The sequence below is a fragment of the Pseudophryne corroboree genome, chromosome 4, assembly GCF_028390025.1.
Source record: "Pseudophryne corroboree isolate aPseCor3 chromosome 4, aPseCor3.hap2, whole genome shotgun sequence".
NCBI classification, from domain to species: Eukaryota; Metazoa; Chordata; class Amphibia; order Anura; family Myobatrachidae; genus Pseudophryne; species Pseudophryne corroboree.
The window spans coordinates 387,342,348-387,486,526 of NC_086447.1; the positions used below are offsets into that span (position 1 = coordinate 387,342,348).

Consider the following 144,179-nt stretch of genomic DNA (forward strand, 5'->3'; position numbering starts at 1 on the left):
GACAATGTAGGGTCTGCCCCAGGTATAGTAGTTTGGGATTCATTTAAGGCATTTTTGAGAGGTTCATATATTGGACGTATAGCGGCCCATAAAATGTCCTCCAGGGAGAGAGAACAGGCCCTTGAAAGGGACTCTAGGGAACTGGAATCCCAATATTTGTCCGATGGTGCCCCTGCGACAAAGACACGCTGGCTAGTAGCTCAGTCGGCTTGGTAGGCCCACCTGTCTGATAAAAACTCTCGATCCCTCCTTTTTAAGGCTACTAATATTTATATGCAGGCTGATAGGACGGGGGGCCTCCTGGCCCGTCTGATACATTATGATCGTCCTGGGACTACGATCACCCAAATGACCGGTGGAGATGGCTCCCTTGTTGACACCACACCGGACATTGCGCAGTTATTCCGATCTTATTACTCTGAGGTTTATAACTCACAATTGACATGCTCTACTTTAGATCTTTCGGACTATCTGGGGGGTGTCCCGCTGCCCGCACTCTCCTCTGAAGCCTGTGAGCTGCTGGAGGCGCCTTTGACGCTCGAGGAGGTGACTGCGGCCATTGGTATGTCCCCTAATGGCAAGGCTCCGGGTTGTGACGGAATTCCCTCCGAGGTATACAAAAATCATGTTGATTTTTTTGGGCCCAGGCTCCATGCTCTATACTTAGATATATTTGCCAGTAACGAACTCCCCCCCTCTATGTCAGAGGCAGTTATAATAGTGATCCCAAAGCCCGGTAAGGACCCTAGGTCTCCAGACTCCTATAGGCCGATATCCCTGATTCCCACCGATGCTAAGATCCTGGCAAAGATATTGGCAGTACGGCTTAACACAGTGATCACCTCCCTCATTCACCCGGACCAGACTGGCTTCATGCCAGGGAAGTCCACGTCTATCAATCTACGTAGACTGTATACCATTCTACAACTCCAACATGACTCCCCTTCTGACTCGGCTGTGGTCTCGTTAGACGCGGCCAAGGCCTTTGACAGCATTGAATGGGCTTATTTATGAGAGGTGATGGCTTGTATGGGCTTTGGACCCAATTTTATAAGATGGACTAAATTACTGTATCAACATCCGAGTGCCAGGATCTTGGTGAATGGTTATGTATCCCCCTCTTTTCAACTGTCCCGTGGTACTAGACAGGGCTGCCCCCTATCCCCCACGCTGTTTGCCTTGGCCATCGAGCCCTTGGCCTGCTTGATAAGATCACACCCAGATATTGTGGGAATTTGTACAGGTTCACGTGAGGATAGAATAGCTCTTTACGCCGATGACATGTTGTTGTTTTTGCAGGATTACACCAAGTCAATGCCCATTCTGCTGCGTGTGATAGAGAACTTTGGAGATCACTCGGGTCTTAGAATTAACTGGCCTAAATCACACATTATGCCAGTCATAGGCCCCCCTCCTACTGTTTCCAAAATCCCCCTGCCATTATGTTGGACGGTACAATTTAAGTACCTCGGAATCTAAATAACTAACGACCCTTCTGATTTTGTCCCTCTGAATCTGGACCCGACCATGCAGTGGGTCATGGGCAAATCCAAGACTTGGTGTAAGCTTCCACTGACGGTGTCTGGCAGGGTTAACCTCATTAAAATGATTATACTGCCCAAACTCTTATACATTATTCTCCAGTCCCCGGTATATATTTATCCAATATTCTTTAGGAAATTAAATAGCGTTCTGTCCTCACTGATTTGGGCTAATAAACGACCTAGGATACAGCTAAATAACCTTACCAGGCAGAGATCTGACGGTGGCCTGGCTCTGCCTAATTTTCAAATGTATTACTACGCTGCTCAGCTGACTCATATCAGTGTATGGGCGCAAGACTCTGGGGCTGACACTTTACATTGTGAGTTTGTTCGCTGTTACTTTCCCCACCTCTCTCCTGTGCAGGTGCTACTGAGTGGGAGCATGGCTCGGTTTCTTCCCCCTATCATTTTCCAGGCCTTAAAGATGTGGCGGGCCCTGAGAGACCTCTTGAGGTACAATGGCCTGGACCCAGATACCCCCCTATGGTACTCTGACTGGCTCCCTGAATTACATGCACTTGAGGGGCGGGAGGTATGGGCCCCTAGATCGGTGGTTTCTATTTCTCAACTCTACCTAGATAATGTACTCAAATCCTTTCAACAAATGAGAGATGAGTTTGACCTACCCAATTCTTATTTCTTCAGATATCTCCAGCTTCGCCACGCACTCCAGTCTCAATTTGCTGAATCCCCCCCACGAATCCTCCCATTCCCCATCAAGACCTTTGTGGCTACTTTGGGTCGAGCTAAGATGGTCTCCCTTGCATATGGATATCTTCTTGCCAAGCTCCATACGGACCCTTTGACACGTCTCCGTGGAAAGTGGGAGGAGGATATGGGTCTAATAACTGAGGAGGACTGGGTCCTTGCTCTGGAATATCCTGCCAAAGTTACCAAATCTCTCAGATATCAGCAAATTCAGTTCTTCATTTTACACAGAACATATATGACTCCAGCTAGGCTGGCTACTTTTGGGACGGACGGATCTGGCCTTTGTCCTAAGTGCGGGGGGGGGGGCGGTGGGAACATTCTGGCATCTAGTGTGGGATTGCCCGAGGTTGAGGGTGTTCTGGTTGGGGGTCAGGTCAATTCTGGAGAGTACGGGAGTGACTGGCGGACTGCTTACCCCACAATTCTGTATTTTGGGGATGGGATGCTCTACTTTTTTGTCTGCTTCAATGGGTCTTTATGCTCGCAATGTATGTGCCTTGGCTAAGGTTTGCATTGCGAGGCTGTGGATGGCCCCTAGAGGCCCATTAATATCTGCGCTTAAGACCTTAATTAATGATACAATAATTAAGGAAAGATACGTATATATGAAACAAAACGCATCAGCCAAATTTGAAAAGGTTTGGTCTCCATGGCTAGACTCCCCCCACTCTCACCTGGTTCCCCAAATATAGTGGGCACTGAAGTGCTAACATATCAAAAACCTAATGTTTAATGATGTATATTTGAGACGTTTGGCGGTTGAGCCCTGCGTGCTCGCCTACTTATATGCATGACTAATGTGGTCCTGAATCAGAGAGCTCCTTCTCACTTTGCTTCTGTTTCTTTTATGTTATTTTTCTTACTGTTTAGTTTAAGGGTGTAAACATAAAAGTTAATGGAGACTAATATATTTGGCTACGGACTTTGCAGACCCTAATGGTCCGACCAATAGGAAATCCTTGTATATTCCCTCATGGACTTGGCCTGATAGTCCAATGCTGTTAACTTCGCTCAAAAATGTGGCTATGATTCAAGATAATTTGATGTATTGTTTGTGTTATGACGATGCTCTGCAATGTCTGTACCTTCTTCTCCAGACTACTGAATAAAAATTACTTTATTAAAAAAAAAACCACAGTGGAGCTGCTTATACATGTTACACCACAGTAGAGGCCCTTATACACATTATGCCAGGTAGAGCCCCTTATACACATTATGCCAAGTAGAGCCCTTTATACGCACTATACCATGTAGAGCCCCTCCACTTCATTTCTCCTTCACTTCATCTCCCCACCCCAAGAACACTACATCACTCTGTTCCCCCATATGCTACATCACTACACTACATCCCCCCCTATGCGCTGCACTACAGTACTACACCTTCTGAACCAACTCAGATTCACCATCTCTACAGCCTCAGAGAAGCAAGGATCATGGTAGTTCAGATGCTTCAGAAGCACCTCACACGGGAAAAAGTATCAACCTTTGAGAGTGATAAAGTGGTTTAGTGGCACATACCAACCAACCAAGCAGCTTCTGTCATTGTTTAAACTGTGCTAGATAAATTATAGTTAGAAAGTGATTGGCAGCTATGGCAACTTCTCCATTTTATCTCGATGATGTGATAGATCTCCCCTACACAGTGACTCACACACAGACAGCACTCCTCCTGTCAGGGACACTGAAAGGGAGGGTGAACCAGTCGGAGGCAGAGCAAATCCCCAATTTGTAGTGCTTTCATGCCGAATCTGGCCATACTCCTACTACACCCACCCGCTGTCTCGCTTTTTGAGGCATTCCATCTACAGGCTGCAGTGTCCTGCTGTGTGTGTGTGTGGGAAGGGGGGTGGGGGGGGGGGGTGGGAGGACTCCTCTTACCCGTTAATCTGTTTAGCAGAGCAAAGGGTGAATAGATAAGATGCACATGTATGTGGCATCTAAAAACTGGAGAGAAAGATTGAGGGCATACCCAGCAGCGACTGGAGTGCTGGGCAGGTCCCCAGCATGACAAAAATGGGGGTGTGGGTAAAAGTAAATCATAAAGTACAGTACATGGACAATCAGCATAAGTACAACCCTGCCCACCACCACATAACTAAAGTGCAGAAGTCTGAGCGTTTTATCATCATAGTATCAAAGATCGTGTTTACCATATTCTGGCAGTCTTACTGTGCATGTATACAGTAGGTATAATGGGACAATCAGTGGACCCAGGACACCTTATGTTTGGCTGAAAGTAGCAAGGACAGCTTGGTGTATCAGCTATGACATGCTTTTCCTGTGCTTGATGTAAAGTCACTCAGAGTGTGCTTCATCAGGGACGTTTTTCATATGGGCTTAATGGGCAGTTACTCAAGGGCCCCAGGAGTATAGCTGAGGGACCCTTTTTCCAGAGGTACGAGATTTCTGAAAATCGGCCAGGGGGAACAAGAGATATTCGACTTCATAGCGTCCAAGCCTGTTAATTGCTCTTCCCAGACAGATATATTGGATTCTGTCTGACATAGAGTTTTTTCTGAGGGTATACTCCAAAAGCTGGGACTCTCCCCTTTCAGTGGACCCTGGCAGTTTGTCTCCACTGTGGCCAGTACCAGAGATATCAGCCTTCCAGCAGCTGGTCCCTGCTCCAGCTCAACACGCCTGGTATGCAGTTTTATATTTTCTGAAATGGATTGCTCTGGCTCCTGATCTCTGATCCCCAAGTCCCCAGTTCCTCCTGAAAGGTGTGATTCTCTAGTTTTATATCCCATTGAAAGCTAAGAAAGCTATTTCCAGGAACTGCAGATATCTTCAATCAAGCAAGCTGCCCTCTCACCAGAAAATGATTAATATTAAGCCCACTCCACTATGCACCCCTCCACTGTGTATTAAACACCCCCTACCAACATGGAGGTCATGAACCAGGGCCCCTTCATTCAGCCCAATGTCCCCTTCTACAGTTTAGTGTTCTCCCTCCCACCCATCTCCCACATCTGTGCAGTAAAGGAGTAATTAGCAGAAATGACTGCTCCAGGTCCTATATAAAGAGCGGAAGATAGAACACCCCCTAACGCCTGCGGGACATCTAAGCGCCGCTGATAGCACCCCCACCCCTACCGCTGGAGGTTAGGTAGGGGCCCCAGTGCATTGCTTTGTCCAGGGGTCTACACTGCAGTTAAGCCTCGTGTTTCATAATCCAGATTAGTTGAAATAGTCATCCACCATTAGGTAAAACACTCTTTGCATTAATTTATCTAAACTCCTTGACATTTAGAGCAATCTCAGTCCACGAAATAGGAAATCAATTTATTAACTGGCACCCGATTTGTTGCAGTCTTATGTGATAGGTTTGAGGTTCAGGTAGAAGGGCACTAAGAAGATTGGATTTTGTAATGGTTAAATAGTTCTCAATTATGCCACATAAGTGAGGCTTATGCACATACATATAGAAAATTGGACCCTGTCTGTACAGCTGACCAAACCTATACCATAACAATTTAGTAAGTCATCTGTTTCGGAAAACACAACAAGTTATAGGCATAGCATTTTACCCTTAGTACATAGCTCCCTTTGTCTTCTAAACATTCCTGTCCAGTTTATCATAAATCACCCCCCCTTCCGCCCCTTCTTCTTTTATTATTGTTCCATGATTTGTTTATATGACAGTGTGCATTTCATGTATATTTTCCATTGTGGGTTACAAGCCTAATTTTCTGGATATGTTTGGCATGTTTGTAAGGATGTGCCCTGTGGGCACATCCATGTTGTGGTCCCTAGCTGGGGACAGCGCTGGGGCAGCTTGTCTGTCCCCAGCGCTTGGTGCGTGGCGGCGGGTGTCCGGTGCAGGGATTACCCTTTTCCCTGCACCGGACAGGAGGCTGCAGGAGGATTCGAATGTTGGCGCCCTCCGGGAGCCAATCGGCGCTCGCCGCGTCATAGGCCCCGCCCCCGGCGTCTGACGTCAGACGCCGGGCGGGACGGAGAAGAGGAGGCCGCGCCGAAGAGCGGCGAAGACAGAAGACACGTGCGGGAGCAGCGGAGGAGGAATGCCGGGCGCGCGCGGAAGAGCGCGAAGAGGAAAGAAGATCCCGGCGGCGCAAGGAAGAGAAGACGACGACCGCGGGGAGAGGAGGTCCCGAGGCCGCGGAAGAGGCCAGAAGACGTCGGCCTGCAGGAAGGAGATGTCCAGCGGCGGCTGGACGCAGAAGAGTGGAGGCGGCGCCGCTGGCCAGGACGGGTCAGCGGCAGAAGAGGACGTTGGAGACCCCGGGTTAGGTAAGGCCTCAGTGAGGCTATCCTCTTCCTCCCTCGACCACCAGGGACGGGCATTAGGCCCGAGGGCACTAGTCAGGCACTAGGCCTGTGGCGCAGTTAGGAGTTTGGGGGCCCCAATATTTGATGAGGTGGTTTGGGCACTAGGCCCAAGCCACCCCACCCCTGCGGCACCAGTTAGGCGGGCACTAGGCCCGGGGGGGGGACAATCTAGGCACTAGGCCTGTGGGTAATAGAGGGCGTTAGGCCCTAGGGTATTTGTGGCCAAATCAGGGATACGATAAGGTGACCCTGGGCACAAGGCCCAGGTCACCCAACGGGCGGCAAGTTAGGCGGGCGCTAGGCCTGTGGGCGAAGTCAGGCCTCCGGCCTGTGTGCAGTTAGGGGGCGCTAGGCCCAGTGAATTAGTGTTCCCCCGAGGTGAGTACAGGTGGCCCTGGGCGCTAGGCCCCGGCCACCCTGAGGTGTTAAGTAGGCCGGTCAGCTCGGCCTGAGCCCCTAAGGAGAGAGCACGGTAGGTGGGTGGGCTGTGCAGCCCCCACTACGGGGTGTTCTGAGTCGGGTAGATAAAGGGACAGCACCGTTTTATGTTGTAACTCCGATAGTGTGATATATGTTGTTACCGTGCAGGGCAAAGTGTATGTGTTGTGTAAGTTGTGCATAGTTGTGTCGCACCACCCACACGAGCTAGTTTGAGGGCTCTGTTTATGTAGCTAGTGTAGCGGACGCACACTAGGGTAGTTCTTGGCCCTGCACGGCTGTTTCTCTTTGCCTCCTTACAGGGACCTGTAAGTGGAGAAGATCGGAGTGCAAGACTCGTGACGGTGAGTAGCATCCGTGTATGTCTGTCCCTTGTTTGTCCCCGAGCGCCGGAGTTAGGATTGCTCACGGACGTGAGAATCCCTTTTCATCACACTACGTGCGAAAGCGCGAGTGTGTGAAATCTGGGTGGCTGAGGCTTTGTGCCGGTGATGACCATTCGCCCAACCGGTGAAGGTCGCGGCCACCCCTGGGGTATCCCCTGTTCCAGCGGAAGAAGGGTCGATACCCCCTTTGATGTAAACCATTCTCTCCTCAGCTCGGTCGACGGTCAGCTCCAAGAGGGAATCGCCGTGTCCGGATCCGACTGAAGAATTCCAGGTCCGTTGAAGGTTCCGGTACCTGAAGGTGAGAGAGAGCGGCGCCTGGTGAGTACCGCGTCTACACCTGCACGGCAGCAGGCACCACCACACGCACGCACCGCAGGTCCGCACCTCTCACACTTGGCGTAGTCGGCAGGATAAAAGAGACCGGATCACGGACACGATGTGGAACGCCACCAAGAAGACCTCCCTGCGGACGGCTCCGGAGAAGACTCACCCCCGGACGTGTGCGGACCAGAGCGACTGGGTGACGGTGTCTGGGGCAGACATCCTGAAGATGGTGCAGCGGTCGGTCCAGCGGGAAAAAGAAGAGCGCCGGGAGAAGGGGCGCAAGAAGGCCGCTGTGACGCCCTGCAAGAAATGTCGGCAAACAGGTCACTTTGCCGACGAGTGTACTTGGCGAGAGACGTCCCCAAAGAAGGTGGTCCAGGAAGCGGACCGAAGATGTCAGAAGGGCCAAGCGAAGGAGTCCTGGTGTTTGCTCTGCGGAAACTACGGGCATGAGCACAACAGTTGTCCCTGGGACGAAGAGTTGAGTGAAGACGAGGTTGATTCCCGGTGTGAAAGCTGTGGAGATCCCCGACATCGGCTCCTGGAATGTCCATGGACGGAAGACAGGACGGACTACGAGGCCACGGTGAAGCAGCTGACGGAATCTCGTCAGCAGCTTTGGGACCGGGTGGCTGCAGAGCCTGTGTGTGCGCTCTGCGAGGCGAGAGGGCATGCGCTTCCCGATTGTCTGTGGAATGAAGACCGGATGATTGCGGATGGTCGCGCCCAGAGATGGGAGGAGGAAACCAGGGAAATGGAGCGGAAGGCCTTGCTTGAAGTTAATTCGCAGGTGCCCATTTCCTCTGAGCCGGAACCAACGGGTGAAGATTCCCCAGTGAAGGAGGTGGACCAGGAACCCGTCTTGGAGAAGGTGGCAGTGGCCCTCCCTTGTTGGAAGTGTCGGCGACCAGGACATGCGGCCAGTGAGTGCCCTTGGGAAGATGCCGCGGACCTACTCTGTCCCAAGAAAGTGACCCCAGTAAGGCAGAATCCTTTCCCGCATGAGGCGGAGGTGGACGACTGGGAGGTGAAGAGGCCACGCTGCGAAGAAAAGCGTGAAGACCCAGTGACTGAGACGTCCAGAATCTCCCCGCGATGGAACCGTCCACGACCAGGACGTGCGGAACAGGAGTGTCCTGGGTACCAAGAGATGCCAGCGGAAGCAAAGGAGTACGCTGAGGAAGTAACGATGCCAGCGGAAGCGAAGGAGTACGCTGAGGATGTAACGATGCCAGCGGAAGCGCAAGAGTACGCTGAGGAAGCAGAGGTGCCAGCGGAAGCGAAGTACGCTGAGGAGGAAAGTAATACCCCAGTCCAGATATCGGAGGAGGACTCGGACTACGGTGAGCTGTCCGCCGACGAATCCCTCACAGAACAGATGGAGGACGACTCTGGCATCGGAAGCGCCGACGAGAGTGACTGGCAGGATCGGGTGGAGTCATGCTCCCAGTTGAATGCCCTCCGTGAAGAGGAGGAGATAGTCCTGGAGCAAGAGTACCTGCCGGGAGTGCCGAGATGGACCGACGTACGGGGACAGGACTGTGATGCCGTGGGAGGACCCGTTCCAGAGGAAGAGACAGGACCTTTGGAGATGCCCCACGAGGAAATTCGACATGTGGTGGCTGTTGCCCGGGAGGAAACGGATGCCCCGGAGGATTCCGCTGTTGGGTGGTGGTCGATACCACACCCGGAAGACAGGGACGAAGCCACAGACGATATCGGAGGCCAAGAGTGGGTGACTGTTGTCCCCGTGGAGGAAGATTCCCCTTGGTGGCCAACGTCAAGCGACCGTGAGGAGATGCCACTCCCCCAGAGGATCCGCCGATGGAGGTCAGGACGTGAGAGGAACCCGGAGCTGGAGGAGGAGGGATGTGGGGTCACAGCTGTTCCAGGCTGGGCCCCCGAATGCACCTTCGGCGGAAGGACCTTGGAATTCCCTGACCCGCGGACAATGGAAGTCGTGAGGAACTTTGTAGGGACTACAAAGGATAAAGGGGGTGGAAATGTAAGGATGTGCCCTGTGGGCACATCCATGTTGTGGTCCCTAGCTGGGGACAGCGCTGGGGCAGCTTGTCTGTCCCCAGCGCTTGGTGCGTGGCGGCGGGTGTCCGGTGCAGGGATTACCCTTTTCCCTGCACCGGACAGGAGGCTGCAGGAGGATTCGAATGTTGGCGCCCTCCGGGAGCCAATCGCGGCTCTCGGAGCGGCGGCCAATCAGGAAGAGACGCGGCGAGCCAATCGGCGCTCGCCGCGTCATAGGCCCCGCCCCCGGCGTCTGACGTCAGACGCCGGGCGGGACGGAGAAGAGGAGGCCGCGCCGAAGAGCGGCGAAGACAGAAGACACGTGCGGGAGCAGCGGAGGAGGAATGCCGGGCGCGCGCGGAAGAGCGCGAAGAGGAAAGAAGATCCCGGCGGCGCAAGGAAGAGAAGACGACGACCGCGGGGAGAGGAGGTCCCGAGGCCGCGGAAGAGGCCAGAAGACGTCGGCCTGCAGGAAGGAGATGTCCAGCGGCGGCTGGACGCAGAAGAGTGGAGGCGGCGCCGCTGGCCAGGACGGGTCAGCGGCAGAAGAGGACGTTGGAGACCCCGGGTTAGGTAAGGCCTCAGTGAGGCTATCCTCTTCCTCCCTCGACCACCAGGGACGGGCATTAGGCCCGAGGGCACTAGTCAGGCACTAGGCCTGTGGCGCAGTTAGGAGTTTGGGGGCCCCAATATTTGATGAGGTGGTTTGGGCACTAGGCCCAAGCCACCCCACCCCTGCGGCACCAGTTAGGCGGGCACTAGGCCCAGGGGGGGGACAATCTAGGCACTAGGCCTGTGGGTAATAGAGGGCGTTAGGCCCTAGGGTATTTGTGGCCAAATCAGGGATACGATAAGGTGACCCTGGGCACAAGGCCCAGGTCACCCAACGGGCGGCAAGTTAGGCGGGCGCTAGGCCTGTGGGCGAAGTCAGGCCTCCGGCCTGTGTGCAGTTAGGGGGCGCTAGGCCCAGTGAATTAGTGTTCCCCCGAGGTGAGTACAGGTGGCCCTGGGCGCTAGGCCCCGGCCACCCTGAGGCGTTAAGTAGGCCGGTCAGCTCGGCCTGAGCCCCTAAGGAGAGAGCACGGTAGGTGGGTGGGCTGTGCAGCCCCCACTACGGGGTGTTCTGAGTCGGGTAGATAAAGGGACAGCACCGTTTTATGTTGTAACTCCGATAGTGTGATATATGTTGTTACCGTGCAGGGCAAAGTGTATGTGTTGTGTAAGTTGTGCATAGTTGTGTCGCACCACCCACACGAGCTAGTTTGAGGGCTCTGTTTATGTAGCTAGTGTAGCGGACGCACACTAGGGTAGTTCTTGGCCCTGCACGGCTGTTTCTCTTTGCCTCCTTACAGGGACCTGTAAGTGGAGAAGATCGGAGTGCAAGACTCGTGACGGTGAGTAGCATCCGTGTATGTCTGTCCCTTGTTTGTCCCCGAGCGCCGGAGTTAGGATTGCTCACGGACGTGAGAATCCCTTTTCATCACACTACGTGCGAAAGCGCGAGTGTGTGAAATCTGGGTGGCTGAGGCTTTGTGCCGGTGATGACCATTCGCCCAACCGGTGAAGGTCGCGGCCACCCCTGGGGTATCCCCTGTTCCAGCGGAAGAAGGGTCGATACCCCCTTTGATGTAAACCATTCTCTCCTCAGCTCGGTCGACGGTCAGCTCCAAGAGGGAATCGCCGTGTCCGGATCCGACTGAAGAATTCCAGGTCCGTTGAAGGTTCCGGTACCTGAAGGTGAGAGAGCGGCGCCTGGTGAGTACCGCGTCTACACCTGCACGGCAGCAGGCACCACCACACGCACGCACCGCAGGTCCGCACCTCTCACATGTTCATTTGTCTGTTTGTCCTCTTGTGTGAGTTAAGCTTATCCTAATATCAATATAAAGCACAGGATTGTGTATCTCTTCTCTGGATTGTTTCAATAAATAGATTCAAAAACAAACAAACACAGGACAGAGGGTGTCTCCCCAAGGGCGTAGCTACCATAGGTGCAGGGAGTGCAGCGGCTATGGGGCCCAGAGCTGAGATTGGCCCCATAGCCGCTTCCCTGTCACAGTTACATGTGTTGTATACATTTTTTTCACTGGAGAGCTTTATAATGGGGGTCATTCAGACTTGATCGCTCGCTAGCTATTTTTTGCAGCACTGCGATCAGATAGTTGCCGCCTATAGGGGAGTGTATTTTAGCTTTGCAAGTGTGCGATCGCATATGCAGCTGAGCACTACAAAAAAGTTTTGTGCAGTTTCTGAGTAGCTCAGAACTTACTCAGCCGCTGCGATCACTTCAGCCTATTCTGGCCCGGAATTGACGTCAGACACCCGCCCTGCAAACACTTGGACACGACTGCGTTTTTCCTACCACTCCCAGAAAATGGTCATTTGACACCCAGAAACACCTTCTTGCTGTCAATCACCTTGCGATCGGCTGTCCGAATGGCTTCTTCGTACAATCCATCGCCCAGCAACAATCCGCTTTGTAGCCTCAGTGCGGTGCATAAGCATGTTCAGTTCTGACCTTATCGCAGCGCAGCGAAAAATCCTAGCATGTGATCAGGTCTGAATGACCCCCATTGTTACATAATATGAACTAAGGCAGGGTAATGTGACACAATATGAAGTGGAGGCACTATAGTGTGTGTAATATGAACTGGATGCACTGCAATGGGCATAATATGAACTGGACACTATATACATCATAATGAGAATTGGGGGTACTGTGTTGCATAATTTGTACTGGCAGCTCTACAACGAGACACAATATAAACTCGGACACTACTATGGGACATAACATAACATTAACTAAGGAACTACTATAGTTTAAAAAATAAACAAGGGCACTATTATGGGGCATAAAATTAACAGCTGCTGCAGAGAGGTGTCTCTCTAGAACAGAAGTTCCCAAACACGGTCCTCAAGGTACCCTAATGGTCCAAGTTTTAAGGATAACCATGCTTAGGCACAGGTGACTTAATTAGTACCTCAGTCAATTTGATTTAAACATCTGTGCTCAGCCATGGTTATCCTTAATCTTGGACTGTTAGGGTGTCTTGAGGACCTTGGCCCTCATTCCGAGTTGATCGCTCGCTGCCGATTTTCGCAGCGCAGCGATCAAGTGAAAAAACGGCAATTCTGCACATGCGCATGGTATGCAGCGCGCATGCGCTAAGTACTTTCACACAAAACTTTGTAGTTTTACTCAAGCTCGAGCAACGTTTTTCAGTCGCTCGAGGGATCGTAGTATGATTGACAGGAAGTGGGTGTTTCAGGGCGGCAACTGAGCATTTTCAGGGAGTGTGCTAAAAAACGCAGGCGTGCCAGGCAAAAACGCAGGAGTGGCTGGAGAAACGGGGGAGTGGCTGGCCGTACGCAGGGCGTGTTTGTGACGTCAAACCAGGAACTAAACAGACTGCAGTCATCGCAAGATAGGAGTATGTCTGGAGCTACTCAGAAACGGCATGACATTTTTCCTGTGCAGTTCTACTAATCTTTTGTTCGCACTTCTGCTAAGCTAAGATACACTCCCAGAGGGCGGCGGCTTAGCGTTTGCACTGCTGCTAAAAGCAGCTAGCGAGCGATCAACTCGGAATGAGGGCCCTTGTTTGGGAACCTCTGCTCTAGAAGCATTGGGACAGGGGCCTCTTCAAAATGTTGCTATGGGGGCCAACATTTTTTTGGCTACGCCCCTGGGTCTCCCTTCAGGACATGTCCAGTCATGCTTGTGTGGACTGTGCTTTTGGTGCTGATCTGTCAAAGACAGGAGGATATTTTGCACAGTCCCTAGCAGGTGAGTTGAGAAAGGAAGAGCATGGCTCAGTAGTTGGTACTGAGCATCTAAGTCACTGAGACAAAGACATTGGTGAGGTATAAGAGTGTGTAGTTTGCAGTGTGGTGAACTCCCTGGTATTGTCACATGTTTCTGTTATTGTGTGCTATGTGCTTTATGTCTAAAACTTGGCTATCCCACCTGACCATACACATTGCAGTCTTACACCTCGTCACCCTTGTGCTCCTTCCTTGCCACTTCCAGGCCTACTTTCTATTCTTTCCTCCACACTCACTGCCTGCATTCCCTCTTCTTCCTCTATACTTACCCACCCACCAAAAACACTAACTTCCACAGCAGTCACATCCAACTCACAGAAACGTTCTTAAAGTAAACAAAACATCAAACAGTAATAAGAACAGACAACAACAAAAACACAAGACAACTTTCGGAAATCATTAACTAACTAGTGTCTTGAAATTTAATGCCTTTGTACTCATGATTTTACAGTACAAAAGTGTAGTCAAAGTGGTTGTGACATTACATCTTTATGTCAGTAGGGGTATTTTGAAGCATTAAATGACTCTGTGCCAGTGCTTGCTCAAACATTTACATATATAGTGATAACCTGCATAGAGTGAAAGTGGTTCCAGCTTGAGTACCACTGCTCCAGTACTATTGTGAGTGACACAGGGGCAGAGCCTCCTCCTGAGAGCAGGGCCGGATCTAGGGGGGGCGAAGGGGGCGACCGCCCCCCCTAACACAGTCATAGCCACGCCCACTTTTGAGCAGAAGAGAGCTCTCCGGGGAGAGCCTGAGGCAGAACGATGTGCTGCAGTTTATACCACAGCAGCACGGAGGAGCCAGGAGAGCAAGGGTTACAGAGCATTTGCCCCTCACTTGCTGGTGTGTGGGTACTAGGGCTAACAAATACAATTACCCCATAGCACAGTCACATGTACATAGAACAATCACAAAGCTCTATCTCAGTCTCACTCAAAAAGTTCAGTCAGAATTGAGAGAGGAGGAGTTAGGATTGCAGATGGGAGGAGTTGGAACTGTAGAGGGAGGAGTCAAGATTAAACAGTAAACCGCCCCCCCTAAAGAAAAGTCTAGATCCGTCCCTGCCTGAGAGGTTACATAAGGACCCTTTTGAAGGCAGTTCGAAACGGTTTAGTTGTACCAAAATGGACGGTTGAGAAAAACACAGTGTGGATATGGCTATAAAGACAGACTAGATAATATTTGCATACATATTTTAATGTAGCTTTCAGACAATCAAATTGCAGTGCATGCTCCAATTTCCTAACAAGACAAGTTTCTGTTTTTTTCTGTTTCACTTGAGCAGTAGAATTTTCCTCACGGTGTCTAGGTACTTTGCATCTGCCATCGGCTTCCTCTTACTCCCTGGTTGCAGGAATTTCTTTATTGTTGGGATCTCACACATTCTTTTTTTAAACGCCTAAAGATTAAAATAAAAAAAGTTTTACAATATTATTAATGTTACAGAAAAAAAAAACACTAAATGGAAAAAATAATTAAATTCTGAATTTGCACATTCCCAGAGATTAGAGACAACTGAACATATACTGTACAGTAAAGGCTCAGGTGAGTAGTTATTATAGAATAACAGAATGAGCACATTACTGACTAGGAGGCAAACAAACACCATAGGTAATTAGACTGAATTAATGTTCATTAGTAATAAATGTATTACTTTATTCTAGAAATGTAGTAATATACATATCTGTTGCACTGGTACCCTTAGATGCCAGTGAACCCAGAGCCGGCGCAATGCGAGGTCAGCAATGCAGGGAGGCCCTGGACTACAGAGGCACTCTCCCCACTCTGCTGCAACAGTTTCCATTGGTGCTGCACCTGTCAAACTGCGCAGCATCAAGGCGCCTCAGTGCTGCTGCTGCTGCTGTAGATAGGATTTTTTTCTGCTAGTAGCTGAGACATTGTGTGTGTAAGGGGCACTCATACAGTGGGCATTGTGTGTGTAAGTAGCACTACTGTGGGCATTGAGTGTGTAAGTGGCACTCATACAGTGGGCATTATGTGTGTGAGCAGCACTGCTACTGTGGGCATTATGTGTATAAGTGTGTATAAGTGGCATTATTACTGTGGGAAGTATGTGTAAGGGGTATTTCTACTGTGGACATTATCTGTATAAGGAGCACTACTACTGTTGGCATTATGTGTGTAAGTAGCACTACTACTGTGGGCATTATGTATGTAAGTGGCATTATTACTGTGGGCAATATGTGTAGAAGGGGCACTACTACTGTGGGCATTATGTGTAAGAAACATTACTACTCTGGGCATTATCTGTGACTACTGTATGTTATAACATGAATAAGGAACACCACTATGCAGTGTAATGTGAATCAGGGGCACTATGTGTGATGTAAATTGAATAAGATTGTGCTACTGTGTGGTGTAATTTTAATTGGGGGTACTATTGTGTAGCCACGCCCATTCCTTGTGAGACCACATCCCTGTTGTGTGATGCACACTGTCCCTTTACAATGTGTAGGAGGGAGGACCCAAATTTATGCTTTGCAACAGGGCACCAAACACCTTAGCACCAGCTTTGGGTGAACACGAACATTGTTATGTCTTTAACCCTGATAGAAGGTTGTGAGGAAACCTGTACAAATGGAAAAAGTTACACAGCTCCACAGAAACATTCTTATTTCATTGGTAACAATGTAGACAAGATTCTACTAGTAACGGCTAACTCATGGACATATTATAAAGTGCAGTAATGTTTCTCTGCTGCATTTAGAGAGTTGAACCGGTTTACATTGTGTGCCGCACTTTACAACATTCTTTTTGCACATTAGAAAACTTTAACTAAAACAATGTACTATGTAATGGAGTTCAAATGAGGTGGGATGGGTGTGTACCTGTCACCAAAGATCAGCATTCCAGTCACTGGGTTGAGCTACCAATCTTTCCTTTTTAATAAGCAACCATTTGCTACCTACTGTAGCAAGAATAGAACTACGTAGGTGAAGTAGAGCTTGGTCTTTTGTAAACAAGAAAAAACATCACTATATGGGGTCGACCAGCAGGACCTAAGTCAGGTAGATATTATATTTATGTGTCCAGGAACTCTCTAGAAGGGACAAAACACAAGTGGGTGCCCAGTAAAATATACTGTCATCTGTGGTAGCAATCATAAGCATATTGGTGTCATACTGCAAAACCCAAATTAAATCAAACCATAGGTGATCACTGTGGAGCTTACCTGTAAGATAGGAAGATTCTGTAGGATGTCACCATGAAACTCTTCCACTGATAATATGGCATATAGGAGCTGCACATCTGCCAAGCTTAGCTGGTTTCCAACTAAAAAGTCCTGTTTTCCTAAGACCTAAAATAAAATTATAAACAATAAATTAGCCCCATGCCCTACATTTGGTTTTCTGCCCTTTTCCTCATTTGGGGAATGTTGTTTTGAACTATCCAAGCCTGTATCCTCGGGTATTTCACAACAGAATATCATATGGATGGTATTGAGTTAGTTAACAAATATCGGAAACTAGGTTCATTGCGCCCTACAGGCGCTCTTCACACCGTCGTAAGGGGCTACGCCCCCCCCTTAACCCTTGTGGCGTGCAATATTTGTATTATATAGAGCAGTGGTTCTCAAACTCGGTCCTCATTACCCCACACAGCAGGTGCACAGGTGTATTAATTACTCACTGACACATTTTAAAAGGTTCACAGGTGGAGCTAATTATGTCACTTGTGATTCTGTCAGGAGACCTGCAAAACATGCACCGTGTGGGGTCCTGAGGACCGAGTTTGAGAATCTGTGATATAGGTCCTCATTCCGAGTTGTTCACTCGGTAATTTTCTTCGCATCGCAGTGATTTTCCGCTAATTGTGCATGCGCAATGTTCGCACTGCGACTGCGCCAAGTAAATTTGCTAAGAAGTTTAGTATTTTACTCACGGCATTACGAGGATTTTTCTTCGTTCTGGTTATCGGAGTGTGATTGACAGGAAGTGGGTGTTTCTGGGCGGAAACTGGCCGTTTTATGGGAGTGTGTGAAAAAACGCTGCCGTTTCTGGGAAAAACGCAGGAGTGTCTGAAGAAACGGGGGAGTGTCTGGGCGAACGCTGGGTGTGTTTGTGACGTCAAACCAGGAACGACAAGCACTGAACTGATCGCACTGGAAGAGTAAGTCTCCAGCTACTCAGAAACTGCACAGAAAAATCTTTTCGCAATATTGCGAATACTTCGTTCGCAATTCTGCTAAGCTAAGATACACTCCCAGAGGGCGGCGGCTTAGCGTGTGTACTGCTGCGAAAAGCGGCTAGCGAGCGAACAACTCGAAATGAGGGCCATAGAGTATCACCTCCAATCATAATTGTGTGAATGGTTAAATATTGCACGGACAAAGGCCGTGCGATGGTTAAGGGGTCGTAGTCCCTTGCAATGGTGTGAACAGCACACGCAGGGCCTGATGAATCACCTAGTAAGTGCTGTGGTTGGGGGGAGTGGCGGGTGTGGGGGAGACGCGGATGGGGGTTCTGGGGTGCTGCGGGTGGGGGAGGGACAGTTGTCGGGGTGCCACAGTTGGGGGAGTGGCTTGTGCGGTGGTGCCACGGGTGGGGGAGGGGCAGGTGCATGGGTGCCGCGGGTGGGGGTCCGGAGCCACCATGGGTGGGGGAGGAGCAGTGGCGGGGGTGCTGCGGGCGGGGGAGGAGCAGGTGCAGTGGTGCAGAGGGTGGGGGAGGGGCGGGTGCAGGGGATCTGCAAGTGGGGGAGGGGGTCCAGAGCCACCGCGGGTGGTGGAGTGGGGGGGGGGGGGTTGCCGCGGCTGGGGCCCGGAGGTACTGCAAGTGGGGGAGGGGCGGGTAATGCTTATCCTGCTTCTCCTCCTGGAAGCAGCTAAGCTGCTGTCCTCCCTTTGGCAGTGGCTCTCCCGGAGACTCACACAGCAGCCAAACAGCCAGCTACTATTGTAAGCGCCGGTGTACCAACGCGCCGCATTACAGGGAAGAAGATGTACTCAATAACTACAGCTTTCAGCAGGCCTTAGCACCGGAATGCTTCAGCGCTAAGGGCTGCTGGGAGCTGTAGTTTATTTAGTGCATCTACTTCCCTGTAATGCGGTGGGTTGGGACACCAGCGCTTACAATAGTGACTGGCTGGCAGAACTGACTGACTCGCTGAATCAGTGTAAAAGGTGAGAGTGCTGTGCAGTGTCAGTGACACTGCACAGCACTGTCACCTTTCACATTGATTCAGCGTCCAGACATTACCCTCCACGATATCACCCGCTCTATCCGTTACATTAGCCATCTCGGGGCTTCCAGGCTTGCAGCCCAGGTGCTGTGTTGCGGAGTCAGGGCCTCTGGAGATCTGAGCGCTGCTGTGGCAGGGAGGCACTTCTGTGACATCACGTGCAGAGGAGGCTCCGGGGCTCAGAGAGTATGCAGCGCAGGGAGGACTATGAAAGCCTTCCGCTGTGCCACTTTCATACACATCTATGCCGGTGGCCGCAGCAGCTTTTGTTCCACCTGCGCCGTGACTAGGGAGTGGGGATTGTTGATGCCAGAGGGGGCAGGCGGACTGGCAGCAGGACATAGGACGCTACAGTAAAAGGTTTTATTTTCCCTATCTGCAGCGCAGAGATTTGCTGCAGATGCAGTGGCATACCCTGCAACTGTAACTTTTTGCCAGGTACAGTAGCTTTTTTTATGGTCTGTACTGATTTTTGGCTCTCCAAACTTCCATTGAAAATATAGGAAAAGGGGCGTGGCCACTCCACTTTACCCATGGCCACGCTCCACTTTTCGAATTTGTACAGATTTTTATGTATAAATTGTTGGAGGGTATGTTGCTGCAGATGCAGTGGGCCTATTTTGGGTTGTGGATCTGTGGCTCCATTAGCCCCATTGTTAATCCTGCTCTGGGAACACACAGCAGACAAAGGGCAGAGCCTCCCATTGGATGTAACCTGTGTGGGAGGGTGTTTCTCGCCCAATCAGCTGTGGACTGGGTGTGATAGACCTGCTGCTAGCCCAATGAGAGCTCCTAGCCATGGCCAGCGTTACCCACACAGTCACATAGTGACAGAGCTGGGCTATTATATAGGAGATTGTAAAATGACGCTGAATGGTCTTTTTGGTGACTTGTTTTGTAAAATTGTGCCAGATTACCATGCCTAACTCTGGGAAACAGAAGATTGCAGAATAAATGTGTAGTACAGAAAAGAGTGAAAATTTAGCATTTCGGGGGTCATTCTGACCCGTTCTCTCGCTGCTTTTTGTCGTAGCCGAGCGAATGGGTCCCTACTGCGCATGCCAGACGGCCGAAGGCCGTAGCAGGGCTGCGATTGCCTCTGCCTGTTTGACAAGCAGAGGCGATCGCTCGGCGGGAGGGGGCGGAACGGCAGCGTTTGGCCACCGTTTCGTAGGAGCGGTCTGACCAACGCAGGCGTGGCCGGACCAAATGGGGGCGGGCCGCAGCAGCTGCGTGACATCACACGCAGCTAAGCGGGCCTGGGAGCGACGAGTAGCACCTGACCAGCACGCTAAAGCTAGGAACTACTGGGAGCTACTCTTGAAGTGCAAAGGCATCGTCGCTGTGCGATGCCTTTGCACTTCTGCGGGGGGGCCGGCACTGACATGCGAGGCGCACTAGCCCTGTGCTGGGCTTCCCCCCACATGTCAGTGTGGATGATCGTCGCTGAACTCGGAATGACCCCCTTTGTCTCCAGAAAGTGCTTGGAAATACACCATGCTGAAATGTTCCTTCTTCTGTGTGTACATTTGTAAGAGAATCTCATTTGAAAGTGAGGTGTAGGGCTGCCATCAGGAATGGTGGGGCCCGGGCAGTGGCGTAACAAGCGTAGGGCGAGTAGGGCATGTGCCCTGGGCGCCGTGACATGCCCGCCAGAGGGGGCGCCGCCAGCGAGGGTAGTGTACTACCCGGCAGAGTGTCCGCTGCCTAACATCCCGCAGGGTCATTTTTTACATAATACTGTATTATGTTATGTATACATCTCACTGCTCTACTACTCTGTTCCGAAGTTTCGAACCGTTCAGAGTGTGTGGATGCCGCCGAGCCAATAGGAGTAGGGTTTTTCAGAAAGAGGCGGGCTCTCATCACTTTATCACATATGACTGGCTGTCTCCCGGTCCTTTACTGTCACAGAGCAGTGACTAGTTTGTTCCCTCCCCCCCAGCAATCCCCCAGCAGTATTGTGGAGGAGAGTACCCACCTTGCGGATCAGGCACAGATTATCGGAGCTCCTCCAAAGCGATCCAGTCCCAAAGCCGCTGGGGCAGGATGGAGGGGTAGGAGCTGCCGAGCACCGGACGTGGGCGCTTTACTGCCCAGATGATTAGCACGGTGCAGAGCAGGAGGAGCGGGGCGGGCATAGAGCGGCGGCGGCTGGGAGTGAGACAGGCAGCGTGTCCTTGCAATACAGCCCAGACACTTACATGGTGTATTATAATACTGCTGTACAGTTAAGTATATAATAATATACTGCTGCTGTTAGTGATACTCCATGTACTACAGTGTGACCTGTACTGTATACCCAGCTATACACTACTGTCTACAATACACTGACAAGCTGGGTACACACTAGTTTTAAGGTGGGACGGATACACAATGATAGATATATCTGCAAATCAATTGATCTGCAGATATATCTATGGACGGATCTGGCAGTGTGCTGTGCATACACACTGCCCGATCCGTCGGGGACTGATGTCATGAACTGGGCGGGCGTGTACACACGCCCGCCCAGTTCAGCTGTCAATCACCGCCGGCCGCCGCAGCATGTGTACGGGCGCGTCGGCTGATCACCCGTACACACAAATCGACAGATCGGTAGATATATTGGCTGTCGGCTGTGCTGCAGGGCCGACGCGATATGTCTGTGAACGACGGAGTTCACAGACATATCGCCCGTACACACTGGCCGACAGACCTGCAATAAATTGGCCGTTCAATACAACGGCTGATACAGATAGATCCACGGTTATCTTGGCTTCTTTGCTGCGCCTAGGCACACCATGGTTTATTAACATAAGCCCTTCATCTATTGTTCTCAGCTGTAATACAATACAGAGAACAATACATCAGGGGATTAAGTCATTACAGCAGGGGATTAAGTCCGACTGCCCAGTCTCAGTTAATCCTATTAAAGGTCAAGATAAACATGGACCCATCTGTATATCACCAGTATGTACAGGCCATTATAGCTCGGTCGACCAGCCAGTCCGCCGACCTATCTGACAATCAGAAAGTGCATACACTTTTACAGATCATCGGGCCAATGGGTCGTGCCAACTCGGCGGGCATTTACATTTGCTCGCCAGTTGTGCTGTCAGTCACTAGCGGCCAGCACCAACAAGTATATAGGCGGTCTGCAGAAAGCCCGTACACACAGCACAATGCGCCAATATATCTGCTATTGGCTGGGCTGACACAATATGTCTGTGAACAACATAGATCACAGACATATCGTTTATACACACCCACCGATCATTAAATTATATATTGTCCAATCAATTGATCAGACAATGTATTGTTCAGTATGTACCCAGTGTACTCTATTAAGGCGGGAAGGGCCAATAGGAGCAGGATGGGGCAGGAATTTGGGAAGTAGCCAGAGCTAGCATTATTGGGTGGGTGGTGTGTCAGGAGGCTGGCGTCACAGGTTTGGGAATCTGTTTCCCTCGCAGGGCTGGCGTCAGAGTGGGGCTTGATGGCCGGTGGTGTGACAAGCACACCAAACTTGGCGTCTGAAGTCGTCCTCAGTCCGCAGTGAGGACAAACTGGAGTTCATCATCGTCTCTGCCACTCCCTGCCTGAAATTTTATTGTGTAGTGGACGACACACTATTTACAGAAGAACATTGAGTGTCTACTGAGGAGCCTGGCATTGGAGAGCAGCTGTAGGTAAGGTCTGCGGTGCAGACAGAGGTGAGATACAATTGATTTCTGTCTTCAATCTCTAACTCAGTCAGCAATGTGTTATAATGTAGACCACAGGTTCTCAAACTCGGTCCTCAGGACCCCACACAGTGTATGTTTTGCAGGTCTCCTCACAGAATCACAAGTGACATAATTAACTCCACCTGTGGACCTTTTAAAATGTGTCAGTGATTAATTATTACACCTGTGCACCTGCTGGGTTACCTGCAAAACATGCACTGTGTGGGGTCCTGAGGACCGAGTTTGAGAACCACTGATGTAGACTTTAAAGTGGATGGTAGGCCTGCCTGCTTTCTTATAACACGCTTATCTGCAGTGCACACTTTCCATGGGCCAGTCTGGACTAGGTGTTAGAGGTTGGTGATATGCTGGTGGGCGGTATGCCGACCGCGGCATCCTGACTGGAGCAAGGTGAGTATACTTACCCTCTCCCAATGCCCCCCTAACCCTCCCTTCCTGCAGCCTTACACTCCCTAGGGGGGTGCCTAAACCTAACTATCCCTTCTCAGCCTAAACCTAACCTCCCCCCACCGCGGCTTACCTCCCCGTCTGCCAAGCAGCCAGTCACTCATTCATTTGTTAGGCATCTTTAATCTATAAAAAATGCCCCATACCTTGTTTACCTAATAAAAAAGCCCCAGTCCATTTCTGATACCAAGTCTCTGCCCCAGGTGTCTCTCTCTCTGCCCCAGGTGTCTCTCTCTCTCTGCCCCAGGTCTCTCTCTCTCTGCCCCAGGTTTCTTTATCTCTCTCTGCCCCCAGGTTTCTCTATCACTGTCCCAGGTTTCTATCTCTTTCTCTCTGCCAGAGGTCTCTCTCCCTGCCCCAGGTCTCTCTCTCTGTGCTTCAGGTCTCTCTCTACCCCAGGTCCCTCTCTCTCTGCCCCAGTTCTCTCTCTCTCTCTCTCTCTCTCTCTCTCTCTCTCTCTCTCTCTCTCTCTCTCTCTCTCTGCCCTAGGTCTCTCTGTTTCTTCCCCAGGTCTATTTCTCTTTCTATTTCTGCCCCAGATCTTTCTCTGCCCCAGATCTCTCTGCCAAAGATCTTTTTCTCTGCTAAAGGTCTCTCTACCCCAAGCCTCTCTTGCTCTCTCTGCCCCAAGTCTCTCTCTCTCTCTCTCTCTCTCTCTCTCTCTCTGTTCCAGGTCTCTCTTTCTGCCACAGGTCTCTGTCTTTCTGCCCCAGGTCTCACTCTGTCTCTGCTCCAGGTCTCACTCTCTCTCTCTGTCTCAGGTCTCTCTCTCTCTCTGCCCCAGGTCTCTCTCTCTCTCTGCCCCAGGTCTCTCTCTCTCTCTCTGCCCCAGGTCTCTCTCTCTCTCTACCGCAGGTCTGTCTCTTTGCTCCACTTCTCTCTTTATCTCTGCTCAGGTCTCTCTCTCTATCTTCCCAACTTCTCGCTCTACCCCATGTCTCTCTCTGCTCCACTTCTCTCTCTCTCTCTCTCTCTCTCTCTGCTCCAGGTCTCTCTCTTTATCTGCCCCACTTCTTTCTCTCCACCCCAGATTTCTCTCTCTCTGCCCCTGATCTCTCTCTCTGCCCCAGATCTCTCTCTTTCTCTCTGCCCCACGTGTGTTTCTCTCTCTCTCACTCTCTCTCTGTCCCATGCGTCTCTTCGTCCCAACTGGAGGCTCCTTGCTCTATATGTCAGGGCCTTTGACCGGACAGACAATTGCTCTGCGTCTGGTGTGTGCTTCCCGGGGGTGTGTTCTTGTTACTATATGTGGCTCGGCGGGAGAGGGGGGGGGGTGCATTTTTTTATTTGCCCTGGGCGTCATCAACCCTAGTTACGCCTCTGGGCACGGGACTAACTAAATCGGCGGGGAGGGGGAGGTGTGTATTCATGTGTCTCTGTCTGCACTGCATACTGCCCTGCTCACTCTCTGTCTGCCTGGTTCTGCTGCTACACAAGAGGGAGAGCTAGTGATGTCAGTGTGCTCCGGCTGGGGGCCCCTGACAGAGGGGGGCCCGGGGTACAGTATGCCCTGCGCACCTTCCCCCCTCCATTAAACTGGCTCTGCATATATACCCTAACCAGCTCCCTCTCACGCCCATATACCTAGACCTGTCCCATCAACCTCCCTCTCACACATATTTAGACCCTGACCACTTCTCTCTCACAGATGTACACAGCCCTGCCCCACCCACCTCCCTCTCACACACATATACTCGAGCCACTTACCTCTCACAGATTTTGATGAGGACATTTCTATACAGGGGATCAGTATGTAATCCCGGCGTTCTAAATACCAACACCAGGATCCCGCTGGTTAAAACTCCGACAGGGGTGAGTAAGGGGTGTACTCCACTCTCCCCACTACCCAAACCCTACCTACTCCCCGCAGTCTAACCCTAACCTCCCCCTTAGTGCCTAACCCTAACCACCCCCCAGAGGTGCCTAAACCTAAGCCCCCGTCCCCACTGCCTAAACCTATCCCCCCACCGCAGCCTAACCCTCCAAGGGAGGTGCCTAAATCTAACCACCCTCCCCGCAGTCTAACCCTAACCCCCAATAAACGCAGCCTAAACCTAACCTCCCCCTGCAGCTTACCTGTCCAGCATGGCGGTGTCAGGACGTTCGGGATCCCGGTTGTCGGGATTCCGGCGCCGGGATGGTGACCCATTCTGGATGTTGGTGTCAGCATTCAGAATGGTGTCGTGATCCTGGCGTCGGTATTCTGACTGCCGGGATCCCGACAGCCGGGATCTTGACTGCTTCCCCTATACAGTTATACCCTCATCCGCAACTGCAGAGATGGGCACCTTCTCTGTCCGGGCCTGGAACAGCAGTCCTCCTGATGGCGGCCCTGATGGGGTGTCAACTTGTAGTTGTTGTTTTTTTAAATACATTTGTTAATAACATTATACTTGGTGATTTTATAATTTAGAATGTTTAAAAGTAAACAAATTGATCTGTTAATAGGAGTTACAAAGGGGGAAACATAACAAAAAGCCCCCTTACCTTGTTGTATACTGGAAAGTATCTGTTTAATGCTCTGTTTTTAATGAGACATTTTTGTTTCTCCTGATCAGCTTCAGGAAGGAAGAATGATGATAGGATCAGTCCCAGCAGCTCAGTGGTTCCCTCTACATACATGTCAATACTGTAATGAAATGAAGAGAAGTCAGTGTATGTCAAATTATTCACTTGCCTCGGGTAACATGTTTAGTTTTGTACATAAATCTACACATTCTTCTATTTCTATAGCCAGTGGCGTAACTACCACCCCCGCAGCCTCTGCGGAGGCTTGGAGGCGCAGGGCTGAGGGGGCGCCGCCACTGATTGCTGCTGTGTGTGTGTGACTGTGAGTTCGGGAAGGAGCTGGAGGGCACAGCAGTGGGGGGCGGGTGTACCTGGCACTGGGGGGGGGGGCATATTTGGCACTGGGGGCATATGTGTAGCTGGCACTGGGGGCATATGTGTTTCTGGCACTGTGGGGGAATATTTTTATCTGTCACTGTCGGGGGAATATCTGGCACTGGGGGCATATGTGGCACTGGGGGCACAGCCCTAGCAACAACCATTACCCCCTGGTAAAAAGCACGACACCCAGCTCATGAAATCCATGGCAACAAGCATTACCCCCTAGCAACGAGCATGACACCCAGTGCATGAAACCCCTGGCAACGAGCTTGCTACCCAGAACATGATGCCCCAGGGAACAAGCATAACACCTAGCGCATGAAACCCCTGGCAATAAGCATGACACCCTGAGCATAAAAACCCCTAGCACCGTGCATGGAACCAAGAGCATGAAACCCCTGGCAATGAGCAGGTAATTTAAATGTAATTAGAAGCCTTACTGTAGTGCTTAATGTGTAATAGGCATTGTGGTGTGTGGCATAATGTATCACGGACATTGCGGTGTGTCATAATGCATCACGGACATTGCGGTGTGTGTCATAATATGTCACAGGCATTACAGTGTGTGGTATACTATATCATGGGCATTGTGGTATGTGGTATAATATCTCAAGGGCATTGCAGTGTGTGGCATAATGTATAACGGGCATTGCGGTGTGTGGCATAAGGTATAACGGGCATTGCGGTATGTGTCACAGGCATTACGGTGTGTGGTATACTATATTACAGGCATTGTGGTATGTGGTATAATGTCTCAGGGGTATTACACTGTGTGGCATAATGTATAACGGGCATTGCGGTGTGTGGCATAATGTGTCACAGGCATGATGGTGTGTGGTGTACTGTATCACAGGCATTGTATGTGCTATAATGTCTCATGGGCATTGCAGTGTGTAGCATAATGTATAACGGGCATTGCGATGCGCGGTATAATGTGTCAAAGGTATTGCGGTGTGTGGCATAATGTGTCAGGGGCATTACGGTGTGTGGCATATTGTGTAATGGGCATTATTGTGTGTGGCATAATGTCTAAGGGCCATTGCAGTATGCAGCATAATGTATACTGGGCATTACTATAAGGAGGAAAAATGACAAATAATGTAAGGGGCATGAATCAGGATTATTTGTTTTCCTGTGGTGGCCAACATCTGGGCGTGCAGGTTGCAAAACTGGGGTATAAGGTAGTCTTTTCCTGCAATGCCATGCCCCTTTAAGCAAAGCCACACCCATTTCAGCAAGGCCACACACCCCTTTTTGGCGCGCGCAGATTCATCTCTTTATTAGTGGCATTTATGGGTGGGGAGGCGCCAGAGAATGTTTTGGCTTGGGGGAGAAAAATTTCTAGTTACGCCACGGTCTAGCATATATAAAACTACATTGAGGAGACCTGTTGTTTAATTCCCAGAAATATCTAATCATTTGCTAGTATTTGTTCCATTTCCACACATAAATCCGTATTACAACCCAAATAATCTTAAATATAAATGAATACACGTTTAACTTAATTAAAAGGAGATATACCCAAGACTCACAACCTACTTCGGAATTCTGTTCCTTTTAATTATTTATTATTACGTCTCTGCCATATGTAGCTGTGTTTTCGTTTTGGGGTTGTGACCTACTGTATCACCACAAAGACACATTCACAGTAGCCATATATTCTGGGTAGCTAGTTAATATCAGGAACATACAGAATTATACAAGCAAACATCATATATGATGGCAAGAAAATTACAATATTATGTTTGCAATACTTACAATTATGGTTAGAATTGATCCAATGTTTTATGAAACTACTACTGCTACTACTACAGCTACCACCACTACGACTACTACACTACTCAGTACATTCCAAAGTGCATATACAGATACAGTGCAAACATTGCATGAAATAAATAACGTGACAAGTTTTACAATTCAAAATATTACACAACATAGGAGGATACAAAAGACAGAAAAACCCAGATGCAGATCTGGATAATAAAGGATAGCAAGGCAAAACTAAGGAGCCAATTCATCATGACACGCCAATCTGCTGAAATCGCTATGGAGTGAATTCAGCACAATAGTGCATGCGCGTACGCACGTATGCGTATGTGCGAGGTCTTAAACTGTGTTCTCTTCAGATCGCAGTCTAAGACCTGGAGGGGGGTGGGAATGGAGCGTTAACAATGCATTTTTTGGGTGTCGATGCTCCATATCAGGGGCCTGGTCAAGACAATGGGGGCGTGTCCGGACCTAGGCTAGGGCGGGTCACTGCAAAAAGATGGCAGATAGCCATCTACCTTCGCAGCTCAGCTGCGTAGGCAGGGGGCAACCCTAAACATGCGAGAGCATTGCTCTCTTGCGATGCGCTCCCATGTTTGTGGGGGGAGGGGGGGGGAACAGGACCCAGCATGCGGGGAAGACTTGCCCTGTGCTGGGCGTCCCCTTGCATGTTACAGAAATAGGTTGTAGGTGTGCAATTTTTCGCACATCTACAACCCATGCTGAGAGGATAGATCCGCCCTTCTCCCTGCAATACCATGACAAGACTCCAGCTATGGGATCTGTAGCACCGGATCTCCCTGTTGCACTGCTGCTCAGTTTACTTGGACCTTTGGAGCACAGGCACCTTACCTGGTCGGTTGCCATAGCAGCGGGGGGCGCAGCAGGGGCGGGGGTGGAGGCGGCGCTGGGAGATAAGCTCATCTCCTGCGCCGCCTCTCCCTATGCTGTGAATGGGAGCAAAGGAGCTTTCACATCGCACACTGACCCGTTTCGACACGGCAATATGCCAGGTCGATACCGGGTTATTTGTACAATGTGAAAGGGGTCTAAGCAACTCTGACACACTCCATCTAACTGTTGCCCTAGGACCCCCAACAGTCAGTGCTCAGCTCCGGGTACTGCAGCGACTTCCACTGTCACCAGTGTTGGCCATTAACCCCACTGTCACCAATGTACTATACAGACATGCACATCTGAGCATGGCATATAAACTCTCCAGGGAATTCCTGGTGGGGTACCATATTATAGAAAGTGAGAGAGTGTGGATATCAAGGTAGCGCTGACCTCTCCTGGCATAGATGGTCACTTTCAAACACACAGCACAACTGGTGTATAGAATTGATACTTGTTTTATTGAATCTGATACTTTGTGTGCACCAATAGTGAAATGGGTACTATCAATGGAAATTTTCTACTGACTGAGGGGGTAATTCAGAGTTGATTACAGCAGCAAATTTGTTAGCAGTTGGGCAAAACCATGTGCACTGCAGGGGGGGCAGATATAAAATTTACAGAGAGAGTTAGATTTGGGTGGGTTATTTTGTTTCTGTGCAGGGTAAATACTGTCTGCTTGATTTCTACACTGCAATTTAGATTTCAGTTTGAACACACCCCATCCAACTCTAACTCTCTCTGCACATGCTATGTTTCCCCCCCCCCCCCCCCCCCCCAGCAGTGCACATGGTTTTGCCCAACTGATAACGAATTTGCCGCTGCGATCAACTCTGAATTACCCCCTGAATGTTTGGGGCAGTATGACCTAAATAGTTTAGGTCACCTTAGTATTAATGTGGTTTTTCAAAATGTGCATAATACAGGGTTTTTTTTCAAATGAACTAGAAATAAAATAAAAACGACAAACTATAAATACATGTTTATCTCCATCATGGGTCAATATTGGGGAATGCAATTTCCTATATGTTCAATAGGAGGTGCAATATAGTCAAGCCGAGGTTAGCCTATTTACAGCTCATGTAAGATAACTATATGAGTTATTAATAACCGGGTGATTATAGTATAGGTAATGGTAAATACAATTTCCTCTAATATTATTGTAACATACAAATAGAATGGTATATAAACAGTGTTTTATGGCACGGAATCAAAACGAGTCTTGGAACTCATATGTAAACAAAGAGAATGAGCCTGAATCATGTCCGTTTGTGGTCATGTGATCGCATGACCAGCCAGTCATGTGACCAGGTGAGGGGCCAAAAACGAGGCTTGACACACGGCAGTTCAGGTTCTCAATGTTTTGGAAGTAGGACATGAACCGCGCTGCCCGCGATCATGTGACTACATAGTAGGTCACTTTAGAATAGCTTTAAGTACAGTTATAAGAATAAAAACATCAGTTGGTGGAACTGAACAGTCTCCTAGGGTGTTCCGTTTTATTAAGAGCTGGTTATGGTTTTAATTTTAGAGTGTGTTTCATTTATTGATTTTATGTAACCTACAAGGCATCATTAATTAGCACTGCTATATAAGGGCAAAATAGGCACTACTGAACCACCTTGACAAAGCTGCATGTGCAGCGAAATGCGTTGGTGCTAAGTCTGGGTACTTGTGAAAATGGAGACCAGCCTGGAAGTCCAACATTGGGAGTACACTCACTTAATTCCAACCCTGACTGGAGCCTTGTAATTTGGACCTTGCTGCTGTCTACATCCAGTCAAAAAGCTATTACCAGCAGCCCAAGCTACTATGCATCATTAAAAGTTCCCCCTTATTTAAGGACTGCAGTCTAACACTGGAGGACCATTTACAACAGTGAACTGGTAACCTTATTATAAGTACCTATCTCTCTAGTACTGTGGAAAATCTCCTGGGACATTGTGCACAATCCCAGCATATTACTAATACAGCAGTGCTATGTGCCCGTGATTTTAAGTTTTCTGGAACAACAGTGATATTTTATGGAGTGTCATTTTATCAATTAATTTTTTCTTTATAAATAAATGGTTTAATTGTGGTTCACCTTACCCAGCTCAAAGCGCTGTTTTTCTAGTTCTACATAGTTCTTCTGTTTAAAGGGAGCAACTATTCCTTTCAACTGCTGTTGGTTAGGCTACACATTCCAGCGCCAGATCTGCCATCTTGGTAATTTTTCCCCCCACATATTAAACAATGGTATTACTTCCGGGTATCTGGTAGAAAAATCCATTATCACCAAAATATATTGATGGCCCCAGATTTTATTAGAGGTGCAACATAGCTATTCTCTCAAATGGAACCTCAATAATGGGTAATGGGACAAGTAGACTTTTAAAATGTGGTCTTGGAGCATGATAGCGACATTCAGGGCATGATGCACAATATTTAGATACGTCTGTATGGACCATGGGCCAGAAAAAAACTGAGTGTGTTTTTCTACCCCTAGGTGTCCTGAAGTTATGTGACCATAAACCAGGTTTAACACTGTTCTATATGCCTTGGGTCCTTCCAATTTTTCCACAATATCTTACCCTTTCTTGGTCACTGATACAAAAAATCCTGGTGTACTGCCATGTGAGGATAAGACAACCTACTGTAAGTGTCTACTTGTTTTCCGTCAATCACTTTTACATTCTCTTTACCTTTAACCAGAGAAGGGTCATTTAACTGCTCTAAGGCAAACATCTCTTTTCTGACTTCAAGATCAGACAGACAATCTCAACTGGTTCAACAACATTTTCTATTTCAGTAGGAGGTATATCATTCTGTGCTCCACTACTGCTCTAATCATTCTCTGACTTCCCAATCATGCTTGCAAAAGGGAACATTTCACACTCAGACACTACCACTGCCACTGTATCAGTAACATTCTCAAATGGTCTGGGTTATTTACTTTTGTAACAAATTGGCTTTCAAAAGTGAAACCATGTCAAACCATGAATCAAACCCACAGAGACTACAGCAGAACCACACTGCGTTTCTATGGTCACTTCCGCAGTAACATAATACAGAGTATCCCCATGTATTCCCCTCATATCAACAGGTTTCCACTTACGCTCTAAGGGGTTCACTAATTCAGCTTTGATAATAGTAACCAGGCTACCAGAATCTAACAGAGCCTCTACCCTTTTGCCTTCTATAGTGACTATACGCATTTGCTTACCTGTCAGTCTGCAGTACAGGCTATCTGAGCAAAGAAAGACACTCTGCGATTGACATAAATAGTATCACATTGCATAGGTTCAGAGGTAAGCAAACAATTAGCAGCAATATGGCACAAACCACAACATTAAAAACATTGTATCATGCTATTATCAATTCTTTTATGGAGTAGGAACCTTCCTGGCACTGCTGGTCTACTTCCAGATTCCAAACCCCCAGTCTTAGGTTTATTCCACTGCTCAGCACTCCTCCCTCCTGGAACAGTCTTACCAGTGGTCACAGGAGATCGCCGTTGCGGGACTAGGGCCGAGTTGTGTACACTTAATAGTTCAGCCACCACCACATACCTCTCCATCATTTCTGCCAATTGGTCTGCTGTTTTAGGGTCTACATGGATCACCCACTTGTACAGATTTGTAGGTAGGGACTGAAGATACCGATCCATAATGACCCTTTCCATGATCTGGGGTCCTGTTAGAGACTCTGGCTGTAGTTAGTTTGTGGTAAGATGAGCGAGGTCATGCATTTTATTTTAATTGGGCATAAACAGACACTGACTCCCAATCGAGTGAATATTTCTTTTACTTATCATAGTCTTTAGCATCAGTCAGCCACAAGTCAAAACAGGCTTTTTGCAGTTCTTCTCACAGGCAGGGTGCCACATGGCTTGCCCACTGACCTTTTGGCCAACTCTCTCTCAGCCATTCTTTCAAAAGTGGTTAGATAAGCTTCAACATCATCACTCGGGGTCACCTTGTGCAGAAAATGACTGGCCCGTATGGAGCAAGAGTTAGTTGGAACGTTGGTGGAAGCATCTCCAGACCCAGCTGCTAGCTGCTGTAGCACCTCTCTTAGTATCTGGTGGTTTTCTCCTTTGGCCACTTGCTGTTGCCTCTAGGCTGCCTCAAAGGCCAATAATTGCACCCTGGTGGCTTCCTGCTGAGCTGATGTAGCCTGCAAGAACTTCCACTGTCCTCCATGTTATCTTTGTGTGCAGGATTGAAGCATAATCTGGCTTCCCTAAACATCTGCTGACACCACTACCATGGATGTCACAGTAAATAAGCCTATGTCCACAACAACAAATTGGTGTCTGTCACTTTACATTTTAGGTGTATTTTATTCCTATGGCTGCAATATCAGTGTGTTGCTCACATTCACTTCCACCAATTGTGAAGCCATCAAGGTACATGAGCACTTTCAAACACAGCAGCCAGGAAACAGCACACAAGTCCAGGGTTTTCTTATGCAATGTAGCTGTAACTAGTTTTATTGTGCAGTACAGAAAAGTTAAAACTTTTAAATAAATTCTAGTCCATCAGGGCTCTAACTAAACAAAGAGGTTCCCTCTCTCAGAGTGTTAGTACCTAATGCCCCTACCACAAACATAAGCATATGCACAGTACTCACAGTCAGAAAATCACAGTGTCTACTAACAGGCCTTTTGTCTGTTCCCCCCAGTTGTGAGGCACTGAACAAATCCCTGACACACCTTTATTAGCCTTTACAGGTGCAAGTACTAGTTAACCTAATCTCAGGTTGAAGACCTGAAAACCCAAAATAGGCCTAATGCAGAGGTTCCCAAACGCAGTCCTCAAGGTACCCCAATGGTCCTGGTTTTAAATGTATCCATGCTTGGCTACAGGTGACTTAATTAGCATGTTAGTCAATTTGATTTAACCATCTGTGCTGAGCCATGGCTATACCTAAAAACTGGACTGTTGGGGTGCCTTGAGGACCGCGTTTGGGAACCTCTGGCCCAATGGATGATGCCCACTCTCACTTTTCATCAATAAACCTAGGACCCTTAACTGGCTTTTACTAAAGCCCAAACATCTATCCACTCTGTTTTGGAATCACAGACATTTTCCTGGGGTTTTTAAAACATATAGGTCATAAAACTGGGCAGTGGCGTAACATCATAGCAGTTGCCCGAAGGCAAGAACATTTTTGGTGCCCCTCCCCATGCCGACTCTTCAACTTCGCAAATCAAATTTAACCTGACTTATGGTTAGAGAGAGAAAGAGTGAGGGGGATAGAGAGACCCAGAGGGTGTCAGGGAGAGGGAGCCTAAGATGGGGGGAGAGCGAGAGGGGGGAGCAAGAGAGAGCATGTCAGGGAGAGAAAGAGAGAGCATGTTAGATAGCAGGAGAGAGGGTAGCAAGAGAGAGAAGGCGAGAGAAAGAGGGTGTTAGAGAGAGAGCGAGAGAGAGGAGCAAAAGAAAGAGGGAGAGAGTGTGTCAGGGACAGAGAGATGAGCAAGAGGAAGATGGAGAGAGAGACACACACAAGAGTTAGAGAGTGTGGAGAGACTCAGAGAAAGGAGCAAGAGAGAGGGAGAGCACGAGCGAGTGTCAGAGAGGAGCAAGAGAGTGGAGTGTGTCAGAGAGAGAGGAGCAAGAGAGAGTGGAAAGTCAGAGAGAGAGGGGGGGCAAGAGAGAGAAGAGCATGAGAGAGAGTGGAGAGTGTCAGGGAGAAAGAGAGAGAAGGGGGCAAGAGAGGGAGTAGAGAATGTCAGAAAGAGAGAGGGGTTGAGCAAGGGAGAGTGTCAGAAAGAGAGATAGGAGCAAGAGAAAAAGTGGAGAGTGTCACAGAGAGGGAGAGTGTCAGAGAGAGAGAGAAGCAAGAGAGATTGGAGAGTGTCAGAGAGAGCGGGGATGAGCAAGAGAGTAGAGAGTCAGAGAGAGAAGAGGGCAAGAGAGAGCGTGGAGAGTGTCAGAGAGGGGGGCAAGTGAGAGTGTGTCAGATAGAGAGGAGCAAGAGGGAGTAGAGAGTGTAAGAGAGAGGGGGCGAGAGACAGTGGAGAGTATGAGAGAGGGGGCAAGAGAGAGACTGGAGAGTGTGTAAGGGAGAGAGGGGGGCAAGTGAGTGTTTCAGAGACACAGAGTGGAGAGTGTGTGAGAGAGAGGGGGGCAAGAGAGAGAGTGGAGAGTGTGAGAGAGTGGGGGGGCAAGAGAGTGTTTGAGAAAGACAGAAAGAAACATAGGAGCAAGAGAGAGAGAGTGGAGAGTGTCAGAGAGAGATGTGGGGGAGGGGGCAAAAGAGAGTGTGCCAGAGAGAGGGGAGCGAGTGCATGTGTGAGAGAGAGGAGGTGAGGGAGGTCAGGTAGGGGCGAGCAGGAGAGACAGTACCTGTTACAGGTGCAGGTCTCTGATGGGACCAGTCCCTTCACGGCATTAGGACACTCCTCCTTCCACGTTCACCCGCTGCATGTAGCTCTGCCTGCCGGGACTCGAGACTCAGACGGCTATGTAGGGGCACAGTGAGTCGGGGCAATGTGTCCGTCAGCCCCGCATACAGTGTACTCCAGCCACGAGCCGCATCGTCACAGGGTATGAACATACAGCGCTTCCGTAGCCGTGTAGGAGACAGGTCACGTGCCCGCCGCCACCGGCAGTCAATTCAATCTGACCGTGGTAAAACCATTGCATCACCAGGACAGACATAATAATACTGCACCATTCCACCGCCCACCTCCACCCCTCACCGCCGCAAATTCACCACTCGCAAGGAATTTCCACCCTCCTCCAAAAATCTCGTCCTCCCCAAAATTGTCCTGTGGTACTGCTCCTCAGTCAGGCAATGGAGGAAGTGCCCCTTTCGGGCCTTGAGCCCGGCGGCAAATGACTCCACTGTCTCCCAGAGTTCCGCCTCTGAAACTGGGACAAACATATGTCCGTTTATAACTTTACCAGTGCTTTTATTACACTATATATTGAGAGAGAGAGAGAGAGAGAGAGTAACTAAGTATATACTGCTACATTTTTGTATAATGCCCACATGAACTACTGTGCTACGGTGTGTAAATCTGGCTCTGATACTAGCCGCTGCCTCCCCAGCTATTAGAAAAAGTGGGGGGGAGGCTGCGCTTCAAGAGGAAAGAACAATGTAATTACACTAAATGTGTTAATTTAAAACAGTTTAATAAAAATCAATTCATTAAAAACAATATTCTATGCAAAGATTATTGTGCCACATAATTCATATAATGGAAGAAATAATTTAACCTGTGTATTGGGTCAGGACATATAGCGTATTGTAATACAGAGGATCCGTTCCAAATTGTGCCCTTGGATGATATAAAAGTCCAACTTGGAGAGTCTTTTTTTGTTTGTTTTTGTTTGTATATAGTTTAGAGAGTCCAATAGTATTTCCTTACACAGCTAGAGAATTAGATAGCGTGTCCCGTATATAGATGAGTACCTCATGCAGTGCAGTGCTTGGATGGTGCCTCTCTGTGACTCCTCTGGATGGCTGGTAGATGGATGGTAAGGTACTACCCATTGGAACAGGACAATCTCCGTTTGGATCCGAACCAGCCCCTACCATCTACCAGCCATCCAGAGGAGTCACAGAGAGGCACCATCCAAGCACCGCACTGCATGAGGTACTCATCTATATATGGGACACGCTATCTAATTCTCTAGCGGTGTAAGGAAATACTATTGGACTCTCTAAACTATATACAAACAAAAACAAACAAAAAAGACTCTCCAAGTTGGACTTTCACTGGACTTTTATATCATCCAAGAGCACAATTTGGAACGGATCCTCTGTATTACAATACGCTATATGTCCTGACCCAATACACAGGTTAAATTATTTCTTCCATTATATGAATTATGTGGCACAATAATCTTTGCATAGAATATTGTTTTTAATGAATTGATTTTTATTAAACTGTTTTAATTTAACACATTTAGTGTAATTACATTGTTCTTTCCTCTTGAAGCGCAGCCTTCCCCCCCATTTTTGCTTGTGTTACACATTGGGTGTGACTTCCCTCTATATATTGGCTGCCGCTTAGCGGAGCACCTCGCCTCATAGCGCCCGAATACCTATTGGTATTTATTACCTTTCTCTTGCTCCCCAGCTATTAACCTGACCGCATTTCACTGTGTGGAGGTGTTGCATTGATTGGAATAGAGTTTTAGAACATGCAGACAGAAGTTAAAAGTTTTTTTTCCTAATAAGTGTTATTTTTCAGTGAGTTTTTAAACTTGCACAATCGCATTAAACAAATTTTTCTGTTCCCAAAATATTGTTAAGACTTTTATTTTGCTGTCAAACACACATCATTTTTCCACCATTAATAAAAAAACTCAGTCATTGTACACCTTAAAAACCTTCACTACTTTCACTACATTGGGTATGAAATGCCGGCGGTCAGAATACCGACCACGGCATTCTGATGGGGGGAATCCCAAAAGAGGAAAGGTAAGTATACACACCTTTCCCCAATGCTCCCCTAACCCTACCTACCTGCAGCCTAAACCTAACACCCCCACCCCATAGGCTAACCCTAACCCTCCATGGTGGCACCTAAACCTAACCCCCCTTCCTCAGACTAAACCTAACCCTCCCTCCCACGAAGCCTAACCCTAAACCCCCCCACACACACAGCCTAAACCTAGCCTCCTTCCCCTCCCGCGGCTTACCTCTCTGGAAGCCCGTCATGCGCTCATTCGATTTCATGGCTGTTGGGATCCCAACGGTGGGTTTGTGAACCTTGTCGGGATGCTCGTGCTGGCATTCCAAGCAGTGCTGAGAATCCAGCATCAGCATTTCAACTGCTGGGATCCCGATAGCCAGGATCTGAAATGGATCCCCTTTTACTATGGTCACTAATAGCCTAAAAAGAAACAAGTGGGTTGGGTTCTGGAGATGAGTAATCCACTAACAGCAGCTGCTACAAGGAGAGTCACTCCTAGAACATAAACATATAAACACAATCTAGCAGCGCTATGCAGTATTTAAAAAGTATATATAGGTTTTATTGATACACCATGATTACAGAAATATATAAAAAAATGAATAAAAATGTAAACATATTTTTTTTTTATGTATTATGCACCTCTGTTCCTAAGATCAAATATAAAAGACCGGTTCTATAAGGGCTTTGCACTTAAATTTAAGCTCTATTCTCCTCAGGCAGGCTGTTGTAAAATGAGCAATGATATTTACCAGTCCACCATTAGCATAGGTGTCCACTTGTACATTGGGGGTCATTCCGACCCGTTCACATGCAGCGGTTCTTCACTGCGGTGTGAATGGGTCGGAAATGCGCATGCGCGGCTGATGCATTGCGAACGCGCTTTGTTGCCTGGCAACGATCATCACCGGGCAACGCCGCCGCCAGCGTGAAATGTGATCGCAGCGGCGATCGCAAGAAGACGGACAGGCCTCCGTTTTCCAGGCGTGGTGAGTCCAACGCAGGCGGATCCAGGCGTTTGGAGGGCGGATGACTAACGTCAGGACCAGGACCTTTATCGCTGGATCCGTCGCACTGGGTGAGTAACTGCAGCCATGGTCTTGTTTAACTTGAAACATTTTTAGCATAGCAGGGCTGCACAAGCGTTCGCAGACCTGCTATGCTAAAATACACTCCCCCATAGGCGGCGTCAGGTTGATCACACGAGCAGCAAAAAGTTGCTACGTGCGATCAACTCAGAATGACCCCCATTGGCGTGGTGATGGATACGAATCTGTTGGAAATTGCTTCACAAGGCTCCTTCCATTTGTGAAAACAGTGGAGCTATTTGGAATAAAGTGCAGTGCTGGTTCGGACGATTCTTGTAAAAATCTTTGGAGTCTTTGTAAGGTGCTAGTGGGGTCCTCCTTACATGTTTCACTGCTTGTCCCCAAATTGCAGCTTTGTCAAAGGTGACCTTCGCACGTCATATACTTTTTAAATACTGCATAGTGCTGCTAGATTGTGTTTATACTGTATATCACTAATAGCCTACTCTGCTGTCCTGCAGTCATAGTTGCCACTTTATTAGAATCCAGGATGATTTCCCCACTTTTTCATGCATTTCTTCCATGTCACTATTTGTAGAAAAGTCACGCGAACCTGCTGTTTTCGGAAGTTTGCCACAATGTCAATATGTATCTAGCTCCGGAAAGCAAATCTTCCCGGAGCTTACACTAGATAGGCACTGCTTCTTTACGTACAAATCCCCAGGGAGTGCTCCGAAAGATCCCTCTATGTGTCCCATGCTGCATGCTTACCCAGAAGTCCTCAAAACGCAAGGGATAGCTCTTTCAAAAGAGTTGACCCTTCCATAAGTCTTTTTCATTTTTCAGGCATATTGCATTATAAATAGCACTATTGTATGCATGTGATAAGGGACTGGTTGTATCGCATATAATATGCAATACATGATACATCCTGCCCACAGTGAGGATGTTTAGATTAGATATTGCTTAAAGACTTCTTGTCTCTTTAATATTGTCATACACACAGGGCCGGCTCCAGGCATGTTCCTTAGGAGCGGCCGCGCTGGGCGCTGACTCCTAAGAGCAGCTGGTAATCGGCCGGTAGCTGGGCACAATTTTAAATCAGCCGCCGGTCCATCAGTCAATCAGAGCTCGCAGACCGGCAGCGGCAGCTGCTGCTGGACCGCAAGCTTTGACTGGCTGATGGACCAGCGGCTGATTTCAGGCAGGGGGCCACCGGAGACAGGACTGAGGGGCAGGAGAGGCGCATGCTGCACTCTCCTTCCCTCACACAGAAGCAGCGGCGGAGGTGGCGGGAGCAGCAGGAGAGGCCCGCAGCAGTGAGCAGCACTACAGGGGGCATGTCTATCTGGTACTGTGGTGGGCACATGTATCTGGCACTGTGGAGGCATGTGTATCTGGCACTGTGGGGGCACGTGTATCTGGCACTGTGGGCACATGTATCTGGCACTGTCGGGGGGCATGTGTATCTGGCACTGTGGGGGACACATGTATCTGGCACTGTGGGGGACACGTGTATCTGGCACTGTGGGGGTATATCATGTATATCTGGCACTGCACTGCTGGGGGAATATGTGTATCTGGCACTGCTGGGGGCATATGTGTATCTGGCACTGCACTACTCAGGGCATATGTGCATCTGGCACTGCTGGGGGCATATGTGTATCTGGCACTGCACTACTGGGGGCATATGTGTATCTGGCACTGTTGGGGGCATATAATGTGTATCTGGCACTGTGTGGGCATATAATGTGTATCTGACAATGTGGGGGCATATTATGTGTATTTGGCACTGTGGGGGCATATTTTGTGTATCTGGCACTGTGGGGGCATATTATGTGTATCTGGCACTGTGGGTGCATATTATATGTATCTGGCACTGTGGGTGCATATTATGTGTATCTGGCACTGTTGGGGCATATTATGTGTATCTGGCACTGTGGGGGCACATAATGTGTATCTGGCACTGTGGGGGCATATAATGTGTATCCGACACTGTGGAGGCATATAATGTGTATCTGGCACTGTTGGGGCATATAATGTGTATCTGGCACTGTGGGGGCATATAATGTGTATCTGGCACCGCACTGCTGTGGGCATATGTGTATCTGGCACTGCTGGGGGCATATGTGTATCTAGCACTACATTACTGGAGGCATATGTGCATCTGGCACTGCTTGGGGCATATAATGTGTATCTGGCACTACTGGGAGTGTATGTGTATTTGGCACTACGGGGCTGTATGTCTATCCGGCACTGCACTCACTACTAGGGTCGTTATGTGTATCTGACACTAAACTGGAGACATTATGTGTAAGGAACACTACTGTGGGCGTTATGTGTAAGGCTGCTAATTGTGTGTGTAGAGGAGGTGTGAAAATATATTTATTTATAGTTTGATAATATAAAGTTGTGAGGCCACGCCCACTTTTCCAGGAGCCAGCGCACCTATGGCACGCACGTGGGGGGGCTTCAAAATTTTCTCGCTCAGGTTGCTAGTAGGCCTGGAGCTAGCCCTGCATACACATAGCAATACAATTGTTTTTAAGTATTGGGTGTAAAAGAAATGTTTACATTTCAAGATACAAACAGCAATAATTGAAAGAGTTAATTGTGAGAAAACATTGTTGGAGAAGCATCTGATTGAGCATGTGCACACAAATGCCCCATTTCACATGTGCATCTTTTCCTCACCAGTGCATCCATCATGTCTACACAAACCACTTAATGTCAATTAAAAAAGGCACTTACTATACTTTTTCTTTCAAGTTCTTTCCATGCATGTTGTACTTTTCAGCAATGTAATTCATGATGGCATTTGTTTGTACAAGTTTCATCCCATCTATTTCTACCATTGGAATTTGTTGAAACATCAAATCTCCAGCTAAAGATGCAAAGAAAAGAAATGAATTTTGTGTCAGCTGGCAGGCGGATTAGGAAGATGTCTGCTTCCTAGTGAATGAATAGGCTTCATTTGCATGGCTAACTGTTCAGCTCACAAAAGAGCTGCTTCTCCTGCGCATAGGCACACAAGTTCACTTAAACTTAGAAACCTATCCTATCCTAAGACAGAACTATAAAAGGGTACGGTCAGGGCCGTTTCTTGGGGCAGGCGAGCAGTGCAACCGCACTGGGCGCCCGCCGCGGCACTAACTGTGGCTCCCTGCTTCCCCCTCCTATTTCTCCCCGAGTAACCCGCTCGGGGGGCGGAGTTTCACGGAATGACGCAACCCTGTCACTCCGCGAAACTCCCCCCCCCCCGCGCGGAGTACAGAGGGGGATCCAAGTTAGGAAGAGGGAAAGGCCGGCGCGAGGAGCGACTGGTGAGGCGGGCCGAAGAGCGGTAATCGCCTCTGTAAGTATTCTCTCTCTCTCTCTCAATGTGTAAAATGGGGACTCTTGCCTGCCGTAGTGTGGGGATTTAATGTATCAAGGGCATTGCGGTGTGTGGCATAATATGGTGCAGGGGGCATTACTGTGTGGGGCTTAATATGGTAGAAATTTTTTTTCCTGTGGTGGTCGTGATCTGTTGGAGCAGGGTCAAAAACTGGATTGTGAGGTAGTCTTTTCAGACGAGGCCATGCCCATTTAAATGAGGCCACACCCATTTAGATGAGGCCACGCCCCCTTGTCGGGTGCGCGCGCAAGCTTTTTTTTTATCTAGGTGTGTGGGGGGGCACATTTTTTTATGTCATGGGGGGGCGCATTTTTAAATCTCGCACTGGGAGCCAAATTGGCTAGAAACAGCCCTGGGTACGGTAGCTACAGGACACAGGAGGTGAAGGGGCCCTTTCTCTGCACTACCATTGACTTTTACCTATCTAGCCCAGTGTGTATTAAACCTATATTGCAGTTCCTATCATCTAAGTTCAGACGGTCGATGTACATTTGTTATACATATGTTCTGCAGTGAATGAAGCTACCTGGAGCTGCCCTACTGCTTGTGCACTACAGAAGGCAGGCAGATGTATACACTTTATGTTCTGGAGCTAAATTTGGTCTACCCAATGGAACTTGTAATAGGTCCTGTGGATAGTGCTACTGCTGAGCTGAGACAATTAAAGGGGTCTTCTTATTCAGATTTGGAGTTAGGGCTGGTTATGAAAACATAATTTAGCAATAAAATCTAGCAGAGAATGCAAAGCAATACTCTGCTACATCGGTTAAAGTCATAGGAGTTTGCCAGGCCAGTCTATGTGCAGTGGTAGAAAAAACACATTCATAGATACATGCAGGAGGGATTGATGCTGCGTCTTCAACCGCAGCAGGATTTGCGTGCATATGCAAATGCCGCTGGAGGCATCTATTGTAAAAAGTTGCCCACCAGTGGCTTTTCTGATCCACTATCTGCATCCAAAGATGGAGCATTGGATCGTCATCGCGCACATCAGCTGACCTAGAAAGCCTGAGAAACCTTACTTGACAAAGCCTGTGAATCTGCATCGGAAGACAGTCTCGCCTTGGGCATGGCCCCAAAGCGGATACAACACACCTCCATTTTCATGAGCGCTACCTGGACCTAATTCAGACCTGATCGCTGTGCTGCTAATTTTGTTGTCCTGCAGTCAGATAGTCGCTGCCCAAGGGGAGTGTAATTTGCTTGTGCAAGTGTACAATTGTATGTGTACGCCGTGCGAAAATGTCCCTTAGTAAGCGGACAGCTGCAAAAACGTTCGCACCTCACTCACCATCTAATGATTTTCCCACTGTGCGCAATCTGTGCGCAACCCAGGACTTACTGCTACAGTGCGATGAGAACAGGCTGATCAGGGCCGGAGCTGACGTCACACACCCTCCCTGAAAACGCTTGGGCACGCCTGCGTTTTTCCTGACACTCCCAGAAAATGGCCAGTTACTACCCACAAACGACCTCTTCCTGTCAATCAGCTTGCGAACGGCTGTACGATCGAAATTTTCACACCAGCTTGTCACTGTTTGGCGACGCACGTGCACATTGCACTGCATACGCATGCATTCGATAATTGCCCGCTGTGCGAAAATGCACAGCAGCGATCAGGTCTGAATCGGGCCCCCTGTCTCCTGCACCAAACACTTGCAGCATGTTAATCATGCCGGCGCATGTGCAGTCCCAAACCCATAGGTCACTTGCGAATGGACCGGGACTGTGTGTTGCCCTGAATCAGGCTCAGTATCACTAATGTATTAACTTTGTCCTTAGACCTATACTAGGAAATAAATGAGCAAAATCATGTCAGTTTACTTTTTTTGGTATCGTTTTCTTCGTAAAGTGATGGGGAACCCCAATTAGTGCACAGTGTCCCCTCGCATGGCTCGCTTCACTCGCCATGGTTACTATTCCCAATCATAGTCCATATGGATCGTAAAGTATGAAAAAGTTAAAAAAAATTAACAAAAATTTGAAAAACTGTGAAAACTGAGAATTTATTTTTTAAAAACCTTTTTCCATGTCGACCTAGTAATCATGTCGACCAATAGCGGTTGACCTAATGCCTGTCGACCTAATGACCGTATCCCCTTCCATCAATCTGTGTAATGCCAGTACTCACACTTCATTTGTAAATTTACATTTTGCACAATTTGTAGTCTAATAATAGGTTTGATATTATTTTCAATTTATTCTGCAAGGTGTTGTGGTTGAAGTGGGACTGGGATCACTTAAGGCCAAATGCTGGTGACACATGCAACATATTTTGGCCAAATGTAGAATGAGTAGAATAGAGTTTTTACTGTCTCGAATCCAGACCCTAAGGGGTAAATTTACTAAGGTGGGAGTTTTTTTTAGAACTGGTGATGTTGCCCATAGCAGATTATGGTGGTCATTCCGAGATGTTCGCTAGCTGTTTTTGGTCGCTGCGCAGTGATCAGGCAAAAAAGTGTCATTTCTGCGCATCCGTATGCGGCGCAATGCGCACGCGCAACGTACTTTCACAACAGCCGAAGTAGTTTCTGTAAATACCAAATTGCTTTCTAACAAATATTTAAAATGCCCGCTCTAATATATATTGTAGGCGCCTGCACATCTTATTACCATGTGCCATGAATGTGCGCTATACATCGCAAAACACTGCATCTCATAAGAGAAAACAATACACCCACACATTATCTGAGATCCAAAGCTCATTGATGTATATATTTGTTATTAAAAGGATTTGTATTCAATATATCACAATGTACAGTATACATATAGTTACATGGTTACAATTCATACAGTAAGCAGTTAATACATACAGTTACAGTTACAGGCCAGCAATACAATTACCATATCTTTCTCATATAAATTTTCCCTCCATATCACTCTTTCTCTCAGCAAATAAATACAGGAACTGGTCTGGCAATATTTCCACCATCGTCTGGGACAAAACAGCAACTAACTCCTGTGTGTCTCTGTAATGTGTTATCTAGTTTGGGGGAGTGCACACATCTATTCTAAGGGAGGGAATTTTCTCATTCATGATGAGTCACTGGTTTGTTCGTATGCTAACCAGGTTCAGCCTTGAAGACATCAAAAGGGCTGGCTTGAGCTTCCTGTCCACCACCTGTTTGGAAATGTCTATTGTTCTAATAAAAGTGACTTTAGCTTTCATACATTTAATCATAACTACTTGTTGCAATGTCCTACAACTTAATAACAAGTATCAAATGAATCTACACATTAATCTGGTTGCTTTAATACCAAATACGACAGGTCTATCTTGCTTCGTTCCAATAATACACATACAGTACTTTACTCCATTATATAATTTTAATATCATTATGATGTCTGGCGCTTGATATGTTATAATTATGTGCTGTATGAAATATGTGTCGAATCCATCTCTGTGGCATGTCCGTGTAAATGCGTATGTTACCATATATTGCTTTGCTCGCTGCGAGTATTTGCAAGCATAGCAACTGATATGTGTGGAGTCTGTATGTTCTTTCTATGTAATATTTTTTATTTCGACATTTCACACCAGGTCTAGCAATGCTTTTCAGTCGCACTGCTGACCGCAGAGTGATTGACATGAAGTGGGCGTTTCTGGGAGGTAACTGACCATTTTCAGGGATTGTGTGGAAAAACGCAGGCGTGTCAGATACAGTAGCGGATCTTGCCACGGGCAAGCAGGACTTTTGCCCGGGGCGCCGCCTTCCGGAGGGCGCTGGCGCCATCCGGAGGGCGCCGCACCATGGCAAGATCCGCCACTGCTGTGCCCTCCGCACTGCTGTGCCCTCTGCCCGCTGTGTGCTGTCCGCTGCTGTGTCCCCTGCGAAGGGAACTAGACGCGCAGCGTCTAGTTTCCCTTCGTGGAGGGGACCTTTGCTGAGCGCCGCGCGATGACGTCATCGCGCACCGCAGAGCAAAGGTCCTCTCCACGAAGGGAACTAGACGCTATGCGTCTAGTTTCCTTTCGTGGAGAGGACCTTTTGCTGTGCGGTGCGCGATGACGTCATCGCGCAACGCTCAGCACTTAAGCGGCGGTACTACTGTACAGGGGGCGTGCCTGACCACGCCCCCCGTATTAAGCCACACCCCCAATTCCTGCCCGGGGCGCAGAGGGCTCTCGAACCGGCCCTGGTCAGATACAAACGCAGGCGTGCCTGGGGAAACGCAGGCGTGACTGGCCGAACGCAGGGCGTGTTCGTGACGTCAAAACAGGAACAAAACAGTCTGAAGTGATCGCAAGCTAGGAGTAGGTCTGGAGCTGCTCAGAAACTGCACAGTCTTTTTTTTTTAGCAGCGCTGCGATCCTTTCGATCGCACTTCTGCTAAACTAAGATTACACTCCCAGAGGGTGGCGGCTTAGCATTTGCACGGCTGCTAAAAGCAGCTAGCGAGCGAACAACTCGGAATGAGGGCCTATATCTATTATCTTCTAGAAGCAGCTAGATAAATGTTAAGTAGAATCTGACAGGAGCAACATCACCAGTTCTAAAAAAAACTCCCACCTTAGTAAATTTACCCCTAATACTAAGGGGGAATTCAATTGGGAACAAGGTTTACTGAGGTAAAAAATCTTGCATACCTTGTGCGCACTCCCGCTACCTGCGGTATCCAATTTTGAAAAAGTGGTTGCAGGGTTTTCAGGGCTGCTGGGAGTTGTAATTCTCCCAGTCGCTGCCTCTAGGAGGAATACACTACATGGGGGGAGGGTCACACACAGGCCGGGGGTCACACATACACACTTGTAAACACACACACACACACACACTCATACACTCACCGCTGCTGCAGATCCGATTCCTGACGCGGGATGCAGAAGACCGCGCTTTGGAAGGTGCTTAATTACAGACTAATTAAGATCATTGGAAACTTCCAATTGCTTAATTAGTCATTCGGGGGGGGGGGGGGGGGGGGGGTTGTGTAGTGCAGCCAGGGAGCCAGAGCAAATCCCGATAAATTTTCGTAAAACTAACAATTTTACCAAAATCAGACTTGCTCTTTAGGTACGATAAAAATGACACAATCACTGTGTCCCATTTTCAGTCCTGCAATTGAATAGCAAAATCCTACTACTGCGGTAAAAATCCTGTGTTGCTGGGTTTGTCAAATTCATGACCCTCAATTGAATTCCCCCCTAAGAGGCTTAACCAAGGGAAATCTGACTGAGTGGGACCATAATTGGCCTTTATTAAAATGTTCCTGAACACAACCCTGAATGTTGCTTGTGCACATTTCATATTTAAGATTTTGTTGTCATGAGAGAACCATGAAATTAACTTTTACAGTATACACCAAAATGCCTGTAGCAATCATAATCCCTACTACTAAGAAAAAAATAATTGTTCAGATGAACCAAGATGAACTGATTAACTAGCACCCCAAGGCACACCCATCCCTCTATTTATACCGGAACTGTCCCCATTTAGAAGTCTCATATAATTGCTAAGCAACTCATGCTATGCCAATAACGCTGGGTGTGTAATAGCTAAGAATGACAATTAAAACATAATATTTACAACCCTAAAAATCATGTTTTTTTCCATCATGAAAGAATACTTGCAGAATACACAAACATATACAGTATGCATGTCATACTTACCTACTCTCCCGGAAGCTGCGGGAGGCTCCCGTTTTTTGGGGTATCCCCCCGCACCCCCGGAAGAGTGGGCAGGTCTCCCGCATCCTGCTCGCATCTTAGTGGGTCCGTCGGGTGAAGAAGGGGTTAAAATGACGCAAATTGCGTCATTTAGCCCCACCCCCTTCCCGCGGACCCGCGAATAGCGGCATTTCCTGATGCGGGGGCGGGGCTTAGTGATGTCACAGTCCGGCCCCGCCCCCAAAGACACCTGCTGCGTCTCCTCTCCGGGCTTCTCCCGGAGAGGAGACTTACAATGTAGGTAAGTATGATGCATGTCATTGTCACCATTCTTCCTAGACTGTGTGATGAAAGGTGGTAACACACACACTGATCCCACCACTTGACCTGAGCTGTAGGAACAATATTTTACACAGCCCTGACCTCAACCCCATCAAGCACGTTTGGGATGAACTGGAACAGAGATTGCGAGTCAGGCCTACTCGCCCAACATCAGTGCCTGACCTCATAAATGCTCTACAGAATGAATCGGTACAAATTCCCACAGAAACACTCCAAAATCTTGTGGAAAGCCTTCCAAGAAGAGTGGAAGCTATTTTAGCTTCAAAAGCGTGGCAAACTCCATATTAAAGTATATGTATTGGAATGCAATGTTATTACAGTCCCTATTGGTGTAACGGTCAGGCGTCCGAATACTTTTGTCCATATGGTGTTTATGTATGTGTATATATATATATATATATATATATATATATATGTATATATATATATATACAGTTATATATATATATATATCTATCATATATACATATATACAAGCAAATAGCCGCATGAATATATAAGTTGAACTATATAAGCTGAAATAAGTAAGCTGGACGTTTCTCCAGTCTAGTGAGTGCAATATTTTTCCCTTTTATGTGGAAATTTGCTTGCTATAATAGTATTGTCCAGAGGAATATTACATTACTAAGTGTCTGTTTTAGACAATTATTTTTTCTCATTTATATTGTACTTGCAGTATGTAATAATAATAAATAATATGCTGTACCTTTAAGCAACTTTTCATAATCCTCTCTTGTTTCAACGAATATCTCTTCGAACTGAAAAAAATAATAATAAGATTTTAAACTTACCGGTAAATCTTTTTCTCCTAGTCCGTAGAGGATGCTGGGGACTCCGTAAGGACCATGGAGTATAGACGGGCTCCGCAGGAGACATGGGCACTCTAAGACTTTAGATGGGTGTGAACTGGCTCCTCCCTCTATGCCCCTCCTCCAGACCTCAGTTAAAGAACTGTGCCCAGAGGAGACGGACAGTACGAGGAAAGGATTTTTGTTAATCTAAGGGCGAGATACATACCAGCCCACACCATACACACCGTACAACCTGAAATATACTAAACCAGTTAACAGCATGAACAAAACAGCATCAGCCAGAGACTGATCTCAACTGTAACATAACCCTTATGTAAGCAACAACTATATTACAAGCCTTGCAGAAATTGTCCGCACTGGGACGGGCGCCCAGCATCCTCTACGGACTAGGAGAAAAAGATTTACCGGTAGGTTTAAAATCTTATTTTCTCTTACGTCCTAGAGGATGCTGGGGACTCCGTAAGGACCATGGGGATTATACCAAAGCTCCAGACCGGGCGGGAGAGTGCGAATGACTCTGCAGCACCGATTGAGCAAACATGAGGTCCTCATCAGCCAGGGTATCAAACTTGTAGAATTTTGCAAAAGTGTTTGAACCTGACCAAGTAGCTGCTCGGCAAAGCTGTAATGCCGAGACACCTCGGGCAGCCGCCCAAGAAGAGCCCACCTTCCTAGTTGAATGGGCCTTTACCGAATTTGGTAACGGCAATCCAGCTGTAGAATGAGCCTGCTGAATCGTGTTACAGATCCAGCGAGCAATAGTCTGCTTAGAAGCAGGAGCGCCAACCTTGCTGGCTGCATACAGGACAAACAGTGCCTCTGTTTTCCTAACCCTAGCCGTCCTGGTTACATAAATTTTTAAGGCCCTGACTACATCCAGGGACTTGGAATCCTCCAAGTCACCCGTAGCCACAAGCACCACAATAGGTTGGTTCATATGAAAAGACGAAACCACCTTAGGAAGAAATTGAGGACGAGTTCTCAACTCTGCTCGATCCACATGGAAAATCAGATAGGGGCTCTTGTGAGACAAGGCCGCCAATTCGGACACCCGCCTCGCAGATGCCAATGCCAATAACATGACCACTTTCCAAGTGAGACATTTTAATTCAACCGTTTGAAGAGGTTCAAACCAGTGTGATTTAAGGAACTGTAACACCACGTTAAGGTCCCACGGTGCCACTGGGGGCACAAAAGGAGGCTGGATGTGCAGCACTCCCTTTACAAAAGTCTGGACTTCTGGGAGAGAAGCCAATTCCTTCTGAAAGAATATAGATAAGGTCGAAATCTGCACCTTAATGGAGCCTAACTTTAGGCCCATATCCACTCCTGTCTGTAGAAAGTGGAGAAAACGACCCAGCTGAAAATCTACCGTAGGAGCATTCTTGGCTTCACACCAAGATACATATTTCCTCCAGATACTGTGATAATGCTTCGCCGTCACCTCCTTCCTAGCTCTGATTAGGGTAGGGATGACTTCCCCCGGAATACCTTTTCTAGCTAGGATTTGGTGTTCAACCGCCATGCCATCAAATGTAACTGCGGTAAATCTTGGAACACACAGGGCCCCTGTTGCAACAGGTCCTCCCTGGGAGGAAGAGGCCACGGATCTTCTGTGAGCATTTCCTGAAGATCTGAATACCAGACCCTTCAAGGCCAATCTGGAACAATGAGTATTGTCTGCACTCTTGTACGTCTTATGATTCTAAATATTTTTGAGATGAGTGGAAGTGGAGGGAACACATAGACCGACTGAAACACCCACGGTGTCACTAGGGTTTTTTGTTGAGGCGTGACGCCATCATGTCTATTTGAGGAAGTCCCCAACGACTTGTTATCTCTGCAAACATGGCCGTAACTAGGGTGGGGTGGGGGGGCCCGCTAAGGGGGCATGTGCCCCAGGTGCAGAATCTGAAAGGGCGCAAAGATGGGTCCTCTGCCTCCCCTCTTCCTCTCAGCTCTAAGGGGCTACCTTCTGCTGGGTCCAGGAATCCTGACTGTAGGTACCCTCTGCTCTTCACCATCAATGAAACTCCCCCCTCCCTGGCAACTAGAATGCTATTGAATGGGGCAAGGGCGGTGACCAAGGACTCTCCAGCTGCCCCTTTTTATTTCCCAAGCGCTGGTCCTTGGCTGTTCACACACTCCTGTGCCTGTGTAAGCGATGTCTGCCCCCAGGCCTGTTCCACAGTGCCTACCCCTTCCCACACGCAGCTCCACCAGAGGAGGAAAGGACCTTAAGGGGCTACCTACTGCCAGGTCCCAGAACCCTCGCTGCAGGTCCCCGCTCCACAGTACCACCAATATTGACTGCTGGGAAACAAACCCCCTGGCAACTAAAACACTTATGAATAGGGCGGGGGTGGCCGTTCACACATTCCTGTGCCTGTGTAAACTATATCTGCCCCCGGCCTGTTCCTCAGGTCCTCCCCCTTCCTGCATGGCAGCTCCACCAGCGGAGGACAGAGTGAAAGGAAGCAGCAGCTGATAATTAGTCTGGGCACTGAGGTGAGGTCTCTATACGCCAGGACATCTGTTGCCTCTCAAAGTGTGGTCCTAGGTCCCAACTTGCATGCAGGCTTTGTAGTCCTACAGCAGTTTGCCAGTTGGAGTCCTCCCCCCAGTATGTGTGATACAGTGATTGCATGGCTTATATCAGGTATATAACACCAGCCAGTCCTAGGGACTCCTCTCTGCTGCCAGGATAACCCACATTGTGTGTGTCCCCACCCCAGAAATTTGGTACTCCTCCTCTTTAATTGGTCCTATGTCCTGACTTGCATACTGGGATTTGTAGTCCTAATGCAGTTGGCCACTCAGAGTCCTCCACAATACTGTATCTGATGTGCATGTTAGTTTTTTTGTGTTCCTATCCATTTTCCTAGGGAGTATGTACTGGATGTACCCTGACGGTGCTAGTTGTCAATTTGCCAACTGTTTATTACTGTGTTTTTTACATGGTTCCAAAGTGTGTGTGTGTGCACGCATGGGAGGGGGGGAGCGCTAAATTACTGCCTTGCCCCGGGTGCCAAAAATGCTAGATTCGGCCCTGAGACTGCAAAGACTTCTTGATGAAGTCCCCACTCTCCTGGATGGAGATCGTATCTGCTGAGGAAGTCTGCTTCCCAGTTGTCTACTCCCGGAATGAAGACTGCTGACAGAGCGCTTACATGATTTTCCGCCCAGCGAAGAATCCTGGTGGCTTCTGCCATTGCTGCTCTGCTCCTTGTCCCGCCTTGGCGGTTTGCATGCGCCACGGCTGTGACGTTGTCTGACTGAATCAGAACGGGTAGGTTGCGAAGAAGATTCTCCGCTTGTTGTAGGCCGTTGTATATGGCCCTTAATTCCAGCACATTGATGTGTAGACAAGCCTCCTGGCTTGACCATATTCCCTGAAAATTTCTTCCTTGTGTGACTGCTCCCCATCCTTTGAGGCTCGCGTCCGTGGTCACAAGAACCCAGTCTTGAATGCCAAACCTGTGACCCTCTAGAAGGTGAGCACTCTGAAGCCACCACAGGAGAGATACCCTGGACCTGGGGGATAGGCTTATTCTCTGATGTATTTGTAGATGGGACCCTGACCACTTGTCCAGAAGGTCCCACTGAAAAGTTCTCGCATGGAACCTGCCGAACGGAATGGCCTCGTAGGCCGCCACCATCTTTCCCAACACTCGAGTGCATTGATGAACTGACACTCTTTTTGGTTTTAGCAGGTCCCTGACCATGTTCTGGAGTTCCTGGGCTTTTTCCATTGGGAGAAAAACCATCTTTTTTTCCGTGTCCAGAACCATGCCCAAAAATGACAGCCGAGTTGTCGGAACCAACTGCGACTTTGGTAGATTTAGAATCCAGCCGTGTTGTTATAGTACTCTCAGGGAGAGAGACACGCTTCTTAGTAACTGATCTCTTGATCTTGCCTTTATCAGGAGATCGTCCAAGTATGGGATAATTGTGACTCCTTGTTTGCGCAGGAGCACCATCATTTCCGCCATTACCTTGGTGAAAATTCTCGGGGCTGTGGAAAAAGCCCAAACGGCAACGTCTGAAACTGGTAATGACAATCCTGTACAGCGAATCTCAGGTACGCCCGATGAGGCGGATATATGGGGACATGAAGGTAAGCATCCTTTATGTCTAGTGACACCATAAAATCCCCCCCTTCCAGGCTGGAGATCACTGCCCGGAGAGATTCCATCTTGAATTTGAACCTTTTCAAATAAAGGTTCAAGGATTTTAGATTCAGAATTGGTCTGACCGAGCCATCCGGCTTCGGGACCACAAATAGGGTTGAATAAAAACCCCTTCCCCTATTGCACTAGGGGAACCTTGATAACCACCTGCTGTTGACACAGCTTTTGTATGGCCGCTGAAACTATTTCCCTCTCTGGGGGAGAAGCTGGCAAGGCCGATTTGAAAAATCGGTGTGGAGGCACCTCTTCGTACTCCAGTTTGTAGCATTGGGATACAATTTCGACCGCCCAAGGATCCAAATCTGACTGGACCCAGACCTGGCTGAAGAGCCGAATACGTGCCCCCACCGGCGCGGACTCCCTCAGTGGAGCCCCAGCGTGATGCAGTGGATTTTGTAGAGGCCGGGGAGGACTTTTGTTCCTGGGAACTAGCCGTAGCTGGCGTTCTTTTCCCTCTACCTCTGGCGAGGAAGGAAGAGCCCCAACCCTTTCTGAACTTATGCGACCGAAAGGACTGCATCTGGTATTGAGGTGTTTTCTTTTGCTGTGGGGGAACGTAAGGCAAAAAAGAAGACTTACCCGCGGTAGCTGTGGAAACCAGGTCCGCGAGGCCCTCCCCAAATAACACTTCACCCTTGTAAGGCAAAGCCTCCATATGTCTCTTTGAATCAGCATCACCTGTCCATTGACGGGTCCACAGGGACCTTCTAGCAGAAACTGCCATGGCATTGGCTCTTGAACCCAGCAGCCCAATATCTCTCGCAGCCTATCTCATATATAACGCTGCGTCCTTAATGTGACCCAAGGTCAACAAAATACTATCTTTATCTAGGGTATCTATGTCAGGAGACAAGTTATCTGCCCACGCTGCAATCGCGCTACCCACCCATGCCGACGCTACTGCCGTCTGAGCAGGGTACCCGTATGCGTATAAATTGATTTCAAGGTAGTTTCCTGTCTGCGATCTGCAGGATCCTTTTTGGACAAGCGCGTCAAGGTCTTGTCCACCGCGGGCGAGGATTCCCACCGTAACCTGTCTTGTGAGGGGAAAGGATACGCCATAATAATCCTCCTGGGAACCTGCAGTATCTTGTCTGGAGTTTCCCAAGATTTTTCAAATAAAGCGTTCAGCTCATGAGATGGGGAAAACGTTACCTCAGGTTTCTTTTCCTTAAACATGCAGACCCTCGTGTCAGGGACAGAGGGGTCCTCTGTGATATGCAAAACATCTTTAATTGCAATAATCATATATTGAATACTCTTGGCCACCCTTGGGTGTAACCTTGCATCATCATAGTCGACACTGGAGTCGGAATCCGTGTCGGTATCAGTGTCTACTATCTGGGAAAGGGACGTTTGTGAGACCCCGAAGGGCCTTGTGACACAGTCAAAGCCATGGATTGACTCCCTGCTTTTTCCCTCGACTCTGCTTTGTCCAATCTTTTATGTAATAAAGTCGCATTTGCATTTAAAACATTCCACATATCCAACCAATCCGGTGTCGGCTGTGCCGACGGAGACGCCACCACCATCTGCTCTGCATCCTCTCTAGGCGAGCCTTCCGCTTCAGACATGCCGACACACACGTACTGACACCCCCACACACACTGGGATATATTAATATGGGGACAGCCCCCCAATAAGGCCCTTTGGAGAGACAGAGAGAGAGTATGCCAGCACACACCCCGCGCCACTGGACACTGGAAACAACTTCCCAGCCTGTACAGCGCTTTTTATATAAATATATGTATACACCTATTTGCACAAATAAATGCCCCCCCCCTCGTTTTTGCCCTCTGTTACTTGGTTCAGCAGGGGAGAGTCCGGGGCAGCTTCTCTGCAGCTAGCTGTGGAGAAAATGGCGCTGGTTAGTGCTGGAGGATCAAGCTCCACCCCCTCGACGGCAGGCTTCGGTCCTGCTCAATTTCTTTATACTGGCGGGGGTTTTATAATATACTGCCTCCGCAGTATCTGAGACCTGTGCCAGTGCTTTTTTGAGGTAATTATTGCTGCCCAGGGCGCCCCCCCTGCGCCATGCACCCTTACTGTGCCTTGTGTGTGTGTGTTGGGAGCAATGGCGTGCAGCGTGACCGCTGCACGGTATCTCACTAAAGATCTGAAGTCTTCTGCCTCCTGTGAAGTCTTCTTTGTTCTTATACTCACCCGGCTTCTATCTTCCGGCTCAGTGAGGAGGACGGCGGCGCAGCTCCGGGACGAACAGCGAGGACGACACCTGTGTTCCGACTCCCTCTGGAGCTAATGGTGTCCAGTAGCCTAAGAAGCAGAGCCTATCAGTAAAGTAGGTCTGCTTCTCTCCCCTCAGTCCCACGATGCAGGGAGCCTGTTGCCAGCAGTGCTCCCTGAAAATAAAAAACCTAACAAAAGTATTTTCAGAGAAACTCAGTAGAGCTCCCCTGCAGTGAATCCAGTCTCCTCTGGGCACAGGATCTAACTGAGGTCTGGAGGAGGGGCATAGAGGGAGGAGCCAGTTCACACCCATCTAAAGTCTTAAGAGTGCCCATGTCTCCTGCGGAGCCCGTCTATACCCCATGGTCATTACAGAGTCCCCAGTATCCTCTAGGACATAAGAGAAATAATAATTATTAAAACCTGTCAACATTAACACATACTACATACATACTTGTATTGAGGCATAGTTACAGTTGGACAAATTTGCATCTAAAGTGCAATAAATTCAATTTAAAATAAACATGTGAATGCATCCCCGTGAGGTACGTTTAAAGAGCATGAAGATTACAGTAAATTCACACAGGCAGACTGGAGACATCACTCATTATAATCAACTTGATGGTGATGCATAATATCTTTCTGTAAAATAAAAAAAAAAAGAATAATAAAAAAAAAAGTGGTGTATTCACTTCGCTTCACTTCCCATGGAGAAATTGGGCCTAATTCAGACCTGATCGCTCTCTATGGTTTTTTTTTACAGTCCTGCATTCACATAGTTGCCGCCCATAGGGGAGTGTATTTTCGCTTTGCAAGTTTGCGAACGCATGTGTAGCAGAGCTGTACAAACAGATTTTGTGCAATCGATGAGTAGCCCAGGACTTACTCAGCCGCTGTGAACACTTAAGCCTGTCCGGAAACGGAATTGACGTCAGGAACCCTCCCTGCAAACGCATGGACACGCCTGTGTTTTTCCAAACACTCCCAGAAAATAGTCAGTTGACACCCACAAATGCCTTCATCTTGTCAATCTCCTTGCGAATGCCCATGCGAATGCATTCTTTGCACAAACCCATCGCTGAGTGGCGTTCCGCTTTGTACCCGTGCAACGTGCCTGTGCATTGCAGTGCATACGCATGCGCAGTTTAGACCAGTGACTATGCGAACGCAGGACTGCAAAAAGACCCTAGCGAGCGATCAGGTCTGAATTAGGCCCATTCATCTGTCTATTGCTGTCAGAGTGCAGCCAACATCTTTCATTTGTACCTGGTTTTCCTGACAGTCTGGTAATCTGTCTATTATTATTTATGTAATGTCACATTAGATACCTAACTTGGAATTTATTACAATCTACTTATAACACTGATGTAACACCGGTTGACATATTTTTCAATTTGATATCATACTAGTAAATATTAAATTATATTTCAATATTTAACTCTCATGTGCGGTATATTACTGGGAAGTACTATAAACACAGAACTGACTAACTTGTTTATTTTTTTTATTTTTTTTCACTAATAATTGAACAACTGATATACTGTACATACCTCCTTTTCTGAGAGCTAGAATTGACATTTGATAGCATTGTACATTATTATTATTATTTTATTTTTATTTATTTTTAACAGTGTATATTTGCACTCCTAGTTTTTCGTTATATAAATTAATGTAAATGGATATTTCCTCTTAAATTTTATTTTAAGTATATATTTAGTAAATTAACAAAGTTACCATAACCTTTCTTCATATGTTTTATACTCCAGTGTTGGAAGAACTGCCAGATGAGTGCTGCAGTCACCATGTAATGAAGAGTGATCTGGTGGGACAGTTGGGATCATTGATCACTAGCAACAAAGCAAGAAATCTATGCTCACTGGTCGGGCAGGATATTTAGGACCTGAGGGTCTGATTCAGAGGTACTCACTAATATAACACAAGGATGAGATATACAATATCACAAAAGAGCGCTAAAAAATAGTTTGATTATTAAAAACAATTTATTATATAAAATAATGTGATATTAAAAATATCTAAAATCAATAAAGATAAAAAGTGGATAATACACCAATATTCATCACTTGCACAGATATGAGTCCATAATTCCACCAAATATAGATATAAAAAGTCCACAGACGATAAGTGAAGAGGAGTTCCAATATAGGATGTTTAAGGACACTGATAGTGCTATTTGTAACTCCAAGGAGGAACTGTAGCTGAATTAGAGATGAGCCTTGTATTATATTTGGTATAGCTACCAGAGTTTAATGGATGCGGCTCCTGCAATGCTTTAAAAGCCACAGAGCTAGCGCTCTAATGTGCCCTCCACACTGCTGAAATAGATCTCACCACTGCCATATAGAGGGGGTCATTCGTAGTTGTTCGCTCGTTAATTTTTTTCCGCAACAGAGCGATTAGTCGCTAATGCGCATGCGCAATGTCTGCAGTGCGACTGCGCCAAGTAAATTTGCTATGCAGTTAGGTTTTTTACTCACGGCATTACGAGGTTTTTTCTTCATTCTGGTGATCATAATGTGATTGACAGGAAGTGGGTGTTTCTGGGCGGAAACTGGCCGTTTTATGGGTGTGTGTGAAAAAATGCTGCCGTTTCTGGGAAAAATGCGGGAGTGGCTGGAGAAACGGAGGAGTGTCTGGGCGAACGCTGGGTGTGTTTGTGATGTCAAACCAGGAACGACACTGACTGAACTGATCGCAGATGCCGAGTAAGTCTGGAGCTACTCAGAAACTGCTAAGAAGTGTCTATTCGCAATTCTGCTAATCTTTCGTTCGCAATTTTGATAAGCTAAGATTCACTCCCAGTAGGCGGCGGCTTAGCATGTGCAAAGCTGCTAAAAGCAGCTTGCGAGCGAACAACTCGGAATGAGGGCCAGAGAACTCAGCACAGCCGGCTATGTGCAGTGATCCGATAGTGCGGGATGAAAGCATCGGTACGTTCGTGTCCACGGGGAGGGGGAGAGCGGCTCCGGGTTACAGTGGGTGGACGTTACTCAGCAGCCTTCGGTCTGTGGATAGTCTGGGTGGTCGGAATCACGTAGGTGCAGTGAATGCTTAACGCGTTTCTCTGTGCTTTTAAAACATACGGTTTCATCAGAAGGTATACAGGTGTATTTGGTTGTTCATATTTAAAGAACAGGTAACCAATTGGTTAGCAGCCATGGTTAATGATCCATATACTGTATGTATAGCACCTGGCAATTAATTCTAGCAACAGGTGCAGACTCAAAAGTTCTAATTTCTATACAGCACAATTATACATATGAGAGACAATACCAAAACAATACCATAAATAAACAATAAAACACATAATGACAACAATATGTTATCACAAAATGATATTGTGATAAATAACTTTAAATTAAATAGCAAGAAACTACATATTTATTCATTCATTCATTCATTCATTCATTCATTCATTCATTCACAGGAGAGACACGGGAATAGTATGAAATATAAACCTAGTCAAGTTTAGATTGTAGAAGTACTCTGATGGGAGCAGCTTTCATTCATATGGTTAGTGGCCTATTTTTCATACATTCAAACTAGATATTTGTTGTGCGCTGAATATTAGTATAATTGGTGGTATTGATATCAACATTAATATTATTAATATACGTATACATCCTGATTCAGAGGTGTAATACTCCTACACATTTTCTTTTTAATAATGGCGTAGGGAACCCCTGATTTATTTGTTCTCCCAAATATCCAGAGCATTCCCACAGCCAAGTACAAAGGATGAACTTTTGTTCACCCTGTCAACTCAGACAGGGAGATTTTGGCGCCACAGAGAAATGCTGTGTCACCATTCTGGCCAGCAACAGCCAAGCCCAGGAAACTGGCCCTCAGTTTATTGGGTCCCTTAGGTTGCAGGGCAGAGTGGCCTGGGGGAGGGCTGTTGCTGAGGTCCTAGGTGCCAGTTAGGTCTCGGTGGAGGGGAGGTCCAGAGTATCCTATATCAGGACAGGAGCGCGGGAAAAGAGAGTCTAGAGGGAAAGGAGCAGTATGCCTGGAAGGAAATCAGAGGATCCGGACTACTCACCCCAGAAGAGAGAACTCACCGCGGATCCCAGAGTGGGACTTCCCTGTTGAGGAGCCATGCTGGTGACATCAGAGCCCGGATTTGGAGTGGGGACTTGCGTTGTGGCAAGAGGACCATCGTGAACCCGGGGAGCTAACGGCGGCTGTACCTGCTTGCATCCAGTACAAGGAGAAGGTCTGAGTGAATGGCAGGGATGTACGCTGAGGCAATGACCCGGCTTTGGATCCAGTGTAGACCCAGACGAACCCAGCCAACTGCCCTTCATGGGAGGAGAAGGAGTCTAGCCGGCAACGACTGCACAGGCACCGTAGAAGATGACCCTGGCTGCGAAGACCTCCTGAAGGACCCCTATCCAGCGGTGAGTGGACGGTAGATGCTAGAACCAAGTTAGAGAAAGGACCTCTGACATCAGATAGAGGAGCTAGGCCGGCAGTTCTTCTACTATCCACACCACTAACTACTAGCTTTAGTAACCTGGTGGCGAGCAAAGCAAACCCGCAAGGGTACATTTTGGGTACCCTGTTCAGGCATGGCTCCTCCCCCTGGTGATGTGGCTCCTCCTTCTGGTGACACCAGAGGTCCTTTCTCCCACTTTGTTTTAGCCATAACCGTGAGTGGACTGCATGGACCGGAGGCGAAGTGCTGATGGAGGATCCCGATCGGAGGGGAGAAGAGCATTCACCAGCGGCTTCTCCTTCTTTAGCACTGCTGTCAAGATTAGCGCAGTGTCCACAGCAGAGCAACACCTTTTGAGAAAAAGTTCTCAGCTTGTAATATTGGAGTGAAGATACGTCTGAGGAAGCTGCTGCACATCCAGAGTTGGAGAGGCGGGGAAATGCATCACGTGCTATTATCTTCACTCCAATATTATATGCTGAGAACTTTTCTTGAAAGGTGTTGCTCTGCTGTGGACACTGTGCTAATCTTGACAGCAGTGCTAAAGAAGGAGAAACAGGGAACACCTCCTGTGTACTCTCAAATGTGCGCTATATAAATAACTGGTAATAAATAAATAAATAAATAATAAATCCACTGTGGATAAAATTCAGGAATCAGAAATTAGACTTCATGTATGTATAGCCCCCATATTTCTGCTACAAAAGGGAGGTAGGAGGACTATTCCTTGTTAAAATTAGAGGCATATTGCCTCGTGTCATTATACTTCAGATCCTGACTATAGTGGATTAACGTACAGGTATGCACTAACCAATGGGAGAGAATGATTAATATCAGCATCGGAGGAGTGTATGCATACTAATGACTAAACTACGGATTGGTTCACTAACATTGAACAGAGTTTCTATAAGAACATTGTTGGTTGCTAAGTAAGTAATTGTGTTTTAATTGGATTGTTCTATATATTTTTTTTTATCTAAATGTCTATATATATATATATATATATATATATGTATTGTTCTGTGTATGTATAAATAAATATTTACAGCATTAAGTTGATGAAGTAAATGCTAATTGGGTTAACTGGACAGCGCTTCCTGATAAACTTCGGTTTATATGGTCTTTCTTTTTTGCTTTGTTAATTCACCTGTCTGTGCTTCAGCTGCCACTGTCTTATGCTAATGCTGGTTACACAAGACGGAACGACTAAAGCCATAGCCAGCCGGTTTAATTGTGCACCTGTTTCTGCTTGCCCTGCCACTGTTTTATGCTAACACTGGTTATACAAGACTGCATTACCAAAGCCAAAGCCAGCCTGCCTACCTGTTTCCTTATTTTACCTGTTTGCTACCTAATTGCAATTGCTGGTTGTTCGGGACTGTGTAATAAAAGCCAAAAGCCAGCCTGCCTACCCGTTTCCTTATCTCACCTGTCTGCTACCTAATTGCAACTGCTCATTGTTTGGGACTGTTTTATAAAAGCCAAATCCAGCCTGCTTACCTGTTTCCTTATCTCACCTGTCTGCTAGCTAACTGCAACTGCTGGTTGTTTGGGACTGTGTTATAAAAGCCAGCCTGCTTACCTGTTTCCTTATCTCACCTGTCTGCTACCTAATTGCAACTGTTGGTTGTTTGGAACAGTCTTATAAAAGCCATAAGCCAGCCTGCCTACCTGTTTCCTTAATTTACCTGTTTGCTACCTAATTGCAATTGCTGGTTGTTTGGGACTGTGTTATAAAAGCCAAAACCCAGCCTGCCTACCCATTTCCTTATCTCATCTGTCTGCTACCTTATTGCAACTGCTGGTTGTTCGGGACTGTTTTATAAAAGCCAAAGCCAGCCTGCCTACCTGTTTCCTTACCTCACCTGTCTGCTAGCTAATTGCAACTGCTGGTTGTTCAGGACTGTGTTATAAAAGCCAGCCTGCCTACCTGTTTCCTTATCTAACCTGTCTGCTACCTAATTGCAACTGCTGGTTGTTCAGAACAGTCTTATAAAAGCCAAAGCCAGCCTGCCTGCCTACCTGTTTCCTTACCTCACCTGTCTGCTAGCTAATTGCAACTGCTGGTTGTCCGGGGCTGTGTTATAAAAGCCAGATTGCCTACCTGTTTCATTATTTTGCCTGTATGCTACCTAATTGCAACTGCTGGTTGTTTGGGACTGTGTTATAAAAGCCAAAGCCAGTCTGCCTACCTGTTTCCTTATCTCACCTATCTGCTACTTAATTGCAACTGCTGGTTGTTCGGGACTGTGTTTCAAAAGCCAAAGCCAGCCTGCCTACCTGTTTCCTAATCTCACCTGTCTGCTACCTAATTGCAACTGCTGGTTGTTCATAACAGTCTTATAAAAGCCATAAGCCAGCCTGCCTACCTGTTTCCTTATCTCATCTGTCTGCTACCTAATTCCAACTGCTGGTTGTTCTGGACTGTTTTATAAAAGCCAAAGGCAGCCTGCCTACCTGTTTCCTTACCTCACCTGTCTGCTAGCTAATTGCAACTGCTGGTTGTCCGGGACTCTGTTATAAAAGCCAGCCTGCCTACCTGTTTCCTTATCTAACCTGTCTGCTACCTAATTGCAACTGCTGGTTGTTCGGAACAGTCTTATAAAAGCCAAAGCCAGCCTGCCTGCCTACCTGTTTCCTTACCTCACCTGTCTGCTAGATAATTGCAACTGCTGGTTGTCCGGGACTGTGTTATAAAAGTCAGACTGCCTACCTGTTTCATTATTTTACCTGTATGCTACCTAATTGCAACTGCTGGTTGTTCGGTACTGTGTTATAAAAGCCAAAGCCAGTCTGCCTACCTGTTTCCTTATCTCACCTATCTGCTACTTAATTGCAACTGCTGGTTGTTCGGGACTGTGTTTTAAAAGCCAAAGCCAGCCTGCCTACCTGCTTCCTAATCTCACCTGTCTGCTACCTAATTGCAACTGCTGGTTGTTCATAACAGTCTTATAAAAGCCATAAGCCAGCCTGCCTACCTGTTTCCTTATCTCACCTGTCTGCTACCTAATTCCAACTGCTGGTTGTTCTGGACTGTTTTATAAAAGCCAAAGGCAGCCTGCCTACCTGTTTCCTTACCTCACCTGTCTGCTAGCTAATTGCAACTGCTGGTTGTCCGGGACTGTGTTATAAAAGCCAGACTGCCTACCTGTTTCATTATTTTACCTGTATGCTACCTAATTGCAACTGCTGGTTGTTCGGTACTGTGTTATAAAAGCCAAAGCCAGTCTGCCTACCTGTTTCCTTATCTCACCTGTCTGCTACTTAATTGCAACTGCTGGTTGTTCGGGACTGTGTTTTAAAAGCCAAAGCCAGCCTGCCTACCTGTTTCCTAATCTCACCTGTCTGATACCTAATTGCAACTGCCGGTTGTTTGGGGCCTGTGTTATAAAAGCCAAAGCAAGCCTGCCTACCTGTTTCCTTACCTCACCTGTCTGCTAGCTAATTGCAACTGCTGGCTGTTCGGGACTGTGTTATAAAAACCAGCCTGCCTACCTGTTTCCTTATTTTACCTGTCTTCTACCTAATTGCAACTGCTGGTTGTTCGGTACTGTTTTATAAAAGCCAAAGCCAGCCTGCCTGCCTACCTGTTTCCTTATCTCACCTGTCTGCTAGCTAATTGCAACTGCTGGTTGTTTGTTCATAACAGTCTTATAAAAGCCATAAGCCAGCCTGCCTACCTGTTTCCTTATCTCACCTGTCTGCTATCTAATTGCAACTGCTGGTTGTTCTGGACTGTTTTATAAAAGCCAAAGGCAGCCTGCCTACCTGTTTCCTTACCTCACCTGTCTGCTAGCTAATTGCAACTGCTGGTTGTCCGGGACTGTGTTATAAAAGCCAGACTGCCTACCTGTTTCATTATTTAACTGTATGCTACCTAATTGCAACTGCTGGTTGTTCGGTACAGTGTTATAAAAGCCAAAGCCAGTCTGCCTACCTGTTTCCTTATCTCACCTGTCTGCTACATAATTGCAACTGCTGGTTGTTCGGGACTGGGTTTTAAAAGCCAAAGCCAGCCTGCCTACCTGTTTCCTAATCTCACCTGTCTGATACCTAATTGCAACTGCCGGTTGTTTGTGGCCTGTGTTATAAAAGCCAAAGCAAGCCTGCCTACCTGTTTCCTTACCTCACCTGTCTGTTAGCTAATTGCAACTGCTGGTTGTTCGGGACTGTGTTATAAAAGCCAGCCTGCCTGCCTGTTTCCTTATTTTACCTGTCTTCTACCTAATTGCAACTGCTGGTTGTTCGGTACTGTTTTATAAAAGCCAAAGCCAGCCTGCCTGCCTACCTGTTTCCTTATCTCACCTGTCTGCTACCTAATTGCAACTGCTGGTTGTTTGTAACAGTCTTATAAAAGCAATAAGACAGCCTGTCTACCTGTTTCCTTATCTCACCTGTCTTCTACCTAATTGCAACTGCTGGTTGTTCGGGACTGTGTTTTAAAAGCCAAAGCCAGCCTGCCTACCTGTTTCCTTATCTCACCTGTTTGCTGCCTAATTGCAACTGCTGGTTGTTCGGGACTGTGTTTTAAAAGCCAAAGCCAGCCTGCCTACCTGTTTCCTAATCTCACCTGTCTGCTACCTAATTGCAATTGCTAGTTGTTCGGGACTGTTATAAAAGCCAAAACCAGCCTGCCTACCTGTTTCCTTACCTCACCTGTCTGCTATCTGATTGCAACTGCTGGTTGTCCGGGACTGTGTTATAAAAGCCAGACTGCCTACCTGTTTCATTATTTTACCTGTCTGCTACCTAATTGCAACTGCTGGTTGTTCAGGACTGTGTTTTAAAAGCCAAAGCCAGCCTGCCTATCTTTTTCCTAATCTCACCTGTCTGATACCTAATTGCAACTGCCGGTTGTTTGGGGCCTGTGTTATAAAAGCCAAAGCCAGCCTGCCTACCTGTTTCCTTACCTCACCTGTCTGCTAGCTAATTGCAACTGCCGGTTGTTCGGTACTGTGTTATAAAAGCCAGCCTGCCTACCTGTTTCCTTATTTTACCTGTCTTCTACCTAATTGCAACTGCTGGTTGTTCGGTACTGTTTTATAAAAGCCAAAGCCAGCCTGCCTGGCTACCTGTTTCCTTATCTCACCTGTCTGCTACCTAATTGCAACTGCTGGTTGTTTGTAACAGTCTTATAAAAGCCATAAGACAGCCTGCCTGGCTACCTGTTTCCTTATCTCACCTGTCTGCTACCTAATTGCAACTGCTGGTTGTTCGGGACTGTGATATACAAGCCAAAGCCAGCCTGCCTACCTGTTTCCTTATCTCACCTGTCTGCTACCTAGTTCCAACTGCTGGTTGTTCGGGACTGTTTTATAAAAGCCAGAGGCAGCCTGGCTACCTGTTTCCTTATTTCACCTGTCTGCTACCTAATTGCAACTTCTGGTTGTACGGGACTGTGTTATAAAAGCCATAAGCCAGCCTGCCTACCTGTTTCCTTATCTCACCTGTCTGCTACCTAATTACAACTGCTGGTTGTTCGGGACTGTGTTTTAAAAGCCAAAGCCAGCCTGCCTACCTGTTTCCTAATCTCACCTGTCTGCTACCTAATTGCAACTGCTGGTAGTTCGGGACTGTGTTATAAAAGCCAAAGCCAGCCTGCCTACCTGTTTCCTTATTTCACCTGTCTGCTACCTAATTGCAACTGCTGGTTGTTCTGGACTGTGTTTTAAAAGCCAAAGCCAGCCTGCCTACCTGTTTCCTAATCTCACCTGTCTGATACCTAATTGCAACTGCCGGTTGTTTGTGGCCTGTGTTATAAAAGCCAAAGCCAGCCTGCCTACCTGTTTCCTTATCTCACCTGTCTGCTAGCTAATTGCAACTGCTGGTTGTTCTGGACTGTGTTATAAAAGCCAGCCTGCCTACCTGTTTCCTTATTTTACCTGTCTTCTACCTAATTGCAACTTCTGGTTGTACGGGACTGTGTTATAAAAGCCATTAGCCAGCCTGCCTACCTGTTTCCTTATCTCACCTGTCTGCTACCTAACTGCTGGTTATCCAAGACTGAGTTACAAAAGCTATAGCCAACCGGTTTAATTGTGCACCAGCTTCTGTTTCATTTGCCTACTGTCATTTGCTAATGCTGATTTTCCATGACTGAGTTAGAGCTATAGCCAGACTGTTTCATTGTGTATTTCCCCAGTTAAATCCGTCAACAACTTGTTACAACTGCAAGTAGTTTGGGAATGGGATTGTACAGTTACAGGAGGTAATTCTGAGTTGATCGCATCAGCAAGTTTGTTAGCAATTGGGCAAAACCATGTGCACTGCAGGGGGGGGCAGATATAACATTTGCAGAGAGAGTTAGATTTGGGTTGGTTATATTGTTTCTGTGCAGGGTAAATACTGGCTGCTTTATATTTACACTGCAATTTAGATTTCAGTTTGAATACACCCCACCCAAATCTAACTCTCTCTACACATGTTATATCTGCCCCTCCTGCAGTGCACATGGGCCCTCTAAGCCGCCGCCCTCTGGTAGTGAATCTTAGCTTAGCAGAATTGCGAACGAAAGATTAGCAGAATTGCGAATAGAAATTCCTTAGCAGTTTCTGAGTAGCTCGAGACTTACTCCTACACTGCGATCAGTTCAGTCAGTTTCGTTCCTGGTCTGACGTCACACACACGTCCAGCGTTCGCCCAGCCACTCCCCCGTTTCTCCAGACACTCCCGCGTTTTTCCCTGACACGCCTGCATTTTTCCGCACACTCCCAGAAAACGGTCAGTTTCCGCCCAGAAACACCCATTTCCTGTCAATCACACTACGATCAGCAGAACGATGAAAAAACCTTGTTAGGCCGTGAGTAAAATACCAAACTTTTGTGCAAATTTACTTGGCGCAGGCGCACTGTGAACATTGCGCATGCGCAGTTTGCGACTAATCGCTCCGTAGCGAAAAAAATAACGAGCGAACAACTCGGAATGACCCCCTTGGTTTTGCCCAACTGCTAACAAATTTGCTGCTGCGATCAATTCAGAATTAGGCCCACAGTCGGCTTGCTTATTTGTTTCATCTGTTACTTAAATTTAAACTGTACCTATACGCAGATTCCCGATTATTGGGATGCAGCTGTGCAAGGTCTGTTCTGCACATGCGTAGAATGGGCCTTGCATTGTAGCCCGCAGTTCCCCTCTGCCGCTGCCTGATTGACAAACAGCACTGAGGGGGTGGGGAAGGGGCAGAGTAAGGGCTGCAATCCTAGAAACGGGGGCGTGTTGCCTATGTTTTCTAGGAGTGGAGAGCCAAGAGTCTGCTTGTTACCATGCAGACTTCCTGGCCTCACAGCCCCCTGGCTTACTCAGCTGGCTGGCTAGGTGGAACATCGCGACCAATGGTGGCGATGTTGGATCCCAGCTTGCGATGTCAGTCACAGTGTTGGGATCGCTGTTATACGCAGGAGGCGTCTCTTCTGCTGAAACGTCTCCTGCATGACCCTCCTGGAGATAGCACAGAAATGCAAAGCTGGTTGTATGTGGCTTTGCATTTACGTCCATCTCTGAATCAGGCCATTAGTATGGAAAGTGTGTACTGTTCCTTTTATTCTCACTCATTCCTATATTGATAGTGATCAGTTTATTATAGGGATCACTAGCAGGGCCGACATTGTAGGCCCTGAGCAAAGCAATGCACTGGTGCCCCTACACATCCATTCAGGAGAACCAATGAAAACAAAATCAAAGCTTAACCATCCTGCGGAACCGTCTCTCCTCATGCTTCCATACAGTGAATGGCTGTCAGCACTCCGATTGGTGGATAGCTCCAGCCATTCATTGTCTGTCAGCAGGCTGGGATGCAGGTAGACAAGGCTTCCTCCCTACTTTGATTGTGTGACCACCAGCCATCTCTGCTCAAAGTTCACTACAATTGTGAGGCCCTTGAATGCTGCTGTCTGGCTAAATAGACATGTGTACATGTGTACAGTAGGGGTTACAAACCTTAACACCCCCCCCCCCCCCCTCCCTGTGTACTGCTCACCGGGTGACGTTACTATGCTGAAACTATAACTAGGACCTGGAGGAATTGCAGTCTCGACCCAAGGAGAGCGGGAAACTAAGGAGCAGCATTCCCCTGCACGTAGGTGGCTCATTCCCTTTCACGTATGAGGAGCCAAGTGAATGGGAGAAGCAGAGGGCAGAGTGTAGTCCTCTGAGGTGATCTCGGCACGGAACGCAGTCGGTGTGAGGAGTTACCACCCTGTGAAGCCCTAAGAAGAGTGGCATAACGGAGCAGGCTGTGGTACGCACCACGTGTGAGAGACTGAGAGCGGAGGAGACAGAGCCCTGAGGGGAAGCATGCACTGCTGGAGAGGATGGTGCTGAGCTCCGTGGTGTATGGCGGTAAGCATACTGAGGAGGTTCCCTAAAAAGCGGGAAGCTGCCTGAGCGGAGGAACAGAAATAGAGGGGGAGATGTACTAAGCCTTGAAAAGTGATACATTTCACGGTGATAATGTACCAGCCAATCAGCTCCTAACTGCCATGTTACAGGCTGAAAATGATTGAAAAATGACAGTTAGGAGCTGGTTGGTTGGTATTTTGAGTTAAATGTATTATAGCACCATGCATCATGCCGCTATAACACTTCCTGCTTTGCCTTGTTATCAAGGAGTAGCAGGAAGGGACATCAACAAGATATATTAACATCTTGTCTGTCGAAGCTTTCACTCCCCCCTCCAGCGATGCCCCCCTGTGCAAACAGTGCATCAGCTTAGGGCTGACGTGCTGTGTCTCACTGCCTGGCTGGCTCCTCTGCGCATGTGTGGGATCTCAACACTCACGCAAGATTCCCAGCGCAGTCCGGAGCCGCCAGTCGCCAGGGACAGCTGCTTATTGTTTGCTGTGTCTACATACCGACGCCGGGATCCCAAGGTTTAAATCGCCGGTGGGGGGGGGGGGCGAGCGCAACAAAGCTCCTTGCATGCTCGGTGGCCCACTGCACTCGCCACAGGTTTTATTCCCACTCTATGGGTGTCGTGGACACCCGTGAGTGGGAATAGTCCCTGTTAGTCGGCATGCAGACTGTCGGTCTTTCCATTGTTCGGGATCCTGTCGTCGGTATAGTGACTGCATGTGTGTCTTCATGCTTGCATAACGACACTACTGAGAGACTGAACTGCATCCCTGGTTACAGGGGCAGATCCAGAAGAAAATGATAGGGGGGGCATCATGGAAGGGGCAAGTACATTTTCATGGGGCTTCGGTGCATGTGAGGTGGCGCTTCTTATACAATGCCCACAGTTGTAGCGCTCATTCTGCAATGTCCACTGTACTGGTAGTGCCCCTTATATAGACCCCATAGTAGTGGTGCCCCTTATGCAATGCTCGTATTGCCCCCAGTAGTAATTTTGCCTGTAGTAATGCCCCCAGTCATTTAGCGCCCTAGTAGTTATGCCCCCAGTGGTAATGCCCCTGCAGTTATGACCCCAGAAGTTTACCCCCGCCCCCTTTAGTTTAGCCTCCCAGTGGTAATGCCCCCAGTAGTTTGCCTGCTTGTAGTTTAGCCACCAGTAGTAATGCCCCCCTGTAGTTTGCCCCATTGTAGTTTAGCCCCTGTAGTTATGCCCCCCTTGTAGTTTAGCCCCCAGTAGTAATGCCCCCAGTAGTTTGGCCCGTGTAGTTATCCCCCAGTAGTTTGGCCCCTGTAGTTATGCCCCCAGTAGTTTGGCCCCCCTGTAGTTTAGCCCCCAAGTAGTAATGCCCCTGTAGTTAAGCCGCCAGTAGTAATGCCCCTGTAGTTACGCCACCAGTAGTAATGCCCTCCTGTAGTATGCCCCCAGTAGTTAGCCCCTTTGTAGTTGACCCCCAGTAACAATGTCCCCCAGTAGTTTGCCCCCAGTAGATGCCCCCCAGTAATGTCCCCCAGTAGTTTGCCCCCAGTAGATGCCCCCCAGTAATAATGTCCTCCAGTAGTTTGCCCCCAGTAGTATTGCCCCCTAGGAGTTTGCCCCCAATAGATGACCCCCCAGTAGTAATGCCCCCAGTAGATTCCCCCCAGTAATAATGCCCCCAGTAGATGGCCCCCAGTAAAAATGTCCCCCAGTAGCTGCCCCCTGTAGTAATGCCCCAGATAGATGACCCCCCCAGTAGTAATGCCCCCCAGTAATAATGCCCCCAGTAGTTTGCCCCCAGTAGTAATGCCCCCCCAGTAGTAATGCCGCTTGTTGATGCCCCCCAGTAGTAATGTCCCCCCGTAGTTTGGCCCCAGTAGATGCCCCCGCTGCATTAAGAAAGAAAAAACCATCATACTTACCGAGCCCCGTTACCGCTTCCAGACCGCTGCAGTCCTCCTCTTGGCGTCCGCTCCTCAACATTATGAGAGAGACGTCATGACTGACGTCTCTCCCATAGCGCACGCCGCACAATGACAGCGCCGGAAGCCGGAGCTCAGTACTGAGCTCCTGCCTCCGGCTGCCGCTGTGCAGGGAGACGGGCGCCTGCTGGTAACACAATCTCAGCGGGCGCCCGTCATCTCCTGTGCGGCGCTGGCGGGGGATGGGGGACGGAGGCCACAAATGACAGGGGGGGGCACGAACCCGAATGCCCCCCCCCCCCCCCCCCCCTGGACCCGCCACTGCCTGGCTACTGCTGACTACTATCTGCTTATATTGCTTTGCTGGAGGGAATATCACACTTGTCACTGCTTCGAATCCTGTTTTAACTCTGGTTTTAACCAGGGGTATAGCAATAACTTTGTGGGCCCCATAGCAACATTTTGAAGGGCCCCCTGTTCCAATCCTTCTAGAGAGACACCTCTCCGCAGCAGTTGTGAATTATATGCCCCATAATAGTGTCCTAGTTCACTTTCTGAACCATTGTAGTGCCCTACTTAATGTTATGCCGCATAGTAGTGCTGTAGTTTATTTTGAGAACCAACAATGTCCCCAAGTTCACATTATGTCACATTGTAGGGCTGCCAGTACACATTATGTAACACAGTACCCCCAATTCACATTATGCCATATAGTCTCCCCAGTTCATATTATTCCACACCATTGTGCTTCCACTTCATATTGTGCCACATTACAGAGCTCCAGTTCATATTATATAAAATTATAATGACCATCAGTCCATTTTTAGACCACATTACAATGAGCAGGTCCAGGGGCATGCCTTGATATATTGTAGGCCCCAAAGCAAAGGTTTGTAAGGGTCCCTATTTACTTCCCAATGGTGAAAATAAATATAACACATTTAACTATGACAGGGAAGGAGGGCCCCTCTCAGTTCTGGGCAACATAGCAGCAGCACTCCCTGCACCTATGGTAGCTACACCAAGCCTACTAACAGAACAGTTACTTTCCCATAGGTAGAAGACTTTATGCTATAGGAACATGTATATATTTAAAAGGTTTACATAGTGCCCTCTCAGATACTTGATTGGACAGGGCATTGACTGATATGTAAAAGAGCAACAAGTCTAGGGATGAGTCCTAGATAGTTCTAACCGCCACCCAGAGGACAGTGTGGGGTACTACAGTACCATCATTTCTAAATGTGTATATTGCATTTCAATGAATGTGAATTGAATGGTATGTAAGCCCTTTTTCTCAGTGTGTATTATTTAACTGTTTACGTCATGATATCAGTTTTTACAAGTCCTAAGCATGATTAAACCAACAGCGGTGATCAGTTGATATCCTGATAAATAAATGTCAAATCACCGCCCAAACGTGTGGTGATTTGTGGGGTTTCTGGGGGTCCTCCGTCCTTCTGCCTGAAGTTATAGGTGAAAGTTCCAAAGTGGCCGACACAGACATTGCAAGGGCAAACAGCAGCGGCAGTTCACCCACTACACTTACCGTATCATCACACCTATACGTTAAGATGGCCCTAATCATACACTTTGCTTGCATGTTCATTATTTGGGGAGCAGAACACCAGTCATTTAGGACTCATCGCCCTGTGATATTACAATATGTGATTATACTTACATCGACACCAGCTGCAGCTAACACCCACCTAACACACTCAATTCTTCCACGACCATCGAAGTAGTAAAGTATTGGCTTTGCAGACATGATTACTTTCCCTAAGAACAAGCAAGTGATTGGAATAATTAGTAGACAATCTATAGTGTCATTTCACATAACATTCCCACATATATGGCAATTTGTTTCCTTAAAACGTCAAATAAGGATTTGGGCCATTGAATGTTAAACAAAAAATGATAATTACAATTTCATTTATTTTATCACTTTACCTACTATTAAACTACAATACTGATTTTGTATGAAACAACCAGAATGACCGATTAATTTATTACTATCTCTCTTTAGCATTGGCATTAGTGCAAACCTGTCATATGAAGGAATAAGATGGATAAAAAAGCTAAATAATCAATCATTTGCATTTTGGAAATACATAATTGTCATACAATTTATGTTATACGTAGGTACCTCAAATCCTGGTATCTCTACAGTACATATTGAGATACCTCCAGGACTCCCAGGAAGGTAGGCTAAACTGCCTAATCACTGCTGTGCTACAAAAAAATGGCCGACGCTCTCCAACACTGAAGAATGATGTCCAAGATTCATTTAAAAAAAAATCACTGCTGACATAGCCAAAAACACTGAGGGGCACTCTCCCTGGATTACTTTTCTACAATTAGGCAAGAGTTATGAGTAGTGTTTCATTAGGGTATACCCCATATTAGAGACAGGAGACAGGGGACTCAGGCTACAGAGGAGACCTGCTACAGGCTTCTATTCTCCAATCCCTTGGTATTTTAAAAAGAAAACACAGGCGCATTCGTGGGAAGCGAGCAGGCCAGAAATGTATTTCCCCCGGTAACCATCTAAGTCCTTTGCCCACCTGCTCACCCCCATACTCAAAGAACAATCAAATAGAAGTGATACCCAAAAGACGGCCCTGTATTTGGAAGGACAGAACTGTCAACTCTCACTTTGTGACCCCCATACCCAGAGCTCCTGCACTTAACATAAAGAAAACTGAAGGCCCTCTGGTATGCCCAATCAGGTCAGTCCTTTGTAATGCCAGATCTATAAGAAACAAGACTGCAACAATTGCTGACCTTATTGAATCTGCAGATCTAGCCTGTATTACAGAGACCTGGCTAGATGAAAATGCAGCACTTATATTGGAGGCTGCAGTACCAACAAACTACTCTGTCATCCACAACCCAAGACTGGACCGCAGAGGTGGCGGGGTGGCAATCTGCTTCAAAAAAAGAACTTAAACTTAGGGTCCACCCTATTGAAACTACTCGCTCATTCGAGTGCATTGCTGCCCGGAGATCGACAGGATTAGGTTTCAGAGTACTTCTCATTTACCGGCCACCTGGAGATGGAAAGATATTTCTACAAGAAATTGCAGACACTGTTGCTGGCCTGGTTCTGGAACATCAAAGATGGCTCATCCTTGGGGATTTCAATGCATGGGTGGATGATGAGCTCTCACGCCTTGGCCAAGACCACCTGTGCACAATGAATGGTCTGGGCTTCACACAGGTCATTCCCTCTGCCACACATAAAAGTGGTCACACTCTCGACCTTGTCTTTCAGATTGGATTAAAAGTCACTGACCTAAAAATAAACCCAGTCATCTGGTCAGACCACTACTCCCTCTGGTTCTCAGTTGCAACCCCTCAAATAAGATCTCTGCCCGTGGAGTTGACCAGGTATCGTCCAAGGAGGGGTATGACTCCCCAGGCTCTTGCAGCAAATTTGGATCTCTCTGCTATACTGGGTGCCTGTGAAGATCCCTGTTCCCTAGTCCGTTATTATAATAGGGATGTTATGGCTGCAATTGATATTATCGCCCCTGTGCATTTAAGACCTCGTAAACCACAACGTCAAGCTCCATGGTTCGACAACAGTGTTAGTGAGCTCAAGAAAAGGGGGCGTAGACTGGAAAGACGATGGAGGAAGACTAACCTAGTGGATGACAAAATAAAACTAATAAAGCATAACGAAGAATATCAATCGACAATCACTCGTAAGAAAGCACAGTTCCTGTCAAATGAGATCACAGCAGCAAACAATAGGCCAGCCCAACTTTTCCGCACAGTGGAGATGCTTTGCAAGCCAGCATGCCTGCAGACTGATGAGACCCTCTCCCAGGCAAGATGCAACGAGTTTGCAAACTTCTTTGCAGATAAAATATCCACCATCCGGGCTGGAATCTCCACAGTGCCATCAAAGGAGTGCCAAACTACAAAGCCTGCCAATATAAGCTACCTGCCTTCATGGACCAGCTATGACCCAGTGGATGTAAAGGACACTGCTGAAATTGCTCAGATTTTGCGTCCCACCACCTGTGATCTGGACCCAGCCTCAACCAAGCTTCTAATAGGTTGTATGGATATAATTGGTCCTGTCTTTACAAAAATTGTTCAATGCTCTTTGCAGACAGGCACTTTTCCTGGACCCCTAAAGGAAGCAATTGTTAGACCGCTTCTTAAAAAACCTAATTTAGATCCCGACTGCATGACCAACTACAGACCGGTATCAAACCTTCCTTTCCTAGGAAAGGTTATTGAGAAAGTTGTTGCAAATCAACTGGAAACCCGCCTGACAACCCATGATATTTATGATCCATTTCAATCAGGATTCAGGAGAAGACATAGCATTGAAACAGCCCTGGTGTGTGTGTTAAATGATCTTCTGATGGCAAAAGACAGAGGTGACTGTTCAATATTAATCCTTCTGGATCTCTCGGCAGCATTTGATACCGTGGACCATGGGCTTCTGATTGAGCGACTGATACATTTCTGTGGTCTGGATGGCACAGTCCTAAGCTGGTTCAAATCATTTCTCACAGGCAGGTCACAGAGAGTATCATCTGGATTATACTCATCACCACCAGTGCCATTGCCATGTGGTGTCCCACAAGGTTCTATACAATCCCCCATGCTTTTTGCAGTATACATGCTCCCATTGGGCAAAATAATCAGGCGCCATGGCCTGGTCTACCACTGCTATGCAGATGATACACAACTGTACTTGTCCTTTGCTCCGGGCACTGATAACCCAATAGCAACCCTAAATGGCTGTCTAGCTGAACTACAGGAGTGGATGAGCGCCAGTTGGCTGCGACTGAACCCGGATAAAACAGAGGTCCTTATGATATGACCGCAACATCAAAGGACAAGACTGCAGCATAGCCAACCAACTGGATTTACACTCGGGGATTCAGAATTACAGACCAGTGATCATGTGCGGAATCTTGGCGTTGTCCTGGATGGTGGCTTGACACTTAAACATCAGATATCAGCCACAATCAAATCCTCATTTTTTCACCTGAGGAACATAGCCAGAATCAAGCACTTAATTCCCTCAGATGATATGCCAAAAGTCATACATGCATTTGTATCATCTCGTTTAGACTACTGTAATGCCCTCTACCTTGGTCTACCAGCAAACGAATTGCAACGCTTACAGCTCGTGCAAAACACAGCTGCCAGGCTATTAACCAACCAGCCCCGTTCTAGCCACATAACACCCATCCTCTACTCCCTTCACTGGCTGCCTGTAAGATGGCGAATCATCTTCAAGATTGGCTTACTGAGTTTCAAAGCATTACATGACCAAGACCCAAGGTACCTGAAACAGCTTCTGACCCCATACTGCCCCACTCGATTACTGCGATCTGTAGATGAAGGACTTTTAGCAGTACCTAGAATCTACCGTAATTCATCTGGGGGTCGAGCTTTTAGTCATGCGGCTCCGACTCAAACTCACTTCCCCGCACAGTGCGAGAGGCCCCAACTACAGAATCCTTCAAAAGTAGACTCAAGACTTTTCTGTTTACTCAAGCATTTCCATAATGTCCTTTTTAGTATCTTCATGCTTCTGTATTTTATGAAAATGTACTTCATTATTTTCTGCACTATATTATGCTATGTATCTGTTAAGCGCCTTGAGTCCTATTGGAGAAAGAGCGCTATATAAATAAAATTATTATTATTATTATTACATCACTGCTAATGCAACACTAATACATTGGCATCTATTTATGAAGCAGTGAAAAGTATGGAGAAGTGAGCCAGTGGAGATCAGCTGCTACATATAATTTTATAGAATGCACTTTATAAATGTAACCTCAACACTGATTGGTTGTCATGGGCAACTTCACTGCTTGATATATATAATATACTACTGTTCTAGATGACGACAATAAAATTAATTCAACCTAAAGTCTAATATTGCTCACAATGTATCTCATTAGAGTTGAACACATATGTGTTCAGAAAACCTGTAATTGTAAGTATTGTAATTGGCAGGCTGAGCCGGGGGGCAGGGTGCCATCTGACCACCCCGGGATTGTACTATGTAGCTGTTTGGGGCCGGTGGCCACAGAGATTGGGGGCCAGGAGACATGCAGAGCATGCTGCTGGCCACTCTGTTTTTTAAGAGATTAATTTAATATTCCCAGCGTGTCCTCAGGAGGCAGAGTTTCAGTGGTGGAGCCAACCGGGTCACAGCTAGTACGTGGCATACCAGCCACTTCTGCTGCTTGTAGAAGGGCTATTATGAGGCAGCAGCTGTGGCTGGTAAGATACTGGTTTTAGCGTCCTGTAGCCTCTCACTGCCCAGCATTGCTCACACTGCTATGCTGTCCTCCTGGATTATTATGGAGTCTGGATAGACCCTTTTACCATACTGTACAGCAGTGACGTGCGGCGGGTGAGGCAGAGCCTTTCCTGTCATACTAACGTTTGTGCCAGAGTTTTGACTGCATAAAGTATATGAAAATACAAATAATTTGTTTGAAATATCTTGTTTGAATTATTCTAATCATCTTTATAGCTAAAACACTGGAGTAAAAAGTCTATGGCAGGTGAGGCAGTGCCTCCCCTGTCTATCTTTTCCGCTCATCTCTGATCAAAACTCACCAAATTAACTGTGTATAATGTCCACATGAACCCTTTGGCTCATATATTGCATGTAAATCTGGCTATTGTGCTAGCCAGTGCCCCCTGAGCCATTTACCTCACCGCACGTCCCTGCTGTACAGTGGGTGGTCTCTCCCCTGGAACCAGCCACCAATTAATTGAGCTGGTCCCTCCACTCCTGTCTCTCATCCTCCTTCGTGCTCTATCACATCTCTTCTCTGACCCACACCTTTTTCCTCCCAGTATTCAACCTGCGCCTGCCTCCTCCCACCTCCAGCCCTCATCTCTTGTCTTATGGATATCTTTATTAGCTCCAGTTGAGTGTCTGTTTTTTTTCTTTCTTCAGAGGGAGTTGAAAAAGTTATATGAAAAAAAAATAAAGTTTATTTACTACAAAGCAGTAAGGTGTACTTATAGGAGTATATGTGTATACACATATATACATTATATGTCTCAAATTGGCATGAATGTACAGTATGTGGGGTATTGTTTGGTTGTTTATAATACCTGTGTGTACATATATACGCAGTACAGGCTGACTCCAGATCAAAAACAATACTCTCTCTGATTCCCTCCCGAGTTTAAAGTCTGAAATAGCCCAAAACATATAGAGTGTAACTACTAAATAAATATTCCACAAGTCTGTGTAGTGTAATATATATATATATATATATATATATATATATATAGGTCAAATGACCAACTGCAGCATCCCGACAATGAGGAGCCCAACACCGGACAAGGGTAAGTATTGGGGGTGGCGGCTAGGGCTAAATCATCCGTGGAGGGTGGCGGCTAGGACTAGCCCTCAGCGGCTATGGCTAACCACCCCACTAGTGCCTAAACCTCACCCTCCCTCCCAGGCCATAGCCCCGGATTCTGTGTAGGTCACATGACCGCCGGGATACATACCGCCGGGATACATACCATAGGCAAATGTAGGGTGGGAAAGGTTTTAAGGATAATCATACTTGAGCACAGATTACTTAACTAGTACCTCAGTTATTTTAATTTCAACATCTGTGCTCAAGCATGGATATCACTAAAACCTGGACTATTAGTGCACCTTGAGGACCGAGGTTGGGAATCACTGCCATTTACAATCTACACTATCTATTTCTATATTATCTAATTATTAATACTGTATTCCATATACTATCTAGTATATGAAAAGACCAACTTGTACAGTGCATCCAGAAGTATTCACAGCGCTTCACTTTTTCCACATTTTGTTATGTTACAGCCTTATTCCAAAATGTAATACATTTATTTTTTCCCTAAAATTTTGCGATGTTTGCAAATTTATTAAAAATAAAACACTAATAAATCACATGTACATAAGTATTCACAGCCTTTGCTCAGTACTTTGTTGTTGCACCTTTGGCAGCAATTACAGCCTCAAGTCTTTTTGAATATGATGCCACAAGCTTGGCACACCTATCTTTGGGCAGTTTCACCCATTCCTCTTTGCAGCACCTCTCAAGCTCCATCAGGTTGGATGGGAAGCGTCGGTGCACAGCCATTTTCAGATCTCTCCAGAGATGTTGAATCGGATTCAAGTCTGGGATCTGACTGGGCCACTCAAGGACATTCACAGAGTTGTCCTGAAGCCACTCTTTTGATATCTTGGCTGTGTGCTTAGGGTCGTTGTCCTGCTGAAAGATGAATCGTCACCCTAGTCTGAGGTTAAGAGCGCTCTGGAGCAGGTTTTCATCCAGGATGTCTCTATACAGTGCTGCATAAATCTTTCCATTTATCCTGACTAGTCTCCAAGTTCCTGGCACTGAAAAACATCCCCACAGCATGATGCTGCCACCACCATGCTTCACTGTAGGGATGGTATTGGCCTGGTGTGTACTAGCCTTCAGTGATATATACAATTATTCTCTACTTAAAAGTTGCAAAATAACTAAATGTAACTGTTGCATTCATTTACTGCCAGAAAAGAAACCAAGACACAGTGGGGAACATATTTTTAAATATATAGCTACAACAACATTTTACATTTGTGGCAGATGACAGTGTAATATTTTTATCATGAAAATAATTAATCCTACAATTTCCAAGTATTTTATAAAGCAAGCAACGAATATGCCATGTACTAGAAAGGATGGCACAGACTAATCAAATACAATTATGCGTGAATAGTGCCGAATTAAGGGGGAGCGACAGGCGCGGTTGTCCCGGCCCCCCACAGGGTCGGTTAGACCCTACAATTGTCAAGAACAGGTGTCCACAGGCACCTGTTCCCATATAGGGACTGCTGTGGCTCTGCATTCTGAGTCCCTTCATAAGTGTCCCGGGACACATCAGCATCGTGTGACACAACACATCCATATTTGGTAATTAAGTGGTCATTTTATTGGAGGGAGCTCCCCAACTCAGTTTCCCTGGGGCCCTAACAAGTACAGCATTTTCAATTCTACAGTTGACCCTATGTTGACATTACATGCACCACCTAAACACAACTGATGCATTTATTGGTAACATGGGGAATGTAAGGTCAGCTGTAGACTGGAAAATACTGATATAAGGGTGTAAGGGTGTGGGTATGTCTGGCTGTGGCAGTAAAGACAGATAAGAGTTTCTAAGCTGGGAGGGAGAATTTTCCTATCAGTGAATTATTTTTCAATAACTCACATCCCATTTAAAAGCTCTTAAAGAATGGAACATTAGTTTAAAAAGATATAACGCTCATTTCCCAACTGGTAAAACTGTTGTATTTTAAGAGAAAAAAATGGCATCTATGGTGTGCGCTGGTTGTCCCAGGGAAGTGAAAATGATCATTTGGACACAGTCTGATTTATGACAAAAAAGACAAATGTTTTATTCTAAATATCCATGATATTAAAGTGACACAGTGCATATATCATGGCTCAGACATACAGAAACATAAATTAAAAGATGATAAAAAGAATGTATTGCACAGACCCTTATTTTGTAAATGTTGGTAATGTAAACATTAAAGGACAGTCTTTGTGCAAATTATTTAGCAAGGTGAGACTTCTGATTCATACCGTTCAGGGTGTGTGGTGTGTGCCTTGATGTAAAAATGGGTTCCAGCTGGGCAGCCCAGCACCACACCACACGCTTAGCCCAATCGCAGATGGAAGCAGCGAAGACGGCAGTGAAAGTCCAAGAAGGCTTGCGGGTCCCACTCCAGGCACAACGCGTTTCGGATTGCTATCCTTTTTCAAGAATGCACTCGCGGTGAGTGACCAGAGAGCCCTGTGCCCTCCTGCCCCCCACTCCCCTGTATGTGGCCCCATGTACCCCCTACCTTATGTATGTGTGGCACCCTCTACCCCCTCACCCAGGTATGTGCCCCCCTGTGTGTGTATGACACCTTGTGCCCTTCTTCCCCTCCCCAGCCCCCTGTGTGTGGCCCCTCTACCCCTGTCTTATGTGTGTGTGGCACCTTCTACCCCCTCACCCTGGTGTGTGGCCACCTGTGCCCTCTGTGTGTGTATGACACCTTGTGCCCTCCTGCCCCCAACCCCGTGTGGCCCCTCTACCCCTGTCTTATGTGTGTGTGGCACCCTCTACCACCCTCACCCTTTTGTGTGGCCCCCTGTGTTTGTATGACACCTTGTGCCATCCTGCCCCCCAAACCCCTGTGTGTGGCCCCTCTACCCCCCTCACCCAGGTGTGTGGCCGCCTGTGCCCCCATTGCTGTCAGGGGAATCCTGATGCACTGAAAAAGGAATTTCCACAGCTCCTTATCCCATTCTGTATATTGATACATGTTGGTGAAGCCTAATTGATATCTCATCTGCTTGAACATTGATTATATGCTCTACATTGTCTGTATCTGACACACTGAAATTTACAACCAGTGGTAATTTTTCCATATTAAGAAATCTGATAATAACCCCTGATGAAGTCCTAACGGACGAAATGCGTTGGGTTTTTTTTTTTTTTTTGCGGATCAGTATACACATCTGAACAGTCTGGTTGAAGATTTGATATTACATTCAATGGATATCATCAAAGTATAACTCATAAACACTGTGAAACAATATGCTTTTGTTCAGATATATGTGATTCTGTAAAAGGCTTTTTTATATGTATTTTAGACAATGTTATGAAATTCATTGTTTTAAAAAATAAAATAAAAATGTTATTGTACATTGCAAAAATCTAAGTGGTTTAGCTCCCATGAGAACTTTCTTTCTGTTTATATATACTGTATATATACTGCTCAAAAAAATAAATAGAACACTAAAATTACACATCCTAGATCTGAATGAATGAAATATTCTTATTAACTACTTTGTTCTTTACATAGTTGAATGTACTGACAACAAAATCACACAAAAATTATCAATGGAAATCAAATTTATTAACCCATGGAGGTCTGGATTTGGAGTCACACTCAAAATTAAAGTGGAAAAACACACTACAGGCTGATCCAACTTTGATGTAATGTCCTTAAAACAAGTCAAAATGAGGCTCAGTAGTGTGTGTGGCCTCCAGGTGCCTGTATGACCTCCCTACAATGCCTGGGCATGCTCCTGATGAGGTGGCGGAAGGTCTTCTGAGGGATCTCCTCCCAGACCTGGACTAAAGCATCCGCCAACTCCTGGACAGTCTGTGGTGCAACATGGAGTTGGTGGATGGAGCGAGACATGATGTCCCAGATGTGCTCAATTGGATTCAGGTCTGGGGAACGGGCGGGCCAGTCCATAGCATCAATGCCTTCGTCTTGCAGGAACTGCTGACACACTTCAGCCACATGAGGTCTAGCATTGTCTTGCATTAGGAGGAACCCAGGGCCAAACGCACCAGCATATGGTCTCACAAGGGGTCTGAGGATCTCATCTCGGTACCTAATGGCAGTCAGGCTACCTCTGGCGAGCACATGGAGGTCTGTGCGGCCCCCCAAAGTGATGCCACCCCACACCATTACTGACCCACTGCCAAACCAGTCATGCTGGAGGATGTTGCAGGCAGCAGAACGTTCTCCTTGGCATCTCCAGACTCTGTCATGTCTGTCACATGTGCTCAGTGAGAACCTGCTTTCATCTGTGAAGAGCACAGGGTGCCAGTGGCGAATTTGCCAATCTTGGTGTTCTCTGGCAAATGCCAAACGTCCTGCACGGTGTTGGGTTGTAAGCACAACCCCCACCTGTGGACGTCGGGCCCTCATACCACCCTCATGGAGACTGTTTCTGATCGTTTGAGTAGACACATGCACATTTGTGGCTTGCTGGAGGTCATTTTGCAGGGCTCTGGCAGTGCTTCTCCTGTTCCTCCTTGCACAAAGGCGGAGGTAGCGGTCCTGCTGCTGGGTTGTTGCCCTCCTACGGCCTCCTCCACGTCTCCTGATGTACTGGCCTGTCTCCTGGTAGCGCCTCCATGCTCTGGACACTACGCTGACAGACAAAGCAAACCTTCTTGCCACAGCTCGCATTGATGTGCCATCCTGGATGAGCTGCACTACCTGAGCCACTTGTGTGTGTTGTAGGGAGGTCATACAGGCATGTGGGGGCCACACACACACTACTGAGCCTCATGTTGACTTGTTTTAAGGACATTACATCAAAGTTGAATCAGCCTGTAGTGTGTTTTTCCACTTTAATTTTGAGTGTGACTCCAAATCCAGACCTCCATGGGTTAATAAATTTGACTTCCATTGATAATTTTTGTGTGATTTTGTTGTCAGCACATTCAACTATGTAAAGAACAAAGTATTTAGTAAGAATATTTCACTCATTCTGATCTAGGATGTGTTATTTTAGTGTTCCCTTTATTTTTTTGAGCAGTGTATATTGTTATATATATATATATATATATATACACACACACACACACACACATATAAAAGTTATATATATATATATATACACACACACATATAAAAGTTATATATATATATATATATATATATATATATATATATGAGTCCATGGGGGCCCCCTGCTCTTTAGTGCCCCTGGTCTCCCACAGCGTTAATCCAGCTCTGCACAGCAGGACGGCGCTAATGTGGTATGCCACCTGGTCAATTAACGTACTCCTGGCTGCTGTTGCACATGATACATTTATGCAGGCAAGTGGTTAAGTTACTGCGCTGAAGCTTCCTTTCCTTGGGTGTGAGCTCTTTTCCTGTTTGCTCCTGCCACACACTGCCGACTGCATTCATTTTGCAGCGATTAAATTATTTGAAATACACAATAATACAAAGCAATAGCCAATATCAACAATAGCAGAGCAAAATGACATGCACAAAATATTGTTTAATATAATTTATTTATTATCAGTTATTTATAGTGTGCACACATATTCCCCAGCGCTATCCAGAGAATATCTGCCCTTTCACATCAGTTCCCGCCCCAGTAGAACTTACATCTATATTCCCTATCACATGTACATGCAGACACATTCACGCAAGGGTTAATTTTGTTGGGAGCCAGTTAACCTACCAGTATATGTAGGCCATGGTGGGAATCGAACCTGTGACCTCAGTGCTGTGAGGCATTAATGCTAACCATTACACCATCCGTACTGCCCAGTAATGTAAGAAGAATACTAACTTTGTAACTGTAAACATTAATAATAGCTCAACTAGTAGTCTTCTTGACTTGAATATTTTTTGGCTCTCTGATTACTTATTTATGTAATACCCGTTTCAGACTGCCAGCTTGTGACCCGGGTTATTGCACATGAGCGCAGTAATCCGGGTTGCAGTGCAGTCTGATAGGGCCCAGGGAAAATATCCTGGGTTGAGTAACCTGGTATTTCAACCCTGGTAGCGACCAGGCTTAAATACGACTGTGCTTGGGAACGGGTTGGCGGGTCGATGCGACACGTTTCCCGTTCACACTGTATGGACGGTAGGCACTTGGAGATCATCTGATTTCTAAGCACCGCCCCTGCACACATCAGTGCTGATGTCACCATCTTGGCAATATGCCGGGCTGGGGCCAGCAGTGTAAAGGGGCTCAGGCGGATTCCACCCAGGAAGCTCCCGTGTACGTTTACCAGGTGCAACCCGCCAGTAGCGGTGTGAAAGGGGTATAACAGTGTGTTTCATATACTATGTTTTAATAATGATTAAATGTAACCTTACAGGCCATTTGAAGAAAGCCTAAAGAGCATAAGCGTAATCATTCACTCAGTCATGACAGTCACGGGCATTGATAGGGGATTACCATTTTCGCGATTGTGGCTGCAAAACATGTGAGTCCGGGAACTTGTTCCAGATGGTCATTTATCTGGAGAGAAAAAAGGGGTGCTACAATTGAATTGCCTGAAAAAAAAAATATTCTGCAAAAATCGCTGTAAAAGCCCGTGTTTTTTCTCTCCCAAAATTTTTTCAGGATTATTTGAATTCCCCTACATGTACTAATATGTGTAAGTTGGTTATGCACTACAACACCCGATTACATTGCTATCTGCTACATACTGTATTTGAATAGTTTCAAGAGATTTGTGAACATAAAATGACGGCTGTCGCAAGAATGGATTAGTCACAGGCACAAAAAACAAACAAACCCAATCTGGTGCTTAGGGCAGAGGCGCATGTGCCAGAGTCTTTGCTTTCAGAGTAGCGCCATCTTTCCAAAGATATCACTGTGAAGCTGGTGGTGCATAGGGGATACGGTTGTTAGGTTGACACAGCTTAGGTCGACAGTCATTAGGTTGACCACTGAAGATCGACATGCATTAGGTCGACATGGTCATTAGGTCAACATGTACTCGGTCGACAGGTCAAAATGTTGACATGAATTTTTCACATTTTTTTTTTCATTTTTGGGATTTTTCCATACTTGACAATCCACCTGGACTACGATTGGAACGGTAACCTGTGCCGAGCGAAGTGGTAGTGGAGCGAGGCACCTTGCCCAAAGCATGGCGAGCGAAGCGAGCCCTGCGAGGGGATACCGTGCACTAATTGGAGTTCTCTGTCCCTTTACGAAGAGAACAACACCAAAAAAAGTCCAAAAACTCATGTCGACCTTTTCACCTGTCAACCTAGTACATGTTGACCTAATGACTGTCGACCTAAATTGAGTCGACCCAACGACCCATACCGGTGAATAGAAGGGAGGACCCACTTGCCAGGAACAGATAAGTATACTCTGAGTGCAGGGTATGCAGTGCGGGTCTTCCTAGATCCAGGGGCCCATGTGCACCAAACACCCTGCATCCATTGTAAATATGTCTGTGTAGTGTGTGCACATGTTGTAGAGCAGGGTAGGCAAACTGTGTGGCACTCCAGCTGTTGTGGAACTACACATCCCAAAATGCCCTGTCACAGTTTTAGCATCCCCTAGCAAAAAAATTGAGGCAGGGCATGCTGGGAGGTGTAGTACCACAGCAGCTGTAGTGCCACAGGTTACCTACCCCGCTTGTAAATAATATAGATTGTACATTGTACTGTGGCAGGGAGAGATGTGAATGAATGCATATTTTGTGTAAGGTACCGTACAATACAGTATATAGGTACCAGTGCCGTAACTAGACATTTTAGCGCTGTGTGCATGAAATGGCATCGGCGCCCCCCCCTTATTTAAAATAGGGGCAGTGCGCGCGTCAAAAATAAAGGGGTGTGGCTTCATCTGGAAGGGATGTGGCCACACCAATTCATATTACGGTGCACAGTAGTCTCCATTATTCAAATTACGCCGCACAGTAGCACCACTACACCAGGTAGAGCTCCTTTTACACATTATGGCAGGTAGAGTCCTCTTTTTACACATTACGGCAGACAGCGTCCCCTTTTTACACATTACGGCAGACAGTCCCCCTTTTAACACATTACAGCAGATAGTCCCCCTTTTACACATTACGGCAGACAGCCCCCCTTTTTACACATTACGGCAGATAGTCCCCCTTTTTACACATTACGGCAGACAACCCCCCTTTTTACACATTACGGCAGATAGTCCCTCTTTTTACACATTACGGCAGACAGTCCCCCTTTTTACACATTACGGCAGATAGTCCCCCTTTTTACACATTACGGCAGACAACCCCCCTTTTTACACATTACGGCAGATAGTCCCTCTTTTTACACATTACGGCAGACAGTCCCTCTTTTTACACATTACGGCAGACAGTCCCCTTTTTTATGCATTACGGCAGTCAGGCAGATCCCGGATGCTGGGATGCACTTCCCTCATCCCAGCATTCACAGCGGCGGCGGCCAGCCTATGTGGAAGGAGAGGGATAGCTGCAGCGGCGGCGCCGCCATCAACTACAGTTGGCTGCTGCGGCTCCCTCCTCCTCCTTCTCCACTGTCCCTGGAGCTGCTGCTCCTCTGCTCGCTCAGGCGGCATCTAATGAGTCAGTTTGACTCATTACAATGCCGCTGACTAAAGTCCCCTTGGAACAGGGATGCGGCCAGTTGCGCCCTCAGTGCGACTGCAAAGTGTGCCAGGCACACACGTAGTTACGGCCCTGATAGGTACTATTTAAATAACTTTTAATAAATAATACTATGCACATTATGCAGGTGATTGATCTACTTGGCATCAGTGTCACTTCTGGTGACCTATAGTTCTTTAGATACATATATCATTCCATGTAACAGCAATTAAATCAGTTGGGCAGTGGTAAGCATTAATACCGCTTGTACGGTTCAAGTGATTTGTGCCTGTTATCATGTAGTACGTGTATCTTCATATAATTTAATATGGTCTATCAGAGTGTCATACTGTACTAATAGTGAAAGTGCCTAATGCTACTTCCCACATCATGGCAGTATGATAGCTGCTTCAGACTGATAGTATATGCACAGGGTCTGTGATCTTACGGACTGGTGCCTGAAACAATTCTGAATGTCATACCATAGCAGCTGTATTGTATTTGTCTGTCCCCACCAGTTAGGAATTCCTCAGTAGAAAGGAACGCTATTTGATGATCATGAATATATGTATTATTTTTAAGAAAGTGAAAAAGCAGTTGTTACATAATCTGATGGAAATAGAGCCGTATAGCAGCCTCAGAAGAAGTGTTCTGGAAATGGATCATTAACACAATAAATAGGTTACTAAAGTTGGCTTGCTAAAGTAACGCATGGATGAAACAGTCTGTGAACACAATGAATAAGATACTCTTCTGCAACAAAGTTGGGCTGCTACATTATTCTATGAATGATACTGTATTTTGAGAGATGATAGTGAATTATAAACATCTCTGTATATTATATTTGAGACAGCTCATCATGTTCATTTATATAGTATATTTGCTGTATTATAATTGGGTATTTGGCCTCTTTGAGGATACAGTATACTGTTTGTTAAAAAAAATTCTAAAATATATCTACATAAATTTACTGTACATCTGTGATCTTCAGATCTAAGCAACTAAAATATATCTAAATATCAGATCACATTTATATACAATTGACAGATGATACATATTTGTAATAAAGAAATACACTTGTGGATGCAGTTTTTAATCACAATATTGTGTTTTCATTTCACTAATCTCTATGAGCAAAAAAAGTGTACTGAGTGCTTCAATCTGGATTTCTTTCTTTCCTTTTTGGCAGGGCTGTTTCTAGCCAATATTGCTCCCAGTGCGAATTTTAAAAATGCGCCCCCCCATGACATAAAAAAATGTGCTCCCCCCCCACACACACACACACACCTAGATAAAAAAAAAATTGTGCGCGCTCCCAGCAAGGGGCGAGGCCTCATATAAATGGGTGTGGCCTCATTTAAATGGGAATGGCCTCATCTGAAAAGACTACCTCACAACCAGTTTTTGACCCTGCTCCAACAGATCACGACCACCACAGGAAAAAAAATTCTACCATATTAAGCCCCACACAGTAATGCCCCCTGCACCATATTATGCCACACACCGCAATGCCCTTGATACATTAAATACCCACACTACGGCAGGCAAGAGTCCCCATTTCACACATTACGGCAGGTGTCCCCATTTTACACATTGAGAGAGAGAGAGAGAATACTTACAGAGGCGTTTACCGCTCTTCGGCCCACCTCACCAGTCGCTCCTCGCGCCGGCCTTTCCCTCTTCCTAACTTGGATCCCCCTCTGTACTCCGCATGGGGGGGGGAGTTTCGCAGAGTGACGGGGTTGCGTCGTGACGTAACGACGCAACCGCGTCATTCCGTGAAACTCCGCCCCCCGAGCGGGTTACTCAGGGAGAAATAGGAGGGGGAAGCAGGGAGCCACAGTTAGTGCCGCGGCAGGCGCCCAGTGCGGTTGCACTGCTCGCCTGCCCCAAGAAACGGCCCTGCTTTTTGGAACTGTTTCATCTATTTGGTATCAGTAATAAGTTCTAGTCTCACCCTGTGAAGCCAATCTGACAACTACAGTATCACAGTAGAGCTTGTTTCACCTTCCTCTGGATCAACACAAATACATTTTATTAGTTCGGATAGGATGACGGTTGGTTCTAAATCCAAGTTGTGTAAGGGACCTCTGATGTCACCATGCCCAAACAGGGTACCCGAAATGTACCCTCGCAGGCTCGCTCACCACGCTTCGGGCTCAGTGGCTCGCTCCGCTTTGCTCGCCACCAGGTTACTAAAGGTAGTAGTTGGTAGCGTGTATAGTAGAAGAACTATCCCACTGGCCTAGCTCCTCCGCTGGTGATGTGGCTCCTCCCCCTGACATCATAGGTCCTTTAGGTCACTTGATTCTAGCATCTACCATAGGATGATCTGTATCTTTTTTCAGCATTACTTTGTAGCATATATTTGAGAGATACATAAAGCTGCATGGCTGAACTGTAGGAGGGTAGGATGTACAGGAGGCCACTGTCTGAGGTACATATACTGTAATTACTGTGAACTTTAAATAAGGTCAAGGTCTTCTTGTAAATATCCCAATGTGTGTGAAACAGATAAGAGACACTGTATCTGTCCAAAGATTTAGTATCACCCTTATGTTACTCAGTTGTGTTTGCTTTATGGGGAGTGAAAGATACAAAACAAAATGTAATTCTAGCAGTGTACAAGTATATAAGCTGTATAAATGGAAATTACTGCAGTGTCCAGTTATATGGATCTTCCCACTACTCTGGCTACTGCTAAGGGGCCTATTTACCAAACATAAATCATGAGAAAATAGTAGTCTCTGAATAATTGGCACTCATTTGTATAAGGAGTTTATTAAGCATCAAATGGCCAGAGCCAGAGGTGGACACAAATGCATTTGCAGCTGTATATTTGGACGCATCTGATCTGCAAAAATATGCCAACACCACAGCTGCGGGGATTTGTACAGAGATGTCCACTGATGGCGTCTCCGATCTGCTGCTTCTGTGCAGAGATGCAACATAAGCAGCAGCAGCAGCATCAGTTCTTTGAACAGCCCTATGATTTCTCAGAATGTCTGCTGCAAGTAAGCTCCTAAGCCTTTAGAACTCCGTATGAAGACGTAGTCACCAGCTGAGACACCCCCATTATCTCACTAACAGTCAAACTGTACAATTTCACACTGCGACCACCGTTACAATGGCAGGACCATCAGGATGCATGCGCATTGCAACTCAGACCCATATGCAGTATAACACTTTGTGTCAATCTCTAAATCAGGCTCCTAATGCAGAAGATCTCTCTGAACTCTCCTGCATAGCAGAGCGCACTGTGGTACCCATATAATGGACCCTATTCAGGTTGGATCACAAAATTAGAGAAACGCAATCCAGACGATTATTGAATGACTGCGCATGTGCATGGCTCGCATTGCGCGTACACACCCACGATTAGCAATTATTTCTGTGAACGCATTGTGCTTCAATGCAATCGCATTGTGATTGTAGGAAGCCAGCGTTTAGGGGAGAAAACATGACATTTTGTGGGTGTGTTTGTAAAAACACACGCGTGCAAAGGCATTTTCCGGATAGGTCTCTAACATCAGCAATGACCACTTCCAGTCTCTTGTGTATGCTGAATTATGGACGACCTTGCCTGGCACAGATGGAAAAACTCTTTGATGTTCCGGTATTTGGGTAAGGTTATGAGATCACATCAGCATTGCGATGCATTCGCAATTTCTGCAATGTGCGTTTTTTTCTCTGTTTCTGGTAGGCAACTATTTGATCGCAGAAACTGCTTTTTAGCAAAAACTGCAATCCGTGCTGAATAGGGTCCAATGTACAGAAATGTTGCTGTTGTGTTTTTATCAAGCTCCACAAACTTTCAGCTTTTGACTTTGTGAACTAACACCATCTTCGTCAAATATATAAAAACGTATTCAGGCACCAATAATAATATTATAAATCTATGGTAGATATTTACTCTGGATTGACTGCCACTTCAATCAGAGGTCACTGAACACCAATACAGAAGAGAGCTTAGCAAACACCAAATAATAAAGCACTTTCTATCCAGAGTTAATTAATCAAAAAACATGTATTACAAAAACATACGTTACACTCAGCCGATGATATATAAAGAATTTCTAAAGTCATAAAATTACTTTAATCACAATTGCCACCATGAACATCGGATAACATGCAAAAATGTAGTTTAGTAGCACCAATCCGTTAGTAAGGCAAAACATTCAGCAATAGTTTTTAAGATATGGAAAGTTGCAATTAATATATAGTATGTCAATTCCATGCAGCCATATTATAAGCCATACACACAGAAGGGCTAATTCAGACGTCATCGCTGCTGTGCATTTTCACATAGCGGGCGATCAGGTCAGAACTGCATATGCGCAGGCACCACAGTGTGCCAGCGCATGCCACAGATGCGATCGGCATCTCAGCCCAGCGATCGCCTCTGCCTAATTGACAGGCAGAGGCATTCACTGAGCGGGAGGGGGCGGGCCGGTAGCGCTGGGCTGCTGTTTTGGGGGTGCGGTCCGGCAACACAGGCATGCCCGGACCGTGCATGGGGTGGGCCGTATCACGCAGCCGCTACGACCCAGAGAGCAACGGGTAGCTCCATGCCAGTGCGCAGGAGCTGCGCTGGTAGGGAGCTACTCTTCAGGTACAAAAGCATCGCCGCAGTGCAATGCTTTTGTACCTGGGGAGGGGGGGGGGGGGCAGAGCCAGACATGCGGGGCAGACTAGCCCTGTGCTGGGCGTCCCCCTGCATGTCTGTGAAAGTGATAGTAGATGTGCTAAATTTAGCACATCTACGATCAGGTCTGAATTACCACCAGAGAGCAGAGTGTGTTACTTGCTGAATCCATTTACTCAGTTTTTCTAACAGCAAAACATTTCAGTGGAAACAGCATAATACTCAACTAGTCCAGCGTGGCCACGCTATATGTATGCAAAATATCCACCACAGCTCAGTGTATATCCAGGAATGTAGCCCAATACCAATGGGAAGATCTCACCAATCCTCTGCCAATTGCAAATAATTGCACAATGCTAGATCACCGGGTCACAAGTGCACCAAACTTTATGCATTTATCTGCCTCTCTACATCAATGGCTCTATCCATCAGCAGCTTCCTCAGAAGGTTCTGGCTCCTAAACCTAACCCCCCACCACCACCACCACCGACCCTAACCCTCCCGCTATACTTACAGTCGGGATGCCAGCTGGAGGGATTCTGGGGTCAGTCTACTGACCCTGTCGGGATTCCAGTACTGGCATTGTGACGAGTTTCGGATTCTGATCGCCAGGATCCGCATCCTGTGTGGTGCATAGCTTAATGTAACCCTCCCTTATGTCTGATAAGGTTACTAAAACTAATAATGTGCCTCCACCCAAGCTATTGTTTTATTAACAGGCTGCCTGGGTAGCCTGACCTTTATCAGTACTTTAAATGCGTGTTTTAATTATATATCAATTATACATTACTGATATACCTGTTCTTTTTCAGCTCTCCCAATCAGTCTCCAGCAACAAACAGTTGGTAAGTATTATAGTTTTAATATTACATTATACATCTAATTCACTTTCCAGTAACTATGCATATAACATAAATAACATTTTCTAGCTACCCCACTTTCCTATACATATCAATTGCATGCAATACACAAAAAATAGATGGTGTTAACCTTGCATAATGAGTGACCCGGGTACTCTGTAAAATCTGAGTTGCGCAAGTTGAGGCCCATAAAGTTAGTTGTGACTAGCGATACTAGTACTCTAGAATTTAATAAATGGCAGTCTTTTTATTGAGCTTATAACCAGCTTTCAACCATTGACGATGAACTCCTGTCTCCTGGGTAGTAATAGTGTCTTTAAAGGAGTTACAGTTTATAACTTTAGGATTACATTTCCTTACTTTGTATCCAGTAAGCTGCAGGTGGCTAACTAAGCTGTGCAAGGTATAAAAGAATCAAATATATCTCCTCTGTATCCTGTGAATCACTCTAAAGGCCAGTACTGACTGGCCGATGTGGGAGAGATGTGTGCTGAGCGTGTGGTGGGATTGCTTAGATTTTAAGCAGCGATCGCTCCGTGAGTACCCCCCTTAAATCTTTAATATCCAGACAAATCAGTCCAATAGCTGACAGTCTTTGTTCTTACAGACTTATGTCTGTCTTGAATATCCTCTATAATAATTATAACATCAATGTCTCTCTCTCTCTCTGCATATCTCTATTTGCAGTCTCTGGTAATTAGAAATTATACTCTAATATTCTTAGTCCTGCTCAGGTGCATAGGCAATTTCATCACCCTTGTGAATGTATATGTACACAATTATAATCTCCATTTCTGTGATAACATCTAATAAGGTGATATACAAGTCCTCCCTGTCCTTTTATCAGATGCTTAAATGAGGATAGTCAATGAAAAATAATATGAATTCTTATGCTGCTAACTGGGTAAAGGAAAATATCCACTCACTATATATATATATATATATATATATATTTATTTATTTTGTGGAACAGCGTACAGGTGCGCTCCACCGTGATTTGCAGATAGTGATTTCCAGGAGTATACTCCAAACGTTTTATCAGCACCAAGTCTTTGTTTCAGACTGCAGCTACCTCTTAGAGAATCCCGGAATCTCACGGGATGATTTGTCTAGAGAAAGAAATTAGAGGAGCGCCTCATAGTGCAATATCGTTTATTCATACAATATATATTAAAACCAGCAATTGTCACAATGATATTTGGCTTAGTACCTCATGGTTCTTCTGAGTGGGCTTAAATACCGCTTGTTTTTTTGTAAAATATCCCCTGGTATCGCCTCCACCAACCGCCGATCCAGCGTCAGATCCCTGGTACTCGTGCTGCCCGCCTCACGTTAACGATCCTCAGCACGCCGGGACACCGCTACTGTCTGCACGGGGAGGAGGACGATTCAGGATGCTAGAGTCACGTCACCAGGCCCCAACGCGTTTCGTCGTAAGACTTCGTCAGAGGGTTGGCCTTGGTGACGGGAGCTACTACTTTATACCGGCAACAGCCAATCAATGCACTCAAAGCATTAGGTGCACCTGTGCACTTAAAAACCTTTTTACACAGTTTCAGACTTGCTTATTTAACACAATATATAAAACACATATATACAAGTATAAAATAGAAAACAGACAAAATATAGTTGCCACAGGCAACATGATCGAAGACATCCATACAGGTTTATATACTTTGTAACAGGCTTTAGTATTTTAAGTAAGTAAGGTAATATTTGGATCATGCAATAAGTTTATTAGTTCACATAGTGCCTGATGTGGATACACTTTTCTCTCCAGGTTGTCAGTGCGGCGTATGTGGAGGACAGTCCGGAAGCCAGGCACCAGTGTAAACCGGGTTTCCGCGGAGACGCGTTGTGTCGGAGGCGGGGGATACGATGGCGTCCCGGTTCCCTAGGCAACACAGGAGGCCGACGGCGCACGGAAGGAGAACTCTACGGCGCACTGATGACATCACTGCACCAGAGGCGGCCGGGCGAGACGCACAGCCCGCCTTCGGACGCGATGCTTCCCGCCAGAGGGTCTTCTTCACAATATAAGGTACTGTATGTGTTTGTTTTATTCACTTTTGGTTCACCTTGACAAAGGGGCGGGTGTGCCCCGAAACGTTGGCCTGAACAGTTTGTAACATGGATTAAATTTTGCACATTTTTTCACTTACCATGAGTCTCTGAGTGCCGCTGTGTACATGGGATACCTATATATATATATATATATATATATATATATATATATATATATAATCAGGATACTGTATTAAATAGTCATCGACATTTCCCGATTAGATAAAGTCCTTTGACGTGCCACTGTATTATAGCAAGTTGGCTCGTTGTCTTTTTACTATATATCTCCATTGTTAGTCAACCAACCCACACTGCACTGCCTGACTTCAGTGTCTACCAATGGGCTAGCATATGCTAATGTTAGTTTTACAGAGGAGAAGGTGCGGTGTGATGCAGAGTAGCTTTGTCACCCCTCATATGATTTGCTGCCTTGTCCCCAGTTACATAAAGCAGAGTGTTATTTTAGCCTATGGTGCAAGATGCAGTATATAAACTGTGCACATCACTTACACCTCCTGGCGATGCTGCTGCTGCGGTACTCCCCTGACTCTTCCCTTGGCTCTCAGATAGGCTTTTGGACTGCTCTGTCCCTGCTGCAGGCATTACTTCTAACTGCAGTACCCTGCCTCAGCGTTATGGTAGACTGCTTGCCTCAGGCTCTGAGTGGCTCCTAGCTCCCTTCTATGACTGGCTCATTTCTGCCACTATGGAGCCGCTTTCTCTCTCACTGCTGCTTCTGCTCCCTGGGCTCACTTCAGCACTGCACCCTGGAGCTTCTCGGGTCGCCTCTCACTGCTGCTTCTGCTCCCTGGGCTCACTTCAGCGCTGCGCCCTGGATCTTCCATGGCCACCACCTCCACAAGCGATGCCTCTATCTTCGTCTCCGCCTCTTGACACAGGTAATGCCTGGTGTGGGCAGAGCTACTCAGTTTCCAGCAGCGCTGCTGTATGTTTACAGCATACAGCTCTTTGTAGCTGCGCGCTGGAGAACTGGGTGGTCACTCTGGCCGGGGGAACAGCAGACTGACTCTCGCCGGCGGTAGCACTTTTTATATGCTCTCAACTGCCGCCGCGTGGGCCCCCTCTCTGAACACAGCTCTAATTCTCCATCGCGCAGGGCCCCCTCTCTGCACACTGCACTATTTTACTGGCGCGTGGGTCCACTGTGTTAATGGCAGCTGCAGCACCTATATAGCTACAAGAGCCCTCATCTCTGTCGCTATCTACATACAACACACTCTCTCCATTAACCACTATTGCTGTATGTTATTGATCCCCCTTTAGAGTTGGTATATACAGTTTCAAAATATGTATATACAGGTTGAGTATCCCATATCCAAATATTCCGAAATACGGACTTTTTTGAGTGAGAGTGAGATAGTGAAACCTTTGTTTTCTGATGGCTCAATGTACACAAACTTTGTTTAATACACAAAGTTATTAAAAATATTGTATTAAATGACCTTCAGGCTGTCTGTAGAAGGTGTATATGAAACATAAATGAATTGTGTGAATGTAGACACACTTTGTTTAATGCACAAAGTTATAAAAAAATATTGTATTAAATGACCTTCAGGCTGTGTGTATATGGTTTATATGAAACATAAATGCATTCTGTGCAAAGACTTGGGTCCTATCCTTATGATATCTCATTATGGTATGCAATTATTCCAAAAAATGGAAAAATCCGATATCCAAAATACCTCTGGTCCCAAGCATTTTGGATAAGGGATACTCAACCTGTATCAGCATAAATAATTATATTTCTATACTTACTAATTCATATGTATACAACTCATTATTATTTAACACAAACACATTTTTGCATACAGAAACCATACCAATTTATAATCCCCACATCTATATTTACATATTTATAGCATTAGCCTGATATTTGGCTACATTAACAAATGGCTGCATGAAAATGATATATTATATATTAGTTAATTGCAACTTTCCATAGCTTAACAGCTATTTGTGTGTATTTTGCTTTACTAACGGACTGCTGCAGCTTAAACTACCGCTACGAAAAACTACACTTGGTATGTTTTCAGAGGTTCATGGTGTCAATTGTGATTCAAGTAATTTTATGACTTTTTTTTATAATTCTTAATATATGTAATAAATGTTTTTGTGTATAATTTACCCTGGAAAAAAAGCGCTTCATTATTTGGGGTTTGTTAAGACCTTCTTCATATGCCGCTAGCCTATATTACCTTGGTTATCAGCATCAGATAGATACATGTGACTACCAATTACTACATCATCTTGGATTTATTGATCATTGCTCTAAGTTTTTTTATACATTTAGAAAACCTTTGAAGAGAACCCATTAATTAACCTAATTACAGTACCAGCTCCCATTTCCCTCCAAGCTACTTGAGAGACTTGCCTACACTCGCCTCACACACTTACTTAAGTCCACAACTTATTGGACCCACTACAGTCAGGATTTCATTCCCAATACTCCACAGAGACAGCAGTGATTAATGTAGTGAATGATCTGATCACTGCTAAGTCTAAAAAGGCCACTTCTTAAGGCCAGTACTCACTGGCCGATGCTGGAGAGATGTGTGCTGAGCGAACCTCTCAGCACACAGCTCACCCGCCGCTCAGCACAGCACGATGTGTGCTGAGCGTGCGGGGGGAGATGGGGGGCCGCTCATTTCACCCAGCAGGTGAAATGAGCGACCCGCTAGATTGGCCTGCACGGCAGGCCAATCTAGCACCAGCGATAGTGATGCGCGGGGCTGCACATTGCTATCGCTGTAGGGGGTACACACGGAGTGATCAGTCTAGTCAGATTGCTTAGATTTTAAACAGCGATCGCTCCGTGAGTACCCCCTTAATTCTTCTAGATATTTCTGCTGCAATTGACACAGTTGACCATTCTCTTCTCATACAAACACTACAATCCCTAGGTCTCCAGAACACAGCCCTTCCTTGGTTCTCATTCTACCTATCTAATCGCTCTTTCACTGTTTGTTTCTCTGAATCCACCTCCTCTTTACTATCTCTCAGTTGGAGTACCACAAGGCTCAGTCTTAGGTCCTCTGCTTTTCTCAATCAATACCACATCACTTGCCAATATTATCAGCTCTTTCAGATTTCAGTATCATATGTAGGGAGATCATACTAAAATCTACCTATTCTCCCCAAATTTGTCACCATCTGTAATAGTCCATGCTACTTTTTTCCATTTCTTCATGGATGTCATCTAGCCACCTCAAACGTAATATTTCCAAAACAGAATTAATTATAGTTCCACCGGCCAATAGTAGTTACCAACTGGATATCTCTATCGCTAATGAAAACTTGACAATCAACCCTACCCCACAAGCTCCTTACTTAGCTGTGATCCATGACTAGAGCCGGCCCTAACCAATATGATGCCCTAGGCAAGATTTTGGCTGGTGCCCCCTAGCACTACCGCTGGTTCCGCCTCTGACCTTGCACCTCTTTCCCAGCACCATCATCCCTCATCCATAGCAGTCCTTATTTTGGTGTTTGTACCCCCTATATTTTAAATAGGAACAGTTTGCACATTTGGCGCACAGCCCAAAAAGGGGTGTTTTTTTGCTGGCAAAGGGCATGGTCACACAATAGTAACCCCAATTCCAATTACGCCACACAGTACCGCAACTTTATTCACATTTTATCATGCAATAGTGTCCATAATTCACATTACATCCCACAGTAGTATCACTTTACCTTATAAACGTTACTCCTCACAGTAGAGCCCCTTGTTCACATTGCATCACACTGAATTGCTTCTTATTCACATTACACCACACCCTATTGCTCTTTATTCACACTAGACGACACAGTAGTGCCCTTTCTATACGCAACGCCACATAGTAGAGCACCTTATACACATAATGCCACACAGTAATGCCCCTTACACATGAGACACATTATTAATGTCCTTATAAACATATTGCGCCTTACATATTATGACAACCTTTATTAATGCCCTTTTACACATAATGTCCCTTACACATATGCCACACATTATTAATGCCCTTATACACATAATGACACACATAGTGCCCCCTACACATTTGCTGCACGTTATTAGTGCCCCTATACACATAATGACACATACAGTAGTACCCTGGTACACATATGCCACACATTATTAATGCCTTTATACACATAATGACACACATAGTGCCCCTTACACATATGTTGCACATTATTAATGCATTTGTACATGACACACATAATGCTCCTTACACATATTCTGAACACTACTGCACAACCAACCCACTCACATGCACACAGCACTCACACTGCCACTAACACTGTGACCTCTGCCTCTGCTTGGACACAGATGTGTCCTCATAAATCTTGCCTCAATGTGAACGTCGGGCACATTTTTTTAATGAAAATGCATCTTATTTGCATTGCTATGTGGCTAGGATGCAAAAGCAGCTTCTGCTGATTAAAATGATATGCAGCATGCCTATATACTATGTGAGACTGTGGCTGTATCTGCATATGAAATGCTACACACAGAATATAGGCATGCCGCATATCATTTTAATCAGCAGAATCTGCTGATGCCCCTAGGCATATCAAATGCCCTAGGCAATTGCCTAGTTTGCCTATACCTATGGCCGGCTCTGTCCATGACATAGAACTGTCCTTTGCTGCCCATATTCATTCCATTTCCAAGTCTTTGCCCTTATTTATCAATGAGTGATACATTTCACTGTGAGTGATAAATTGCACCAGCCAATCAACTCCTAACTGCCATGTTACAGACTGTGTTTGAAAAATGACAGTTAGGAGTGGATTGGCTGGTGAAATTTATCACTCATTGATAAATAAGTACACCTGTTACATACATCTAAAAAAAATATCCACAATACTATCATATTTTGCACATGACACTGCAAAAAATTCTAATACATGCACTTATTATTTCCCAAATTGATTACTGCAATAGTCTTCTTATTGGTCTTCCCCAATACTGACTCTCACCACTACAATCCATTTTAAGTGCAGCTGCAAGGCTGATCTGCCCCACTAAATGTTCATTGTTTGCTGCTTCACTTTGTCAGTCCCTCCATTGGTTACCTGAATTGTACTGCATTCAATAAAAAATACTTTTACTTATATATGGCTATTAATCAAACTGCACCAACATAAATCTCTATTTTTATCTCAAAAGTTCCCAGAGACCAACCTCTCCGCTCTACACAAGTTCTGCATCTCTAATCCACACTTCCCATTTCCCATTCACAGTTACAGAACTTTTTGGGGGGCTGCACCTACTCTGTGGAATGGTCCCCAATGCACAATAAGACTTTCCTCTAGTCTCCAAACCTTCAAGTGTTCCCTGAAAACTCGCCTCTTCAGACAAATTCCAGAACCACCCACATGCAGTCCAATGCATAACTTTAAATATTTTATCCTTCTTTCCTTTCACATACTGCTGACCCCAGGCCAGCATTCCTCTGTGACTGGATCATATGGATATGGTATTGTCACACTTTATTCATGTCTCTCTCCCTTTCGTAGTATTGGGACAAGAGTAAGTGGGTAATTTTTAATAGTATTAATACACATCTATTTACAGTATTATTCATTTTCAGTTGTGGCCCAATTAGGGATATACTTGTTATCATCAGTACTTTGTGATATGGGCAGCAAGAACAACAGGACCTGAATCAATCTCTGTGTGCATAGTGAAAATAGGTGCTATTTACCAGCATGCAGTGTTGTACACATCCCTTCCCTTATCCCTATACCCCTGTGAATTATCACTGGAATCTAAGTTCCTTTCATGGGTGTAACCACTTGGCTGTGTACTGTAGTAATAGGACCATCATCTCACTGACACAATAGACACCCTGCTTAGTAAGCATTAGGCAAGCTTATATGAGATTGATGCCATTTAAAATTAACTTCTGAGTAAATGTTTTTCTGTAGGAATACAGATCTTGGAAGACTCCTTAAATCAGCCCTTTCACATGCCTAAAGCACAAGATCATTTCTACAGCCTATTTAATCATTTTAGACAAATTCTACACACATTAGTGTGGGTTAGGAGTAGGACCAAAATGACCAGCAATCCCATCAACATTTGATTGAGATCTATTGAGCTAGTGACTGTAATGCTATGCACAACAATTTCACTCATGATCAGACCAACTTTATGATTTTCAGGACAATTAATCTTAAAAAACATCCAATTTTGAGTATGCACACTAGTTATTTATTGTTCCAATCCAAACATTTATCTGTTTTAATATCGTTACAAGTGTGACAATTTTTTTCAACATTAAATTTTTATTAAGAGTATTCGTAGAAAAACAAGGAATACAGAAAAGAAGAGAAGGGCAATAAAACAAAAGAAAAAATATAAAGAAAAAGGGGAGACAGGTTATACAACAGTATCAAGCAAATACAATAAGTACAGTATGTCGCACAGGTCAAATAACGTCCTCAGTTGGGGTTTCATTCAAACTGAAAGGAGGGCTCAATGGGGTGGAGGGAATAGCAGGTGTACACTTGCCCTCCGTAACGTAAACATGCGACCGGAACCACTTCATAATAGGGGAAGATGGAGCAGAAGAGTATGCAGCCTCCCTAGTCTCCATTTCAAAATGAAAGTGGGTCTTGGATACAACTTTCTCAAAAGGTGGAAGAGAAGGAGATTGCCAATGTTGGGCAATGGTAGCTTTTGCAGACATCAAGATGTGGCCCAGATCATATCGAGGGGATTTAGGGACAGCATTAGGATACCAGTGTAAAAGAGCCAATGAGAGATCCTGAGCTAGAGTAAGGCCGAGAACATCTTGAATAAGCTGAAATACTTTAGTCCAAAAGAGACGTAGAGCAGGGCACTCCCAAAAGACATGGAAAACAGTACCCTCAGAGTTGACACATACGCCAAGAGAATTTAGAAGTAGAGGGCCAAATCCTGTGTAGTTTAGAAGGGGTAAGAGAGTCTGTTTAGTAATTTCATGTGCATTTCAGCATGGTTAGTGCATTTGGACAGGGAAAAAGAGGAGAGATGTATAATTTTTTCCCAATATTTTAGAGTGAATGTATGCTGAAGATCACACTCCCAACTAAGGGGTAAATTTACTAAGGTGGGAGTTCTATTTAAGATGGGATGTTGCCCATAGCAACCAATCAGATTATACTTCTCATTTATCTAGCACCTTCTAGAAGATAATACCTGGAATCTGATTGGTTGCTATGGGCAACATCCCATTTTAAATAGAACTCCCATCTTAGTAAATTTACCCCTAAGTTGGGAAGAGGTCTTAGTTGTCAAGTCTGGCGATAAGAGCAACTGTACCAATAGGAAATAGCACTGCATGATGAAGATTTAGTTAACCTATTCAAAATACGATCAGGGGGAGTTTGGAAAACTTTAGGGTTATTTGCCAATTCATCTATCCAATGTTTAAGATGGAGGTAGTGTAACCATGCTGAAGGCTCCAAATTAAATTTAGCTGTTAAATCCGCTAGATGTAAAATGGAAGTTGGGGAGAGAATATCAGCAAGGGAATGAATACCTAAACGTCTCCAATAAGAAAAATGTAAATGAGGTAATACTGTATCCAAAGCATGTAGAGAAACATTTCTAGTAGGGAGAGTGATGTCAAAATGAGCCAAGTGTCTGAGGTCCCATATTTTCAAGGTATCAAGGATAGAGTAGGGGAAAAATGGGAAATGAGGGCGTAGTTGTCGAGGTAGCCAAAACAAATCAGGGAGAGGGAACTCTTGTAAAAGACCCCGCTCCAAATCTACCCAAGGTTTGTAGTTTGGAGGAAGGAATAGGTCACTTATCTGAGCGAGTAAAGCTGCCTCGTGATAGTTGGTTATATTAGGTTGAGCCCTCCTTGGGATTTAGAACGAGTCATACATGAGTACGCTAATCTGGGGGGTTTACGTTTCCATACATAAGACATCAATCTTCTTATTTGAGTCAATAATTTACGAGGGATAACATAGGGGCTAGCCTGAAGTAAATACATCAGTTTTAGCAACAACATCATTTTAAATGCCGCCACGCAGCCCAGTCAAGAGATCTCGTGATACATCCATGATGAAGTTAAAGAAGTTAACTGGGACAATAAAGGGGTATAATTAACAGCATGTATGTTTGTAATATGAGATGGAATATAGATTCCTAAATACAATAAGGCAGAGTCTTTTCAAGTAAACAGGAATCGAGTCTAAAGGGACCTCAAGACAGGAGTGGGAATATTGATGGGAAGAGCGTCAGATTTGGTGGTATTTAATTTATAATATGAAGTAGCACTATAGCAGTCTAGTATGGAATGGAATGTGAGTATCGAGGTCTCTAGGCTGGTTACAAATAATAAAACATCATCAACGAAAAGACACAGTTTATGGGAGGTATTACAAACCGAAAGACACGGGAAATCAGCAGCTAAGCAAATCTTTTGAGCAAGAGGCTCAATAGCCAGTGTGAATATTAGCGGGCAGAGTGGGCACCCTTGTCTAGTGCCATTAGATATGTGAAAAGGTGACAATAGGAAACCATTACTAAAAACTCTAGTAGAGGGGTCCTTATAGAGGGCAAGAATGGAGCGTAAGATGTCTCCCTGGAATCCAAACCTGGACAATACCTGGTGCACATATCCCCAATGAAGACGATCAAATGCCTTTTCGGCGTTGAGAGAGAGCAGGAGGAATAGGGAATTGGTATGGGAACAAATGTGACATTTTTAAATGCATTATCTTCAGAAACATAATAAGGCTGCAGAGAAATTAAGACTCTTTTGGGGGCCCTCTTAGTATTTTTGTAATTTCTAATACAGTACAGTTTAAAATGTAACTTTTATTTAATAACGTTAAAACGAAAAAAAGTAGGGAGACAAAATAATAATAGTCATGTTGAATAAGATTTGCAATATGTGTGGCCAGGGAATGTGGATAAGCACTAGTTTTACAGTACACACGAAAAAGTCAAATCTACACAAAAATCCAGATCCACAAAAACACCTGGATCCAGACTACATTAGCACAAGAATACCTGGAAACACACAAACACATATAGAGCCACACTAATGTCAGGGAAATACAATCATATCAACATAATGTTTACACAAACACATCTAGATCCATACTAAGGGGGTAATTCAGATATGATCGCTGCTGTGTGTTTTTGCACAGCAGGCAATCAGAACTGAACTGCGCATGCGTATGCACTGCACTGCGCCGGCGCGTCACACGGCTGCAATGGGGATCACCAGTCAGCGACGGGTTTGTGCAAAGGATCCATTTGCACGGGCATTTTCAAGGAGATTGACAGGAAGAGGGCGTTTGTGGGTGTCAACTGACCATATTCAGAGAGTGTTTGGAAAAACGCAGGCGAGTCCAAGCGTTTGAAGGGAGGGTGTCGGACGTCAAATCCGGTCCCGAACAGGCTGATGTGATCTCTACGCAGCCAAGGATTTACTCAGCCGCTGCGACTGCACAAAATCAGTTTGTGCAGCTCTGCTACACATGCGTTCGCACACTTGCACAGCTAAAATACACTCCCCCTGTAGGCGGCGACTATCTGATTGCAGGGCTACAAAAGTCGCTGCCCAGTGATCAGATCTGAATTACCCCTGATAATGTCGATTATTTTACAGGAAAGAAAGCTATACCTTATACACACTTAGAATACACTTTACCATGAAGCCGCTGCGGCCGCTGAACTTAGTACACACGCTACTTACTTTAACCACTGTTTGCGTACGGAGTCCTGTATCACTGTACGGACTTAGCGTACAAACGCCACGCTGGGGGTACAAAGTACACACAGCGCACACACACCCAGAGATACACTTTAAACCTTTACAGTAATGCAATGCAATGCTATTACACTTTAAACCTTATGCAGCAATGCAGTGTGATGCTATTACACTTTAAACCTTATGCAGCAATGCAGTGTGATGCTATTACACTTTAAACCTTCACAGGGCAATGAAGACACGACACGAATTGTGATTTAACCGCTGGGTTCCGACACCACAGTGGATTATTGCTGAAAGGGTGTTACAATACAAATAATACAATACAATATAACAGAGTAAATGGCTACAGTCAATGTTACATACGTGAGTGGATTCGCTTGCGCTACCCGGTCCGGTCCTCCGCCATCTGATAGATAACGTTGTGAGCCTTGTGTCTCACCAGGCCAGAAGCAGGCTCTCTTTATACACTTCTTCCAAAAGCAATACAATAGATACTGTAATCCCTTTGTCCATTGGACACAGGAATGCACTTTTACAGTAGAGGAGAGGTTATAGGTCTGTTTGAATAGGTGGGCGATGTCTTTTTTTACTGCTCTTGTGGGTGGTCTCCTCTGGATTCCCGCCGCATACATAATGTACAGTAAATACAGTTTATATCTATGTTCTGCTCCTGCACATAACTATCCGCAGGAACATGCGATCTTCCTCAAACCAACACCGGAATGTTTCCCTTAAAATACTCTACAGCTGGATACCAAACACCACCTTGTAACCTTGTTCTGTCCCCTCCTATTCTGTAAAGGTGAATCCCTTTGTTCTGAAACCATTTAAACTGTTATTTTCTGGTGTGGTGCAGGGGGACTATGTGTACATTGTGCACTATTTGGATTAAATATGTAATGTGTTTTGATAGCTCTCCATGCGTTCACAAACTCTACCGTAAATACCCATACCACACGCTGATGCGCACGACCGCGGGAGCGGCCATATGCAAATTGCAAATATGTGCACGCACAGCAGAACAAGTACACACGCGGAGGCCATCTGTGTGTTGTTTGTACGTGATGTGTGTACTGCAATATTTTTCGACTTTGACACCCCCATAACCACACAATCACACCCGAATTCACATTAAATTAACAAATTCAGAGAAGTAAAAATACCCAACTTCACACGGAATTCACAAAACACACCTAGATCCACAAAAACTTCACACAGTCTCACTTGGAACCACATTAAATTCACACAAAAACACACCCAGATTCATAATAATTCTTTAATAACAGAATGACATCATGTAAATGACATATAGGGGTGTATTCAAGTAATACGACAAGTCGTAAAAACTGCATTTTACAACTTTTTAGGTCGAATCTGGATTCGACCTATTCAAGTCTGTTGCCATTTTTCCGACTTGTCAGAAACCACATGGATCGGAGGATTGGCCACGGTGATACGTATTTTGTCGGATTTGCGGGCGTTTCCGGGTTTTAGCCTGTTTTCAACAATCCTGATTCGACTTAAAAAAAGTTGGATCGGCATTGTCGGAGACGGGCAGAAACCTGTCGGAAATGCCCGCAAATTGAATAGTGAAGTGTCGGAGAGGATCAGACACTAATTGAATATACCCCGGCCCATAATGATCTTCTTGTAATAATGTCCTAGGGAATGAGAAACATGCCTGGTCTCTACACAATCAGGATAGGTGAGTATTGTACTTCCTCAGAGACATTTCTTTATCAGGAACAATGCCTGAAGGCAGATTACTGGTTTAGCTGGATCTAATTTCATGCTGATCTTAAAACACATTTCATAGTACCAAAATACAGTAATGTTATTCTATATATGTAATATATTCTGCATCTGTGCAGTATTTCACTGATAATGATAACTTTATTCACGTGTTCTGTGCATGGTGTGTGAGGTTGTGTCCACATTAGTCACAACATAAAACACAATTAAGATGAAATGTACTTACCAGAAGAGAAAGCACATACACTTATCACTAGACTTGTTCTCTCTCTATCCTAACAAGCAGTTTAGTAATAGTATATGTTATTTTCTAAACAGCAAACATCAGCAATATATCTTCTGCAGAGAGCTGAGCAACGAGCAGCAAATAAATACAAAGAATGCAGCTTACCCAATATGCAGATGAAAGAGCCCAACAAGAATGTAAGATGTACACACTCCGGATCGCTCCCTGCTGATAGTGCCAGAAGCAATCACTGAATGATTATATAAAAGGCGAGGTCACGAGGTGTGATCCAGCAATCCGGTTGGACAATACTGTTAGTAGATTTGCATATAGCAGATCATAATTATTATTATTGTTTAAAGTTGGAAAATCAGACAATAGTCCCCGAGTGAGTGAGCAGGAGACTCCATCATTAGCAGCAATGATAGTATACACTATGGCCCTCATTCCGAGTTGTTCGCTCGTTATTTTCCTTCGCATCGGTGCGATTTTCCGCTAACTGCGCATGCGCAATGTTCGCACTGCGGCTGCGCCAAGTAAATTTGCTAAGAAGTTTGGTATTTTACTCACGGCATTACAAGGTTTTTTCTTCGTTCTGGTGATCGTAGTGTGATTGACAGGAAATGGGTGTTTCTGGGCGGAAACTGGCCGTTTTATGGGTGTGTGTGAAAAAACGCTGCCGTTTCTGGGAAAAACGCGGGAGTGGCTGAAGAAACGGGGGAGTGTCTGGGCGAACGCTGGGTGTGTTTGTGACGTCAAACCAGGAACGACAAGAACTGAACTGATCGCACTGGAAGAGTAAGTCTCGAGCTACTCAGAAACTGCAAAGAAAAATCTTTTCGCAATATTGCGAATACTTCGTTCGCAATTCTGCTAAGCTAAGATTCACTCCCAGAGGGCGGCGGCTTAGCGTGTGCACTGCTGCGAAAAGCGGCTAGCGAGCGAACAACTCGGAATGAGGGCCTATAATACATATAATACAAGTAACTGACCCTTTTCAGCAGTAGCCATAATACGAAGAAGTCGGGATTCCCAGCCTACTTATTGTGCTTGGTAACACTGTGCTCAGTGGATGTGAGGGTGTAACATCTGTCACTGCATTGATCGCTAGATTGCAGGCCCCAAGGAAAAAGTTTGAAACGACCCCTACGTACTATCCAATGGAGACAAATGTATATAACACATGTAACTGTGACAGGAAAGTGGGCCCCTCTCAGATCTGGCTGCACTGCCTGCACCCACGGTAGCTACGCCCTTGCAAAGTGGCACTGCAGGTGGCCACATGCCCTGTTTTTTTCTATTGTGCAGATGACCAATTCTGAGTTTAAGGCCTAAAATAATTTCTTAGGTAAGGAGAGACAAGCATACTCTGTATGCAATCACTAAGCAGTGGCTTTAAGTTTTGATATAATTAGGGGCAAATGTATAAGGTATCCGTTTGGATGGACGACCATGTTAAGGTCGACAGCACACTATGTCTATGTCGACCAATAGTGGTCAACCTAATGAATGTCGACCTTAACATGGTCAGCCATTCATACCAGAACCATGTATAAGCCCTTTATCACTGAACTAGTTATCAGCTCGTCAAAATGACGGACAACCTAACAGTAATGTCAGCGCCAGTGGCTGTGTGCGCCACAATGGAGCAACACTTGAATTGCTCTATAAGGCGCCATCTAGAGGCCACCGACGTGCACAACACTTTAATCCCCCCATAGAGGTGAGGATTAGCGTTAGCTGTTAATTATATAAGATATTTATGGCTTAATCACTGAAAACACATTGTTTTAAGGGGATATCCGCAAATATATATTATCCCCCTAATGTACTGTATCACTGAGGGACCTCAGCAGATCTCTCTGATACCTGCTGCAATCTCTCCATTCCTACCAGCAGCCACAGCCCCCATAGGTTTCTCTGGGGGATGCTGCCAGATTTACTAATTTCTGGAAGATTTGACCTAGCAGCTAATGCCATCTGACGATATATATATATATATATATATATATATATATATATATATATATATACTGTATATACAGGGCTATTTTTCAGGCAGAACGCTCCAGAACGCCGTTCCTGAAGGTCTTCTTCAAAATGACATCACCTGGAATGGCGTTCCAAAACATCCTGGCAGCTGCCCCATTAAAGTTTGGGAAGGTGGGTGCGGGCATCAGTAAGTATATTGCTAGTTCCCTGCAGCCCCCCAGTGGATTAAGATGTGCTGGGGGCTGCAGAAGCGATTCTGTTTATAACAGCGTCAAGAAACCTTCCAAAAATGGGCGCCGCAGAGGAGGAGACAGACGCTAGAGGTCATATTTGACCTCTAGCACCTGTCTCCTCGGCGGCAGGCATTTTATGAGGTTTTTTTTTACAGTGCTATGGTCAGAAGCGCTTCTGCAGCCCCCAGCTTGTTTCAATCTAACAATATACTTACTGATGCCTGCACCCACCCTCCCAAACTTTAATAGGGCAGCTGCCAGAACGTTTACTGGAGCTGCGGGGGCTATACAGAGGAAATGGGTCTAGACTGCACACCCTAGTGGTTGTAATGAAAGGTGCTATCTGCTGAGATTTTATGGTGATACAGGGGGAAAAAATTGTGCAGATGCACTATACAATCATTACTGTAAATTACAATATATAATATAATAAGAGGTCCAGGGCCGGCGCTACCATTAGGCAGCTGCCTAGAGCGCCAGCCACTGGAGGGCGGCACTGATCCTCTAACAAAAAACAGAAGGATTTCTCTTGTCGGACATCCTTCCATTTAGATAATGCCGGCAGCAGCCGCAGGCCGCCAGACTTACAACCCCTCACCTCGTCCACACAGGCTGACATTTCCCCCCCCCCCCCCGCTACCTGCCATTTAAGCCCAGCCCCAATCGTCATTTGGCTCCGCCCCTTTATACAGACGATGACACACTGCAAGGGGGTGGGGCCTGATTGAGTTAGGCACCCGGCAAGCTCCTGTTCCAGTCACAATCAGTGAGTGACCTACTGTATCCGCTGTGCTGCTCCTGTTGCTGATCTCAGTCAGCGGTAACTTAAGCAGCATGGATGAAGGGGACAGGGTCTAAGTACAGAGTGACTAGAAATATATTGTGTTTGTCTTGTAATTATTGCTGCCAGTGTACTTATGGGGGGTATATTATATATATATATATATATATATTTATTTTATATATATATATATATATATATATATATATATATATATATATATTTATATATATATATATATATATATATATATATATATATATATATATACAAACAAAGAACCCAGCACTCACCAAAGTAAACTCACTTATCCTCAACAATTCAATAAATAAATGATGGGGGTTTAGTTGGTGGATTGGCCAATGCACGGAAGCCTGCATACCGTTTTTCAGGGTACCCCACCTTCATGCAGGTCCTACACTATCAGAGTCTTAAAACCTGACCACTTCACTGCTGTTACACATATCATCTGCCAATCCACCAACTAAACCCCCATCATTTATTTATTGAATTGTTGAGGATAAGTGAGTTTACTTTGGTGAGTGCTGGGTTCTTTGTTTGTATTTATTAGAGCGATGTGGTCATGGGCTACATGCACCCCACCCTGTGAGTGGTAAGTACAGCTGTGTACCCCGCTTTTGTGGTGGAGAGTGCTGTGTTACATGCACCCCACCCTGTGAGTGGTAAGTGCATAGCTGTGCCCCGCTTCTGGTGTGGTGAGTACTGTGGTTTTTTCTCTGTGTGTATATATATACTTTTGGATCTCTGTGTATGAGGACACACAAGGAGAGCTGCTGGGAAATAAAAGAAGCTTAATATTATTTATCCCATTGCCGGATCCTCATATATATTTTTTGGACATATGAAAGTATTATAGGTAAATTAAATAAAAATTTGGACAAATTAATTACAAGCCTTTGGAAGATTAATATTAACCATCAGATGGTCGCAAATAGGAAGATTCATTAAATACTACAAAACTATGGAAGTTAATTATACATAATAATTCTTAGTAAAATATGGATTATAATTTTGTGAAAATACAGCTGTTTCAAACTAATTAATTGCCTTTTCATAAAAAACACTCCTGAAGAAGTCGACATACGACGAAACGCGTTGAGTGTAAAAATCTTTTATTGTTTGGAAAAGTTGTTATTCAATTTTTTGGCTGTATTGAACAATAACACATTGTAAAAGTGTACATCATTTTTTATCAGTATTGAAATTTAATTATTTTAGCAATAAAAAGCAATAGATGTTTTAAAGTTTAAAGGGTGTTTGTGTGATGTCATCCTCTTTTTGTCAGAAACCAATATAACCATATTAAATTGTATTATACATAAATATATTTATTTCAGTCATTAAGTGCGCTCCACAGAGATATACTATTTCTTGATATATATATATATATATATATATATATATATAAAATTCATACAGTTCATACACAAACACTAACAAACCCTCATATAGAGGGTCACCTCAGTCTCTGCCTCCCCCCATGTTTGGGGCTCCAGCCCATCTCCAGACCATCTTTGGAAACACCCCTGCATAAATCCTGCATTTGCCCATGCACATAGGGCCGGCCAGAGCCGGTCATAGGCATAGGCAAACTAGGCAATTGCCTAGGGCATTTGATATGCCTAGGGGCATCAGCAGCTTCTGCTGATTAAAATGATATGCAGCATGCCTATATTCTGTGTGTAGCATTTCATATGCAGATACAGCCACACTCTCACACAGTATATAGGCATACAGCATATCATTTTAATCAGCAGAAGCTGCTTGTGTATCCTAGCCACATAGCAATGCAAATAAAATGCATTTTCATAAAAATAAAATAAAAAAATAAAAAAGGTGTGTCCGACGTTAGCATTGAGGCAAGATTTATAAGGACACATCTGTATCCAAGCAGAGGCAGAGGTCAAAGTGTTAGTGGCAGTGTGAGTGCTGTGTGCATGTGAGTGGGTTGGTTGTGCAGTAGTGTTCGGAATATGTGTGTCATGTAAAAATGCATTAATAATGTGCAAAATATGTGTAAGGGGCACTATGTGTGTCATCATGTGTATAAGGGCATCAATAATGTGCGGCATATGTGTAACAGGGTACTACTGTATGTGTGTTATTATGTGTATAGGGGCACTAATAGTGTGCAGCAAATGTGTAGGGGCACTATGTGTCATTATGTGTATAAGGGCATTAATGTGCTGCATATGTGTAAGGGACATTATGTGTCAAAGGGCATTAATAAAGGTTGTCATAATGTGTAAGGCGCATTATGTTTATAAGGACAGTAATAAGGTGTCTCATGTGTGTAAGGGGCATTACTGTGTGGAATGTGTATAAATGCATTACTAATGTGTGGCATTATGTGTATAAGGTGCTCAGGTGCTCTACTATGTGGCGTTGCATATAGAAAGGGCACTACTGTGTCGTCTAATGTGAATAAAGAGCAATAGGGTGTGGTGTAATGTGAATAAGGAGCAATTCAGTGTGATGTAATGTGAATAAGGGGCTCTACTGTGAGGAGTAACGTTTCTAAGGTAAAGTGATACTACTGTGGGATGTAATATGAATTATGGACACTATCGCATGATCAAATGTGAATAAAGTTGCAGTATTGTGTGGCGTAATTGGAATTGGGGTTATTGTGTGGCCATGCCCCTTGCCAGCAAACACACCTCTTTTTGGGCTGTGCACCAAATGTGCGAACTGTTCATTTTTAAAATATAGGGGGTACAAACACCAAAATAAGGACTGCTATGGGTGAGGGGTGATGGTACTGGGAAAGAGGTGCAAGGTCAGAGGCAGAACCAGCGGTGGTGCTAGGGGGCACCAGACAAAATCTTGCCTAGGGCATCATATTGGTTAGGGCCGGCTCTGGGGCCGGCTGGCCAATTACGCCGGGTACGCAGCCGCGTATGGTGTCAAGCTTCAAGGGCAGGCTGCACTGACAACTTAAGCCGCAGCTGCCTGCCCGTCAGTGCTTACTGGCTCTCAGTTACCGCTGATGTATCCGGTCTTCCTCCTCGCAGCTCTCACACGAAGCAGCCACATTTGCGCATGAGGAGCTCCAGGCACAGGGACTCCAGCAGGCTCAGCCACAGTCCGCCGACATCCCTGCACAGGGTCATAGGGGAGAATGAGGAGCAGCTGTGCCACTAGCTGACATGTGTCTGCTCTTGGACACAGGGGAAAAACAGACTATGGAGGATGAGGTGAGAGGCCTGGGCGCACTGCACCGCGGCACCTACCTCTCACGCTGAGCACGAGGGGCATTACTGGCGCCTCGGGACAACAAGAAGAAGGGCCGCGCAGCTTGGCCTCTCATTTGTCAGTCACAGCACCCGCCACACCGCAGTGAGATGGTACTTGATCAGCGCTGCTACCACTGTACACTGCTGCGGTATAGTCGTGTGCAGTCAGGGTTTATATGAATGACATAGTGACGCACGTCTCTGTGTAGCTGGGCAGAGGGAAGCAGAGGAGGGGGTACATTAGTACAATATCTCCCCCCCTCCCCCCCTTTGTGTACATGGCATGACTAAGGCTCCAATGGGAGAGTTATGCAGAATCAGAGAGCTTAGGGGGTGATTCAGGTATGATCGCTGGGCTGCTATCTTTGCTATCCTACGTTCAGATAGTCACTGCCCCCAGGGGGAGTGTAAATTTGCAGGTGCAAGTGTGCGATCCCATGTGTACGTCGAGCTACAAATATCCAGTGTGTGCAGTCTCTGCGCAGCCCAGGACTTACTCCTCCAGTGTGATGCGAACAGGCTGATCGGGGCCGGAGCCGACATCACACACCCTCCCTGTAAACGCTTGGACACACCTGCTTTTTACGGACACTCCCAATAAACACTCAGTTACCACCAACAAACAGCCTCCTCCTGTCAATCACCTTGCGAATGCCCATGTGTTCGTTTTTTTCGCACCATCCCCTCGCTGACCAGTGATGCCCTTTGTTGCTGTCCGACGCGTGTGCACATTGCGGTGCATGCGCAGTTATGCCCTGATCCCCCGCTGTGTAAAAACGCACAGCAGCAATCAGGTATGAATCACCCCCTTAGTAACATGGTCACCAATAGGGTTGGGACATGAGTTGTGTGCACCTTGTTATTCAGTCAGGGTTGGCCGCCCAGTTATGCCAGGTACTCAGTCACGTGCAGCACAAATCTGCAAGGGTGCCATCTTCCACTGCTGCACTGACAACAACCACCGGCGCTGTTAGCTTCACCTGTAGCTGCCTGCCCGTCGGTGCCTCCCAGCTCCTGGTCCCCACTGACTGATCTAGTCTTCCTCCCTTCATTGTCTGTGTATCCATAATCCCATCATGGCTGCCCACCCGTCTGCGCCTACCAGTACCGTGCCCACACACGGTTTTGGCAAAGTAAGTAGAAAGTTTGGTGTGCAATTTTCTTGTTAGCAAATATGTGGATCAAGTGGCAAATGTGAATAGAGTATATATAGCTACAGACTGAAGCTGGATTAATTTCTTAATGAGGAATAACATGGGCAGGCATTTCTGCTTTTTGTTCCAAACAAATTGACTAACATTTACGAAAGGTTCTTACTGAATTATTATAAGTAGAATTAATAAAAAAAAAAAAAAATTAGTTGAACTTGGTTTACATGTGCATCATTGTCTATCTACAGGACATTGTAAAAATAAGAATTTACTTACCGATAATTCTATTTCTCGTAGTCCGTAGTGGATGCTGGGAACTCCGTAAGGACCATGGGGAATAGCGGCTCCGCAGGAGACTGGGCACAAAAGTAAAGCTTTAGGACTACCTGGTGTGCACTGGCTCCTCCCCCTATGACCCTCCTCCAAGCCTCAGTTAGGATACTGTGCCCGGACGAGCGTACACAATAAGGAAGGATTTTGAATCCCGGGTAAGACTCATACCAGCCACACCAATCACACCGTACAACCTGTGATCTGAACCCAGTTAACAGCATGATAACAGAGGAGCCTCTGAAAAGATGGCTCACAACAATAATAACCCGATTTTTGTAACAATAACTATGTACAAGTATTGCAGACAATCCGCACTTGGGATGGGCGCCCAGCATCCACTACGGACTACGAGAAATAGAATTATCGGTAAGTAAATTCTTATTTTCTCTGACGTCCTAGTGGATGCTGGGAACTCCGTAAGGACCATGGGGATTATACCAAAGCTCCCAAACGGGCGGGAGAGTGCGGATGACTCTGCAGCACCGAATGAGAGAACTCCAGGTCCTCCTCAGCCAGGGTATCAAATTTGTAGAATTTAGCAAACGTGTTTGCCCCTGACCAAGTAGCTGCTCGGCAAAGTTGTAACGCCGAGACCCCTCGGGCAGCCGCCCAAGATGAGCCCACCTTCCTTGTGGAATGGGCTTTTACAGATTTTGGCTGTGGCAGGCCTGCCACAGAATGTGCAAGCTGAATTGTACTACAAATCCAACGAGCAATAGTCTGCTTAGAAGCAGGAGCACCCAGCTTGTTGGGTGCATACAGGATAAACAGCGAGTCAGATTTCCTGACTCCAGCCGTCCTGGAAACATATATTTTCAAGGCCCTGACTACGTCCAACAACTTGGAGTCCTCCAAGTCACTAGTAGCCGCAGGTACCACAATAGGTTGGTTCAGATGAAACACTGAAACCACCTTAGGGAGAAAAGGAGGACGAGTCCTCAATTCCGCCCTGTCTGAATGGAAGATCAGATAAGGGCTTTTACAGGATAAAGCCCGCCAATTCTGACACGCGCCTGGCCGAGGCCAGGGCCAACAACATGACCACTTTCCATGTGAGATATTTTAACTCCACAGATTCAAGTGGTTCAAACCAATGTGACTTTAGGAACCCCAAAACTACATTGAGATCCCAAAGTGCCACTGGAGGCACAAAAGGAGGCTGTATATGCAGTACCCCTTTTACAAACGTCTGAACTTCAGGAACTGAAGATAGTTCTTTCTGGAAGAAAATTGACAGGGCCGAAATTTGAACCTTAATGGACCCCAATTTTAGGCCCATAGACACTCCTGTTTACAGGAAATGCAGGAATCGACCTAGTTGAAATTCCTCCATCGGGGCCTTACTGGCCTCGCACCACGCAACATATTTTCGCCAAATGCGGTGATAATGCTTTGCGGTTACATCCTTCCTGGCTTGATCAGGGTAGGGATGACTTCATCCGGAATGCCTTTTTCCTTCAGGATCCGGCGTTCAACCGCCCTGCCGTCAAACGCAGCCGCGGTAAGTCTTGGAATAGACAGGGTCCTTGCTGGAGCAGGTCCCTTCTTAGAGGTAGAGGCCACGGGTCCTCCGTGAGCATCTCTTGAAGTTCCGGGTACCAAGTCCTTCTTGGCCAATCCGGAGCCACGAGTATAGTTCTTACTCCCCTCCGCCTTATAATTCTCAGTACTTTTGGTATGAGAGGAAGAGGAGGGAACACATACACTGACTGGTACACCCACTGTGTTACCAGAGCGTCCACAGCTATTGCCTGAGGGTCCCTTGACCTGGCGCAATACCTGTCCAATTTTTTGTTTAGGCGGGACGCCATCATGTCCACCTTTGGTTTTTCCCAATGGTTTACAATCATGTGGAAGACTTCTGGGTGAAGTCCCCACTCTCCCGGGTGGAGGTCGTGCCTGCTGAGGAAGTCTGCTTCCCAGTTGTCCACTCCCGGAATGAACACTGCTGACAGTGCTATCACATGATTTTCCGCCCAGCGAAAAATCCTTGCAGCTTCTGCCATTGCCCTCCTGCTTCTTGTGCCGCCCTGTCTGTTTACGTGGGCGACTGCCGTGATGTTGTCCGACTGGATCAGCACCGGCTGACCTTGAAGCAGAGGTCTTGCTTGGCTTAGGGCATTGTAAATGGCCCTTAGCTCCAAATTATTTATGTGAAGTGATGTCTCCAGGCTTGACCACAAGCCCTGGAAATTTCTTCCCTGTGTGACAGCTCCCCAGCCTCGCAGGCTGGCATCCGTGGTCACCAGGACCCAGTCCTGAATGCCGAATCTGCGGCCCTCTAGAAGATGAGCACTCTGCAACCACCACAGGAGAGACACCCTTGTCTTTGGTGACAGGGTTATCCGCTGATGCATCTGAAGATGCGATCCGGACCATTTGTCCAGCAGGTCCCACTGGAAAGTTCTTGCGTGGAATCTGCCGAATGGAATTGCTTCGTAGGAAGCCACCATTTTTCCCAGGACCCTTGTGCACTGATGCACTGACACTTGGCCTGGTTTTAGGAGGTTTCTGACTAGTTCGGATAACTCCCTGGCTTTCTCCTCCGGGAGAAAACACCTTTTTCTGGACTGTGTCCAGGATCATCCCTAGGAATAGAAGGCGTGTCGTCGGGATCAGCTGCGATTTTGGAATATTGAGAATCCAACCGTGCTGCCGCAGCACTATCTGAGATAGTGCTACCCCGACTTCCAACTGTTCCCTGGATCTTGCCCTTATCAGGAGATCGTCCAAGTAAGGGATAACTAAAACTCCCTTCTTTCGAAGGAGTATCATCATTTCGGCCATTACCTTGGTAAAGACCCGGGGTGCCGTGGACAATCCAAACGGCAGCGTCTGAAACTGATAGTGACAGTTCTGTACCACAAACCTGAGGTACCCTTGGAGAAGGGTAAATTGGGACATGTAGGTAAGCATCTTTGATGTCCAGAGAGACCATATAGTCCCCTTCTTCCAGGTTTGCAATCACTGCTCTGAGTGACTCCATCTTGAATTTGAACCTTTGTATGTAAGTGTTCCAGGATTTTAGATTTAAAATTGGTCTCACCGAGCCGTCCGGCTTCGGTACCACAATAGTGTGGAATAGTACCCCTTTCCCTGTTGCAGGAGGGGTACCTTGATTATCACCTGCTGGGAATACAGCCTGTGAATGGCTTGCAATACTGTCTCCCTGTCTGAGGGAGACGTCGGTAAAGCAGACTTTATGAAACGGCGAGGGAGAGACGTCTCGCATTTCTTGAGACGGGCCCCCACCGTGCCTGAGACCGCTTGTAAAGCCCCAGCGTCATGCTGAGGACTTTGCAGAGGCGGGAGAGGGCTTTTGTTCCTGGGAATTGGCTGTTTGCTGCAGCCTTTTTCCTCTCCCTCTGCCACGGGGCAGAAATGAGGCGCCCTTTTGCCCGCTTGCCCTTATGGGGCCGAAAGGACTGCGCCTGATAATACGGCGTCTTCTTAGGTTGAGAAGCTACCTGGGGTAAAAATTTGGATTTTCCAGCCGTTGCCGTGGCCACCAGGTCTGTTAGACCTACCCCAAATACCTCCCTTTTATAAGGCGATACTTCCATATGCCTTTTGGAATCAGCATCACCTGACCACTGTCTTGTCCATAACCCTCTTCTGGCAGAAATGGACAGCGCACTTACTCTTGATGCCAGTCGGCAAATATCCCTCTGTGCATAACGCATATATAGAAATGCATCTTTTAAATGCTCTATAGTTAGTAATATACTGTCCCTATCTAGGGTATCAATATTGTCAGTCAGGGAATCCGACCAAGCCACCCCAGCACTGCACATCCAGGCTGAGGCGATTGCTGGTCGCAGTATCACACCCGTGTGAGTGTATATACATTTTAGGATATTTTACTGCTTTCTGTCAGCAGGTTCCTTAAGGGCGGCCGTATCCGGGGACGGTAGTGCCACCTGTTTAGACAAGCGTGTGAGCGCTTTATTCACCCTAAGGGGTGTTTCCCAACGTGCCCTATCCTCTGGCGGGAAGGGGTATGATGCTAATAACTTTTTAGGAATTAACAGTTTTTATCGGGGGAAACCCACGCATCATCACACACTTCATTTAATTCCTCAGATGCAGGAAAAACTACAGGCAGTTTTTTCTCACCCAACATAATACCCTTTTTAGTGGTACTGGTATTATCAGAAATGTGTAAAAACATTTTCCATAGCCTCAATCATGTAACGTGTGGCCCTACTGGAAGTCACATTCGTCTCTTAATCGTCGACACTGGAGTCAGTATCCGAGTCGGCGTCTGTATCTGCCATCTGCGGTAACGGGCGTTTTAGAGCCCCAGATGGCTTTTGAGACACCTGGACAGGCACAGGCTGAGTCGCCGGCTGTCTCATGTCATCAATCTTTTGTAAAGAGCTGACACTGTCACATAATTCCTTCCATAAGCTCATTCACTCAGGTGTCGACTCCCTAGGGGGTGACATCTCTGTTACAGGCAATTGCTCCGCCTCCACCTCATTTTCCTCCTCATACATGTCGACACAACGTACCGACACACAGCACACACACAGGGAATGCTCTGATAGAGGACAGGACCCCACTAGCCCTTTGGGGAGACAGAGGGAGAGTGTGCCAGCACACACCAGAGCGCTATATATATATACAGGGATAACCTTATATAAGTGTTTTTCCCTTTATAGCTGCTGTATTGTTATACTGCGCCTAATTAGTGCCCCCCTCTCTTTTTTAACCCCTTTCTGTAGTGTAGTAACTGCAGGGGAGAGCCAGGGAGCTTCCCTCCAACGGAGCTGTGAGAGAAAATGGCGCCAGTGTGCTGAGGAGATAGGCTCCGCCCCCTTCTCGGCGGCCTTTTCTCCCGTTTTTCTGTGGAATCTGGCAGGGGTTAAAATTCATCCATATAGCCCTGGGGGCTATATGTGATGTATATTCGCCAGCCAAGGTGTTTTTATTGCTGCTCAGGGCGCCCCCCCCTAGCGCCCTGCACCCTCAGTGACCGAAGTGTGAAGTGTGCTGAGGAGCAATGGCGCACAGCTGCAGTGCTGTGCGCTACCTTGGTGAAGACAGGATGTCTTCTGCCGCCGATTTTTCTTGCTTCTGGCTCTGTAAGGGGGCCGGCGGCGCGTCTCTGGGACCGAGCTCCGAGGCTGGGCCTGTGTTCGGTCCCTCTGGAGCGAATGGTGTCCAGTAGCCTAAGAAGCCCAATCCACTCTGCACGCAGGTGAGTTCGCTTCTTCTCCCCTTAGTCCCTCGATGCAGTGAGCCTGTTGCCAGCAGGTCTCACTGAAAATAAAAAACCTAAAACTAAACTTTCACTAAGAAGCTCAGGAGAGCCCCTAGTGTGCACCCTTCTCGGCCGGGCACAAAAATCTAACTGAGGCTTGGAGGAGGGTCATAGGGGGAGGAGCCAGTGCACACCAGGTAGTCCTAAAGCTTTACTTTTGTGCCCAGTCTCCTGCGGAGCCGCTATTCCCCATGGTCCTTACGGAGTTCCCAGCATCCACTAGGACGTCAGAGAAATACTGTAGGTCTGGATTTATATACTATACAAATGCAGTTTGTGTTTGGCATGTACAGTATTGAGTAAACTCAAGTGCGTTTCATTATTTTCATGTGGAGGCTAATGTCCAGTATGTGGGGGGGTTTTATGTGGGGTATATGGGTATGGGTTTTTTTTTTACCGTGGAGGCTAGTGCATGTTTTTTTCACACATGGAGCAAATGACAGTTACAGACAGCTACGCTCGCATTAATGGGTGCACCTAGACACGCCGAGAGTGCTCGTTAAGCGCAGATGTAGCCATGATGAGCATGGCTACATCTGTATGTAAAAATAAGGATTTATTCCACCAAGGGGTGCCAAACTCTATATCCACTTACCAAAAAAATTAGGCTCAGGCAGTGCCTGCCTGCACATATGACTAAACTGCCAGCCTGGCTCTAATGGTCCATACACACTAGACGACGATGCTCTATGAGCGATGTTGTCTAGTGTTTCCCCTCCCAGGCCGAGCGGTCGGCGGCCACCCATACACACTGAGCTATATGACCGTTCATATCGCTCAGTGATGTCATGCAGCCGCCGGCTATGCATGCACTGCCAACAGTCCAGATAGAGCATGCATGCACTGCCGACAGCGACGAACGTTGCCGACCTGCGGGGCCGCGCATCGGTCGTCGCTGGCAGCATACACATTTGCCGAGAAAATGAGCGACGTCGCTGAGGAAGGGGGAAAGTGAGCGACGTCGCTCATTTTCTCGGCAAGTGTGTATGGGCCTTAAGTGCTGGTCTCAGTGTGGCTACAACATCAGCACTGACAGTCACATGACTGTCATGTGCTGTGATGTCGCCTGCCTGTGCATCATCTGCTCTCGGGTGGCTCCTCCCTGGCTGTAGCCTCTCCATTCCCTCCTGGTCAGCAATTAATTATCCCACCCCTTTTGTTTCAGGTGCATGTCACCACATTTGGCAACTGCAGCTATGGATCATGGGAGTTTTGTGAGTCCTGTATTACTCCATGTAACTGACTGACATGACTATGCCCAGCTAGCAGAGGGGCCACAAGTATCCAGCAATAGAGGTACTACAAGTTCCAGCACGCCCTGTACTCAGTGTACTGTATTGCATTCCCAAAGGTGTTGTCTGTATGGTATGGTGGTCACTGTTACCGTGTGCTGTCTGTGCAATACGGCAGATGATAGGATGCTCTCTGCGCGGTGTGGCAATTACTGGCATGCTGGCTATGTGGTATGGTAGTCATTGTGACAGTGAATGTGCAGCACTGCAGTAACTGCAGTGATGTCAGTATTGTATGGTCTGTCACTGCATTGATGCCCATAATCATGGGTGTAACTATTGTGGGTGCAAGGAGTGCCATTGTTATAGGGCCCGGAGGCTTAGGGGGGCCTGGACCCAAGTTATAAAGTTGCATAGCAATTTCCCTAGTTTTGGCTGCTATGCAATTGGGTCTGATCCATTCCCAGCCTGTGCTGTGTGACATTACATTGTCCGTGAGAGGAGTGTGTAGTCGATGTTATAATGGCAGGGGGCGCTGTAATGTGACATAATATGAACTGAGGCTTCTGTAATGTGACATAATCTGATCTACTCATTGTAATGAGCAAAGGGGATTGGTATGGGATCCCGGCAGTGGCGATCCCAGCGGTTAGGAGAGTGACACCGGGATCCTGACAGGCGGAATCCCGACAGCGAGCGCAGCGTGCTGTGTACCCATGCAGGCTTGCATGGGTACACATGCATGGGGGAATAATATATTCCCCCATCGGACCACCGTGGACCACCACACAAGGGTGAATTCCGGGCTTGTGTCGGTGTTCCGACTGCCGCCATTTTGCAGAGTGTCGGGATTCCGGCATCGGTATCCTGACCGCCGGGATCCCGACAGCCAGGATGTTAACCGCATACCGAGCAAAGAACCCTCCCTCACAACGGGTGTAGTATGGTATGCCGGCGGTCAGGCTCCCGGCGACCAGCATACCGGCGCCGGGAGCCCGACCGCCGGCATACCAACAGTGTGGCGAGCGCAAATGAGCCCCTTGCAGGCACGGTGGCGCGCTACGAGCGCCACGCTATTTTATTCTCCCTCCAGGGGGGTCGTGGACCCCCACGAGGGAGAATAAGTGTCGGTATGCTGGCTGTCGGGATTCCGGCGCCGGTATACTGTGCGCCGGGATCCCGACAGCCGGCATACTGAAGACCACCCCTCACAACTATAGTACACTCCATATGCTGTGTATCTATTTATATCTCCTGCCTGTGTTGTCCCCCTTCCCTACACTACAGCCTACCTGGGGTCCCTGCAAAAGTCGTGCTTAGCATTTTTTTTTTTTTTGTAGGTGGCATTCTCTATTTAGCAATATCAGCTGTGGAACTTCTAAGACGCCACCTCCACATTTTCACCTGAGGGGGAGAGTGCGCAGAAGTTTTGCCTAGGGTGTCGAGAAACCTTGCACCGGCCCTGAAGAGGTTGTTAGCATGTAATTGGCCAATGATATGGGCTTGCTCACCGCGTCGAGGTCACCTCTATCGAGCAAGTCCTGAACACTTTGGGGTTCACATTGGGACGCAGGGCACCCCCAAATCAGCCCAGCCATGAACCCCTCCAAGGCATCACACTATGTGTGTCATTTTATCCATGTATTTTTTCACCTACTTTATATATAATTTTAAAACACTTTCTACACTCAGTAACTACCTATGCTTCTCCTATACTTTATTACACCTCATGACTTTCCACTAGTGTGATGCCTTGGGGGGGGGTTAATGGCTGGGCTGATTTGGGGGTGCCCTGCATCCCAATGTGAACCCCAAAGTGTTAGGGACTTGCTCAATAGAGGTGACCTCGACGCGGTGAGCAAGCCCATATCATTGGCCAATTGGCCAATCCTATGCTAACAACCTCTTATTATATTATATATTGTAATTTACAGTAGTGATTGTATGGTGCATCTGCACCCATTTCTTCCCCTGTATCACCATAAAATCTCAACAGATAGCACCTTTCGTTACAACCACTAGGGTGTGCAGTCTAGACCCATTTCCTCTGTATAGTCTATACTATGTGTATAAATACACACCTGAAGTCTGAGATTACTTCATTCTGACTAGCACCCCTCCCCCACCTACCAAACGGGTTTTAAGCAGGGACCTACATCTGACTGCACATCAATGATTCAGGCGTAATACAAAGTAAGTCCTATTATTTTCATATAGTGTCAGTCTACTTGGGGATAAGCATTGGGACGTGGAGTCCCCTGAACTGTTCTTTCTGGGCCACTCCGGGGCATCACACCCTAACACTTCTAGTCACTATTTTTTCACTACCTCCTATGTGTGTCATTTTATCCATGTATTTTTTTTCACCCACTTTATATCTCATTTGAAAACACTTTCTACACTCAGTAACTACCTATGCTTCTCCTATACTTTATTACGGGTGGTCTTCAGGTGGCCGACTGTCGGGATCCCGGCGCCGGAATCCCGACAGCCGGCATACCCAAAGATTTTCTCCCTCGTGGGGGTCCACGACCCCCCTGGAGGGGGAAAAAATAGCCGCGTCACCGTGCCTGCAGCGTGGCGAGCGCAGCGAGCCCACAAGGGGCTCATTTGCGCTCGCCACGCTGTCAGTGTGCCGGCGTCGGGCTCCAGACGCCGGTATGCTGGTCGCCGGGAGCCCGGCCACCGGCATACCATACTACACCCCTTTATTACACCTCACGATTTTCCACTAGTGTGATGCCTTGGGGGGTTCATGGCTGGGCTGATTTGGGGGTGCCCTGTGTCCCAATGTGAACCCCAAAGTGTTAGGGACTTGCTCGATAGAGGTGACCTCGACACGGTGAGCAAGCCCATATCATTGGCCAATTATATGCTAACAACCTCTTATTATATATTATATATTGTAACTTACAGTAATGATTGTATAGTGCATCTGCACCCATTTCTTCCGCTGTAGGGGCTATACTAACAGCCCGCACCCTGCTCTCACCCCTGACAACGACCATGAGACCCCTGACAACTCGCATGAAACCCCTGGCAATGGCCATGAAACCCCTGACAATGTGCAGGAGACCCCTGGCAACGAGCATGCAACCCAGAGCATGAAACCCTTGGTAATAAAAATATGGAAAACAACAATCTTGATCACACGCTCATGCGCCAAATGAGCAGCCTGGATATCGTGGTAAGGAGTGTCACCAACACCGGGGATAACTGAGAAGCGGGAACAGGAGCAATAGCGATGCTACGGAATGGACTGATTGGACTGGCTTGTCTTTGTATCAGTATAGGGGATTTTAGCTGTTAGAAGATCCATGTCTGGTAATAGGACTACATTGTATTTTAATGAGTGGGGTATAAATACCCTGGTGGTGTGGATACCGGTACACCTTGAAAAAGATAACCAGTTGTTATCGAAACGCGTTGGTAAATGGTATCCTGGGGACACGTGGAGGACTCATCTGCCGTTAGTAACTACTCCTGGGGACGCCTAGCTGATATTTATTAAAACATGCATTTGTCTACTTCCATCTGTAGACCATTGAAATTGGTGAGAGTCTACCTGGTCTATTTTCTTTTATATTGTTGTTTTATTAAAAATCCTTTTAATGGTATTGCACTATTGAGACCTTCTTTATCTACATATACATCGTACATGAGCTGACTGGTAGAGGGACTGTACTCTATAAGGATTAAAGGATAAACATCTCGTGAGTCGGTGATCAGCTTCTTATACAGCGAATTAAGTCTACCATGTGTAGGCCACCTCATTTGGTACGAGTCCATATTGGGAAATCCTACTGATTTATTGTACATATGTTTGCACAGTGTTACACTATGGATGTGTTTTCTATTATTTAAGGTTTAAGACATCACTATCTTTTGACGTGAGTCAGCCTTTTGAATAGTCTCTAGGAAGCGCCCGTGAATTGGTGTGGTAATTTTCTTTGTTTCCTTGGCAACAAGCATGAGACCCCTGACATCAGGCAGGTAATTTAAAAGTAATTATAATCCTTACTGTGTGGTATAATTTGTAAGGGGCATTATTGTGTGTGGGGCATAAAATGGTGTCAGGGCCATAACAGTGTGTGGCATAATATGTAATTGGCATTACAGTGTGTGGCATAACGCATAATGGGTATTACGGTTTGTAGCATAACGTCCAATAGACATTATGGTATGTGGCATAATGTGTAATAGACATAACAGTGTGTGGCATAACATGTAATAGCAATTACGGTGTGTGGCATAATGTGTAATAGACATTACGGAGTGTGGCATAACGTGTAATAGGCATTACGGTGTGTGGCATAACGTGTAATAGGCATTACATTGTGTGGCAAATGTGTAACTATCATTACGGTGTGTGGCATTATGTGTAATAGGCATTACAGTGTGTGCATATTTGTGTAATGGGCATTACAGTATGTGGCATATTCTGTAATAGGCATTACGATGTGTGGCATATTGTGTAATGGGCATTATGGTGTGTGGCATTATGTGTAATGGGCATTACTATAAAGAGGAAAAATGACAAATAATGTAAGGGGCATGAATCAGGAATTCTTTTTTCCTGTGGTAGGCAACAGTGACATGCGGTGAGGTCAATTGCTGGTGAGGCACTGGCTTCTCCAGTACATCCCCAGTAGCACAAGAACACAAACCTCAGCTCACTTTTTAGGAACAGCAGATACATTACAGTACATAGGGGGTGTGGGCTGGTACTGCAGCCATTGTGTACATACTGTAATTACAGGACAGACCTCAAAGTACCCAGAAAGCAGCCAGAGTCGGCTCCAGGTCTACTTACACGCTGAGCCTTCGGTGCACACACTACTATGAAAGAGGACGTTGCCTCGCAATTATATATTATGAAATCAAATTATAAATATATACCATATTATCACCCCGCTACACACACAATTGGCAGCCTTACACATAATACCCACAGCAGTGCTCCTTACATGTAATGCCCCCAGTATAGTGCCAGATAAACGTAATGCCCCCAGTATAGTGCCAGTTACACATAATTCATCCTGTAGTGCCAGTTACACGTAATGCCCCCTGTAGTGCCAGTTACATATAATGCGTCCTGTAGTTCCAGTTACACACGTAATGCGCCCCGTAGTGCCAGTTACACGTAATGCGTCCCATAGTGCCAGTTACATGTAATGCGTCCCACAGTGCCAGTTACACGTAATGCGTCCCATAGCGGCAGTTACAAGTAATGCGTCTCATAGTCCCAGTTACAAGTAATGCCCCCTGTCTTGGATGCAGGGGTGAGCTACGCCCCTGCCCACACAACTCTAGTCACCTCCTTCCCCCAGCCCCTCTCACCTGGGTCCTGCTTAGAGCCGCCGGCAGGAGAGTGCAGCAGTTCCGGTGCTGCTACTGAGTCTGCTGTCTGAGAGGAGGAGAGCGCCGGCCGCCGCTGCATGGTACTCTGGACTTCCTGGCGCCACCTCCGTGGCCGCTGCCGAAGATTAGCTGCTGCGCTTGGCTCTCCCCAATCCCCGGTGCTGCCAGCTGCACCTGCGGGATAACAGGTGAAAGATGAGGGTAGTAGCAGGGGGTAAGACACAGGTGACAGATGGGGGTAGCAGCAGGGGGTAATAGCGGGGACACAGGTGACAGATGGGGGTAATAGCTGGGACACAGGTAACAGATGGGGTAGTAGCAGGGGGTAATAGCGGGGACACAGGTGACAGATGGGGGTAGTAGCAGGGGGTAATAGCGGGGACAAAGGTGACAGATGGGGTAGAAGCAGGGGGTAATAGCAGGGACACAGGTGACAGATGGGGTAGTAGCAGGGCGTAATAGTGGGGACACAGGTGACAGATGGGGTAGTAGCAGGGAGTAATAGCAGGGACACAGGTGACAGATGGGGTAGTAAAGGTGGTAATAGCGGGGACACAGGTGACAGATGGGGTAGTAGCATGGGGTAATAGCAGGGACTCAGGTGACAGATGGGGGTAGTAGCAGGGGGTAATAGCGGGGGCACAGGTGACAGATGGGGTAGTACTGGGGGTAATAGCAGGGACACAGGTGACAGATGGGGTAGTAGCAGGGGGTAATAGCGGGGACACAGGTGACAGATGGAGTAATAGTGGGGACACAGGTGACAGATGGGGTAGTAACAGGGGGTAATAGCGGGGACACAGGTGACAGATAGGGTAGTGGCAGGGGGTAATAGCAGGGACACAGGTGACAGATGGGGGTAGTAGCAGGGGGTAATAGCGGGGACACAGGTGACAGATGGGGGTAGTAGCAGGGGGTAATAGCGAGAAAACAGGTGGCAGATGGGGGTAGTAGCAGGGGTAATAGCGGGGACACAGGTGACAGATGAGGGTAGTAGCAGGGGGTAATAGCGGGGACACAGGTGACAGATGGGGGAGTAGCAGGGGGTAATAGCGGGGACACAGGTGGCAGATGGGGGTAGTAGCAGGGGGTAATAGCGGGGACACAGGTGACAGATGGGGTTGGTAGCAGGGGGTAATAGCAGGGACACAAGTGACAGATGGGGGTAGCAGCATGGGGTAGTAGCAGGGACACAGGTGACAGATGGGGTTGGTAGCAGGGGGTAATAGCAGGGACACAGGTGACAGATGGGGTAGCAGCATGGTGTAGTAGCAGGGACACAGGTGACAGATGGGGGTAGTAGCAGGGGGTAATAGCAGGGACACAGGTGACAGATGGGGTTGGTAGCAGGGGGTAATAGCAGGGACACAAGTGACAGATGGGGTAGCAGCATGGGGTAGTAGCAGGGACACAGGTGACAGATGGGGTTGGTAGCAGGGGGTAATAGCAGGGACACAGGTGACAGATGGGGTAGCAGCATGGTGTAGTAGCAGGGACACAGGTGACAGATGGGGTAGTAGCAGGGGGTAATAACAGGAACACAGGTGACAGAGGGGGGTAGTAGCAGGGGGTAATAACAGGGACACAGGTGACAGATGGGGGTAGTAGCAGGGGGTAATAACAGGGACACAGGTGACAGATGGGGGTAGTGAAAGTAGTATTAACAGCAGGTTGGGGAAAGTAGAAGTGACATCTGGGGGTGTTGATTGATAGTAGTGCTAGAAGTAGAGACTGTGTGTGTGTGTAATGGAGGAGGAGGATCATACAACATGACAGCAGTGCAGTCAATACCTGCCCTTCTGGAAGCCGGGATGGACCATCCTTCATTAGGCACAAGCTCAGTACAGGCGCTTTTGTGGGGTAGCTGTAGGTAGTGAGCACGCTCCACTCTCAGCCTCTCAGTTAGGATCTTCCCGAGCGTCAGTCTGTCACTCTGAGTCTCCGCCCCTGAAACAGTTAGCTCTGCCTCCTGCAGGTTCAGTCAGCAGGTGATAGAAGAAACGCTATGCACCTGCACAAAGTGATGCGACCCAGTCCGCGCCTGAGAGGACACGCTATTCCTCCACATACCTGTATTGGTTGAGGAGCTGTCAGTCTCCCACCGGCCACCACTACCAGCAGCAGCAGCAGCAGGACGCAGGAGATGATCAATGGTGAGTAGAGGAGAGCTAATGATCATGACTGGCAGCTCCGAGTCCCTTGTCCCGCCGCCGCTTATAGGTGATTGGACCAGCGGATCCAGCACTGGATACGCTGTCCAATCATATCTGCCTTGCTGACAGGGATGTGCTTTCCCTGTCAGCGAGGCACTAAACATCCTAATGATACTCGGTGGACCCCTTCATTCAAAGTAAACCATTCATTACCTCTAATACCAAGAAATAATGACACGGAGACTTGAATTTGGCAGAAAAATTGCTAGCTATTTATTATACCCTAACCATAAGCAAACCTGTAATTGAAAATTTTGGTTAACATGCCGATTCAGCCGGCATATGGTGGCAGAAAAAAGAACGGCTCTATTGAACTGACTCTAATCTTAAAAATGTTAAAATTCAAAACTATCCTAATTTAAATACAAACTATCAAATCGGTAACAGGTGCCCAACTCAACCCCCACAGTGACTACCCACCCTGATGGGTGCCTGCCGCTGCCCCCGGACGGGTGGTCGAGCGGCCCTAAAAGTCGATGGAGGTGAGTGCACCTAAACCACACCAAACTGTAAATCACTACAGCTAACAATACAAACTACAACCTGCCGTTCTTTTCCGCCAACAGCGAAAGACTCCTCCCAGAGTCTTCGCACCGCCACCATAACCTCACCCTAACTCCTGCAACACTAGACACAGATCCTCCAGGAAAAGCATCATCCCCTCATTGGACAGATGCACACCATCAGGCCGAAAAAGGTGACTGTCTCGGAACCGAATCCTAGGGTGGCAAACCACTTTGCCTCCGTGGGACAACACCCACTTCGCCACCGCCCCATTCACCTTCTGCCTGGCCTCATCAATCAGGCGACCATCCGCCACACCTCGCCAACTCAACCTTGGCACCATTATCGAGAACACCAAGACACAATTGGTCCATGCTGCGGCCACACTGGCCAGATCCTTTATCATGGCCCACCGCAGCTCCAAAGATGTCCTCTTCCCCAGGTCGTTGCCACCTAAATGGACAACCAGCACCCTAGGGACACCATGCTCGCTGGCCTGACTGACTAGTCTACTCTTCAGCTCATTCCACATCATCCCCCGCCAACCGAGCCAACGAACTCCCTGAGCCCTAGGAAACATCTGTGCCCCCTCCGAGGCCAAAAACCTGGCTGCCCAATACACATAAGAGTGGCCAACCACCCAGATAGCCAAGTCATCATCAAACCAACCTGAAGAGAAGGAAAGGGGGTAAAATTGGTTACTAATTATCTATAGCATTGTTATTAAACGCATTAACCTGAAGGATCTGCCAAAAGAAAAATTTGAGATTTTGTTTATTGCAGAAGTCACGGCCTAGCCGATCTGCACAAGCTTCCAGCCAATTTGAAGCAGAACATAAACACACAAATGGGAAGATCAAAATTAAAATTAAAAATTCAACGGGGGGGGGGGGGGGATAAAATGGGAAAAACATGTAAGAACTCAGCTGGAGGTGAAAGCGTAAAAATCTGCTGAGGGACTTTGATTAGAACTGATCAGCCGAATTGTGGATTAGAATTCAGTCCGTCAAGTCAGGCAAAAAATCGCAAAAGAACTCCAGACCCCCGCTGCCAGCAGCGGCGAGTGGCTAATCCCTGAGTAGGATAAAAGGGGGGGACAAACAGACGCACAACACAAGAACGTACTGAACTGTACAACATAACTTATCACAACTACCACTTAAACAAACCCCATGCAAGCCGACATCTCATGCAACGGGGCGAATATATCGTCTGTAACTTGACGACTTCCATCGCCCCACTGCCTGGATCTCAGCCACGGAAAACCCTGCCGACGCAGCCGACGTCGCAGCCCCGATGCGGAAGGAATGCGTCCCGAAAGCAGCGGGTGGAAGGCCCATTCACATGCCTGGACATAGAGATTTATTTTAACAAATGAAATAAAAGTTATATTTTAAAATCAACTAATATTACATAAAAGAGTGCGCCACACATTAAGCTTCTTTGTTTAATGTAGTACCCACTAGTGGTCTGCATTGATCATCTCTAGGAAGGCCCAAGCTCGCCAGACAGCGACCAGGCATCCAACGAAACTGATATTTCGTCACCGGCAGACCGTCATAATGCAGCAGCCATGACCCCCGACCATCGGGCCGTACTGCCGCATATTGAACTGCCAACCTCACTGGGCAAATGCTCTCCTCGAGTGCCAGAACCAAGGTGACCCAGCGACCTCTACCAACTTGGTCCGTCTTAGAGCGACGCAATCTGCACAGCAAGGACATCTCACCCACCACCACGTCCCCGACAAGCATGCGCGAATCTGCTCGCTTAGAAGGCGCCATCAACTCCGAAACCCGAAAGGCACCGTGATAAGCCATTGAGAACGCCAAACTGAACAGCAGCGACTCAAACATGGACGACGCGATACCGCCAACCGCCCTGATGACAGCCGGAAGCAAGGCCGCATCAATGGGCCGCCTCCTATCAGGCGGCGGCGGCGCCACGCGCGCCCATCCCTTCATCGCCTTCAGCAGAATCCCGCTCTTCGTCACGTCAGGGACGCCCCTGATTTTGCTAAAGAACGAAATACCAGCCAAGTACCGAGAAACCACCGCTCTGGACCTACCCGTAACATATAGCTGCCAAATAAAAGAAAGCATCATCCGATGCCCGCTCTTACCTTGTTGACTTCGTCCTTGAACAAACTCCTCCCACTCGCTCCAAGCTTGCCTGTAAGTCTTAAGCGTGTTCGGCGCGACTGACCGCATCGCTAGACCCTCCAGTCCGGCCCGATCACCTGCCAGACATAATCGGGACTATGAAAACCGTGCTCGTCGGCCTCGGGTGCCAACAAACAAAACCTTTCCCACTGCCCTCGTGACAATGCGTCGCCAATTCCGTTCTCCAGCCCAGGAACATGCTGCGCGCGGAACCACACATTCCTACGCAGGCATGTCAACAGCAACTGCCCCAGCACCCTCAGGACCACCAGCGACTTCGCCCTCTGGTTATTTATCGCATGCACCACGCCCAGATTGTCACATCTAAACAAGATGCTGCGATGAGCCAGCTGATCGCCCCAAACCTCCAGCGCCACCATAATGGGGAAAAGCTCCAGCAGCAAAAGGTCCTTAGTGAAACCCTCGCAACGCCATTCCGCCGGCCACGAGGCCGCGCACCAAGATCCCTCGAAATAGCAACCGAACCCAGAGGAACCCGCCGCGTCGGTTAACAGCTGCAGCCCGGCGCTGTCGACCGTTGGGGCTTGCCATATACACACCCCGTTAAAGTCCTCCCGGAACGAGGCCCATACGGCCAAATCCCTCTGAATCTCGGAGGACAAGCGCATGAAATGATGTGGTCTGGCACAACCCGCAGTCCCCCTTTCCAGCTTCCGGCAGAAAACCCTGCCCATCGGGATTACCCGACAAGCAAAGTTCAAAATGCCCAGCAAGGACTGCGCCTGCCGCAGAGTGACCTTGCGCGACCTTCCGAACCGGCAGATAGCCTCGCGGAGCTTCGCAACCTTGTCCTGAGGCAGTCGACACGATCCCGCCACCGTGTCGATTTCAATCCCCAAAAATGACAAACAGGAGACCGGCCCCTCTGTTTTATCCTCGGCTACGGGAACGCCGAAGTGAAAAAACAGAGCTCGGATGCTGAATAGCAAGTCGCCGCACCGTGGTGAATTTGCCGGACCCACACACAGGAAGTCATCGAGGTAATGGGCGACCCCGTGACCCCCTGATGAAGACTCCACGCACCAATGAAGGAATGTGCTAAACCGTTCAAAAAACGAGCAGGAAACGGAACATCCCATCGACAAACATTTGTCGATGAAATACTCCGCCCCAATCCGAAAACCCATAAAACGGAATGAGTCCGGATGCAACAGCAGCAACCGAAAGGCGGATTCCACATCTATCTTAGCCATAAGGGCCCCAGGCCCGTAACTACGGACCAGCTCCAGCGCCTCGTCAAACGACTGGTACACCACAGAGCAATGAGCCGGCGGTATCGCGTCGTTGACCGACGACCCCGACGGGTAAGAAAGATGCTGAATGAGCCTAAAAGCACCTGGAGTCTTCTTGGGAACCACCCCCACTGGGGAGATGACCAAGTCATCCACCGGGGTTGAGTTAAATGGTCCCTCCATCCTACCCAGCCTAACCTCCTTATCCACCTTCTCCCGCAGAACCGACGGCAAGGCACGAGCAGACTGGAGATTCCGTTGGGCCCGGACCAAAACCTTGCTCGCAACAGGCAAGCGAAAACGAAAACCGTCAAACAAAAATTGTGCGTCCACCCTATTTGGATACCACGCCAACCACTTGCCCATTGTATCCAACTTAATTGGTGTTGGAGCTTGCGCCAGGTCTTGAGTAAGCTTGCTTACCCCGGGCACCCTGGCGACTGCCTTTAAAACAGGTAGAGGCTGGGTGGGAGCCGCCACACTGCAAGCACAAATGTCGAAACCGACACTGCTTGCCGAAGGAACAGGTCGCATTGTTAAACGCGAAGCACTTTCCTTTTGCGACGGCCTGCCCCCCGGCCGACCTACTTGCCTTGCCCGATCCACCATCCGCGCCGGCCCCTTGGGCGGACGACCCTGCGCGATGCCCGTCCGCCCCCGGAATCCGGGGCTCCCTAGCCTGTTGAGAGGCCCGGGTGACTTGTAGCCAGACTTCGACGTCCTTGCAACCGAAATCTATCACTTGCAAGCAGTCCTGCTTTTCCCGGAATTTTTCGTCGTACATCCGCCATTCGATGCCCGACGATGTGCGCTGCATGTCGTGGATTAAATGCAGGTAACGAATAACATTCATATGCTCGTCCGGCCTATCTTCCAGGTAACAAGCCGCAAAGACACAAAAACCGGCCAGCCAGTTATCGAAGGTACGGAAAGCCTCGGCCCCGATGCCCTTCTTGGCGGACGCCGACTTATAGTCCTTCTTTGCGTCCTTCGTCAATACGAACATATCAACGTAGTCACCCCTGCATATTTTCCTACAGCAGCTGTCCCGCAGTCCCCGCATCACGGCAGTGTAATCGCAGTGGACTACCCCCGGCAAATCGCGGCGCTTCTTGGCCCTGCGAGCGTCCTTGCTAAGCCGCTTGCGTCTCTTCCATCTCTCCTGTTGACCCGCCGCCCTCTTGGCGTATTTCGTCGCGCGCTTCTTTGCCCTAGTCGTACTACTGACTTCGGACGCCGGCGACGACAGAGAAGACGAAGAGGAAGAAGAGGAAAAGCTGCGAGAACTAGAGCGCGTGCAGGAGCCTGACCCCGATTGTTCCACCTCACCTGATGCCGTCGACTGCTCAGACCTGGAATCCTCCGGTGTGGCAAATCCGACATCCTCATCTTCGGTCTCCGCCATCTCCACTTCTCCGCGATCACCTGCAGAAGAAAAAGGAGCAAAGGACCCCGCAAGCAGTCGCGACCCATGCCGAGTACCCCGGGGGGGAGGCGTCCCCGCTGCCCGCCTCTGCTCGGCCCGATGATCCAGCTGCGCCGCGGCCGTCCCGAGCTCCCGGCAGGCGCAGGCAACTCGCTGCGCCGCCGAGACCGTCCGCGCACTGGACCCGCCCCCCACTGCATGCGTGCCGGAACTGATAGCCACTCCCGTAGATGCGGCCAAGGCCAGCGGCCCCAATGCCGCCACCACCACCGTGTCCAGGGCCGACGCCAACGTTCCGGAGGGCTCCTGACCACCCCAAAACGTGGCGTCGCCCCCCGAGGGTCCCCCAGCCGGTGTCGGCGCACGCCTGCCCGCTCGACGCCCGACCGTCGCCAACTGGGGCCTCGACCTCTGCCGCCCCGTCTGCCCCGGTGGGGAAACGGGAGAGCCCCTGACCACCAGCAGGCAAGTCCCCCACCAGACTCTGCTCCCGTCTTGGGACTGGCCGTCGGTGCTAGCGCTGCCCTCGCTCTCCAGCTCCTTGCGCGCCCCCTCCCCCCGCAGACCGGAGTTACCTCCGCCCGCCGGGAGGGCGCCGCGGCGAGACCCTGTATTGTCATGGGCAGCCCTGCTGCCCCTGACCCACTCTCTGTCCCTCCTCCTCCCCCGCTCCCCGCCGGATTCCGGCTGTTGGGAAGTGAGCTGAGGAGACAGGGAGACCAGCAGCGCCGCTGCGCGCACACGTGCGTGAACGGCGCTGCCTGCGTCCCGCCTCTTCCCGCCATCGAGCTCCCCGCCGCATCACCCAGAGACTCTGTCGGACGAGGCCCCGCGACGGGCCTCGTCCGGCTAACCACCGCCTCCCGCCTATTCGTCCCCCCTCGCCTGGCACTGCTTCGCGGCCTCGACGAGGGGGAAGAGACTGGAGACGAGAGCGGCTCCAACGACGGGCGTGCGCCCGCAGGTGCCCGACACTGAGGCTTCACACACCGCGCTCGGAGGGGAGGGCTGCTGCCCGTCCACCTCCGGGCGTCCCGGCTGCACACCTGGCCTTCCCCGCCACCCGCGCCCGGCAAAACCGGCCCGGCCCCCAGCGGTAAGGATGACCGCGTACGCCGCTCTGTCCCACTGCCAGAGCCAGTGAAGGCCCCAGGGGACGGGACGCCATCCCCAGGGCCAGCCATCCCATCCTCGGGCCCAGACCCACCGCCCGATGAGCGGTACCGGGCTGGGGTCCCGGCGGAACGGCGAGGGCGTGAAGAAGCCATGGTGCAGTGAAGGGCAATGTAGTGAAAAGCTTGATAAACAATATGAATAAAGTACACAGGCTAAATTAATGGGGAGACTCTGCTATGCAGCACTCACCCCAAGGCAATTCAGCAGCAAGAGAGAGCAAAATGGCCTAGCATTCCCTATATATATATTAACCCTCCCCTTTTTCCAAAGGCTGTACTTTCCTCACAGCTAGGTCCACCCCTCACAGGATGTTTAACTCTTTCCTTTCCTATGCAGTCAATTCTCTCTCCTTATATAAGTGCCGCTTTTATCACTGTTTTCAATGGGCTTTTACAGCCCAGTGCTTGGCCCCGCCCCCCGCTGTGTCCCCGTTCCCATTGTCCATGGGAGGCACTTAGTGTCGGTGCCTCCCAAACTTCTTTAATACATTGCAAAGATTAGAATAATATAAAGAGGATACTTATGACACTGAATATGTGTCATAGGTATCTTCTTTGTATTATTGTAATCATTAATGACAGGGGAGGCACTGCCTCCCCTGCCTCCCCTGACTGCACGTCCCTGGTAGGCAATGCCTGGGCGTGTGGGTATAAGGTAGTCTTTTCCTGCAAGGCCATGCCCCTTGTAGCAAAGCCACACCCCTTACATCGAGGTCACACCCCTTTTTTTGCACACAAATTCTTGCAAAGGTCCCCCCCCCACTGTAGCTCCTCCCAGATTACCCACAGCTCCGCCCTCCTACGGGAGTTCCTGTACCTATTTTTCTACATATAACTGTGGAGCACCACATACCATTGATGTGAGAGGTGAACGTCTGCTACGAAGGTGGGTGGGGGCAGACCGACATGCTACGGTGGAGCAGTTCACCATCAAAATGTACCTGTGCCAACCTACCAGCACCTTATTGAGTCACTCCCCGCCCATCTAGCTTCTGTCTGTGCTGCACACGATGGATACTGTGGCTATTAACTGGTGGTCATAATAATGTGACTCGACCGTGTATATGGATACTGTAGATCGCCAGGATTCAGAGATTTACGTAAATCCAATATTTACACAAATCTCCGATGTTAAATGATATGCGAAGGCACTCTACTGTGCATGTGCAGATCTTGGCCTGCGATGTCGGGCACAGTGCGGCTGCAGACATCAGGTGAGCTGTTTGGTGGCATGGAATTGGACCATTCCAAAAATCGGACGTATCTGCCCTTTGTTTTCTGGGGGTGTGGATTATTACATTTACACTAAAAAGTTCTACAGTCAATAGGTCTACCACACATGGTAGACATGCATTGACAGGGTCAAAAGGTCAACATATAATAAAGTAGACAGTAGGAAAGGTAGACAGGGTCAAAAGGCCGACATGTAAATGGTCGCTTCACTCGCCATGCTTTGGGCAAGGTTACTATTCCCAATCGTAGTCCACATGAATGGTAAATTATAAAAAAAGTTTAAAAAAAAAATGAAAAAGTAAAATGGAAAGTTTTTAAACATGTTATTATTGTCACTGCATATTGTCACACTTTATTCATGTTTCTCTCCGTTTCTTAGTACTGGGACAAAAGTAAACAAGTCATTTTTACTAGTATATATACACACACATCTATGTTGTATTCATTTTCAGTTGTGGCCCAATTAGAGATATTTTTGTTATCATCTGTACTTTGTTACATGGGCAAAAAGAACAACGGGACCTGAATCAGGCTCTGTGTGCATTGCGAAAATAGGTGCATATTTGCCAGCATGCTGTTATGAACCACAAGCAGTGGTTCATTCCGGTTTGTTTTCTGTTTATGAATTTTATGTTATAGTTCTGTTGCAGGCCAGGATTTCTCTTGTACTGGTTTAGAAGACTCTTGTTAGCCGCCGGTGATGAGTCTGTGTAATTACAGCCTGTTTCTATGTGTTAAGTCTCACCTGTTAGATATTTGGTCATTATGTGGTGAGTCTCTGTACTGCAGTCTGGCTCTTGTCTGTGTACCTCATCTGCCTGTATTTTGGCCATTACCTTGTGCCTGGCTTCCAGCCATCCTGATTGGGGCGTGTTTCCTTTATTACCCAGCTAGCCCTGCAGTCCAGTGCTGGTGATAGAAGTTGTCATGATACCTGTATGTTCCTTTGAGAACCTGTCAGCTTCCTTTGGAGTTTGTATCCTGTGTCCGGAGTATTCCTGATTGCAGCCAGTCCGTTCCTGTGTCATGGTTTCTGGAGCCTGGTCCTGGGAATCTGTTCCAGCCTTCCGGTCCAGTGATCCTGAACCTTCAGACTTGGGGTCCTGTTCCTTCTGCATACACCCTTCGTGGTGTTGTGAGTAGCAGCTTTGCCGCACTGTTTGGCTGAAGTCTTATTTTCTTTATTTGCGCTTGCTTTGGTGTTTTCTGCGGAGGTTTCCGCCATTGCTGTCCTAGCCGAAATACTACGGTGTCGTGTTTGGCGTCTGGACAGTGTCGCTTTTGTTACAGTTTGTCTTGGCGCCCGCGCCGCACATACCTTTATTGTTAGTGTTCAGTAGTTTCCCCTATCTCTGTGTTTCTGTTTTAGTTAGAGGTTTCCCTTGTTCTCTCCCCGTCTCGGTTTACGTCTTGTCTCCAACTAAGACCGGGGGGCATCAGAGTTGGGCAGACCTAATCCGCCCTTCAAACGCGGCTGCCGTGGGCTCAAGAAAACAGTCTCGCAGGCGTGGACCGACCACGTGGGGGAGACAACGGAGTCAGGGTTTCCGTAGGGGTTGCTGCAGAACTCCGTTTTAACTGCAGCATCACGTTCCTGTACTTGGAGCTTATTCACCCTGTCTCTAGAAGTACCAAGTACAGTGAACGTAACACATGCAGTGTTGTACACATCTTGTGGTGCATCTCCCTTCCCTTATCCGTACACACCTGTGAATTATCACTGGAATTTAAGTTCCTTTCATGGGTGTAACCACTTGGCTCTGTACTGTAGTAATGTGACCATCATCTCCCTGACACAATAGACACCCTGCTTAGTAAGCATTAGACAAGCTTATATGAGATTGATGCCATTTAAAATGAACTTCTGAGTAAATGTTTTTCTGTAGGAATACAGATCTTGGAAGACTCCTTAAATCAGCCCACTCACATGCCTAAAGTACAAGATCATTTCCACAGCCTGTTTAATAATTTTAGAGAAATGATACACACATTGTGTGGGTTAGGAGTAGTGATGTGCACCGGAAATTTTTCGGGTTTTGTGTTTTGGTTTTGGATTCGGTTCCGCGGCCGTGTTTTGGATTCGGACGCGTTTTGGCAAAACCTCCCTGAAATTTTTTTGTCGGATTCGGGTGTGTTTTGGATTCGGGTGTTTTTTTACAAAAAACCCTCAAAAACAGCTTAAATCATAGAATTTGGGGGTCATTTTTATCCCATAGTATTATTAACCTCAATAACCATAATTTACACTCATTTTCAGTCTATTCTGAACACCTCACACCTCACAATATTATTTTTAGTCCTAAAATTTGCACCGAGGTCGCTGGATGGCTAAGCTAAGCGACACAAGTGGCCGACACAAACACCTGGCCCATCTAGGAGTGGCACTGCAGTGTCAGGCAGGATGGCACTTCAAAAAATTGTCCCCAAACAGCACATGATGCAAAGAAAAAAAAGAGGCGCACCAAGGTCGCTGTGTGACTAAGATAAGCGACACAAGTGGCCGACACAAACACCTGGCCCATCTAGGAGTGGCACTGCAGTGTCAGACAGGATGGCACTTCAAAAAAATTGTCCCCAAACAGCACATGATGCAAAGAAAAAAAGGCGCACCAAGGTCGCTGTGTGACTAAGCTAAGCGACACAAGTGGCAGACACAAACACCTGGCCCATCTAGGAGTGGCACTGCAGTGTCAGGCAGGATGGCACTTCAAAAAAATTGTCCCCAAACAGCACATGATGCAAAGAAAAAAAGGCGCACCAAGGTCGCTGTGTGACTAAGCTAAGCGACACAAGTGGCCGACACAAACACCTGGCTCATCTAGGAGTGGCACTGCAGTGTCAGGCAGGATGGCACTTCAAAAAAAAATTGTCCCTAAACAGCACATGATGCAAAGAAAAATGAAAGAAAAAGAGGTGCAAGATGGAATTGTCCTTGGGCCCTCCCACCCACCCTTATGTTGTATAAACAGGACATGCACACTTTAACGAACCCATCATTTCAGCGACAGGGTCTGCCACACGACTGTGACTGAAATGACTGGTTGGTTTGGGCCCCCACCAAAAAAGAAGCAATCAATCTCTCCTTGCACAAACTGGCTCTACAGAGGCAAGATGTCCACCTCATCATCATCCTCCGATTTCTCACCCCTTTCACTGTGTACATCCCCCTTCTCACAGATTATTAATTCGTCCCCACTGGAATCCACCATCTCAGATCCCTGTGTACTTTCTGGAGGCAATTGCTGCTGGTGAATGTCTCCACGGAGGAATTGATTATAATTCATTTTGATGAACATCATCTTCTCCACATTTTCTGGAAGTAACCTCATACGCCGATTGCTGACAAGGTGAGCGGCTGCACTAAACACTCTTTCGGAGTACACACTGGAGGGAGGGCAACTTAGGTAGAATAAAGCCAGTTTGTGCAAGGGCCTCCAAATTGCCTCTTTTTCCTGCCAGTATACGTACGGACTGTCTGACGTGCCTACTTGGATGCGGTCACTCATATAATCCTCCACAATTCTTTCAATGGTGACAGAATCATATGCAGTGACAGTAGACGACATGTCAGTAATCGTTGGCAGGTCCTTCAGTCCAGACCAGATGTCAGCACTCGCTCCAGACTGCCCTGCATCACCGCCAGCGGGTGGGCTCGGAATTCTTAGCCTTTTCCTCGCAACCCCAGTTGCGGGAGAATGTGAAGGAGGAGCTGTTGACGGGTCACGTTCCGCTTGACTTGACAATTTTCTCACCAGCAGGTCTTTGAACCTCTGCAGACTTGTGTCTGCCGGAAAGAGAGATACAACGTAGGCTTTAAATCTAGGATCGAGCACGATGGCCGAAATGTAGTACTCTGATTTCAACAGATTGACCACCCGTGAATCCTGGTTAAGCGAATTAAGGGCTCCATCCACAAGTCCCACATGCCTAGCAGAATCGCTCTGTTTTAGCTCCTCCTTCAATGTCTCCAGCTTCTTCTGCAAAAGCCTGATGAGGGGAATGACCTGACTGGCAGTGTCGAACTGACTTCACGTGTGGCAAGTTCAAAGGGTTGCAGAACCTTGCACAACGTTGAACTCATTCTCCACTGCGCTTGAGTCAGGTGCATTCCCCCTCCTTTGCCTAGATCGTGGGCAGATGTATAAGCTTGAATGGCCTTTTGCTGCTCCTCCATCCTCTGAAGCATATAGAGGGTTGAATTCCACCTCGTTACCACCTCTTGCTTCAGATGATGGCAGGGCAGGTTCAGGAATGTTTGGTGGTGCTCCAGTCTTCGGCACGCGGTGGCTAAATGCCGAAAGTGGCCCGCAATTCTTCGGGCCACCGACAGCATCTCTTGCACGCCCCTGTCGTTTTTTAAATAATTCTGCACCACCAAATTCAATGTATGTGCAAAACATGGGACGTGCTGGAATTTGCCCAGATGTAATGCACGCACAATATTGGTGGCGTTGTCCGATGTCACAAATCCCCAGGAGAGTCCAATTGGGGTAAGCCATTCTGCGATGATGTTCCTCAGTTTCCGTAAGAGGTTGTCAGCTGTGTGCCTCTTCTGGAAAGCGGTGATACAAAGCGTAGCCTGCCTGGGAACGAGTTGGCGTTTGCGAGATGCTGCTACTGGTGCCGCCGCTGCTGTTCTTGCTGCGGGAGGCAATACATCTACCCAGTGGGCTGTCACAGTCATATAGTCCTGAGTCTGCCCTGCTCCACTTGTCCACATGTCCGTGGTTAAGTGGACATTGGGTACAACTGCATTTTTTAGGACACTGGTGACTCTTTTTCTGACGTCTGTGTACATTTTCGGTATCGCCTGCCTAGAGAAATGGAACCTAGATGGTATTTAGTACCGGGGACACAGTACCTCAAACAAGTCTCTAGTTGCCTCTGAATTAACGGTGGATACCGGAACCACGTTTCTCACCACCCAGGCTGACAAGACCTGAGTTATCCGCTTTGCAGCAGGATGACTGCTGTGATATTTCATCTTCCTCGCAAAGGACTGTTGGACAGTCAATTGCTTACTGGAAGTAGTACAAGTGGTCTTCCGACTTCCCCTCTGGGATGACGATCAACTCCCAGCAGCAACTACAGCAGCGCCAGCAGCAGTAGGCGTTACACTCAAGGATGCATCGGAGGAATCCCAGGCAGGAGAGGACTCGTCAGACTTGCCAGTGATATGGCCTGCAGGACTATTGGCTTTCCTGTGTAAGGTGGAAATTGACACTGAGGGAGTTGGTGGTGTGGTTTGCAGGAGCTTGGTTACAAGAGGAAGGGATTTAGTGGTCAGTGGACTGCTTTCGCTGTCATCCAAAGTTTTTGAACTTGTCACTGACTTCTGATGAATGCGGACCAGGTGACTTATAAGGGAGGATGTTCCGAGGTGGTTAACGTCCTTACCCCTACTTATTACAGATTGACAAAGGCAACACATGGCTTGACACCTGTTGTCCGCATTTGTGTTGAAATAATTCCACACCGAAGAGGTGATTTTTTATGTATTTTGACCAGGCATGTCAATGGCCATATTCGTCCCATGGACAACAGGTGTCTCCCCGGGTGCCTGACTTAAACAAACCACCTCACCATCAGAATCATCCTTGTCAATTTCCTCCCCAGCGCCAGCAACACCCATATCCTCATCCTGGTGTACTTCAACAGTGACATCTTCAATTTGACTATCAGGAACTGGACTGCGGGTGCTCCTTCCAGCACTTGCAGGGGGCGTGCAAATGGTGGAAGGCGCAAGCTCTTCCCGTCCAGTGTTGGGAAGGTCAGGCATCGCAACCGACACAATTGGACTCTCCTTGGGGATTTGTGATTTAGAAGAACGCACAGTTATTTGCTGTGCTTTTGCCAGCTTAAGTCTTTTCATTTTTCTAGCGAGAGGATGAGTGCTTCCATCCTCATGTGAATCTGAACCACTAGCCATGAACATAGGCCAGGGCCTCAGCCGTTCCTTGCCACTCCGTGTCGTAAATGGCATATTGGCAAGTTTACGCTTCTCATTAGACGCTTTCAATTTTGATTTTTGGGTCATTTTACTGAACTTTTGTTTTTTGGATTTTACATGCTCTCTACTATGACATTGGGTATCAGCCTTGGCAGACGAAGTTGATGGCATTTCATCGTCTCGGCCATGACTAGTGGCAGCAGCTTCAGCACGAGGTGGATGTGGATCTTGATCTTTCCCTATTTTAACCTCCACATTTTTGTTCTCCATTTTTTAATGTGTGGAATTATATGCCAGTATCAATAGCAATGGCCTACTACTATATATACTACGCACAACTGAAATGCACCACAGGTATGGATGGATAGTATACTTGACGACACAGAGGTAGGTAGAGCAGTGGCCTTCCGTACCGTACTGCTATATATACTGGTGGTCACTGTCAGCAAACTGCAAAACTAAAATGCACCACAGGTATAGAATCTAGATGGATAGTATACTTGACGACACAGAGGTAGGTAGAGCAGTGGCCTTCCGTACCGTACTGCTATATATACTGGTGGTCACTGTCAGCAAACTGCAAAACTAAAATGCACCACAGGTATAGAATCTAGATGGATAGTATACTTGACGACACAGAGGTAGGTAGAGCAGTGGCCTTCCGTACCATACTGCTATATATACTGGTGGTCACTGTCAGCAAACTGCAAAACTAAAATACACCACAGGTATAGAATCTAGATGGATAGTATACTTGACGACACAGAGGTAGGTAGAGCAGTGGCCTTCCGTACCGTACTGCTATATATACTGGTGGTCACTGTCAGCAAAACTCTGCACTGTACTCCTCCTATATAATACTGCTGGTCCCCAGTCCCCACAATAAAGCAGTGTGAGCACAGATATATGCAGCACACTGAGCACAGATATGGAGCGTTTTTCAGGCAGACAACGTATAATACTGGTGGTCACTGGTCAGCAAAACTCTGCACTGTACTCCTCCTATATAATACTGCTGGTCCCCAGTCCCCACAATAAAGCAGTGTGAGCACAGATATATGCAGCACACTGAGCACAGATATGGAGCATTTTTCAGGCAGAGAACGGATAAAACTGGTGGTCACTGATCAGCAAAACTCTGCACTGTACTCCTCCTATATAATACAGCTGCTGCCCAGTCCCCACAATTAAGCAATAAGCACAAATATTTGCATCAACATTGTCACGATCCAGGTAATTCCTTATTAGTATTTACCTTCCAAATGCCTCCTGAGACTGTCCCAGTGTCCCAAGTCTGGATTCCATCTGCGCTGTCTGTGTGCAGCATGCTGCATCTCATTGTCTCAAGTCTCTTTACTGTGATTCTGGCAGCTTCATGGTTAAAACTCACATGCAAGTTACAAACAGTCTTTCCCTCCAAGTTCAAACATGGGCGCAGCCATGTTTGTTTTCATCACATGTTACTTTTCAGCCAATTAGCTGCACTCTGCTCCCAGCCTGATTACACAGCAGCTGCACTCTGGTCTCTGGTTAATTGCCCACCAATCCCTGCTAACCTGTGGGTTTAAATAGCCTGTCCCAGCACTGAAGGATGTCAGTGCTTCAATGGTCTTCAGTGTTTCCAGTGAGCAGTTCTTCCATGGACTTTCTCTGCAGTGCTTCATTTGTCTCCAGTGGTTCCTGTGTGCAGTCTTCTACAGATTCTCCAGTGAACTCTCCTGCATTCAAGCCTGACTCCTCTGTGTTACACTCTGTGGTGTAACACGACACCACTGTGATTAACCCTCTACAACATCACCTTACTCACCTGTGTCTGTATTCCGGCTTTCCAGCAGCCACTCTTCAACAACTACAGTTTTCCAGCGCACTCCAGCTTCTATTTCAATTTTCCAGCGAACCCTAGCTTCATTTACAGTTTACAGAACTTTTCTCTACATTCCAGGTTACTGGTATTAACCAGTTGCACACCTAAATTTCCACTTGTGACTTTCTATTGTTTTTGCACGTTTTATGACTTTCATTTAATAAAATCACTTAAAGATATTTCCAGTTGTCGTGGTCACGCCTTCGGGCATCCTTGCTACTGTCTTTACGCATGTCCAGGAGTCCCATCGCTCCTCCAACATTCAGGTACCCGTCAACCCCTACAACTGAGGCTCCCAGTCACGGTCTCCAGCCCTCAGTTGTGACAGTAAGCACTGACCATATGGATCTGGCCGGAGACCAGGCCCAAGCGTTTAACCCGATGCAACGACTTGCAGCACGCTTAGAACTTCTGGAGGCTGCACAGGGTCAAGTTTTTCGCTGTCTCCAGGGCCTTTCCACCCGGCTGGATGGAATCCAAGTAACCCTTAATGGTTCAGGGGCATCCAGTGTCCTGACTCTCAGTCAACTGTTGGTTCAGTTACAAGACCTTCTTTCTAGCATCGTTCCAGTTATTTCAAAGTGTCTCTGTGATACTCCTATTATCTCAGCTCCCGGCTCCATGAAAGCCTTCCCACAGTCTGCTGAGAACACAGATGCAACAGCTGCCAATCTCTCTATGTCCAAGTCGTTTCCCCTTGCTCCAAGTAAAGATAAGTTCCGGAGTAAGCCACGGTCTAGACTTTCTGAAGAGGAACGCAAGCGTCGCATGCAGTTTCAACTCTGCTTCTACTGTGGGGGTTCTGATCACTTTATTAAAGACTGTTCTCTCCGTAAGCCAAGGAAGTGGGATAGATCTCCACATCACAGCATTCATAGTTACAAACCTTCCTATGTGGAATCTTCAGCTCCTTCTGAGCCGGTCAAGAAAAATATAAAAGTTGATCAAAGAAAAACCCAATTCTACAATTGGGGTCCTGTGTCCAGGAGCCCCATTTCCAATTCCGGGAAACAAAAGAGATTTAATGAGACTTTCTTCACCAAAGGAAAATCTAATTCTGCAGGCCAAGACGGGGCGTCTGTTTCTGCAGCCCAAGACGGGGCGTCTGTTTTTACAGCTCCAGGAAAGGTATCCAATGTTCAAGCTCTACTAGGGGCATATGAGTCTTCTCAAAAAGGAGTTTCTGATCTGTCAACCCCAGGAGGGGTGCTGGAGAAAACAACCCTGAGAGAGGTGTCTGATTCGTCAACCCCAGGAGGGGTCACCAAAATTTCAGCCCCAAGGGAAGTATCCAGAGCCAAGTTCCCAGATGGAAATTTTTGTGCTACAGATGCAGTTATGAACTCCTGTTTGCCATTTTCAGAGAGCACCACCCTGTTGGCATCCAGCATGGACCAGGTCCAGGATGGTCTAACTGAACACTTGGATACCACTCACTCCGGTTCCAACCGGATTCTGACTCCTTCGGTTCCAGCCGATTCCAGTAAGCCTCCTTCAGTTCCAGCCGATTCCAGCACCTTCGAATCTAATCAAGTCCTATCCGTTAGTCCAAAGACTCCTCTGGTTCCAGCCAGTTCAAGTTCATCAGGATTCAATTCAGGTTACGAAGGTGAATTTGTTGATGACTCAAGCTACATTATGGGAGGTTCCAGAATTTCCAAAAAGTTCTACAGGTCTCTGTATGAAAAGTCCTCATTCTAGAAGAAGATTTAATTTAAGACTTAGTGGAGTGCTAGCTTCAAAAGCACGATTTTCTCGTACTTCTAATCCAGGAAAGGGACCTTCTACATGTTATTCCTCAGTCCTTTCAGATAAAGAAGATTGGGAGGACTTCTAGCAATCCAGTTGCTTCAGGCTTTCCACGCCAGATTTCCTCCTCAAGCCTAAGAAGTGTCCTGGGGCCACTCCTAAAGGGGAGGGTACTGTCACGATCCAGGTAATTCCTTATTAGTATTTACCTTCCAAATGCCTCCTGAGACTGTCCCAGTGTCCCAAGTCTGGATTCCATCTGCGCTGTCTGTGTGCAGCATGCTGCATCTCATTGTCTCAAGTCTCTTTACTGTGATTCTGGCAGCTTCATGGTTAAAACTCACATGCAAGTTACAAACAGTCTTTCCCTCCAAGTTCAAACATGGGCGCAGCCATGTTTGTTTTCATCACATGTTACTTTTCAGCCAATCAGCTGCACTCTGCTCCCAGCCTGATTACACAGCAGCTGCACTCTGGTCTCTGGTTAATTGCCCACCAATCCCTGCTAACCTGTAGGTTTAAATAGCCTGTCCCAGCACTGAAGGATGTCAGTGCTTCAATGGTCTTCAGTGTTTCCAGTGAGCAGTTCTTCCATGGACTTTCTCTGCAGTGCTTCATTTGTCTCCAGTGGTTCCTGTGTGCAGTCTTCTACAGATTCTCCAGTGAACTCTCCTGCATTCAAGCCTGACTCCTCTG

General features: G+C 47.0%; 1 protein-coding gene across 2 annotated transcripts; it reads right to left on the reverse strand.

The window, feature by feature from the left end:
• Positions 1–14,709: 14,709 nt before the first annotated feature.
• Positions 14,710–104,582, reverse strand: LOC134911447 (glutathione S-transferase 3-like). 2 transcript variants are annotated; one of them, XM_063919652.1, is made up of 7 exons: positions 90,230–90,316; positions 70,837–70,934; positions 47,969–48,020; positions 40,673–40,805; positions 25,415–25,556; positions 16,744–16,869; positions 14,710–14,949 (listed from the first exon to the last, which is right to left on the reverse strand). In XM_063919652.1, the coding sequence occupies exons 2-7, from the start codon at positions 70,921–70,923 to the stop codon at positions 14,824–14,826; spliced, it is 666 nt and encodes a 221-aa protein (XP_063775722.1). In that variant the 5' UTR covers positions 70,924–70,934; positions 90,230–90,316; the 3' UTR covers positions 14,710–14,823. The 2 variants fall into 2 exon arrangements, with proteins under 2 accessions (XP_063775722.1, XP_063775721.1); XM_063919651.1 differs by lacking the exon at positions 90,230–90,316 and adding an exon at positions 104,514–104,582 and having other exon boundaries at positions 14,711–14,949.
• Between the last annotated feature and the right edge of the window lie 39,597 nt (positions 104,583–144,179).

Coding starts and splice junctions, on each gene's coding strand:
- LOC134911447 (XM_063919652.1), bottom strand. CDS start 70,923: ATGTCTGCAAAGCCAATACTTTACTACTTCGATGGTCGTGGAAGAATT. Junction 25,557..40,672: donor AACTTGAAAGAAAAAGTATA/GTAAGTGCCTTT, acceptor ATTTCATTACAG/TATTGACATGTATGTAGAGG. Junction 16,870..25,414: donor ACTTTCCAGTATACAACAAG/GTAAGGGGGCTT, acceptor ATTTTATTTTAG/GTCTTAGGAAAACAGGACTT.